The following is a 144,179-nucleotide window of genomic DNA, read 5'->3' on the forward strand; positions in this document are numbered from 1 at the left end:
AGTATGATGATTTCCTGTCTTATCTGACCCCTCAGTATGATGACTTCCTGTCTTATACGACCCCTCAGTATAATGATTTCCTGTCTTATCTGACCCCTCAGTATGATGATTTCCTGTCTTATCCGACCCCTCAGTATGATGTGTTATCCGACCCCTCAGTATGATGTGTTATCTGACCCCTCAGTATGATGTGTTATCTGACCCCTCAGTATGATGTGTTATCCGACCCCTCAGTATGATGTGTTATCTGACCCCTCAGTATGATGTGTTATCCGACCCCTCAGTATGATGTGTTATCCGACCCCTCAGTATGATGTGTTATCTGACCCCTCAGTATGATGTGTTATCTGACCCCTCAGTATGATTTCCTGTCTTTTCTGACCTTTAAGTATGTCGACTTCCTGTCTTATCTGACCCCTCAGTACGATGATTAACTGTCTTATATTACCCATCAGTATGATGATTTCCTGTCTTACCTGACCCCTCAGTATGATGATTTCTTGTCTGATTTGACCCCTCAGTATGATGATTTCCTGTCTTATCTGACCCCTCAGTATGATGATTTCCTGCCTTATCTGACCACTCAGTATGATGATTTCCTGTCTTATCTGACCCCTCAGTATGATGATTTCCTGTCTTATCTGACCCCTTAGTATGATGACTTCCTGTCTTATATGACCCCAGTATGATGATTTCCTGTCTTATCTGACCCCTCAGTATGATGATTTCTTGTCTTATATGACCCCTCAGTATGATGATTTCGTGTCTTATCTGACCCTCAGTATGATGATTTACTGTCTTATCCGACCCCTCAGTATGATGATTTCCTGTCTTATCTGACCCCTCAGTATGATGATTTCCTGTCTTATCTGACCCCTCAGTATAATGATTTCCTGTCTTATCTGACACCTCAGTATGATGATTTCTTGTCTTATATGACCCCTCAGTATGATGATTTCGTGTCTTATCTGACCCCTCAGTATGATGATTTCCTGTCTTATCTGACCCCTTAGTATGATGACTTCCTGTCTTATATGGCCCCAGTATGATGATTTCCTGTCTTATCTGACCCCCAGTATGATGACTTCCTGTCTTATCCGACCCCTCAGTATAATGCTTTCCTGTCTTATCCGACCCCTCAGTATGATGATTTCCTGTCTTATCTGACCCCTCAGTATGATGATTTCTTGTCTTATATGACCCCAGTATGATGATTTCCTGTCTTATCTGACCCCTCAGTATGATGATTTCCTGCCTTATCTGACCCCTCAGTATGATAATTTCCTGACTTATCTGACCCCTCAGTATGATGATTTCCTGTCTTATCTGACCCCTCAGTATGATGATTTCCTGTCTTATACGACCCCTCAGCATGATGATTTCCTGCCTTATCTGACCCCTCAGTATGATGATTTTCTGCCTTATCTGACCCCTCAGTATGATGATTTCCTGCCTTATCTGACCCCTCAGTATGATGATTTCCTGTCTTATCTGACCCCTCAGTATGATGATTTCTTGTCTTATATGACCCCAGTATGATGATTTCCTGCCTTATCTGACCCCTCAGTATGATGATTTCCTGTCTTATCTGACCCCTCAGTATGATGATTTCTTGTCTGATTTGACCCCTCAGTATGATGATTTCCTGTCTTATCCGACCCTCAGTATGATGATTTCCTGTCTTATCTGACCCCTCAGTATGATGATTTCTTGTCTTATATGACCCCAGTATGATGATTTCCTGTCTTATCTGACCCCTCAGTATGATGATTTTCTGCCTTATCTGACCCCTCAGTATGATGATTTCCTGCCTTATCTGACCCCTCAGTATGATGATTTCCTGTCTTATCTGACCCCTCAGTATGATGATTTCCTGTCTTATCTGACCCCTCAGTATGATGATTTCCTGTCTTATCTGACCCCTCAGTATGATGATTTCCTGACTTATATTACCCCTCAGTATGATTTCCTGTCTTTTCTGACCTTTCAGTATGTCGACTTCCTGTCTTATCTGACCCCTGAGTATGATGATATCCTGTCTTATATTACCCTCAGTATGATGATTTCCTGTCTTTTCTTACCCCCAGTATGTTGACTTCCTGTGTTATCTGTCCCCTCATTATGCTGACTTCCTGTGTTATCTGACCCCTCACTATGTTGACTTCCTGTCTTATTTGACACCTCAGTATAATGATTTCTTGTCTTATATGACCCCTCAGTATGTTGACTTTCTGTCTTATCTGACCCCTCAGTATAATGATTTCTTGTCTTATATGACCCCAGTATGATGATTTCCTGTCTTATCTGACCCCTCAGTATGATGACTTCCTGTCTTATACGACCCCTCAGTATAATGATTTCCTGTCTTATCTGACCCCTCAGTATGATGATTTCCTGTCTTATCCGACCCCTCAGTATGATGTGTTATCCGACCCCTCAGTATGATGTGTTATCTGACCCCTCAGTATGATGTGTTATCTGACCCCTCAGTATGATGTGTTATCCGACCCCTCAGTATGATGTGTTATCTGACCCCTCAGTATGATGTGTTATCCGACCCCTCAGTATGATGTGTTATCCGACCCCTCAGTATGATGTGTTATCTGACCCTCAGTATGATGTGTTATCTGACCCCTCAGTATGATTTCCTGTCTTTTCTGACCTTTAAGTATGTCGACTTCCTGTCTTATCTGACCCCTCAGTACGATGATTAACTGTCTTATATTACCCATCAGTATGATGATTTCCTGTCTTACCTGACCCCTCAGTATGATGATTTCTTGTCTGATTTGACCCCTCAGTATGATGATTTCCTGTCTTATCTGACCCCTCAGTATGATGATTTCCTGTCTTATCTGACCCCTCAGTATGATGATTTCCTGTCTTATCTGACCCCTCAGTATGATGATTTCCTGTCTTATCTGACCCCTTAGTATGATGACTTCCTGTCTTATATGACCCCAGTATGATGATTTCCTGTCTTATCTGACCCCTCAGTATGATGATTTCTTGTCTTATATGACCCCTCAGTATGATGATTTCGTGTCTTATCTGACCCTCAGTATGATGATTTTACTGTCTTCGAGGGGGGGGTCGAGGGGAGGTGGTGGGGCGGGGGGGGGGGGGTGGGGGTGGGGGGGGTGGGGGGTGGGTGGGGCGGGGGGGTGGGGGTGGGGGGGGTGGTGGTGGGTGGGGGGGTGGTTGGGGTGGGGCGGTTGTGGGTTGGTGGGTGGGGGGGGTTGGGGGGGGGGGTGGGGGGTGGTGGGTGGGGGGGTGGGGGGGGGGGGGGGGGGGGGGGGGTGGGGGTGGGGGGTGGGGGGGTGGGTGGGGGTGGGGGGGTGGGTGGGGTGGGGGGGTGGTGGGGGGGGGGGGGGGGGGGTGGGGGTGGTGGGGGGGGGTGTGGTGGGGGGGGGGTGGTGGGGGGGGGGGGGGGGGTGGTTGGGGGGGGGTGGGGGGTGGGAGGGGGGGGGGGGGGGGGGGAGGGGGGTGGGGGGGGGGGGGGGGGGGGGGGGGGGGTGGGGCGGGGAGGGGGGGTGTGGTGGGGGTGGTGGGGGGTGGGGGGGTTGTGGGGGGGTGGGTGGGATCCGACCCCTCAGTATGATGATTTCCTGTCTTATCTGACCCCTCAGTATGATGATTTCCTGTCTTATCTGACCCCTCAGTATAATGATTTCCTGTCTTATCTGACACCTCAGTATGATGATTTCTTGTCTTATATGACCCCTCAGTATGATGATTTCGTGTCTTATCTGACCCCTCAGTATGATGATTTCCTGTCTTATCTGACCCCTTAGTATGATGACTTCCTGTCTTATATGGCCCCAGTATGATGATTTCCTGTCTTATCTGACCCCCAGTATGATGACTTCCTGTCTTATCCGACCCCTCAGTATAATGCTTTCCTGTCTTATCCGACCCCTCAGTATGATGATTTCCTGTCTTATCTGACCCCTCAGTATGATGATTTCTTGTCTTATATGACCCCAGTATGATGATTTCCTGTCTTATCTGACCCCTCAGTATGATGATTTCCTGCCTTATCTGACCCCTCAGTATGATAATTTCCTGACTTATCTGACCCCTCAGTATGATGATTTCCTGTCTTATCTGACCCCTCAGTATGATGATTTCCTGTCTTATACGACCCCTCAGCATGATGATTTCCTGCCTTATCTGACCCCTCAGTATGATGATTTCCTGTCTTATCTGACCCCTCAGTATGATGATTTCTTGTCTGATTTGACCCCTCAGTATGATGATTTCCTGTCTTATCCGACCCCTCAGTTTGATGATTTCCTGTCTTATCTGACCCCTCAGTATGATGATTTCTTGTCTTATATGACCCCAGTATGATGATTTCCTGTCTTATCTGACCCCTCAGTATGATGATTTCCTGCCTTATCTGACCCCTCAGTATGATGATTTCCTGTCTTATCTGACCCCTCAGTATGATGATTTCCTGTCTTATCTGACCCCTCAGTATGATTTCCTGTCTTATATGGCCCCTCAGTATGATGATTTCTTGTCTTATATGACCTCAGTATGATGATTTCCTGTCTTATCTGACCCCTCAGTATGATAATTTCCTGTCTTATCCGACCCCTCAGTATGATGATTTCCTGACTTATATTACCCCTCAGTATGATTTCCTGTCTTTTCTGACCTTTCAGTATGTCGACTTCCTGTCTTATCTGACCCCTGAGTATGATGATATCCTGTCTTATATTACCCTCAGTATGATGATTTCCTGTCTTTTCTTACCCCCAGTATGTTGACTTCCTGTGTTATCTGTCCCCTCATTATGCTGACTTCCTGTGTTATCTGACCCCTCACTATGTTGACTTCCTGTCTTATTTGACCCCTCAGTATAATGATTTCTTGTCTTATATGACCCCTCAGTATGTTGACTTTCTGTCTTATCTGACCCCTCAGTATAATGATTTCTTGTCTTATATGACCCCAGTATGATGATTTCCTGTCTTATCTGACCCCTCAGTATGATGACTTCCTGTCTTATACGACCCCTCAGTATAATGATTCCTGTCTTATCTGACCCCTCAGTATGATGATTTCCTGTCTTATCCGACCCCTCAGTATGATGTGTTATCCGACCCCTCAGTATGATGTGTTATCCGACCCCTCAGTATGATGTGTTATCCGACCCCTCAGTATGATGTCTTATCCGACCCCTCAGTATGATGTGTTATCTGACCCCTCAGTATGATTTCCTGTCTTTTCTGACCTTTAAGTATGTCGACTTCCTGTCTTATCTGACCCCTCAGTACGATGATTAACTGTCTTATATTACCCATCAGTATGATGATTTCCTGTCTTACCTGACCCCTCAGTATGATGATTTCTTGTCTGATTTGACCCCTCAGTATGATGATTTCCTGTCTTATCTGACCCCTCAGTATGATGATTTCCTGCCTTATCTGACCACTCAGTATGATGATTTCCTGTCTTATCTGACCCCTCAGTATGATGGTTTCCTGTCTTATCTGACCACTCAGTATGATGATTTCCTGTCTTATCTGACCCCTCAGTATGATGATTTCCTGTCTTATCTGACCCCTCAGTATGATGATTTCCTGCCTTATCTGACCACTCAGTATGATGATTTCCTGCCTTATCTGACCACTCAGTATGATGATTTCCTGTCTTATCTGACCACTCAGTATGATGATTTCCTGTCTTATCTGACCACTCAGTATGATGATTTCCTGTCTTATCTGACCACTCAGTATGATGATTTCCTGTCTTATCTGACCACTCAGTATGATGATTTCCTGTCTTATCTGACCACTCAGTATGATGATTTCCTGTCTTATCTGACCACTCAGTATGATGATTTCCTGTCTTATATGGCCCCAGTATGATGATTTCCTGTCTTATCTGACCCCTTAGTATGATGACTTCCTGTCTTATATGGCCCCAGTATGATGATTTCCTGTCTTATCTGACCACTCAGTATGATGATTTCCTGTCTTATCTGACCACTCAGTATGATGATTTCCTGTCTTATATGGCCCCAGTATGATGACTTCCTGTCTTATATGGCCCCAGTATGATGACTTCCTGTCTTATATGACCCCAGTATAATGATTTCTTGTCTGATTTGACCCCTCAGTATGATGATTTCCTGCCTTATCTGACCACTCAGTATGATGATTTCCTGTCTTATCTGACCCCTCAGTATGATGATTTCCTGTCTTATCTGACCCCTCAGTATGATGATTTCCTGTCTTATCTGACCTTTCAGTATGATGTGTTATCTGACCCCTCAGTATGATTTCCTGTCTTTTCTGACCTTTCAGTATGTCGACTTCCTGTCTTATCTGACCCCTGAGTATGATGATATCCTGTCTTATATTACCCTCAGTATGATGATTTCCTGTCTTTTCTTACCCCCAGTATGTTGACTTCCTGTGTTATCTGTCCCCTCATTATGCTGACTTCCTGTGTTATCTGACCCCTCACTATGTTGACTTCCTGTCTTATTTGACCCCTCAGTATAATGATTTCTTGTCTTATATGACCCCTCAGTATGTTGACTTTCTGTCTTATCTGACACCTCAGTATGATGATTTCTTGTCTTATATGACCCCTCAGTATGATGATTTCGTGTCTTATCTGACCCCTCAGTATGATGATTTCCTGTCTTATCTGACCCCTCAGTATGATGATTTCCTGTCTTATCTGACCCCTTAGTATGATGACTTCCTGTCTTATATGGCCCCAGTATGATGATTTCCTGTCTTATCTGACCCCCCAGTATGATGACTTCCTGTCTTATCCGACCCCTCAGTATAATGCTTTCCTGTCTTATCCGACCCCTCAGTATGATGATTTCTTGTCTTATCCGACCCCTCAGTATGATAATTTCCTGTCTTATCTGACCCTCAGTATGATTTCCTGCCTTATCTGACCCCTCAGCATGATGATTTCCTGTCTTATCTGACCCTCAGTATGATGACTTCCTGACTTATCTGACCCCTCAGTATGATGATTTCCTGTCTTATCTGACCCTAAGTATGATGATTTCTTGTCTGATTTGACCCCTCAGTATGATGATTTCTTGTCTTATATGACCCCAGTATGATGATTTCCTGTCGTATATGACCCCTCAGTATGATGAATTCCTGTCTTATCTGCCCCCTCAGTATGATGATTTCCTGCCTTATCTGACCCCTCAGTATGATGATTTCCTGCCTTATCTGACCCCTCAGTATGATGATTTCCTGCCTTATCTGACCCCTCAGTATGATAATTTCCTGACTTATCTGACCCCTCAGTATGATGATTTCCTGTCTTATCTGACCCCTCAGTATGATGATTTCCTGTCCTATACGACCCCTCAGCATGATGATTTCCTGCCTTATCTGACCCCTCAGTATGATGATTTCCTGTCTTATCTGACCCCTCAGTATGATGATTTCTTGTCTGATTTGACCCCTCAGTATGATGATTTCCTGCCTTATCTGACCCCTCAGTATGATGATTTTCTGTCTTATCTGACCCCTCAGTATGATGATTTCCTGTCTTATACGACCCCTCAGTATAATGATTTCCTATCTTATCTGACCTTTCAGTATGTGGACTTCCTGTCTTATCTGACCCCTGAGTATGATGATATCCTGTCTTATATTACCCTCAGTACGATGATTTCCTGTCTTTTCTTACCCCCAGTATGTTGACTTCCTGTGTTATCTGTCCCCTCATTATGCTGACTTCCTGTGTTATCTGACCCCTCACTATGTTGACTTCCTGTCTTATTTGACCCCTCAGTATAATGATTTCTTGTCTTATATGACCCCTCAGTATGTTGACTTTCTGTCTGATCTGACCCCTCAGTATAATGATTTCTTGTCTTATATGACCCCAGTATGATGATTTCCTGTCTTATCTGACCCCTCAGTATGATGACTTCCTGTCTTATACGACCCCTCAGTATAATGATTTCCTATCTTATCTGACCCCTCAGTATGATGATTTCCTGTCTTATCCGACCCCTCAGTATGATGTTTTATCTGACCCCTCAGTATGATGTGTTATCTGACCCCTCAGTATGATTTCCTGTCTTTTCTGACCTTTAAGTATGTCGACTTCCTGTCTTATCTGACCCCTCAGTACGATGATTAACTGTCTTATATTACCCATCAGTATGATGATTTCCTGTCTTACCTGGCCCCTCAGTATGATGATTTCCTGTCTTATCTGACCCCACAGTATGATGATTTCCTGTCTTATCTGACCCCTCAGTATAATGATTTCCTGTCTTATCTGACCCCTCAGTATGATGATTTCCTGTCTTATACGACCCCTCACTAGGATGATTTCCTGTCTTATACGACCCCTCAGTATGATGATTTACTGTCTTATCTGACCCCTCAGTATGATGATTTCCTGTCTTATCCGACCCCTCTGTATGATGATTTCCTGTCTTATCCGACCCCTCTGTATGATGATTTCCTGTCTTATCTGACCCCTCAGTATGATGATTTCCTGTCTTATCTGACCCCTCAGTATGGTGACTTCCTGTCTTATCTGACCACTCAGTATGATGATTTCCTGTCTTATCTGACCGCTCAGTATGATGATTTCCTGTCTTATCTGACCCCTCAGTATGGTGACTTCCTGTCTTATCTGACCACTCAGTATGATGATTTCCTGTCTTATCTGACCACTCAGTATGATGATTTCCTGTCTTATCTGACCACTCAGTATGATGATTTCCTGTCTTATCTGACCCCTCAGTATAATGATTTCCTGTCTTATCTGACCCCTCAGTATGATGATTTCCTGTCTTATCTGACCCCTCAGTATGATGATTTCCTGTCTTATCTGACCCCTCAGTATGATGATTTCCTGTCTTATCTGACCCCTCAGTATGATGATTTCCTGTCTTATCTGACCCCTCAGTATGATGATTTCCTGTCTTATCTGACCCCTCAGTATGATGATTTCCTGTCTTATCTGACCCCTCAGTATGATGATTTCCTGTCTTATCTGACCCCTCAGTATGATGATTTCCTGTCTTATCTGACCCCTCAGTATGATGATTTCCTGTCTTATCTGACCCCTCAGTATGATGATTTCCTGTCTTATCTGACCCCTCAGTATGATGATTTCCTGTCTTATCTGACCCTCAGTATGATGATTTCCTGTCTTATCTGACCCCTCAGTATGATGATTTCCTGTCTTATCTGACCCCTCAGTATGATGATTTCCTGTCTTATCTGACCCCTCAGTATGATGATTTCCTGTCTTATCTGACCCCTCAGTATGATGATTTCCTGTCTTATCTGACCCCTCAGTATGATGATTTCCTGTCTTACTGACCCCTCAGTATGATGATTTCCTGTCTTATCTGACCCCTCAGTATGATGATTTCCTGTTATCTGACCCCTCATTATGATGATTTCCTGTCTTGTTTGATCCTACAGTATGATGACTTTCTGTCTTATCAGACCCTTGAGTATTATTATATCATGTCTTATCTGACGCCTCTGTATGAGTTCCAGTCTTATCCGACCCCTCAGTATGATAATTTCCTGTTTTATCCGACCCCTCAGTAAGATGATTTCATGTCTTATCCGACCCCTCAGTATGATGATTTTGTGTCTAATCCGACCCCTCAGTATGATGATTTCCTGTCTTATCTGACCGCTCAGTGTGATTTCCTGCCTTATCCGCCCCTTCAGTATGATGAATTCCTGTTTTATCCGACCCCTCAGTATGATGATTTCCTGTCTTTCGACCCCTTAGTATTATGATTTCCTGCCTTATCTGACCCCTAAGTATGATGATTTCCTGTCTTATCTGACCCCTCAGTATGTTGACTTCCTGCCTTATCTGACCCCTCAGTATGATGACTTCCTCTCTGATCCGACCCCTAAGTATGATGACTTCCTGTCTGATCCGACCCCTCAGTATAATGATATCCTGTCGTATATGTCCATAAAAGTGAGCTGTATTAATTCGTTAGTGAAATTGTGGATATTAATGACTTGTAAACTTCGCGAGGAGAATGAACCTTGCAGTGATGACTATATACATATAAAGTAAATTTCTATGAGATTAAAGAACTGGATATCCACAATACTTAATACATGAAGAGGCCTCATTGACGTCATTCCAATAAGTCGTTTATCCCTTCATCCCAAAAGGATACTGCTGGCCAAATATCGTTATCTTAATACTTCTGTTTATTCAGTCGCCTTTATCTTAATTAGATCAACAGGATGACAGTACACTCCGTCCAGTTGGTTCTGAGGAGGAAGTTGTTAAATAATTTTATTGATAAGGAGATTCAGTATTTTAGTTTTAATTCTTTATTTGTTCTCTCAAATACAATTTATTTGTTCTCTCATATACAAAGTCAACAAATATTATACAGGAGGAAGTAAACACGCCAGTAACTTATATAACTGTACATCAATGTCACAATTTTATTTATATAAAGAGGTCTCTGAATACCACACATTGCATGTTGAAATACAATATGAAGAAGTATTCTAAGTCAACACTTTCATCAATTTGACCCCTGGAGACCCACACCTTCAGTTTGAGGTTTTCTCACTATATATAACAGAACATGGCTATAAATGTATCATTTTCCTAAACGTTTGACCTCTGTGACCTTCAAAGAAAGTCAAGGTTAACATTTGATCAACATATGTGGCCATCCACTCTAACATGCTCCTGGTCCAACATCATGAACATGAATGACACTGAATTATGAGAAGATTTTAATACATTTGACCCCTTTTACCTTAACAAGGGTCAAGGTCATTCCTTTGAACTAAGTTAAAACCTTTTGAAAATTGAACGAAAATACTTCATTTAATGATTATATATAATGTAATCTACTAAACACAATCCCTTGTGTTACAGCTCCATATCATAACAAGTGTGATCAATGATTGCAAAAGCTCACTGGTGGCAGCTATCACACTATGAAGTCATTTTTTATGTACATGTATAAGCATTTCATTTTGAATTGTTCGTCACATAATATCGCTCCTAGACCTCAAATGGATGTATAAAGCAAATAAAAAGGGTGTGGATTTACAAGCTTTCCAAAACTTACCCACCAAAACCTTTTTTGGGGTTTTATGTGCCAATCATTTTTAAGTCCACTAAATTTCTTTTCAGCATGACTTTGCCATAACATCACTCCTGGACCGCTAATGAATGTATAAACGAAATTAGAAGGGTATGAGGTGCATACTTTTGGACTTACCCCCAAAACTTTAAAATGAGTATCCGTGCCAAAAAAAAATAAGTCCACAAAATGATGAAAATGCGAAAAAATCACAATCTTTTTCTGCATGATTTTGCTATAACATCAACTCCTAGACCTCTAATGAACGAATAAACCGAATTAGAAGGGTGCGAGGTGTACATTTTTGGGCTTACTAACTTAACTTATCCCAAAAACTTTAAAAGTGGGACGGCGACGCAAACGCCGGGGGTACGACATTAGTAATATGCCATTATATCAGTCAAAAGCGACGTTACTTTTATTACGTTATGAGCTGATCATAGGAATTTTGAAACTACACATACACTCACTTTCATTCAATTCAGTTATATCTAGTCTATTTATACAAACAATAGTAACACAAAACTTCATGCTATACAATCACTTTCTCTTCAGACAGGTCTAGAAACTATTTATACAAACAAAAGGCAACAAACATATATTATTACATAATATACAACAAACTAGACTTACATATCAATATGTATCAAAGTTTTCTGTCAATCAACACACTCCTGTAAATACGAAATCAGTTTCATTGCGCTGTTCCTGGTATCACAGTGATTTCTAGTAAAACCGTACCAGGTACCAATATTGATGTTATAACTCAGTCTCATTGCTCTGTTCCTGGTATCACAGTGATTTCTAGTAAAACCGTACCAGGTACCAATATTGATGTTATAACTCAGTCTCATTGCTCTGTTCCTGGTATCACAGTGATTTCTAGTAAAACCGTACCAGGTACCAATATTGATATTATAACTCAGTCTCATTGCTCTGTTCCTGGTATCACAGTGATTTCTAGTAAAACCAGTACCAGGTACCAATATTGATGTTATAAAATAATTATGGTTGTTATTTTTTAACAAATATCTTAAATATTGATAGCACAAAAATAAACAAATTACCAGGATTTTAAAACAATTGTATCAGCAATTATAACAACAATAATACACTTCATATTGTATTACATGAGATTTCACCAGATGGAATAAAAAAATGCATGCATTGGCAATCTGACTTACAAAATGTAATTTACACAATTACACAATGTATGTACTATTGCCCATGAAAAATGATAACATCTGACTGCTGGAACGGATAATTAATGTTTCCCCTGCCAGATCATAATAAGGTTGTTTTATTTATAAATATTCTATCATATACGTTGCAAACTGTACAAATGATACCAGTGTATAATTGTTGACAGAGAGGGACATACCTAAGTTGGTACAACTTGTGTTCACTTCCTGTTGAATATTTCAAATCAAATGTGTTTAAACTCAACATAATTTTGAGATCGCATTTGTACATTTTTTTTCTTTCTAAAAATCAAACAAAAATAAATTTTGTATCACTTTGAAATGCCAATAAAAATTCCTCACCAAATAATTCTAAGATATTTCTTAGAAACTTATCTCTAAAACTCAAACTCATTTTACATTAATCTAAAACATTTCAATGGAAGAACAAAAATACAGATCAGCCAGTACAAGGTACCAATGTTGATGTTGTAAAACAATTTGTAGTTGGATCAGGTTTTCTAAACATGGAATGTATGTTAAATATAGAAACCAAAACAAACAAAAATAACTAAAATACTAGGAATGTATAAGAAACAAACTTCAGGATTTTTTCTTTTCTTAGTTTATAAAAGTTTTTAGATTTCATTCGAATTTTTGTTGTTAAAAAAAATCTTGCTTATGTATTACTTTGAAATATCAATACAAATAGTTAATGAAACAATTTTAAGATTAGAAAAATACATTTCAACAGAAATCTCTCTCATAACTTTAATCAACATTTTATCTATATGTTAATTTGCCAAAAAAATAATAATAAAATAATAAGAACAATTAAAAATAAATAAATGAAATCAAATAAAAAAAAAAACTCTACATAAAAGAACAAGACATAGCAGTTTATAAAATACCTGAAAATGACGTGATTATGATTAATTTGATAATGTCCGTAGTTGTGTGAACTATTAAACTATTTACAGTCTTGTAAGTCTGATGATGTGGTTGTCACAAAAATATTTGTTACTAAAACAGTTTCAATTTCTAAATAGTAAATATTCAACATTATTCATACGAGTTAATATTTACATTATAATATGACCTGGAATACCCTCCAGTCTGTGTTGGGCCCTACCCTGCCCTACAGTCTGTGTTGGACCCTACCCTACCCTCCAGTCTGTGTTGGGCCCTACCCTACCCTCCAGTCTGTGTTTGCCCTACCCTACCCTCCAGGCTGTGTTGGGCCCTACCCTTCCCTCCAGTCTGTGTTTGCCCTACCCTACCCTTCAGCCTGTGTTGGGGCCTACCCTACCCTACCCTACCCTCCAGTCTGTGTTGGGCCCTACCCTACACTCCAGTCTGTGTTGGGCCCTACCCTACCCTCCAGTCTGTGTTGGGCCCTACCCTACCCTACCCTCCAGTCTGTGTTGGGCCGTACCTACCCTCCAGTCTGTGTTGGGCCGTACCTACCCTCCAGTCTGTGTTGGGCCCTACCCTACCCTCCAGTCTGTGTTGGGCCCTACCCTACCCTCCAGTCTGTGTTGGGCCCTACCCTACCCTACCCTTCCCTCCAGTCTGTGTTGGGCCCTACCCTACCCCCCAGTCTGTGTTGGGCCCTACCCTACCCTCCAGTCTTTGTTTAATCACACACCATGTTATACAAGTTAATATACAGAAGGTAAGGAGGTATGTATGAATATTTCTAAGTACTTTTATTTACAAATAAACTTGACAAGATGATCCCACAAAAGGTTTCCACAGTGTTCTGTTCGTTGCTGTTTATTTTGTCATTATGTTACACAAGTTAGTGTATAGAAGTGTGAATATTTAACACATTTACTTAGTAAACACCTCGACAAGATGATCATACAATGGGCTGTTATCTAACTCCTCCATCTCTGTCCACCTCTTTGCCAGGTCTAAAACAGATTTCCCGTCATTAGTAAGTATGGTCGTGATGTCATACTTACCTCCTGTTTTCTCTACGTACTGTTTTACGTGACGTTCACAATCAGTGAACATGTCTACATATGGTGTCTCTCTGGCTATAAAATGTAGACAATTATACCCACGGTTATCTACAGCTGTAGTTAGTGCTGGGTAACACTGACACAGCTCTAAACTAAGCTCCCTGTGTACCAACATACAACTCCAATGTAATATTGTATGCCCGTCCTTGTCCACTAACTGTGACATGTACTGACCACACACACAACTCCTATGTACCACACGACCATCTTCTGTCTCACACTTATGTTGTTCATCCTCAACTCTACACAATGATTTAAGTATCAATCTCTCCATTGTCTGAAATAGACCAACGTTTCCTGTCAGTGCCACAAGATGGAGCGTGCTTTGTCTACTGTTATCAGTCTCATGTACCAAGTGTGGATAGGTGTCACACAACATTGTCACCATCTTTTCTCTCTCAAACAAACACGCCTCGTGTAGGACATTGATATAGTAAGCATCATATATATATGATGATAGTGACCTGTCTGTCCTCGCTGTAGGAATGACGTCATACTTCATTAGTTGCGTCAGAAGTGGTACACTCCCACCCTTCACTACACAAAACAGTGTATCATTGTTAGGTGCGGCACCCACAGAAAGGAGATACGAGACACGATCTTCTAAACCAGCAGAGCAAGCTCCATTTAACAAGTGGCATTTTATCAGTTGGTGTAAGTTTTTGTCATCATTCTGACCACTTAGCCAACTAATAAATCCCTGTAGAAACAGGGTGTCTGTCCATACATCTAATGTAGCTAAATAGTCATACTTCCTCAAATACCAGTAAATTTTAGGATCAACAGATTCTAACTCTTTCACTATACGTTTATACATGGCATTGGTTTGATTGTCAGAAGATATAACTATTCTGTTTGGGGCGTTTTTTGTTGTAGTTACATAACTGAGGAATTCTTCAGGACAATTCTGTATGTAGCCAATGGGAGTTTTCTCTCCATACAAAAGTGCCACTGTTTCCTCAATGGAGTCGTGGTTGAATTTGTAAGAGGGACATTTTTCCCACAGTGTAGATTCTTTTTTCACCAGCCAACCCAAAAGGCATTCTAATGACTCCTTTACAAACTCAGCTTTCTTTTTCTCTATTTTGTGAATAAGCTCAGGTGTTAGGTTAACTTTTACTACATCAAAAGCAAATGCTGCGTTCATTTTCTCATTTTCCTCAATATTTTCAATAGAAGGGTCTAAATCATGTTCTAGAACTGAGCCGCCTTTGAGAAACAGATACAGCAGACCATAAAATTTCCCGTCTTCTAATTTAGATAAAGAGGATTTAAAATAATGCAAAGGTCTTTCAAAGAATTCGACTCCCTCTGTTTGTAAACTAGGTGTGTCCCTAAATAATCTACAACACTGTGGAAACCCAATGTCTGGGGCCGAGGCCACAATCTGTTTCTCCTCATCATCTGTCCATTTAACAAACTCAGTTTTTGGTTGATACAATCTTAACAATGCAAGTTTTTCTTTTTCTTCTTTGTACTGGCTAAGGTCAACAATGTTTTCTTTGGTAAATAATTTTCCCAGGCCACTTAAAGAATTAATCATTCCACTGCGAATTGTAATGACCAGATAATTGGACTCAGATTCATTTCCACAAAGTTTTGCAATAATTTCTTTTTCTCGTTCCTCCCATTCTTTCACATCTTCCTGACACACAACATTGTTTCCAAAGATGTCATCAAAATACATAGCTAATTGTGACTTTGGTGCAACTGAATCTAAGTCTTTTATCTCGTGTAGTTGTAGTGGTTGTCGACATCGTTTATGTTGCCCCTCCTCTTCATTACAGCACAGCAAACGGAGAAGTTCTAGCGCAGTAGATGATTTCCCGTCCCCCGAGTTTCCCTGGATTATAACGATCTTGTTCTCCAGAAGTTTTTGACGGGCATCTTGGAGACTTTTGGTAGGAAAAAACTGGTTGTTTTCTTTTTCTGTCTGAATTGTAGACTTTGTTGTATCTGCAAGGGAAGAAGATTAAACTTATAAGAACAAACATCAGCATGACAAAGCCATTAATTCATGAGTACCTGGGAGCACAGGAAAATATTTTTTTTTACATTAACCCCCCCCCCCCCCGAAAAAAACACTACAATATATACAAATGTAGATATTTGTATTGATTGTCACATATTACTGAATCTATTATTACCTTACATGTTTCTCTATTTGAAAACCTTTAAATTCTTTTTAACACAAACTGCATGTATTACAAAAGACCCAAAGGACCTACATCGCTCACCTATAGTCAGTATTGATCAATAAATGCTCCTTACAATCATTTTTCAAACCCTCAACCTTTAAAATCAGCCAAAGTTCAGGATAAATATTCAGGTTTAACTACGAGTTTGAAACAATTAGACATTACATATAATGTTTAATTAAATAGGTCCTTCCTGATAAGTACTATGTAAATTTTCCCTATTTCATTTAACAAGTTTAATCCATTACACTTGGGAAATTATTACATCACTCCAGGGATTTCTGTGCCAACCAAATAATGTTCTTGTTGGTTCTCTGTAAGACTGATAATTTCTTTACTTTTTCTTCTTTCCTCATTTTAAGTTCGGTATTTCTCTTAGCAAGAACAAATTTTAAATGTCAAAATATATGCTGTCAGTCATTTTGTTTCCCCAAAAGGTTTCAATATTAAATGGGAAACAACTAGGGTCTATGGGACCAACATATAAGTTACTGTTTTAGTAGCCTTCCAATATTTCTCAAGAAATAGTGTTTAACTTCAAACTGTCAAAATCTAAGAATCAAATATGGCTGTCTGTTTGTTGTTTGGTTTTTCCAATCAGGCTGTCTTTGGAATGAATATGTTCAAGAATCTCCATGAAAAGTTTACAAAAGATCAGTCCCCTATTCCTCAGGAAATAGCGACAACAAGGATTTAATGGACAGATAATGAACCACAAATAAATGTCTATTTGAGTTGTCCACCATCTGATATACCTGTAGAGAGGTGGGGTGGTAAGGGTGGGGGTTAGGGTCTGAAATAGTCATTTAAAGAATAAGAGGCCCATGGGCCTGAGTGGACACCCGAGTTCTAGTACATTTAAGTAAATATGACTCATTTTGTCCGTACTCATAAGGCCTTGGGAATCAGTCAGGGCCAATAAGTGCATACCATCATTTTTTTCATAAATTATTTTGTTTATTTACTTCCTCCCAAGGAAGGGTCATGAAATAAACAATTTTGGTAAACTATCTTAGACCCTTCCATCCATAAAGAGTAGTTTTGATTCTACCTTAATTGTGTCTTGAGAAGAATATTTTTGAAATTTCACTCCACTGGATGCCTTTTTCTTTTTTGCCCTGTCCCTCAGGCCATATAATTCACAATGTTGGTTGATTATGGCAATGGAAATTTCTGAAATTTTTTATTCAAGTTGGTTGGGAGGTTCTGACAGAAGTTGAAAATGTTCGTTTATGGATGGACAATGATGGACAAAAGGCGATTAGAATAGGTCACTTCAGATTTTATCTCAGGTGAACTAAAAAGTTGACAGACAACAGATGCTGGCCATGACAATAAGACAACCTGTTTCCATCATCCAGCCACAATGACTATGTGATGTATCAGATAACATGTGGCCTTGACCTTTGATGGATGATTAAATGAACGATTATTCAAAATCAATTTTTTGTGTGCTCTTTAACACACAAACATTAATGTTTTAACTTTCAATAGCTTCTCATGCTGTTCCTGATGAATTCTTGTCAGTATGGACGGTTTGCTGCATTTCACTTAGCTTCTATCAAACAAATATCTTCATGTTCGACCTAGTCCTGCAAACTCACCTATCATAGCTGCAAACTTTTCTGTAAAATACAAAGATTCATACCATTAGATATATCAAACTAAACAATAATTTACATAATATGACACAGATCTCACTTTCTTATGTACAGCACACTTTGTCTAAACCAGACTCCATTGAGACTCTATAATTTGCCGGTTTGTACAGCTGGGGATTGTAGAGAGTCTGCTTTTATTTCATTTCATGAACAATAAAATTATAATATTTAATTGTGTTATATACAGGTATATATCTAAGTTATACACACAAATCACATTTTATGGTTGTTTTATCCGATAGTATCTGTACAATATTGTTTAAGATTTTAAATTTAACACGGCTATAACATTTGTCACACATCATTATATTGTCAACTGGGACAACATTGACAATTAACAGTTTTTATTTACGGCATTTGCTTGAAAAGGTCTTTGTCTTTCGAATCCTCTGTCATTCAATTGAGGTAGATAACAGTGATTTAATTTTTTTGTGTATATATCAGTGATGTCACACATGTGTGTATCTGTAGTCCAGTTCATGTCATTTTCATTTTTTATTTCGACATCTGATTCCTAATCTGTGTCCATAAGAAAATTCAAATACTCTCAATTTTAAATTAATCTTCTATATTGGTGGCTGTGGAGTTACTAATAACTTGAGTGAGATATCACCATTCTCGATTACCTCATCCAGGTATTCCGCAATTGTGATGCCCTCGAGAGGATGTCTCGCTTGGATATTTAAACAGATTGTTTTAATCATATCAGACACAATTACATACATTTATATATGGTTTGATTAACAAGGCAGCATTCTGTATTATACGCGAAAAGAGTTAAAGTGTTTGGCTGATCGTGTCTACCTTCACAGTGACAATGCAGGGTTAAATGATAATTTATCTATATCGACACTGTATTAACACCGCCACCAATGCACAGTTGACCAGAACAAAGCTGACGCAGGTTTACACAGAGTAGATTTACTAAGTGTAGAGAAAGAACAGCATCTTCGAAATATGTCCGGATTACAGAAAAGACAGGGTCTGGATTAGATAGAGTTAAACTACTACAGATAAAGATGGAATTTTTCTGACTGGTTTAGACAGAGATCAGACTGGAGAGATCCAGGTTAAGACAAAGTCCACTATATAACTATATAGATGTCTTTGATATATACACAATATGGTACAGGTCTCGCTGTTTTGTGTGTGTATATATAGACATCATACACAGTCGGAAACATATGTCTAACTGTCTTGTATATATCTATATTAAATGTCTTATACACAATCTGACAGAAGTCTAACTGTCTTGTGTATATCTATATAGATGTCTTATACACATTCTGAAACAGATCTCACTGTCTTGTGTATATCTATATAGATGTCGTACACTCAATCTGATGCAGGTGTCATTGTCTTGTGTATATCTATATAGATGTCTTATACACAGTCTGACACAGGTCTCATTGTCTTGTGTATATCTATATAGATGTCTTATACACAATCTGACACAGGTCTCACTGTCTTGTGTATATCTATATAGATGTCTTATACACATTCTGAAACAGATCTCACTGTCTTGTGTATATCTATATAGATGTCTTATACACAATCCGACACAGGTCTCACTGTCTTGTGTATATCTATATAGATGTCTTATACACAATCCAACACAGGTCTCACTGTCTTGTGTATATCTATATAGATTTCTTATACACAATTTGACACAGGTCTCACTGTCATGTGTATACCTATATAGAAGTCTTACACACAATCTGACACAGGTCTCACTGTCTTGTGTATATCTATGTAGATGTCTTATACACAGTCTGACACAGGTCTCACTGTCATGTGTATACCTATATAGATGTCTTACACACAATCTGACACAGGTCTCACTGTCTTGTGTATATCTATGTAGATGTCTTATACACAGTCTGACACAGGTCTCACTGTCTTGTGTACATATCTATATAGATGTCGTACACAAAATCTGATACTAATTCGTTCTGTTTATAATTCACACACTATTTTCTTTGATATCAACACAGAATAACATAAGGCTATATCCTCATCACTACCTACCGTTCAGCACTCTTTCAGTTCTCGGTCTTTTTGCTGCTGGTGGTCCTGTAAGTAAATGAATGGTATTATATACCGGATAAATACTCATAGACAACCAGACATCATTCAGCTGTGATACCATTGGGTACCAAACAGTTACAACCAGACATGGATCAGTTGTGATACCATTAGGTACCAAACTGTTACAACCAGACATCAATCAGCTGTGATACCACTGGGTACCAAACTGTTACAACCAGACATCAATCAGATGTGATACCATTAGGTACCAAACTGTTACAACCAGTCATCAATCAGCTGTGATACCACTGGGTACCAAACTGTTACAACCAGACATCAATCAGATGTGATACCATTAGGTACCAAACTAATACAACCAGACATAAATCAGCTGTGATACCATTGGGTACCAAACTGTTACAACCAGTCATCAATCAGCTGTGATACCATTAGGTACCAAACTGTTACAACCAGTCATCAATCAGCTGTGATACCATTGGGTACCATACTGTTACAACCAGACATCAATCAGCTGTATACCACTGTGTACCAAACTGTTACAACCAGACATCAATCAGCTGTGAGACCATTGGGTACCAAACTGTTACAACCAGACATCAATCAGCTGTGATACCATTAGGTACCAAACTGTTACAACCAGACATCAATCAGCTGTGATACCATTAGGTACTAAACTAATACAACCAGACATCAATCAGCTGTGATACAATTGGGTACCAAACTGTTACAACCAGACATCAATCAGCTGTGATACCATTGGGTACCAAACTGTTACAACCAGACATCAATCAGCTGTGATACCATTGGGTACCAAACTGTTACAACCAGACATCAATCAGATGTGATACCATTGGGTACCAAACTATTACAACCAGACATCAATCAGCTGTGATACCATTAGGTACCAAACTAATACAACCAGACATCAATCAGCTGTGATACCATTAGGTACCAAACTGTTACAACCAGACATCAATCAGCTGTGATACCATTAGGTACTAAACTAATACAACCAGACATCAATCAGCTGTGATACAATTGGGTACCAAACTGTTACAACCAGACATCAATCAGCTGTGATACAATTGGGTACCAAACTGTTACAACCTGACATCAATAAGCTGTGATACCATTAGATACCAAACTATTACAAACAGATATGAAATAATAAGTATTTTCTTATATCAGAAGAAGCTTGGTACCCGCCAATTAATGATCGTTATTTGTTCTATGAAATATTGCTGTTTTCTCTATTTTCTTCTTTCCCTTAATACTGATTACCACTTTATCAAATTATCTGAGAAAGTCTAATATTCATTTTAGTTAATTTTATAAGCCTTCATTTCGGCACTTTGGCCCAATATTAGGTCTGGGGAGTCTCTTGGATATCAAGAAATCATTGTTTAAAGATTCTTACACATTTAACTCCTGTAACCTTGAATGTAGGTCAAGGTCATTCATTTGAACAAACATTTTAGGCCATCACACAAGCATGCTACAGGCCTAACATTATCAGACCATGCACCATGGCATCGAAAAAGAACTTTTTACGAAACATTGATAACAAACTTCAATTGTTAAAATTCAAGATGACTGCCCGTTTGTTTTCCTGATCAGTTTCAAAATTGAATGAACACTAGGGACCCCCGGGAACTAATGTCTAGTTTACTTTTCAAAAAATCATGATAACAAACTTCAATTCTCAAAATAAAGATGGCCACTTGCAATTGTTGGCCTTTTTTCACGATCACACAAAATAAATGAGCACAACTATAAATCAGGGGACACTTACATGTGAAATTTGAGAAATACCCTTCAAGTCCTTCTCAGGAAACAGAGATAACTAGAACTATAAGCCAATGACTAATTTCAATATCCCCAATTACCCCGTTTGTGACCAAGGCAATCGAATGACATCTTTTGTTAGTTAAAGCCTCTATCGTTTCTATAATACAGAAACCTGTATGTATACAGTGATCTGGTTATCATGACAACTAAACCTGTTCCAATTAATCTGATTGGTGATTGTATTGTCATAATAAGGAATGAGTATTTTTGTGACGTCACAGTGGTGATTGTAATGTCATATTGAGGTATGTGATTGTATTGTCATAATGAGGTATGTGATCGTATTGTCATAATGAGGTATGTGATTGTATTGTCATAATGAGGTGTGTGATCGTATTGTCATCATGAGGTGTGTGATCGTATTGTCATAATGAGGTATGTGATCGTATTGTCATAATGAGGTATGTGGTTGTATTGTCATAATGAGGTATGTGATTGTATTGTCATAATGAGGTATGTGATTGTATTGTCATAATGAGGTATGTGATCGTATTGTCATAATGAGGTATGTAATTGTATTGTCATAATGAGGTATGTAATTGTATTGTCATAATGAGGTATGTAATTATATTGTCATAATGAGGTATGTGATTGTAATATCATAATGAGGTATGTGCTTGTATTGTCATAATGAGGTATGTGATTGTAATATCATAATGAGGTATGTGGTTGTATTGTCATAATGAGGTATGTGATTGTATTGTCATAATAAGGTATGTGGTTGTATTGTCATAATGAGGTATGTAATTGTATTGTCATAATGAGGTATGTAATTGTATTGTCATAATGAGGTATGTAATTGTATTGTCATAATGAGGTATGTAATTATATTGTCATAATGAGGTATGTGATTGTAATATCATAATGAGGTATGTGCTTGTATTGTCATAATGAGGTATGTGATTGTAATATCATAATGAGGTATGTGGTTGTATTGTCATAATGAGGTATGTGATTGTATTGTCATAATGAGGTATGTGGTTGTATTGTCATAATGAGGTATGTGATCGTATTGTCATAATGAGGTGTGTGATCGTATTGTCATAATGAGGTATGTGATCGTATTGTCATAATGAGGTATGTGATCGTATTGTCATAATGAGGTATGTGATCGTATTGTCATAATGAGGTATGTGATTGTATTGTCATAATGAGGTATGTGATTGTATTGTCATAATGAGGTATGTGATTGTATTGTCATAATGAGGTATGTGATCGTATTGTCATAATGAGGTATGTAATTATATTGTCATAATGAGGTATGTGATTGTATTGTCATTATGAGGTATGTGGTTGTATTGTCATAATGAGGTATGTGATCGTATTGTCATAATGAGGTATGTGATCGTATTGTCATCATGAGGTATGTGATCGTATTGTCATAATGAGGTATGTGATCGTATTGTCATAATGAGGTATGTGATTGTATTGTCATAATGAAGTATGTGGTTGTATTGTCATAATAAGGTATGTAATTGTATTGTCATAATGAGGTATGTGATCGTATTGTCATAATGAGGTATGTGATCGTATTGTCATAATGAGGTATGTGATCGTATTGTCATAATGAGGTATGTAATTGTATTGTCATAATGAGGTATGTAATTGTATTGTCATAATGAGGTATGTAATTATATTGTCATGAGGTATGTGACTGTATTGTCATAATGAGGTATGTAATTGTATTGTCATAATGAGGTATGTAATTATATTGTCATAATGAGGTATGTGCTTGTATTGTCATAATGAGGTATGTGATCGTATTGTCATAATGAGGTATGTGATCGTATTGTCATAATGAGGTATGTGATCGTATTGTCATAATGAGGTATGTGATTGTATTGTCATAATGAGGTATGTAATTGTATTGTCATAATGAGGTATGTGATCGTATTGTCATAATGAGGTATGTGATCGTATTGTCATAATGAGGTATGTGGTTGTATTGTCATAATGAGGTATGTAATTGTATTGTCATAATGAGGTATGTGATTGTATTGTCATAATGAGGTATGTGATCGTATTGTCATAATGAGGTATGTAATTGTATTGTCATAATGAGGTATGTGATCGTATTGTCATAATGAGGTATGTAATTGTATTGTCATAATGAGGTATGTGATCGTATTGTCATAATGAGGTATGTGATTGTATTGTCATAATGAGGTATGTAATTGTATTGTCATAATGAGGTATGTAATTATATTGTCATAATGAGGTATGTGATTGTAATATCATAATGAGGTATGTGCTTGTATTGTCATAATGAGGTATGTGATTGTAATATCATAATGAGGTATGTGGTTGTATTGTCATAATGAGGTATGTGATTGTATTGTCATAATAAGGTATGTGGTTGTATTGTCATAATGAGGTATGTGATTGTATTGTCATAATGAGGTATGTGGTTGTATTGTCATAATGAGGTATGTGATCGTATTGTCATAATGAGGTGTGTGATCGTATTGTCATAATGAGGTATGTGATCGTATTGTCATAATGAGGTATGTGATCGTATTGTCATAATGAGGTATGTGATCGTATTGTCATAATGAGGTATGTGATCGTATTGTCATAATGAGGTATGTGATTGTATTGTCATAATGAGGTATGTGATTGTATTGTCATAATGAGGTATGTGATTGTATTGTCATAATGAGGTATGTAATTGTATTGTCATAATGAGGTATGTAATTGTATTGTCATAATGAGGTATGTGATCGTATTGTCATAATGAGGTATGTGATTGTATTGTCATAGTGAGGTATGTAATTGTATTGTCATAATGAGGTATGTGATCGTATTGTCATAATGAGGTATGTGATTGTATTGTCATAGTGAGGTATGTAATTGTATTGTCATAATGAGGTATGTGATTATATTGTCATAATGAGGTATGTGATTGTATTGTCATAATGAGGTATGTAATTGTATTGTCATAATGAGGTATGTGACTATATTGTCATAATGAGGTATGTGACTGTATTGTCATGAGGTATGTAATTGTATTGTCATAATAAGGTATGTGATCGTATTGTCATAATGAGGTATGTGACTGTATTGTCATAATGAGGTATGTGATTGTATTGTCATTATGAGGTATGTGGTTGTATTGTCATAATGAGGTATGTGATCGTATTGTCATAATGAGGTATGTAATTATATTGTCATAATGAGGTATGTGATCGTATTGTCATAATGAGGTATGTGATCGTATTGTCATAATGAGGTATGTAATTATATTGTCATAATGAGGTATGTGATCGTATTGTCATAATGAGGTATGTAATTATATTGTCATAATGAGGTATGTGATTGTATTGTCATTATGAGGTATGTGGTTGTATTGTCATAATGAGGTATGTGATCGTATTGTCATAATGAGGTATGTGATCGTATTGTCATAATGAGGTATGTGATCGTATTGTCATAATGAGGTATGTGATCGTATTGTCATAATGAGGTATGTGATTGTATTGTCATAATGAGTATGTGGTTGTATTGTCATAATAAGGTATGTAATTGTATTGTCATAATGAGGTATGTGATCGTATTGTCATAATGAGGTATGTGATCGTATTGTCATAATGAGGTATGTGATCGTATTGTCATAATGAGGTATGTAATTGTATTGTCATAATGAGGTATGTAATTGTATTGTCATAATGAGGTATGTAATTATATTGTCATGAGGTATGTGACTGTATTGTCATAATGAGGTATGTAATTGTATTGTCATAATGAGGTATGTGATTGTATTGTCATAATGAGGTATGTGATTGTATTGTCATAATGAGGTATGTGATTGTAATATCATAATGAGGTATGTGCTTGTATTGTCATAATGAGGTATGTGATCGTATTGTCATAATGAGGTATGTGATCGTATTGTCATAATGAGGTATGTGATCGTATTGTCATAATGAGGTGTGTGATCGTATTGTCATAATGAGGTATGTGATCGTATTGTCATAATGAGGTATGTGATTGTATTGCCATAATGAGGTATGTGATCGTATTGTCATAATGAGGTATGTGATTGTATTGTCATAATGAGGTATGTGATCGTATTGTCATAATGAGGTATGTAATTGTATTGTCATAATGAGGTATGTGATCGTATTGTCATAATGAGGTATGTGATCGTATTGTCATAATGAGGTATGTGGTTGTATTGTCATAATGAGGTATGTAATTGTATTGTCATAATGAGGTATGTGATTGTATTGTCATAATGAGGTATGTGATCGTATTGTCATAATGAGGTATGTAATTGTATTGTCATAATGAGGTATGTGATCGTATTGTCATAATGAGGTATGTAATTGTATTGTCATAATGAGGTATGTGATCGTATTGTCATAATGAGGTATGTGATTGTATTGTCATAATGAGGTATGTAATTGTATTGTCATAATGAGGTATGTGATTGTATTGTCATAATGAGGTATGTGATCGTATTGTCATAATGAGGTATGGGATTGTATTGTCATGAGGTATGTGGTTGTATTGTCATAATGAGGTATGTGATTGTATTGTCATAATGAGGTATGTGATTGTATTGTCATAATGAGGTATGTGATTGTATTGTCATGAGGTATGTGGTTGTATTGTCATAATGAGGTATGTGATTGTATTGTCATAATGAGGTATGTGATTGTATTGTCATAATGAGGTATGTGGTTGTATTGTCATAATGAGGTATGTAATTGTATTGTCATAATGAGGTATGTAATTGTATTGTCATAATGAGGTATGTGATCGTATTGTCATAATGAGGTATGTGATTGTATTGTCATAATGAGGTATGTAATTGTATTGTCATAATGAGGTATGTGATTGTATTGTCATAATGAGGTATGTGATCGTATTGTCATAATGAGGTATGTGATCGTATTGTCATAATGAGGTATGTAATTATATTGTCATAATGAGGTATGTGATCGTATTGTCATAATGAGGTATGTAATTATATTGTCATAATGAGGTATGTGATTGTATTGTCATTATGAGGTATGTGGTTGTATTGTCATAATGAGGTATGTGATCGTATTGTCATAATGAGGTATGTAATTATATTGTCATAATGAGGTATGTGATCGTATTGTCATAATGAGGTATGTGATCGTATTGTCATAATGAGGTATGTGATTGTATTGTCATAATGAAGTATGTGGTTGTATTGTCATAATAAGGTATGTAATTGTATTGTCATAATGAGGTATGTGATCGTATTGTCATAATGAGGTATGTGATCGTATTGTCATAATGAGGTATGTGATCGTATTGTCATAATGAGGTATGTAATTGTATTGTCATAATGAGGTATGTAATTGTATTGTCATAATGAGGTATGTAATTATATTGTCATGAGGTATGTGACTGTATTGTCATAATGAGGTATGTAATTGTATTGTCATAATGAGGTATGTGATTGTATTGTCATAATGAGGTATGTGATTGTAATGTCATAATGAGGTATGTGATTGTAATATCATAATGAGGTATGTGCTTGTATTGTCATAATGAGGTATGTGATCGTATTGTCATAATGAGGTATGTGATCGTATTGTCATAATGAGGTATGTGATCGTATTGTCATAATGAGGTGTGTGATCGTATTGTCATAATGAGGTATGTGATCGTATTGTCATAATGAGGTATGTGATTGTATTGCCATAATGAGGTATGTGATCGTATTGTCATAATGAGGTATGTGATTGTATTGTCATAATGAGGTATGTGATTGTATTGTCATAATGAGGTATGTAATTGTATTGTCATAATGAGGTATGTGATCGTATTGTCATAATGAGGTATGTGATCGTATTGTCATAATGAGGTATGTGATCGTATTGTCATAATGAGGTATGTGGTTGTATTGTCATAATGAGGTATGTAATTGTATTGTCATAATGAGGTATGTGATTGTATTGTCATAATGAGGTATGTGATCGTATTGTCATAATGAGGTATGTAATTGTATTGTCATAATGAGGTATGTGATCGTATTGTCATAATGAGGTATGTAATTGTATTGTCATAATGAGGTATGTGATCGTATTGTCATAATGAGGTATGTGATTGTATTGTCATAATGAGGTATGTAATTGTATTGTCATAATGAGGTATGTGATTGTATTGTCATAATGAGGTATGTGATCGTATTGTCATAATGAGGTATGGGATTGTATTGTCATGAGGTATGTGGTTGTATTGTCATAATGAGGTATGTGATTGTATTGTCATAATGAGGTATGTGATCGTATTGTCATAATGAGGTATGTGGTTGTATTGTCATAATGAGGTATGTAATTGTATTGTCATAATGAGGTATGTAATTATATTGTCATAATGAGGTATGTGATTGTATTGTCATAATGAGGTATGTAATTATATTGTCATAATGAGGTATGTGATTGTATTGTCATAATGAGGTATGGGTTTGTATTGACATGAGGTATGTGGTTGTATTGTCATAATGAGGTATGTGATTGTATTGTCATAATGAGGTATGTGATCGTATTGTCATAATGAGGTATGTGGTTGTATTGTCATAATGAGGTATGTAATTGTATTGTCATAATGAGGTATGTAATTATATTGTCATAATGAGGTATGTGATTGTATTGTCATAATGAGGTATGTAATTATATTGTCATAATGAGGTATGTGATTGTATTGTCATAATGAGGTATGTAATTATATTGTCATAATGAGGTATGTGATCGTATTGTCATAATGAGGTATGTGATCGTATTGTCATAATGAGGTATGTAATTGTATTGTCATAATGAGGTATGTGATCGTATTGTCATAATGAGGTATGTGATCGTATTGTCATAATGAGGTATGTGATTATATTGTCATAATGAGGTATGTAATTGTATTGTCATAATGAGGTATGTGATCGTATTGTCATAATGAGGTATGTAATTGTATTGTCATAATGAGGTATGTGGTTGTATTGTCATAATGAGGTATGTGATTGTATTGTCATAATGAGGTATGTGATTGTATTGTCATAATGAGGTATGTGGTTGTATTGTCATAATGAGGTATGTGGTTGTACTGTCATAATGAGGTATGTAATTGTATTGTCATAATGAGGTGTGTGACTGTATTGTCATAATGAGGTATGTAATTATATTGTCATAATGAGGTATGTGGTTGTATTGTCATAATGAGGTGTGTGATTGTAATATCATAATGAGGTATGTGGTTGTATTGTCATAATAAGGTATGTGGTTGTATTGTCATAATGAGGTATGTGATTGTAATATCACAATGAGGTATGTGGTTGTATTGTCATAATGAGGTATGTAGTTGTAGTCATTATGAGGTATGTAATTGTATTGTCATAATGATTGTATTGTCATAATGAGGTATGTACTTGTATTGTCATAATGAGGTATGTAATTGTATTGTCATAATGAGGTATGTAATTGTATTGTCATAATGAGGTATCTGATTGTATTGTCATAATGAGGTATGTAGTTGTAGTCATTATGAGGTATGTAATTGTATTGTCATAATGATTGTATTGTCATAATGAGGTATGTGATCGTATTGTCATAATGAGGTATGTAATTGTATTGTCATAATGAGGTATGTAATTGTATTGTCATAATGAGGTATCTGATTGTATTGTCATAATGAGGTATGTAGTTGTAGTCATTATGAGGTATGTAATTGTATTGTCATAATGATTGTATTGTCATAATGAGGTATGTGATCGTATTGTCATAATGAGGTATGTAATTGTATTGTCATAATGAGGTATCTGATTGTATTGTCATAATGAGGTATGTAGTTGTAGTCATTATGAGGTATGTAATTGTATTGTCATAATGATTGTATTGTCATAATGAGGTATGTGATCGTATTGTCATAATGAGGTATGTAATTGTATTGTCATAATGAGGTATGTAATTGTATTGTCATAATGAGGTATCTGATTGTATTGTCATAATGAGGTATGTAATTGTATTGTCATAATGAGGTATGTGATCGTATTGTCATAATGAGGTATGTGATCGTATTGTCATAATGAGGTATGTAATTGTATTGTCATAATGAGGTATGTAATTGTATTGTCATAATGAGGTATGTGATTGTATTGTCATAATGAGGTATGTAATTGTATTGTCATAATGAGGTATGTGATTGTATTATCATAATGAGGTATGTGACTGTATTGTCATAATGAGGTATGTGACTGTATTGTCATAATGAGGTATGTGGTTGTATTGTCATAATGAGGTATGTGATCGTATTGTCATAATGAGGTATGTGGTTGTATTGTCATAATCTGACACAGGTCTCACTGTCTTGTGCATATTTAAGATGCCGTACACACAATCTGACAGGTCTCACTGTCTTGTTTATATGTATTTAGATGTGTAATACACAATCTGATACAGGTCTTACTGTCTTGTGTATATCTATATAGATATCATACACGCAATCTGACATCAATTCGTTCTGTTCACACACTTGTTTACCACTTCATATCAAAATACAAAAACATCAGGCTACAGGTTTATCCTGACTACCTACCATTCAGGTCCCTCTCTCTTTCCGTTCCCTGTCTTTTTGCTGCCGGTGGTCCTGTAAGTAAACAGATGGTGTTATATACTGGAGAAATACTCAATCAGACATGGATCAGCTGTGAAACCATTGGGTACCAAACTGTTACAACTAGACACTCAGCTGTGATACCATTAGGTACCAAACTGTTACAACCAGACATAAATCAGCTGTGATACCATTGGGTACCAAACTGTTACAACCAGACATCAAACAGCTGTGATACCATATTGGGTACCAAACTGTTACAACCAGACATAAATCAGTTGCGATACCATTGGGTACCAAACTGTTACAACCAGACATCAATCAGCTGTGATACCATTGGGTACCAAACTGTTACAACCAGACATCAATCAGCTGTGATACCATTGGGTACCAAACTGTCACAAACAGGCATCAATCAGCTGTGATACCATTGGGTACCAAGCTGTTACAATCAGACACTAATCAGCTGTGATACCATTGGGTACCAAACTAATACAACCAGACATCAATCAGCTGTGATACCATTGGGTACCAAACTGTTACAACTAGACACTAATCAGCTGTGATACCATTGGGTACCAAACTGTTACAACCAGACATCAATCAGCTGTGAGTATCACTGGGTACCAAACTGTTACAACCAGACATCAATCAGCTGTGATACCATTGGGTACCAAATCTGTTACAACCAGACATCAATCAGATGTGATACCATTGGGTACCAAACTGTTACAACCAGACATCAATCAGCTGTGATACCATTGGGTACCAAACTGTTACAACCAGACATCAATCAGCTGTGATACCATTGGGTACCAAACTGTCACAAACAGGCATCAATCAGCTGTGATACCATTGGGTACCAAGCTGTTACAATCAGACACTAATCAGCTGTGATACCATTGGGTACCAAACTAATACAACCAGACATCAATCAGCTGTGATACCATTGGGTACCAAACTGTTACAACTAGACACTAATCAGCTGTGATACCATTGGGTACCAAACTGTTACAACCAGACATCAATCAGCTGTGAGTATCACTGGGTACCAAACTGTTACAACCAGACATCAATCAGCTGTGATACCATTGGGTACCAAACTGTTACAACCAGACATCAATCAGCTGTGATACCATTGGGTACCAAACTGTTACAACCAGACATCAATCAGCTGTGATACCATTGGGTACCAAACTGTTACAACCAGACATGGATCAGCTGTGATACCATTGGGTACCAAACTGTTACAACCAGACATCAATCAGCTGTGAGTATCACTGGGTACCAAACTGTTACAACCAGACATCAATCAGCTGTGATACCATTGGGTACCAAACTGTTACAACCAGACATCAATCAGATGTGATACCATTGGGTACCAAACTGTTACAACCAGACATCAATCAGCTGTGATACCATTGGGTACCAAACTGTTACAACCAGACATCAATCAGCTGTGATACCATTGGGTACCAAACTGTTAGTAACTTACAACCAGACATCAATCAGCTGTGATACCTTTTTGTACCAAACTGTTAAAACCAGACATTTATCAGCTGTGATGTCATTGGGTACCAAACTGTTAAAACCAGACATTTATCAGCTGTGATGTCATTGGGTACCAAAGTGTTACACACAGAAACTGATCACCTCTGATACAATACTACAAGGACAGGTCAGTCATCGCTTAATTATTCTTCAGCTGAAACTGAAACTTAAAATAACATGATATATGATTTGCTTTATTTGCCTAGATTGATACAAACTCTGGAGAAAATGAGGCAGTGTTCAAAGCAATTAGAAATTTAAGTTGAAAGTGTCTTGATCAATGTTGAAGAGTGTACAGTACGTGTCACAAGCCATTAGGTATATCATTGAATGGCTTATCACAACCAAGTTTGTGGGAATACCGTATTTATTTATTATTACATATTTAATAACAAGTATATTAGATGAGACTAACCTTCAGACAGGAGTGCTTTTATCTTAATTGACGTCTCCTTAATAACCTCGGCTGCTTCAACATCAACTTTAAGGAGTGCGTCATAGAGTTTCTCAAAGGAACCTCTCATACGATCGATCTTTCCTTTTGCCCTCAGCTTCTCACATATTTGTCCAAAATGTGTAATGTCGTCACCATTGAGTTCATCAGGTAACAATGGTTCTAGTGCGGTCAAAAGGTCCAGCCAGGTCGATTTCTTATTTGGGTTGATCTTCTTACTTATACCTAGCACCATATCAGAATATAATATTCTGATATTGTAATGCTGATCATCAGCTTGGGACGTCTGTATAAATGAACAAGAGCTGTTGTAGAAATGTAAAATGGTTTAGTATAGGACTGTCAGCTGAAGACAGCTGTAGAAATTACAGAGGGTTTAGTATTTGACTGTCAGCTGAGGACAGCTGTAGAAATAACAGGGGATTAGTATTTGACTGTCAGCTGATCATGAGGACAGCTGTAGAAATAACAGAGGATTTAGTATTTGACTGTCAGCTGAGGACAGCTGTAGAAATAACAGAGGGTTTAGTATTTGGCTGTCAGCCGAGGACAGCTGTAGAAGTGACAAACAGAGGGTTTAGTATTTATTATTACTATAACAAGTACAATCAATGATTGCAAAACCTCACCGGTGGCAGCAATCACACGATGCCTTCATTTTTTGTGTATGTATAAGCATGTCATTTTGAAATTGTACGTCACATAATATCGCTCCTAGATCTCTAATGGATGTATAAACCAAATAAGAAGGGTGTGGACTATTAATAATAGAAGAATTAGTATTTGACCGTCAGTCAAGGATATCTGACCCTGAAGATTTTTGATGTCCAGATTCAGAGAGGTCAAGTTCGTACCTAGTTTAGCCATATATTTCATTTCAATAGAGACACCCAAAATGCCTCTCTTGACTTCCATGTTAGAAAATGATACTCACACTAGCTTTTTCAGCCATCCTTCTTTTTTATTTTGGAGTTACTTGTAGGTACAGCTCTTCTGGAAAAAATTAAAGTATTGAGGTGATATTGATCAACATAATTTGCAAAGCGATAACAAGGTTAAAGTGACATAGTTATATTTTAATCTCTCTCATCTTCAGCTTAGCAAACTCTGACTACATTTAAATTAGTGGAAAGCAGTGAAAAAAAGGTTAGCCGATTAAAAAGCTTGGGAATTAATCGGTAACATAATTATGGTGTTGTCTCTTAGGGACATTACAGGAACGTCAACTATAGACGGAGCCATTTTGAAGGATTTATCAACGCAATTTAAGCGTTTTCCCCTGTTACCCGATAATCTCTATACAAAAAGCTAACGTCAAGTGAGTATTTAATCAAAAACTTAACTGAAGATTGCGAAAACGAGTGAATATTTTACTTCTCTCCGAGGTAAGCTAACAACAATTGGCTGAAGCATACAGTTCCTAAGGAACAGTGGACCATGTTACTACTAAGTCTGTGTCAATACCTTCTGTCCATGACAATCACAGTTAATCCGAGACGGTCATTGTGGGTTTTGAGTATACTGATGATTTGAAAATGTACAACGTATCAAACAGTAAGTGTTTCTCTTAATTTTGTTAACAATGCTGGTGTCTTTATGTAGATTCACTGGAACTATATTATCTTATAGTTACCAACGTCACAACACATCACAACTTTTTTTTCGTAGTTTTTCAACGATTTGATGATGTAAATATATGCATTGAACAGTGTCTTAATTGCGTTAATTGTTGCATGAACACAATGGAATACAGACATATTCAATATAGCGCTATTGCGTTCATACCACCATAACCGCAATAAAACACCGTCCAATCCATATATGATATTCTTATGGTTGATTAATTCCCCTTTCGTTTTCTTAAGATTCAACACAGAAAATTCATGTACATCCTCTCCATGAAGACAAAGCTAAAAAGAGGCACCTGCATATTTCAGTGATTTCATGTGTTCATATGATATATATACAATGTACAAATATTTTTTCCAAATGCAGAACTATGTATTGTAGTCAACTGACATATTTAGCTTTCTGAATCCAAAGAAGAATCTAGAAATTAAATGTTGACCAAATCCTGTCAAACAATTGAAGCCCAATGGTCCTGTATCGCTCACCTTCCTGTACATCAACTTTGAAGTTGATTGAGGTCATTTCTACAGATACTATATGCTGATAACCTCTTTATTCAAATATCACAGTAGGCTAGGTTTATTCATGTCAATAAATGTTCTAGTCGTTCGTATGCATTCCAGCATACTATTGGCCTTATATCAGGTCTCTGAGACTCTTGGTTATCACAATTAAAATCAATGTTTACAGATTTAAGATTTTCACCCCTGTGACCTTGAATGTAGTTCAAGGTCATTCATTTGAATAAACTTGGAAGCACTTCATTCAAGAATCTTCTGATCATAGGCCTAATATCAAGTCCCTGGTCTCTTGGTTGCTGAGAACATGTTGTTTGAAGAGTTTAGGCTTTTTGACCCTCGTGACCTTAAATGAAGGTCAAGGTCATTTATTTGAACAAAATTGGAAGAACTTCATTCAAGAATCTTCTGATCATAGGCCTAATATCAAGTCCCTGGTCTCTTGGTTGCTGAGAACATGTTGTTTGAAGAGTTTAGGCTTTTTGACCCCTGTGACCTTAAATGAAGGTCAAGGTCATTTATTTGAACAAACTTGGAAGCACTTCATTCAAGAATCTTCTGATCATAGGCCTAATATCAAGTCCCTGGTCTCTTGGTTGTTGAGAACATGTTGTTTGAAGAGTTTAGGCTTTTTGACCCACGTGACCTTAAATGAAGGTCAAGGTCATTTATTTGAACAAACTTGGTAGCCCTTTACCATTACATGCTTCAGGCCCAATATCAAGTCACTTGGCCTCTTATATAAAGCTTGCTCATTGAGAAGAAGTTGTTTCAAGATTAAACCAATTGACCCCTTTTGACTCCACCCTCTGCACACTAGGGGGAGTGGGGGTCAGTTCCTTCCTTTATAAAAATTTGAATCCCTACCCAAAAGGATGCTACCAGGCAAATATGAGCGATATACCCTTGCTTAGTTTCAGAGAAGAAGTTATTCGTTTTAGCCCAATTGACCACATTTGCCCCGCCACTCAGGCCCCTGGGCGGGTCAGCTCCATCATTTATACAATTGTATGTTTAAACGTATTCAGTTACTCAAAGTAGAAAATATAAAAGAACTTAACAATTTAGGAAAATATTTATCACTAGCATATATAAACTAAAGGAAAGATTTTTTATAAGATTTTAATTAGAATATATTTATTTTTAATGATTATTTCTCTGTTTCCCTGTTAGAAATCTGACTAATTAGCTTATTGAATTATAAATCATGTAAGAGTGGATGCCTTTGTCCATTAATGTTATATACTATTTTATCCAATAAGTTGTAAAACTTATGGAATAAAGTTAATACAGTTGTTTAATGAATAACGGTATCATCATGACTGGAGTACATGTAACCAATTCACTGTTGTAACCCAATATTTTAATGTAAAGTATTCCCACATCACAAAACCTTTGGTAGATAGTGTGTAAATAGTGATTTAATGCGACACACATTTGGTGTTATTAACGTTAGTTATACTATCCTCTCGGCAGCAGTGAACCTGTGACGTAGGAGGCTGATCACCGACCTCGTTATCAGAATAAAATTTTGCATATAGGTCAGTTGTCCAGATGGGCCCATGCTGTGCCCTGTATCTCAGCATTTATATGTAAACCCAGGAGTGTGAGGGTAATTTGACTGGCTTTTCACAGTGTTTTTTTCAGGTAATTTTTTCAACAGCCTATGCCTTTTCAATTGGGAAAATAATTGCGGTATTTGGTGAATTTGGGAAAATAGCAAATAATGACAAAATACTTAAATAAGTCAAAACACTTCATTTATTGGCTTTTCTAGTCTGCCTCATGATATAAAGAGTCAGTAGCAAGTATCCTGTCTACGGACTCTCTGAAACGCTTGCCTGCATGTCATTTGTGGAAAGCACAACAGTGATCAGGATTTGAGTTACCTCCCTTATATACCGTTTATACGACTAATTGAGGCCAACTTGCCTATCGCGGAAGTAAATTTGTCAGTCTACTGTTCACGTGTATGATGATCAACTATCGTACCATAATATTCACATATTCTAGGAATGAAATACAATACAGATAACCAGACAGAAATTCAATACAAATATTTTTTTTTTTAAATTGGGGAAAAAAGATGTTTCAAAATTGGGAAAATACAACTTTTTTTGGCAAGGGGAAACAGCCTAAAGTCGGCTGTAGATCTGGCCAAAAAAAATCACTGTTTCATAAAATCAACCTATAGACAACTTTAACCTTTTTGTGTCTAAAACCCTTTAAAATAGGAGATAAACACAGGGGTACTAGACATAACACATAATTTAAATAGGAAATAAACACAGGGGTACTAGACTTAACACATAATTAAAATAGGAAATAAACACATGGATACTAGACATAACACATAATTAAAATAGGAGATAAACACATGGATACTAGACATAACACATAATTAAAATAGGAAATAAACACAGGGATACTAGACATAACACATAATTAAAATAGGAAATAAACACAGGGATACTAGACATAACACATAATTAAAATAGGAGATAAACACAGGGATACTAGACATAACACATAATTCAAATAGGAGATAAACACAGGGATACTAGACATAACACATAATTAAAATAGGAGATAAACACAGGGATACTAGACATAACACATAATTCAAATAGGAGATAAACACAGGGATACTAGACATAACACATAATTCAAATCATGTTGTTATTGAAGTCATCGATGATGAAATGTTGGAGGGGCTTTTTTAGCCTCTAGAATCAGACAGACATCAGCGATAGAATAAAGAGTGGATGTTTTCTATTAGATACTTTCTCCAGTTTCTCCCTCTCAGGCTTCTTCTGGACAACACACTAAATTTTCTTATCCCTAATGTACGAAATATGTGGCTCCCCTAGCTATTCTTAAAATAGTAAACATGTTATTATGATGTCATTGGTAACTTAGTTGATGTGATAGTACAGCTTTAGTTCATGCAGTAGTATAGATTTAGAGCTGTGACAGTGGAGATTAATTACAAGCAGGGCTTTTTCTAACTGGTTTGGGAAGGGTCCTTTTTGTCTCATTTTGGGAAGAAAATTGGTGAATTGGGAAAGACTTTTACATGATTAAACTGCAAATTTTGGGAATTTGGCTTTAAAATGAAATAATTCTGATTGGGAATACATCTAACGCGCAGTTGAATACTGAAAATTTAATTTTTTTTTTTTGAAAATGAACCTCAAAAACGTACCTGGGCACTATACGCGAGTGCGCACTGTGCATTTTTCGATGGAAGATATGTAATTTATCGTTTACTTTCTCCTTATTTTTTTCGGCGGCCATGTGTATGAAAACAGTAAACAAAACTTAGGCCTATTGGTTTGTACATTAAAACGTGCACATTTTATTCTTAGTTATGTATACCTTAACGTTTTACTTCACCCGTGCACCTGTATAAACAATGGGATGATGTGCGACCAATAGCCGAAACCTAACAATAGGCTCTGGTAACACTGTTACGGCTGATCAGTCACACTCGTTCAATCAGGCGAAGCCAGCAAATTTTACCCGAGACAGCATGACGCTTCGATGTTCGACACAAAAATGGAAATTTTGGTATAATTTAGATGGAAGGGACCACAAAATATATTCGACACAACCGCAGTATTCGATTCAACAGTGTTCGAATCATCCGTGCTTAATTTACTAAGATAAAGAAGGAAAAAAATTGCGACCGAACGAAATGTTCAACTCATCCGATGTATTCTATTCAACCTTGTTCAACACAAGTGAGTTTCACTGTAATCTGTTTTGAACAATAGTAGCTACAGCTGATGTGATGTGGTAGTGAGTTTAGTTGAGTTTTAATAAATATATGTACTTGTTACATTTTTTTTTGGGGGGGGGGGGGGGGGGGGGGGGAGTAATAAATTATTATCTGATGAAATAGCAGAAATTGTGTTTATTTGAACTGGTTAATAAAACTTAAAAGTGATAATGAACTTTCTAAAAAAATGAATAAAAAGAGGTTTGTGAATGATACAAAAAATACTGTAACCATGCATACACGTACAATATAGCTGGAATTAACAACAACCCTGCCCCCCCCCCCCCCCCCTATAATTAATCACCGTAACACATTGCTAGTATTACTTTTCTTTCAGTGAGGATAGTTTGTTATAATTATATTGAAACAAAGAGAAAAAAGAAAACAAAAGAAAAGAACCTTTTAGGCAACAGTGTAACTGTCGTCTGCTCATATCTAAATTACCATGTTCTCTCAAATTCTCATTGGAACTTGGAGATAGAAAAGTGGCAACACCTTATTGTTATCATGTACCATAAACAGATGAATCAGCGGATTTATAGAATGAGATTTCAACATCTTCTGACAGTGTGGCCAGGTTAGTCACAACCGTCGTCGTCACTTGAAACTTCCCGACACTCCACAGCCTGAACAGGGAAGTGATAACATGACCGCCACATCAGCAATATAACACAATGACAGATATTATGAATTGGCGATACAGTATACAGAAGCATTGTAATAACAAGACTGGTGACATCAGTTATAATTACCTGGTCAGTGGTGTGAACTTGTGACTTGGTGTTTGACTTACTTGCACCCTAAGCAAACTTATAGGTATCAAGTAACCAATAGTAAGTTTGCGCATGTGTAAACGTGAGGTGACTCAATATATATATGATCATTGGAATTTCCAACTTTTTTACTTCCGCACAAATAAGGCTTATTTAATTTCTCATTACTTCTTTCAAATCACACGAATGCCTTTACTACCGCCTGATTTTGAAACAAACATGTCATTTGACTGTTTAAGGAGACATTTCTGTAAAGCAGGACCAAATATAAAACACCCGAATCTCTCAACAGAACAAGGAAGTGTAACCCAGCAATGGGAGCCTGACCCGCCTTCAGAAATACTAATCAAAGTACTGGAAGTACTGTAAACGAACATTATTGTTTAATGCAAAATCAGTAATCTTCTAAGTTTTAAGTTGATAAATTTACTGATATCGGTTTAGGAATTAATTGCAAATAATTTGAAATGTTTGCAGCTGTTCTGATTTGATTGTACACATGCATGTTTCTGTAATGTCCTAATTGAAATTGGAAGTTTGTTGATCTATCTTGGATCGATGAAAATAAAAAAATGTATTCTTTCTTTCGGGAAGGGCATCATCAGTTATAATACAGCCAGGACTCTGTGACCTTATTGATGCCAACTTCTAATATGCACTAAATTTAGGCTAGTTCCATCGTTAGTTTGGCATACATAGTTGTATTTCAACTTAATATGATGAAACACACATAAAGAATTACTGAAAACCAAAACCAGAGCTGCTAATCAAGGCTCGAATTAAGAATGTATCCTATTGAAACTGTACTCAAGCATTTATGGTACTTCAAAACAAAAAACCTGACTCCTTTTGTTCAGGAATCATTTGATGTTACATGTAATAAATCTGTATATGAGAAGATAAACTTCTGGTATAATTACAGTATTGTAAACAATGTGATAAAGAATAACAACCAGATAAAGACTATCTTCATCGAAAAATTCAGCAAACAGGAAAAGAAATCTTCAAGATTCATTTTCAACTTCAAACCTGATCACAAAGATTACAGTCCATCAGATGGGACAACACATTCCCTATTTATTGTCCTTTTCCAATGTTGATCATCCAATCATACTGAACCACACAATTCAGCAATGTAATTGCACAAATCACACCTTTATGTGGAGAGAACATTTTTGGGGGTGTTATAATATTCCATAATTGTATGCAAATTGTGAAGCATTCCATATCTATAACTATATATATACAGTACGTGTATACATTTACACATATCAAAATTGGAATGACACAGGAGATTTGCAAGTTTAATCATCAGTCATGGGAGGTTTATGTAAAATGTTATATTTACCGGGGTAATTAGTAATTAGTGTACATTCTACCAGTGCTTAGAGAATGGACACAATTATATGTTCTCCAATGTCAAAATTAATCATATGTAAAATATTAGGGGTTTATTCGCCATTCTAGGCCTGATTGCCGTCATAGTAAAATTACCAAAATGGACTTGAAATCAATATTTTTAAGAGAATGATCTATGACTTGAATATTTCATAAAAATAATGTAATACATCGTTTATTCACTTCATTCAGATCTTCAGACACCACATAATTTGTGAAGTCATATATAGAAATATATGAACCATTTTGTTATTGATTTATAGTTCACACAAGTAAGCACTAGATGTAAGCAGTAAGTATATGTACCGCTATCTACTGGCATGACTTTGAGTACAGTAAACTACACTCGCTTTGTGGATATTGACAGGATAACATATATTTACATACTAATTCAATTTTAGAATTGTAACTGAAATCTTGTAACAGCATGGCACAAATAGTCATCTGAACATTTGTTGTATTTTCAGTTTATCAATTAATTGATTACTCCGTGTTTGAAGTATGGTGTAGTGAGAATTTCAAGTCTTGATCATGACTTGATGAAAATTTTAAATTAACAAATTATTAAAATGAATTTGTTTGAAAAATAACACAAGTTCCACAGCAATATTATATAGAGAATCAATCACAATATATCAAAAGTCATAAAACTACAAATAACAATTAACGGCTGAATATCAAATTAAGTGAATATCACAAGTATTTTTGCATTTGTTTTTAGATAATCCGGATTTCCATTTTCCGACTTAAAAAAAAACCCGAGAAGTATTTTAATTGTCGTTATAGTTGAATTACCAAAATGGACCTGAAATCAGTATTTTAAAAAAAAGAATGATCTATGACTTGAATATTTCATGAAAATAATTTACATCGTTTATTCACTTCATTCAGATCTTCAGACACCGCATAATTTGTGAAGTCATATATAGAAATATATGAACCATTTTTGTTATTGATTTATCGTTCACACAAGTAAGCACTATTTGTAAGCAGTACGTATATGTACCGCTATCTACCAGCATGACTGAGTACAGCAGATTACACTCGCTTTGTGGATATTGACAGTATAACATATATTTACATACTAATTCAATTTTAGAATTATAACTGAAATCTTGTAACAGCATGGCACAAATAGTCATCTGAACATATGTTGTATATTGAAAAATTATTTAGGTAAATATTAACTCATTTGCTTGACTTTTAGAATTGTAACTGAAATCTTTTAACAGCATGGCACAAACAGTCATCTGAACATGTGTTGTATATTGAAAAATTATTTAGGTAAATATTTACTCATTTGCTTGACTTCAATTTTCAATTTATCAATTCATTGATTACTGTGTTTGAAGAAGTATGGTGTAGCGAGAATTTCAAGTCTTGATCATGACTTGATGAACGTTCTAAATTAACAAATTATCAAAATGAATTTGTTTGAAAAATAAGTTCCACAGCAATATTATATAGAGAATCGATCACACTATTTCAGAAGTTATAAAACTACAAATAACAATTAATGGCTGAATATCAAATTAAGTGAATATCACAAGTCTTTTTGCATTTGTTTTTAGATAATCCGGATTTCCGTTTTCCGTCTTTGAAAAAAAATACGTAGGCGTATTGCATAGTAAACGTAGCCATATGTACATATGTAACAGCTGATTTCAATCAGATTGACTTAACATGAACTTAACACCGTCTCAGTAGTTCGTCACAATAGAAAATTTGATCGTGAATTCGGTATTTTGCAAATTCTTTCAAAATACTTCCAGGTAAAGGAAAAAAATGCATATGGTCTCTATACACACACCAAAGATTAATAGATCCTATATTGGGTCCATTCTCTCGTTAAAATATCGATTTGGGTCCACTATCGGCCATTTCGGTAATTCAACTCTAACGACAATCGGGCCGCGATTCGCAAATGAAAAATTAATTTAAAATTCGTAAACCTCTAATATTTTACATATGATACAATTAGGCATTGAAAAACATATATGTGGGTCAATTCTCTGAAAATAATGCCAATTTATATTATAATTAAGCCCCATTTTTCTTCGTTTCGGTATTTCCAAGTCTGCTTCACCTGTGGTCCGTTTCAGTAAATATTCTCGACTTTGCCGAAATAAAAACAAGCTATATAATTGTTCATTTTAAACATGACAACTGCCGACCACACGTATCTAAAAATGTTATTGTTGATATCATCTGAATATTGCCGTAGTTATCTGTCACTTCGATTGTAAACCCATTGCCAAAGTCATGGAAGAATCGACCAATCAAATTGGTTTAACGTTTGATTTCCGTAATCTTGCAGTTACCTCCCTTACAACAGGTAAATACGTTCCAAGTATCGCCTACAACAACCAATCCCGTGCACATGGCAACAAGATATTATAATTTGCATTTGACTTATTGGTCGTTTTCGTCAAAGGAAAATGGAATATGGAAATCGATGACAATGTTAACGCTATGACCAGTCACCCTGACCACAAATGCCACCTAGTATCTACCTTTCTCGCAAACATGTACAGTAACCTATAGTATGATACAATGTATCGTCTCGTACCTATAGTATGATACAATGTATCGTCTCGTACCTATAGTATGATACAATGTATCGTCTCGTATGCCGTTATTGATATATTTTTTTCTCTAAATTATAGAAATACTCATCTAGTTGATAATGATGTAACATTCTAGAATATATATATTACACATTTAAGTAAATCGCGGACATATTTGCAGACCTATGCTAATGTCAGCCGTTTTGGAATGAACACGGAAGAGCAAAACTTTCTAAACATCCGGAGACGAATGCGCCTGCGCAATATTTGTTTACATAAATATATTGACCTGGAGTTATTCGCAAAGTTCAGGTTCATTTAGTCTTCACATTTCGCTAGCGTTATGTATTTCTCAAATCGTATGCATCTTGAAAACATCTACTGAATACATTTCAACATTTTCGGTAAAACTACTACATAAAACGAAGATGTTTTTGCCAGTAAATTATTTGAAGCGTAAGGCAATGGGAGCAGCCATATTTCATTGAAACAGACAGTAGATGGCGTATTGGTGAATGTGGCTACCAAATATGGTCATATTTCTCAGTCCAGTTCTTGATGGCAATAACCGAACATTAATGTTCGTTTAAAAACACGACGACAGACGTTTATAATGGCGATAAAGTTATCATAACATTGTAACAACGAGACTGAAGCCATTGTAAATTACCTGGTGTTGTATTAGATCCAAAACTTGGTCTTCGAGTTAAGTTATACAAACTTTCGCTTGTCTCTCTCTCGGAGTGGATCTGGCGTCCGTCTGGCCTCTCGAAGAACCCGACTGTAATATGGTTTGGGTACAAAGTACAAACTATTCGCAGTTAAGTGAAGTCACGTTTTGTTTATCGGTTAGTTTGGCCTGTGTAGGAGACAATAAGTCGTGTAATACTTGCAGACGTATATATGTTAATGCAGAGACATATATAGATTTGTATATATGTCTCTGGTTAATGTAATATATTAAAAAAAAAAAAAATTATCATTATATTATCAGATTTATGAAATTTGCTAAAGGTTATCCCATAAAACCCACATAAATCCATATATACTCTAATATTTTATAGTATGATTTAAGAAATTAACTCCCTCGTGGGGGAAACTTGAAATCACAAGGTCATGATAAGTTTTTTCAAAATGCCTTTTATAACAAGAATTATGCAGAATTATATGTCTCGTCTTTCCCTCTTTGTCAATAACATCCTTCAATTTATGGATTTGTTTTCCAATAATTAAATACTATCAGTAACCCAGTGTTCAGCATGATAGTAACAGTAACCTTACCAGGATTCAATTCAATGAGATAGAGTGAAAATTGAACTTAAATGAAAATTCTCAAAACTCAGTTTTCAGGCCAAAATAGGCGAATCTGTAAAAACTTTATTCCGAATTATGGTTGCAAGTTCAGTATAACAGAGTCAGTCACAAAGTTTCAATTCAATTAATATTACTTATATCACACAGTTTAAAGTGAATCTTAACATAACTTCACAAAATTCACTGTTAGTATTTTTACCCCAAAATAGGTGAACCTGGAAAAAATTTCCTCTTAATGAAGGATAGGTGCATGTACAACAGTGTGATTGTATCAGTACCCTCACCAGTTTCAATTCAATCTGACAGTATGCAATTCAAAAACACTGTCAGAAGTGGACTTTACACACATAACGCAAATATTGACGCCGCTGCTATTAATTTAAACTCGCTTTTATTTAATAAATACATCGAACAGGCCAAAAAGTGTGATTTCTGTACATGATTTAAATAATTATTTTTAACCCATCCCTAGGAGTAACAGGACACCCTGTAGTAAAAAAAATGAAAAGTACCTAAGTCTCTTTCATCCTTGAAGAATGTTTGATTTCTTCATTTCTCAAAGTTTAGAAGTTTTGTCAATTTAACGCTTTTTGGTCCCACCGCTCCGGCCATTGTGGATCAGTCATAGTGCCAATATCTGATTTGATTTTCCTGTCATACTTGTACTGAGAGAAATATATATATGTACAATTCGTATCCATGTATGTAAATACATTGCGATCCAGGTATTCATATCATCTCATACCAACTTCCAAGCCTCGAACAAAGGCGAGTATATTTAGACTGTGTTTTTCTTTTCGAATGTGTAAATAGTGTATTTGACTGTCCTTATTTAGTTGAGTAAATGTGTCTTTAATACCCGGTCGTAATCTACGATCATCCCGTTTTATTCAGTTTTACTGTCAGAAAAGTCGCCTAAATATTAGAAAGTATAGTGTTTTAAACAGGATTCAATGTAATTTTAATACTTTTGATCTTGTTACAGACTGTGATATGTTTTATTTGTCTCTCACTGGGTTCAAAGTTCGATTACAGCATTTTTTCCCCACTAGTCAATACTTTTGTACATATATGTCTGTGTTACATTCATAACGAACTGTGATATTTTATACTTATGTTGTATCACTGCGCTATTGAAACGTTCTTTTTTAAGAAGCTGCGGGTATTTAAATTTCTGGCTAGACGATTGGGTGCCGTAGATCGTGAGTTCGAGGCCCGGTCAGGGCACGAGTCAAAAAGTTGTCTGCCTTCGTCATTTGTGTTGCTAAGTATATAACATAACTTGACACATACCACTATTGTGAGAAGCTCTAGGCAGTTAATACTGAGGTCATGTGTAAGAATGAACTGTGGGAACACGGCATGGAATCTTTTCCCTTTGAAAAAACCACCACAGCCTGTCAAGCTAGCATCTGATCCAAACTCAACGTCTGGCATAGACCATTCCTCTAAACTCATCATCGACACCCCATTGTATAATACCAGGAATTCTTTCCACCAAAGTAGGCCTTTTATATAACGAGAACGGAAAACAGACAAGTTTGTAAATTCAAGCATTGGCATGGCCTTACCAACCACTTATTAAACACATATGTAATGAAAAATTTCGAGTGAGCCATACACCGAAGTCTTTTACATGTGTTTCCTTCTTAAATGATTTACCACGGCAAAAAGGAAAGTTTTGGAAAAAACGCACAACAGAATTTAAATCGTGTATTTCAGGACTGACAATATATAGATTTTTTGGCTATAATATCACTAACGTCACCTCATCAATGGTAGTCGGAATAGCACAAACTTCTTCACGGCAACCTCGCTTTTTTTTGAAGTTGAAAATGCAGTAATTTCGTGTACTGGTAAAAAAAAATAACAAATAGAAAAATATATGAGTTATCTATCGATATAACAAACATTTACTATTTTAGGGTGTGACATACGAGGCGCGTATCTTGAGCTTTTGAATTACTGTCATGTAATACATGAATGGCGTAATTACCTTAAAATTTCAATGATAAATCGATAATCATGTAACCTTAATCGTATAAATGCAAGTAATATTTTTATGCAAGTTAGTAGCATCAAAAACGAGATGTTGGTTGTAATAAAGTACACTTTTGAAAAATTGTGAATAAGAAAAAAAAAAGATAGAATATATATATTAATATTGAGAAAGTTTAAAGTAACAAATGAAAATAACATATTTGAGTCATAATTATACAAACAGTAGCCTGGAATGTTTTAAAAATGGTTTACCCTCCTTATTTAGTAACTCTCTTATGTCCAGATTTTGTCTTTATATATAGTCTAGGTATTTCTGGTATTTTAATATAGACTAGACATGTACCTGTGATCATATCATGCCAAGTCAACATCACTAAAACACTGAAATTGTCAGAATTATAAAGTAGTCCGTTATTTCAGGCAAAAGTAATCGATAAACGAGAAATGACTCGCGAGCAGCGCAGTTCGACAGACTGATGAGAGTTATCCCCCTTCCCAGGAAGTTGACAATATTTTACCGCGAAAGAGAGGCCAACGTTTGCTCTGCAGAAGTTGTTTACATGATAAAAAGAATATCAGTTTGTTATGCTTGTCACAAAGCGTGCATATTACAGGACTAATCATCCCAAACAGGTATATGCCACGAATTTATGATAATGAAAGCACGCGTTCTCATTGTTACGTACCACTATTATAAACAGAAGGCATATGTGGATAGGCTTCCATGGGTTGGGAGATGCCAAGTCCCTGAGCCTGCAGATGTAAAATAAAAATGCATACCCTACCTACAGCAGGTTTGGGAAAACCACGAACTTGCCTATTATACGCCAATGGAGGTAAAGCTTTGTTACTAAAAATAGCAAAAACCACTTTAAAGTTTCAACTTTTTCAAGTTACAGGGGCACATCTTCGTTTTCCCAATTCCGTCAAAAATGACTATTACATTAGGCTTGGCTAAGAACGTGAATAGTGTTATATATACAGTGATTTTTAAAAATTATATTAGTGCAGATAAGATAAAGGTAAAAATATTTGTTTATTTAATGTGTGTGAGGACTTCAAGGTGTGCGTAGGGGATATGTGCCTTGAAGTCCTCAAGTGTTACGTAGTGTAAAGTACTGGTGCTACAGGTAGGAGATTCCACTGTGTTATTGTGTATGGGAAAAATGAGTATTTGTATGTGTATGTCCTTCGTAGCAGAGAAATGTCTGAATGAGTGTATATGTGTGTAACAGGAGAGGAGAAAATATAGCGGCCGGACCGGGGTTCGAACCTGAGACCTCCGAACACTAGCCGGATGCTCTACCATTTGAGCTACCTGGTCACCGATGATCAACCCAGTCCAGTCCCGCTACACACCTCCCTCCCTTTTCCAAGTCTTTGCCCTCGAAGTCACACGAGACCCTAATACCACCATCATGGGTATTTTAGTTGGGCGCCAATCTTGTAACAGGAGAGAAGAAAATATAGCGCCCAGACCAGGGTTCGAACCCGAGACCTCCGAACACTAGCCGGATGCTCTACCATTTGAGCTATCTAGTCACCGATGATCAACCCAGTCCAGTCCCGCTACATGAGCATGTCTAGTTCTGGTGTCTACTGAAATGAGAATTGATGTGTGATTGACGGCTAATATATATTTTGGTGTATCATTTGGTAGAACAGTATGTTATTAGTCTGGATTGTAGCTGTCGTGTTTGTACCTTGTAAAATAAATTAATGCACCGTTAAATAATAAATGTATTGCAAAATTCACTGTTTAAGCAATTTTAGCTATTTTGGTGACTTATCCATACTCCAACTGGGTTAATTGAGTTTGGGCATTATACGCAAGTTGGTGGTTTTTCCCCAACCTGTACACTGCTCTCAGGTAGGGTATGAAACCAGTCCCATTACCAGCAATGTAGCAAGTACAAAAAATGTAGTTATTCACACCGAGCGGTATTATGTGTGTGATTATAGTTTTCTCGGAGAAGAAATTAATGTAAATTGATGATTCTGGATGTATCTATTATCAAAATTAAATTCACATTACGTCATTTCTTTGACCATAAATGATAAAATCCAAAACAAACAAGATACACAGAGAAATCAGTTCCAATGTGCCTCCATCTTTGATACAAATCTCTAGGTCAATTTCCTTTATAAGGAAATCAAAATTGATATATGCTAATTATGAGATTTCCTGCAGATAAACAGATTTCTGAGTTATATACCTCAGTAGGCAAGCTGAGGGATAAAACATTCTGAAATTTAATCATTACACAATGTAAGATGCATTTCCTTCACCTGATCATGACTTGTAAAACAACTGGTTAAATGTTTTCTGATGGTTTTTTCCCGTTTTGTTTATCAGAGTACGTATCTTTATCCATATATGGTCACAAATACCATATTTGGACTAGCTAGCATCAATGACAGTTCTATAATATATATGGCGAGTGGTATAACATTGGAATATATGTGCTAATGAAAGGTTTTTAGATGTGACAGTAGGATGATGAGTTAATAAATTGTATTAAAAATGTTTGATTACGCCAAATTAAATACCAGGTATGAGCTACATCATCACAACTTGTAAGTACTTTGAGCCTACATGTCACTGAAAATGGAATAATTAAGTCATCCAAATTTTGTTTTAGTCTCCAGGAAAATTTGTACATGTCACATATAGGTCTGTGTCTTAATTAAACATTTACATTAATTATACCCCTTCAACCAAGTTAGGGGGGTATACTGGAATTGGGTTGTCTGTCCGTCTGTCTGTCTGTAGACACATCTTGTCAGGTCAGCTCCTCCTTAACCAGAGGGCAGATTCCAATGACACTTCACACAAATAGAGAGGACCATATGTAGATGTGCATGCAGTTATTTAAATTCCAAAATTTTGGTTGCCATGGTTACTGGGCACTATTCATAGGCTCAACTCCTCCTAAACTTGTGAACTGATTTTCACAAAATTTCACAGGAATGTTAGGGAACATGTGCAGATGGGCATGCAGCTGTTTAAATTCCAAACTTTTCGTTGCCATGGTAACTTGTCACTATTAATAGGTTTTTATTGTCCAGACACAGCTCTTCCAAAACCGCTGAGCAGATTCCAATGAAACATATATATATATATATCACATAATATCTTTTTAATTTACAGATTCTGAGTGAAAGCAAGCTAAGATACAAACCTAGATTTGAACACGGGGTCATGATTGGATTATAGTAGAAAAATGGATCAAACAAATTCGTCTAGGTAAAGTAAACAATATGTAGCAGGTAAAACAGCGTACCCAATGCTAGCTGTATAATATATATAATGTAATATGATATGTAATATATATAATGTAATGTGATATATGATATATAATGTTATATGATATATAATGTAATATATATATATGATATCTGTGTAGCAGGTAAAACAGCGTACCCAACGCTAGCTGTATAATATATATAATATAACAGGGCTTTTTCTGTGGGTTTTTTGGGGCCGATAATGGGCCCCATTCCCAATTGAAATTAATTCATATTTAAGCCAAATTCCTAAAATTTGCAGTTTACTCCTGAAAAAGTCTTTACCAATTCACCAATTTTCTTCCCAAAATGTGACAAAAAGGCCCTTACCAAACCAGTGAGGAAAAGGCCCTTACCAAACCAGTGAGGAAAAGCCCTGTATAATATGATATATAATGTACAATATGATATATAATATATATAATGTAATGTGATATATAATATATATAATGTAATATGATATATAATATATATAATGTAATGTGATATATGATATATATAATGTTATATGATAATATATATGATATCTATGTAGTAGGTAAAACAGTGTACATGCACAGCTGTATAATATAATAAATATAATGTAATATGATATAATGTATCATATTTTTAATGTCTGGATGCCTTTGGCACCTGCCGTTACAGTCGTGGTGGGTAAATTTTGTTAGTCACACTTTTGTTTCCGGCTAACAATTTCTCCTTTCTGTAATACAAAATGATATTCATCCGCAGCCTAATATAGTTCCTATTTTAACAGCAATTATTGACACAATTTTACTGATGGTTCCCGTGTTTACTGCAATCATTTAAAATGAAATATGAATATTCGGTATTCTAGACTATTTTAAACATTTTCCTCATCATTTTATGCAATTTTGTTGGCATAGGATTAGATAGTTCTGTCTCAATCCTGCCTTGAAAACAAAAGTTTAAAAAAAATTGTTTGATCGTCGGCAAAATTTACGTGCGTCCACAGAGAAACTAATTATAATCACATGTCTTAGACTGGTATGTTCATCCTGAGATCATATGCAGAAACATGTCATAAAAGCCTAAAACCAACCGTGTTACATTGTCAAATGTTTACAATTCTATAAATAGCTTTGCAGCCAAACATTCCATGGGATAACCTCAGCTCTCATGTGACTAATCATGTGATCATCAGCCAAAATGTCGGTTATGTCTAATGTAGCTAAACCAGAGACCGTTCGCAGTTTCATTTTATTTGTATGCTGCTAGAATACTCGAGAAATATCAACAGGAATTGATCACATGACGGCAAGTTGTCACCAACACAGTGTATATGATACATTGTGCTAATAAGTAGATATATAACATAGTAACACAAATGACGAAGGAAGACAACTTTTTGACTCGTGCCCTGACCGGGCCTGGAACTCACGATCTACGGCACCCAATCGCCTAGCCAGCAATAACCAAAGCTGAAATAATTATACCACAACGACGTTCTTAAAAAAGGAATGTTTCAATGGCGTACCCAGCTGTATATACTATAAAAGGAAACCTAGCTGTCACAGTTATATTTATTATTATTTTGTAACCGAATAACAGTCATTAGGAATCAATGCTTTTGTTGTGTTAACTAATTTATAACAAATCTTGATTTCCTTATTAAATATTAAAATAATAATGACAGACTCTTATGATGTTCTGTGATATAATGTTTGATTTATAGGGTGTCCTCCCGGGCCCATAAGAGGAAGTCAAACGGCAATGGAGATGAGGAAGAGGAGGCCGGGGGCGTCCGAAAACAAATCCGTAAATGTGAGCGAGCTGGATGTCCTAGTAAAGCCCCGATCTGTTTTGCAGGATCTTCAGAAAAGTAAGGAATATAAGTCACAACACAAAGTATCGTTGTTATTCCAACAAAATCTGTTACATCATATTGTAGTCTCGACATTGATTTCTTTGGTACAGTGTTTTAAGCCAAGCATCTGATGATGACGAGCTATTCAGATTGCCTTTTGATTCGTCCGTCGTCTAAATAATCCTTGTCATCACTATTTATTACAAGGTATTCGAAGAATATTTCTCCATCTTTATATGTAGCTGTCTCCTGATCACTTGTTGTCCATTTAGTTTTTAGTGGAGGGGCAGGGTCTGACAGAATTTGGAGTGGAGGGGTGGGGTCTGACAGAATTAGGAGTGGAGGGGTGGGGTCTGACAGAATTAGGAGTGGATGGGTGGGGTCTGACAGAACTAGGAGTGGATGGGTGGGGTCTGATAGAATTGGGAGTGGAGGGGTGGGGTCTGACTGAATTAGGAGTGGATGGGTGAGGTCTGACAGAACTAGGAGTGGAGGGTTTGGGTCTGACAGAATTGGGAATGGAGGGGTGGGGTCTGACAGAATTGGGAGTGGAGGGGTGGGGTCTGACTGAATTAGGAGTGGATGGGTGGGGTCTGACAGTATTAGGAGTGGAGGGGCAGGGTCTGACAGAATAGGGAGTGGAGGGGTGGGGTCTGACAGAATTGGGAGTGGATGGGTGAGGTCTGACAGAACTAGGAGTGGAGGGGTGGGGTCTGACAGAACTAGGAGTGGAGGGGTGGGGTCTGACAGAATTGGGAGTGGAGGGGTGGGGTCTGACAGAATTGGGAGTGGAGGGGTGGGGTCTGACAGAATCGGGAGTGGAGGGGCAGGGTCTGACAGAATTTGGAGTGGATGGTTGGGGTCTGACAGAATTTGGAGTAGAGGGGTGGGGTCTGACAGAATTAGGAGTGGAGGGGTGAGGTCTGACAGAACTAGGAGTGGATGGGTGGGGTCTGACAGAACTAGGAGTGGATGGGTCGGGTCTGACAGAATTGGGAGTGGAGGGGTGGGGTCTGACAGAATTGGGAGTGGAGGGGTGGGGTCTGACAGAATTAGGAGTGGAGGGGCGGGGTCTGACAGAATTGGGAGTGGAGGGGTGGGGTCTGACAGAATTGGAAGTGGAGGGATGGGGTATGACAGAATCGGGAGTGGAGGGGTGAGGTCTGACAGAATTGGGAGTGGAGGGGTGGGGTCTGACAGAATTAGGAGTGGAGGGTTGGGGTCTGACAGAATTAGGAGTGGAGGGGCGGGGTCTGACAGAATTGGGAGTGGAGGGGCAGGGTCTGACAGAATTAGGAGTGGATGGGTGGGGTCTGACAGAACTAGGAGTGGATGGGTGGGGTCTGACAGAATTGGGAGTGGAGGGGTGGGGTCTGACTGAATTAGGAGTGGATGGGTGAGGTCTGACAGAACTAGGAGTGGAGGGGTGGGGTCTGACAGAATTGGGAGTGGAGGGGTGGGGTCTGACAGAATTGGGAGTGGAGGGGTGGGGTCAGACAGAATTGGGAGTGGAGGGGTGGGGTCTGACAGAACTAGGAGTGGAGGGGTGGGGTCTGACAGAATTGGGAGTGGAGGGGTGGGGGCTGACAGAACTAGGAGTGGAGGGGTGGGGTCTGACAGAATTGGGAGTGGAGGGTTGAGGTTTGACAGAATTGGGAGTGGAGGGATGGGGTCTGACAGAATTGGGAGTAGAGGGTTGAGGTTTGACAGAATAGGGAGTGGAGGGATGGGGTCTGACAGAATTGGGAGTGGAGGGGCGGGGTCTGAGAGAATTGGGAGTAGAGGGTTGAGGTTTGACAGAATAGGGAGTGGAGGGGTGGGGTCTGACAGAATTGGGAGTAGAGGGTTGAGGTTTGACAGAATAGGGAGTGGAGGGGTGGGGTCTGACAGAATTGGGAGTGGAGGGGTGGGGTCTGACAGAATTGGGAGTAGAGGGGTGGGGTCTGACAGAATTGGGAGTGGAGGGGTGGGGTCTGACAGAATTAGGAGTGGAGGGGTGGGGTCTAACAGAATTGGGAGTTGAGTGGTCGAGTCTGACAGAATTGGGAGTGGAGGGGCGGGGTCTGACAGAATTGGGAGTGGAGTGGTCGAGTCTGACAGAATTGGGAGTGGAGGGGTGGGGTCTGACAGAGTTAGGAGTGGAGGGGTGGGGTCTGACAGAATTGGGAGTGGAGGGGTGGGGTCTGACAGAATTAGGAGTGGAGGGGTGGGGTCTGACAGAATTAGGAGTGGAGGGGCGGGGTCTGACATAATGGGGAGAAGAGGGGCAATGTGTAAAGGAACTAGAAATGGAGGGCTGGTTCACAATAGTGGAAACAACGCTACATTGTTAATCTGCACCATTGTTCTTCTGTACAAATAAAGAAATGATTAAATTTGGTCGGTAGCAACATTAGGTTGAGTGGACTCAATAAGGCTGAGGGACACGGCCAAAAAGGGATATATTAATGTTGAACTAAAATTGCCATGTCAACAGAATCATATTTGGAACCATATTAACCTTGAATTTCTGTTTTATAGGTGTGCTGGGAATGGCTACACATCCCGCTGGTATCATGTGTCCGCTGGCGAACATTTCTGTAACGAGTGTTTTGAACATTACTACAGAAGGTACAACACAATATACATATTACTGTTGGTATCATAATTACCAGTGTTTTTTCGGCAGACTTATCCAGAGGAACCTTTATTGATAAAATTTTTATTATGTCAAAACTTACCACAACTGTTGTCTTTCCTTATTACATGTACAGTGCACTCTGTCTAAACCGGACACCTTTGGGACCACAAAATAAAGCCGGTTTGTAGAGAGTTCCGGATTGTAGAGATTCTACTTGATATCGTCGTTGAATACAAAAAAAATAATAATAATAAAAGATATATTTCAAGAGAAGATGTCATTGTGCATTATCCATGCATATACAAACTTTGAATTGAATAACATAATTTAATTCAACATTGGCAATATGACACTATGTGTACGTTACATCGGTTGAAAACAATCACAGATTGATGTTTGTTTTAAGAGGCCTTCCACCGAGTCAGAACAATCAACTGATCTGACACTTTCAACAAGTGCAGATTCCCAAATCTGAGGAATAAGCCTCGATTTCTAATTGGTCCTTAATGTCGGCGGCTGTCGTGAGATCCATGTTTGTTGATAATAGAAACGGAGTAATACAAAAGGTGTCACCATCATCTCCGACTTCCTCATCCGGGTACGTTCGTGTAGTGAGGTCCGTGAAGGGGAAGCCAGCCAGCATGAAACATCTTAATTACGATACATTTACAAACGCGCAACATTACGGGTATAAATTGACAAAAATGCATTCTTTATTGTACCTAGCAACTGTTTAGGTGTTTCTCCAGCGTAGCCACCTGTGGACAATGACGTTTAATGGTCAATTATTAATATACCTGTGAGGCAATTCAGGGCATCCATTAACCTGAGACCTCTGGTCAATGACGCAGCAAAATTTAATTTGACGCACAACTTTTGCATGCCGTGCGTCAATCTGACGCTTCACATTTTTGACCACCACTGTGATTAGTCTTATGTGTTGTCCAATAACCAGGCTCAACAAAGGGTATATTTGCTATGGTCAGTGACACTAATTAGTAGAATACCCCTAGAAGTCAATTAAAAGAGCCACTGTGACTAATCCAACAGTCGCTGCCGATTGCCAAATTGGGGCACAGGTAAAGTATCCACTGTACCTACTTGTAGAGGCCGATCTGTACTTTATTCTAAGCAATCACATTTTAATAATTGAAATAAGTAAGCTATAGTAGATTTCCATCCCAACAAATTAATGTAACATATGTTTGTGATAACTTTCAATTATGTACATAACAAGAATGAGATCGTAAGCAGGCCTAGTTTGCATGATGCCAACACAGGCGGCAGCCATTTTGTTGTTAACCTGAATAACCTTACATATACATGACCTCTGCAGTGCATTTGACAGGGTGGGAAGCGTAAATCATTCCTGTTACATTTTGGCGGCAAATATGAAAACATGATTTGAATACAAAAATAACCTCTAGAGGCTGAGCAGATTAAAAAAAAAAAGAAAAAAAAAGATGGTTTTATAAATTATGCTTAACCATTGTAACACATTTAAACATAATTTCAGCAAGAAAACTGTGATACAAGTTTATTTGTTAAAAGCTTTACAAGAAATTTATTTGTGATTAAATTAAATAAAAAAAAAATATATGTTTTAATTGTGCTTTATTCAAACAAAAATATATAATTAAAAGAAAAGTTTAAATTTTTAAAACACTTTTATTTACCTAATATAAACAACAATTGGATAATAAATTAAGATGAACTAAGTTCTTTTGAATTTTCAATTAAATGTAATTATAAAAAAAAAACGCTTTTATCAGTTTACATTCGGAAACGATTAACCGTCAAGTTTGAGAATTTCATATTTTGACTCTCAGGATTTTGATTTGACTCTCAGGATTTCAAAGCTGAGGGTCACTGACTCTTGAGATTTTAATCCTACTGGATGCCCTGCAATTACAACTGTATAAACACCTGTCGGGAGCCCTTGAAGCTACCGCTACCAGGGAAACATCAATGGGACCGACGCCGGTTTATACAGAGTAGATATGTGGCCGGATTACAGAATAGACAGAGTCCGGATTATGCAGAGTTTATTTACTATAAATAAAGAAGGGAATTTTCGGGACCAAATTATTTGGCCGGTTTTGACAAATATCCGGATTGGACAGAGTCCGGTTTGGACAGAGTGCACTGTATATAGTATCTATTATTTTACACAATTCTACTTATTAAATTCTTAAAATATTTCTTGAATAAAAAAAGGCTTGGATAACTCTTGTATAATTATTCAATATGATCACATACTGTAAGTATACTTTATAAGGCACACTGAATTGTCAAGTCAAAATTCTTATTAGAAACTGTTTATAGAAAGTTTAATTAACATAGTTATAATTTAGCGTAATTCTTCTAGCGTGAGAAGGTTAAAATAGGATTACTGCTGAAATATATACATGTACATTAACTTGATTTAAAAGGGTTATGTCAACAGAATATTCCTAAGTTAGTAAAGGTTAGTCAATACTAGCCATGGTGTGCCCAATAAGGCCTCTTGTTCATTTTATTTCTATTGTATTTTTCTGTGAACAGCCATAAAAGTGGATACGAAACATATGCCAGCTGGAAACGGGTCTGGTGTAAATATGGACGTGGTGATTCAAATATTCACATCTTCATGTGTGATCAAGTCCTACCTTACTGGGTACAGTGCTCCGTCTGTGCCAAGTGGAGACAACTCTCTAGGGATGCCACACTGCTGCCAGATTTTATGCGTAAATATGTGTGTGGGATGACTGCCTCAGGTGTCAAGGTAATTTTTGATCATAACGTCATTAAGGCAGAATCGTTCCAATAATGAATATTTATTACATTTTTAACAGTGAAATATCAAAAGTTAGTCATTCTATAAAAGCGATATTTTTCACTAGTGAAGAATATCATATTTTTCACTATATCATATTTTTCACTAGTGAAAAGTATCACTTTTGCTGATTTGACTAATCAAATTAATGATTAGAAAATACCAAAATGATTGACCAATCAGAAAGCCCGACATATATGTCAGCACCTGGACAGGGGAAACTACTTTTTTTGTTTACAAATTATCGCTGTAGTCCTAGTTAGCATACCGGGTAGGGTTTTCGTTGATAAAAAATGTAATAAACAGAATATCTAACAGTGTCTTCAGTAATACCAAATATATTTCACTCGCGTAGCTAATATTTTGATATTTTTCACTCGTGCTGCGCACTCGTGAAAAATATCAAAATATTAGCCCCACTCGTGAAATTTATTTGGTATTACTGAAGACACTGTTAAATATCCTCTATATATTTACTAGCAGTGATGGTGAAGTTATTTTTAGTCATTGAGGAATGTTGACTTATTGAACAACGTCAGTGTCTTCAATGAATGCAGATCTACATATGTATCCGTATCAGCCAGGTCGAGATATAAACATTGATTCAAACCATTAATAACTTATCACATTTCCACTGTGTTTGTAGATAATAGACCTTAGACTAACTTCTCCTTCAATATGCCACAGGAATGTACTATACTTCTGTCTCTACCAACACATCACTGTCCCCACGACCACATCACTGTCCTCACGACCACATCACTGTCCCCACGACCACATCGCTGTCCCTACGACCTCATCACTGTCCCTACGACCTCATCACTGTCCCTACGACCTCATCACTGTCCCTACGACCTCATCACTGTCCTCACGACCACATCACTGTCCCTACGACCTCATCACTGTCCCTACGACCTCATCACTGTCCCCACGGCCACATTGCTGTCCCTACGACCTCATCACTGTCCCCACGACCACATTGCTGTCCCCACGACCACATCACTGTCCCTACGACCTCATCACTGTCCCTACGACCTCATCACTGTCCCTACGACCTCATCACTGTCCCCACGACCACATCACTGTCCTCACGACCACATCACTGTCCCCACGACCACATCACTGTCCCCACGACCTCATCACTGTCCCTACGACCTCATCACTGTCCCTACGACCTCATCACTGTCCCCACGACCACATCACTGTCCCCACGACCACATCACTGTCCCCAAGACCACATCACTGTCCCTACGACCTCATCACTGTCCCCACGACCACATCACTGTCCCCACCACCACATCACTGTCCCCACGACCACATCACTGTCCCCACGACCACATCACTGTCCCCACGACCACATCACTGTCCCCACGACCACATCACTGTCCCCACGACCACATCACTGTCCCCACCACCACATCACTGTCCCTACGACCTCATCACTGTCCCTACGACCACATCACTGTCCCCACGACCACATCACTGTCCCTACGACCTCATCGCTGTCCCCACGACCACATCGCTGTCCCCACGACCACATCGCTGTCCCTACGACCACATCACTGTCCCCACGACCACATTGCTGTCCCTACGACCTCATCACTGTCCCTACGACCACATCGCTGTCCCCACGACCACATCACTGTCCCTACGACCTCATCGCTGTCCCCACGACCACATCGCTGTCCCCACGACCACATCGCTGTCCCTACGACCACATCACTGTCCCCACGACCACATCACTGTCCCCACGACCACATTGCTGTCCCTACGACCTCATCACTGTCCCTACGACCACATCGCTGTCCCCACGACCACATCACTGTCCCCACGACCACATCGCTGTCCCCACGACCACATCGCTGTCCCCACAACCAAATCGCTGTCCCCATGAAAACAACTCCTTTTACTAAGACTGACACCAGTAGAAACTAATATAAACAGATATATCTAACTAGTGATTTCTTTTCTTTGTAGAAAATGTGCCAAGAAGAAGCTTGTAGTTATCCAGAGGACCAGGTAGACATATCAAAACACCCACTTTGGACAGATCACACCTGAAAATTTACAATTTTGTATCAAATCACCCACTTTGTACAGATCACACCTGAAAATTTACAATTTTGTATCAAATCACCCACTTTGTACAGATCACACCTGAAAATTTACGATTTTGTATCAAATCACCCACTTTGGAAAGATCACACCTGAAAATTTACAATTTTGTATCAAGTTGGTTTATTTTTTTAACGTCTTATTAACAGCCAGGGTCATCAAATCACTCACCTGAAAATGATAGACCCCCTTGACGGGTATGACTTGTCCTGGGTGAGTCTGATGTTTTAGCGGGTAGATCTGACGCAGGGACTTGTCCTGGGTGAGTCTGATGTGAGGATGTTGTTGTTTTAGCTGGTAGATCTGACGCGGGACTTGTCCTGGGTGAGTCTGATGTGAGGATGTTGTTGTTTTAGCGGGTAGATGTGACGCGGGACTTGTCCTGGGTGAGTCTGTCATGTGAGGATGTTGTTGTTTTAGCAGGTAGATCTGACGCGGGACTTGTCCTGGGTGAGTCTGTCATGTGAGGATGTTGTTGTTTTAGCTGGTAGATCTGACGCGGGACTTGTCCTGGGTGAGTCTGATGTGAGTATGTTGTTGTTTTAGCGGGTAGATCTGACGCAGGACTTGTCCTGGGTGAGTCTGATGTTAGTATGTTGTTGTTTTAGCGGGTAGATCTGAAACGGGACTTGTCCTTGGTGAGTCTGATGTTAGTATGTTGTTGTTTTAGCGGGTAGATCTGACGCGGGACTTGTCCTGGGTGAGTCTGATGTGAGGATGTTGTTGTTTTAGCGGGTAGATCTGACGCGGGACTTGTCCTGGGTGAGTCTGATGTGAGTATGTTGTTGTTTTAGCGGGTAGATCTGACGCGGGACTTGTCCTTGCTGAGTCTGATGTGATGATGTTGTTGTTTTAGCGGGTAGATCTGACGCGGGACTTGTCCTTGCTGAGTCTGATGTGAGGATGTTGTTGTTTTTGCGGGTAGATCTGACACGGGACTTGTCCTGGGTGAGGATGTTGATGTTTTAGCGGGTAGATCTGACGCGGGACTTGTCCTGGGTGAGGATGTTGATGTTTTAGCGGGTAGATCTGACGCGGGGACTTGTCCTGGGTGAGTCTGATGTGAGGATGTTGTTGTTTTTGCGGGTAGATCTGACGCGGGACTTGTCCTGGGTGAGTCTGATGTGAGTATGTTGTTGTTTTAGCGGGTAGATCTGACGCGGAACTTGTCCTGGGTGAGTCTGATGTGAGGATGTTGTTGTTTTAGCGGGTAGATCTGACACGGGACTTGTCCTGGGTGAGTTTGATGTGAGGATGTTGTTGTTTTAGCGGGTAGATCTGATGCGGGACTTGTCCTGGGTGAGTCTGATGTGAGGATGTTGTTGTTTTAGCGGGTAGATCTGACACGGGACTTGTCCTGGGTGAGGATGTTGATGTTTTAGCGGGTAGATCTGACACGGGACTTGTCCTGGGTGAGTCTGATGTGAGGATGTTGTAGTTTAGCAGGTAGATCTGATGCAGGACTTGTCCTGGGTGAGGATGTTGTTGTTTTAACAGGTAGGTCTGACGCGGGACTTGTCCTGGGTGAGTCTGATGTGAGGATATTGTTGTTTTAGCGGGTAGATCTGACGCGGGACTTGTCCTGGGTGAGTCTGATGTGAGGATGTTGTTGTTTTAGCGGGTAGATCTGACACGAGACTTGTCCTTGGTGAGTCTGATGTGAGGATGTTGTTGTTTTAGCGGGTAGATCTGACGCGGGACTTGTCCTGGGTGAGTCTGATGCGCTGTCTCTCCTACATGAAGAGTTCTCCAGCATGGCCCTTCCTTACCTCGTACATACCAAACGGAGTCGGCATGAGTCCTATGGACACAGAAGTCTTCCAGGAAACCAAATCACCAGGTAACATGGATTTGACCTGTCTCATAGTTATGATGTGTAATTCTGAGATTTGGAGAAACACTTGACTTGATATGTAGTAGAAGTGACAAACTATACAGTGTAGTTTTACCACCTCATACCACAGCATGGGGGTACATAAGTGTGTCACATATATATAAAAATATAGGTCACTTTGACCTATATTTTGACCTTGGTCCAACACCAAACAAAGATTTGGTCCAGGCTCTATTTACTCAGAGCTTTTTTTTCACTACTTTGGGAATGGGGCCTATGGCTTTGGGATTGGAAAAAAATGCGCGGCCTCAGGTAAATGGGGAAAAATGGACATAATGATAAAAATAACAAGTAGACACAAATATGGATTTATGCTATATTTGTTTAGTCTCTAGAGCATTTTCTCCCTTGATCAGGCCAGAATAACCAATAAAAACGTAGACTGGATGGCACCATCCCAATTTTTAAAGACATTTTGTTTGTAGATCATTCGATTGGGAATTTTAACTGGTCAGATTGGGAAAAATAGCCAATTTTGACATGGGGAATGGGGCCGAAATTCGGCCCCAAATCGGCCCCGAAAAAAGCACTGTTACTACACTACTTGTCACCAGTCTGGAAGCTCTTACTTGGGCATGGGTTGACCTAGGTGAGGCAGAGTGTCATGCCTGAAAATTGGGTCACTCCAATCTATATTTTGACCTTTGATCTGTATGAAAGAACATTGTTTGTCTCAGCTTTACTGTACGTTCTTGGCGTGAAATCTCACATTCAGTGAGGCAAAGTAATTTGCCGAATTGCTTTGTTTGCAATTGTTTTGTTGTGACCATATTTTGTTGACAGTAATGCTGCCGTATCTTTGTCCTTTCACTGATGCCGACAGTACCACAGACATGGCTTGCCGAGTTCCTGCTGATACATTAGAGGAAGCTGAGCTGGATGAGTTCGTAGAATTCTCTCAAACTCCCACCATCTTCCTGGCTGTCAGAAACATTTGTATTACTCTATGGAATCTAAATATCAAAGTAAGTAGACTATAGTTGTCTGTATGTTGTATAATCTGTCTTAGTATCCACCACCACTTGTGGTGTGAAATCCTGGTCTGTCTTACTGCCCACCACCACTTGTGGTGTGAAATCCTGGTCCTTCTTACTGCCCACCACTTGTGGAGGAAATCCTGGTCCGTCTTACTGCCCACCACTAATGGTATGAAATCCTGGTCCTTCTTACTGCCCACCACTTGTGGTGTGAAATCCTGGTCCGTCTTACTACCCATCACTTGTGGTATGAAATCCTGGTCTGTCTTACTGCCCACCACTTGTGGTGTGAAATCCTGGTCCGTCTTACTACCCACCACTTGTGGTGTGAAATCCTGGTCTGTCTTACTGCCCACCACTAATGGTATGAAATCCTGGTCTGTCTTACTACCCACCACTTGTGGTGTGAAATCCTGGTCTGTCTTACTACCCACCACCACTTGTGGTGTGAAATCCTGGTCTGTTTTACTACCCACCACTTGTGGTGTGAAATCCTGGTCTGTCTTACTACCCACCACCACTTGTGGTGTGAAATCCTGGTCTGTCTTACTACCCACCACTTGTGGTGTGAAATCCTGGTCTGTCTTACTACCCACCACTTGTGGTGTGAAATCCTGGTCTGTCTTACTACCCACCACCACGAATGGTATGAAATCCTGGTCTGTCTTACTACCCACCACCACCGATGGTGTGAAATCCTGGTCTGTTTTACTACCCACCACTTGTGGTGTGAAATCCTGGTCTGTCTTACTACCCACCACCACTAATGGTATGAAATCCTGGTCTGTCTTACTACCCACCACCACCGATGGTGTGAAATCCTGGTCTGTTTTACTACCCACCACTTGTGGTGTGAAATCCTGGTCCGTCTTACTACCCACCACTTGTGGTGTGAAATCCTGGTCCGTCTTACTACCCACCACTGGTGGTGTGAAATCCTGGTCCGTCTTACTACCCACCACTTGTGGTATGAAATCCTGGCCTGTTTTACTACCCACCACCACTTGTGGTGTGAAATCCTGGTCCGTCTTACTGCCCACCACTAATGGTATGAAATCCTGGTCTGTCTTACTACCCACCACTGGTGGTGTGAAATCCTGGTCCGTCTTACTGCCCACCACTAATGGTATGAAATCCTGGTCTGTCTTACTACCCACCACCGATGGTGTGAAATCCTGGTCTGTTTTACTACCCACCACTTGTGGTGTGAAATCCTGGTCTGTCTTACTACCCACCACCACTTGTGGTGTGAAATCCTGGTCCTTCTTACTACCCATCACTGATGGTGTGAAATCCTGGTCTGTCTTACTGCCCACCACCACTTGTGGTGTGAAATCCTGGTCTGTCTTACTACCCACCACTGATAGTGAGAGATTTCGTCTCTCTGAGATACCAAAACTTCTGCTGTTTTTAAAGTGCATTTGACATTATCCACAATTGCTTTGGCCTGTTTCTGGTATTACTAAAGATACAGTACACCTGTTCATGTAACTACAGGTGGTCTGATCCTGACTTTGTCAATTAATTAATCTGATTTAATTAATTAATCCATCAGACAACAAAAGTTATACAAATGCTGCTTTAAGTTTCTTTAAAAAATACATGTATTTTAAATTTGGTCATAAATCTAGTCATAAATCTAGTCATAAATCTACAGTCATAAATCAAAGATGGCTATATTCAGGTCTCTCGTTTTAATTGTGATATTGGTGTTGTTTAACAGGAATGGCTGACAAAAGAGAAAGCAGCGCCCTACTTGATATGTCGAGGTGTTAACAGAATCTATTGCGTTGAAAATCTGGACAAAATCTTGTGGTATCTCACCAGAAAAGGTCTTATCAACTTTGGTCTAGTCTCAATACCGAAGGGAGTCCAGTTACCAAGTATGGAAACCCTACCTAAGGTGAGTACTAATGGCGTAATCAAACCCTACCTAAGGTGAGTACTAATCGTGTAATCAAACCCTACCTAAGGTGAGTACTAATGGTGTAATCAAACACTACCTAAGGTGAGTACTTTGGTTAAGTTTGTTTCTGGGGTCAAATTAAACAAATTCTTCTCCATAACCAAAATGCCCAGAGGCTGATGTAGGGACTGTAGCATGCTTGAATGGAAGACTACGAATGCAAATTTGTTCAAATGAATGATCTGGACTTGCTGTCCAGGTCACAGGGGTCAAATGTGCTAAAGTCGCCCAGGATAATGATATTAGGCCAGTGGCATCCTAGGATAGAGGGGGTATCAAGTTTGTTCAGATGAAGAACATTATTGACTTATTTAAAAGTTCTTAGGTGTCAAATGTGTTTGATATTTTGTAATCTCACTAACCAAGAGAGGTGCGTCCAAGATATGGCCAGGTAAACAAAGTTTGTAGAAAAACCCTAAGATGTCTCTCCTAAAGAGGTGCAACAGAATAAATCACGTACAACACTGACTAGTATGTTTTAGACAGAACTACAGTCCCGGCCGTCTTGCCCATAAACCATGTACAACACTGAGTAGTATGTTTTAGACAGAACTACAGTCCCGGCCGTCTTACCCATAAACCATGTACAACACTGAGTAGTATGTTTTAGACAGAACTACAGTCACGGCCGTCTTACCCATAAACCATGTACAACACTGACTAGTATGTTTTAGACAGAACTACAGTCCCGGCCGTCTTACCCATAAACCATGTACAACACTGACTAGTATGTTTTATACAGAACTACAGTCACGGCCGTCTTACCCATAAACCATGTACAACACTGACTAGTATGTTTTAGACAGAACTACAGTCCCGGCCGTCTTACCCATAAACCATGTACAACACTGAGTAGTATGTTTTAGACAGAACTACAGTACCGGCCGTCTTACCCATAAATCACGTACAACACTGACTAGTATGTTTTATACAGAACTACAGTCACGGCCGTCTTACCCATAAACCATGTACAACACCGACTAGTATGTTTTAGACAGAACTACAGTCCCGGCCGTCTTACCCATAAACCATGTACAACACTGACTAGTATGTTTTAGACAGAACTACAGTCACCGGCCGTCTTACCCATAAACCATGTACAACACTGACTAGTATGTTTTAGACAGAACTACAGTCACGGCCGTCTTACCCATAAACCATGTACAACACCGACTAGTATGTTTTAGACAGAACTACAGTCCCGGCCGTCTTACCCATAAACCATGTACAACACTGACTAGTATGTTTTAGACAGAACTACAGTCCCGGCCGTCTTACCCATAAACCACGTACAACACTGACTAGTATGTTTTAGGGATATGTTACAGAATTCGTCTGTGATAATTATCGGAGCTGGTGCTGCGGGCCTGTCTGCTGCCAGACAACTCAGGAACTTTGGAGTCCAGGTATGTTTGTCACCTTGTGAGGTCAAAGGTCAAGGCCATCATTATAACCCTAAAACTTCAATTTTTAGCTCACCTGGTCCAAAGGACCAAGGTGAGCTTATGCCATACCGTGGCGTCCGTCGTCCGTCCGTCCATCCGTCTGTCGTCCGTCAACAATTGACTTATTTGACTTCTTCTTCATAACCGCTGATCGGAATTTGAACAAATTTGGTCAGAGCCATCCCTATGGGTAGGGGACTCAAAATTGTACAAATGATGGGGCTGACCCCCTGGGGGCCTCTGGGGCGGGGCCAAAAGGGGTAAATTTGGCGCTATTGATATAAACGACTTCTTCTCTGAAACCAAGTAATGGCTATCGCTCATATTTGCCTGGTAGCATCACTATGGGGTGGGGATTTAAAATTGTACAAATGATAGGGCTGACCCCCCAGGGGCCTGAGGGGCGGGGCCAAATGTGGTAAATCCGGCTATATTCATATAAAAGACTTCTTCTCTGAAACCAAGCAATGGCTATCGCTCATATTTGCCTGGTAGCATCATTATGGGGTGGGGATTCAAAAGTGTACAAATGATGGGGCTGACCCCCTAGGGGCCTCTGGGGTGGGGCCAATAGGGGTCAGTTTGGTGCTATTGATATAAACGACTTCTTCTCTGAAACCAAGCAATGGCTGTCGCTCATATTTGCCTGGTAGCAACATTATGGGGTGGGGATTCAAAAGTGTACAAATGATGGGGCTGACCCCCCCAGGGGCCTGAGGGGCGGGGCCAAATGTGGTCAATCGGGCTATATTCATATAATTGACTTCTTCTCCTGAACCAAGCAATGGATATCTCTCATATTTTACTGGTAGCATCACCTTGGGGTAGGAATTTGAAATTGTACAAATGACAGGGCGGACCCCTCTGGGGGCTGAGGGGCGGGGCCAAAAGGGGTCAGTTTGCAGAATTGATATAAACGACTTCTCCTCTGAAACTAAGCAATGGATATCGCTCATATTTTACTGATAGCATCCCTATGGGATGGGGATTCAAAATTGTACAAATGGTGGGGCTGACCCCCCAGGGGCCTGAGGGGTGGGGCCAAAATTGGTAAGTTTGTTTAAACAACTTATTCTCTGAAACTTAGCAATGGTTTCACTGGTAGCATCCTATTGGGGTAGGGATTCAAAATTGCATAAAGGAAGGAGCTGACCCCCAAGGGGGCAGAGGAAAGGGTCAAAAGGGGTCAATTGGTCTAAACAAGTTCTTCTCTGAAACTAAGCAATGAATATCACTCACATTTGTGTGGTAGCATCCATATAGGTTCGCGCCAAAAGTCAATTTCATGGATTAATGCACTTTTTGGCATTTGTAGTATTAAAATAAAACCAATGTACATGTAACCATATACAATGCTTATGATATATATTGACATAGCAATACCAGCGACAAATATACTTAAGCATCATTCTTGTTTCATATCTCATGAAACCAGGTGAGCGATACAGGCCCTCTGGGCCTCTTGTTTTCGTTCTGGAGTGTTTCTGTCTCACATTTAGAAAAACATGAGAATTTTCTCTGAAATAATAAGTTCTTACAGAAGCAGTTACAGATATGGTGCCATCAACTCGAATTTCCTGGTTACTGTTGTCAGGTGACGGTATTGGAAGCACGTGACCGACTGGGAGGGCGTGTATGTGATGATCATACTTTAGGGAGCTGTGTCGGACGAGGAGCGCAGGTGGTGGCAGGCTGTGTGTGTAATCCTATCACAGTCATGTGTTATCAGGTAGGTGAAGGGTCAAATCGAGGGTATCTGATAGGTCAAGGGTCAAGTTGAGGGTATTTGATAGGTCAAGGGTCAACAGGTAGGTTATACATGTGATGCAGGCCCAATGGGTCACATAATAAGATGGCAACTGTTTGCCCCCAATAACATAGGGGGGGGGGGGGGGGGCATATACTGGAATCAGGTTGTCTATCCGTTTGTAAACTGAACGATCTGCCACCAACTCCTCCTGAACTACAGAGCCGATTTCAACAAAACCTTTTTTTAACTCTTTTACTATTCAATGGAATTTGATTAAACTTTGTGGAAGGGATGGTTACTTAAATTTTGTATAAAAAGAGTTGAAATTTAAAATAAAATGGTTACCATAGAAATGACTTCTGATTGAATCGAAATTTAGATACTGCCTGAAATTTATATGTTCACCATGGAAAACTGTTGTAACCTCAGTTTTGCATTTTCACCGGTTACAAGTAACCATGAGCTAATGCTGTCACCCCGCATAACTTTGTAAGTTTTTTGGAAAGCTTGTAAGTCCAAAAGTACACACCTCATGCCCTTCTAAATTGGTTTATACATTCATTAGAGGTCTAGGAGTAATGTTATGTCAAAATTATGCAGAAAAAATTTGTGATGTTTTCGCATTTGACCATTTTGTGGACTTAACTTTTTTGGCATCAAAACCCACTTTAAAGTTTTGGGGGTAAGTCCAAAAGTATGCACTTCACACCCTTCTAATTTAGTTTATGCATTCATTAGAGGTCCAGGAGTGATGTTATGGCAAATCATGCAGAAAAAAAATTGTGATTTTTTTTGACATTTTACCATTTAGTGGACTTAATTTTTTTGGCACAAAAACCATATTTAAAGATTTTTGGGGGTAAGTCCACACCCTTCTTATTTGGTTTATACATCCATTAGAGGTCTAGCAGTGATATTATGTGACATGCAAATTCAACTGCATGGGTTTTGTTGCCATAGTAACCACATGGAAGCTTCTGATTGCTGGAAATTAAAATAATGTTTGATTTCTTTGGAAATTGGTTTATAGTGGTTTTAGAGTCTGCAAATTCAACTGACTAAATTTAACAGCAAAAATCTTTATACATTGTAGATGTGCGTAATATATGTGACCGTGGTAAATACTAGCTGCATTATACCGCTCGGCTAGAGGCATCTTGTCTTTAGCTTGATTGGTTGGTTATAAGACTACAATTAATTTCATTATTCTATAAATAAACGCATTGGGGGAGAGGGAGATTAATTAGCTAGCCCCCAGACGACAGTTCTAGATATGTAAAATATCAACAGTACATAGTTATGTAAAATATCACTGGTGCATAGTTATGACACTGTTTACAGACAGGCTTATTATATTATAATTATTGTTATGACATTGTTTGCAGGCTGGCTTAGGTATGAAGGAGATCGGCGATGTTTGTGATATTATTAGTGAAACTGGGAGAACAATTCCAAATGCAATTGATCGGCGGATGGACTTCCACTTCAACGCTCTTCTGGACATCATTGCAGAATGGCGGAGAAACAAAGACAATGACCAGGATGTCAATTTGTTAGGTAACATTAAACTGTGGAAACTCAAAGAGTTTCTGGTAATAGAAACCACTGTACAAACGAGCGGTATAGATACAGGTCTAATAGGGGTATAGATACAGGTCTAATAGGGGTATAGATACAGGTCTAATAGGGGTATAGATACAGGTATAATAGTGGTATAGATACAGGTCTAATAGGAGTATAGATACAGGTCCAATAGGGGTATAGATACAGGTCCAATAGGGGTATATAGATACAGGTCTAATAGTGGTATAGATACAGGTCCAATAGGGGTATAGATACAGGTCCAATAGGGGTATAGATACAGGTCCAATAGGGGTATAGATACAGGTACAATAGGGTTACTGATACAGGTCCAATAGGGGTATAGATACAGGTCCAATAGGGGTACAGATACAGGTCCAATAGGGTTACTGATACAGGTCCAATAGGGGTATAGATACAGGTCTAATAGGGGTATATATACAGGTCCAATAGGGGTACAGATACAGGTCCAATAGGGGTATAGATACAGGTCCAATAGTGGTACAGATACAGGTCCAATAGGGGTATAGATACAGGTCCAATAGGGGTATAGATACAGGTCCAATAGGGGTATAGATACAGGTCCAATAGGGGTATAGATACCAGTCCAATAGGGGTACAGATACAGGTACAATAGGGGTACAGATACAGGTCTAATAGGGGTATATATACAGGTCCAATAGTGGTACAGATACAGGTCCAATAGGGGTACAGATACCGGTCCAATAGGGGTATAGATACAGGTCCAATAGGGGTATAGATACCGGTCCAATAGTGGTATAGATACAGGTCCAATAGGGGTATAGATACCGGTCCAATAGGGGTACAGATACAGGTACAATAGGGGTACAGATACAGGTCTAATAGTGGTATAGATACAGGTCCAATAGGGGTATAGACACAGGTCCAATATGGGTATAGATACAGGTCCAATAGGGGTATAGATACAGGTCCAATAGTGGTACAGATACAGGTCCCATAGGGGTATAGATACAGGTCCAATAGGGGTATAGATACAGGTCCAATAGGGGTATAGATACAGGTCCAATAGGGTATAGATACAGGTCTAATAGTGGTATAGATACAGGTCTAATAGGGGTATAGATACAGGTCCAATAGGGTATAGATACAGGTCCAATAGGGTATAGATACAGGTCCAATAGGGGTATAGATACAGGTCCAATAGGGGTATAGATACAGGTCCAATAGGGGTATAGATACAGGTCCAATAGGGGTATAGATACAGGTCCAATAGGGGTATAGATACAGGTCCAATAGTGGTACAGATACAGGTCCAATAGGGTATAGATACAGGTCAATAGGGGTATAGATACAGGTCCAATAGGGTAAGATACAGGTCCCATAGGGTACAGATACAGGTCCAATAGGGGTAAGATACAGGTCCATAGGGGTATAGATACAGGTCCCAATAGGGGTATAGATACAGGTCCAATAGGGGTATAGAACACGGTCCAATAGGGTATAGATACAGGTCCCAATAGGGGTATAGATACAGGTCCAATAGGGTATAGATACAGGTCCAATAGGGTATAGATACAGGTCCAATAGGGGTATAGATACAGGTCTAATAGGGTATAGATACAGGTCCAATAGGGGGTATAGATACAGGTCCAATAGGGGTATAGATACAGGTCCAATAGGGGTATAGATACAGGTCCAATAGGGGTATAGATACAGGTCCAATAGGGGTATAGATACAGGTCCAATAGGGGTATAGATACAGGTCCAATAGGGGTATAGATACAGGTCCAATAGGGGTATAGATACAGGTCCAATAGGGGTATAGATACAGGTCCAATAGTGGTATAGATACAGGTCCAATAGGGGTACTAGATACAGGTCCAATAGGGGTATAGATACAGGTACAATAGGGGTATAGATACAGGTCCAATAGGGGTACAGATACAGGTCCAATAGGGGTATAGATACAGGTCCAATAGGGGTATAGATACAGGTCCAATAGGGGTATAGATACAGGTCCAAATAGGGGTATAGATACAGGTCTAATAGGGGTATAGATACAGGTCCAATAGGGGGTATAGATACAGGTCCAATAGCGTTATAGATACAGGTCTAATAGGGGTATAGATACAGGTCCAATAGGGGTATAGATACAGGTACAATAGGGTTACTGATACAGGTCCAATAGGGGTACAGATACAGGTCCAATAGTGGTACAGATACAGGTCCAATAGGGGTATAGATACAGGTCTAATAGTGGTATAGATACAGGTCCAATAGGGGTATAGATACAGGTCCAATAGTGGTATAGATACAGGTCCAATAGGGGTATAGATACAGGTCCAATAGGGGTATAGATACAGGTCCAATAGGGGTACTAGATACAGGTCCAATAGGGGTACTAGATACAGGTCCAATAGGGGTATAGATACAGGTCCAATAGGGGTATAGATACAGGTCCAATAGGGGTATAGATACAGGTCCAATAGGGGTATAGATACAGGTCCAATAGGGGTATAGATACAGGTCTAATAGGGGTATAGATACAGGTCCAATAGGGGTATAGATACAGGTCCAATAGGGGTATAGATACAGGTCCTAATAGTGGTATAGATACAGGTCCAATAGGGGTATAGATACAGGTCCAATAGGGGTATAGATACAGGTCCAATAGGGGTATAGATACAGGTCCAATAGAGGTATAGATACAGGTCCAATAGGGGTATATAGATACAGGTCTAATATTGGTATAGATACAGGTCCAATAGGGGTATAGATACAGGTTCAATAGAGGTATAGATACAGGTCCAATAGAGGTATAGATACAGGTCCAATAGGGGTATAGATACAGGTCCAATAGGGGTATAGATACAGGTCCAATAGAGGTATAGATACAGGTCCAATAGAGGTATAGATACAGGTCCAATAGGGGTATAGATACAGGTCCAATAGGGGTATAGATACAGGTCCAATAGGGGTATAGATACAGGTCCAATAGGGGTACAGATAAAGGTCCAATAGGGGTATAGATACAGGTCCAATAGTGGTATAGATACAGGTCCAATAGGGGTATAGATACAGGTCCAATAGGGGTATAGATACAGGTCTAATAGGGGTATAGATACAGGTCCAATAGGGGGTATAGATACAGGTCCAATAGGGGTATAGATACAGGTCCAATAGGGGTTATAGATACAGGTCCAATATGGGTATAGATACAGGTACAATAGGGGGTATAGATACAGGTCTAATAGGGGTATAGATACAGGTCCAATATGGGTATAGATACAGGTACAATAGGGGTATAGATACAGGTCCAATAGGGGTATAGATACAGGTCTAATAGAGGTATAGATACAGGTCTAATAGGGGTATAGATACAGGTCTAATAGGGGTATATAGATACAGGTCTAATAGGGGTATAGATACAGGTCTAATAGGGGTATAGATACAGGTCTAATAGGGTTACAGATAAAGGTCCAATAGGGGTATAGATACAGGTCCAATAGGGGTATAGATACAGGTCCAATAGGGGTATAGATACAGGTCCAATAGGGGTATAGATACAGGTCCAATAGAGGTATAGATACAGGTCCAATAGGGGGTATAGATACAGGTCCAATAGGGGTATAGATACAGGTTCAATAGGGGTATATAGATACAGGTCTAATAGTGGTATAGATACAGGTCCAATAGGGGTATAGATACAGGTCTAATAGGGGTATAGATACAGGTCCAATAGGGGGTATAGATACAGGTCCAATAGGGGTATAGATACAGGTCCAATAGGGGTTATTAGATACAGGTCCAATAGGGGTATAGATACAGGTACAATAGGGGGTATAGATACAGGTCCAATAGGGGTATAGATACAGGTACAATAGGGGTATAGATACAGGTCAAATGGGGGTATAGATACAGGTCCAATAGTGGTATAGATACAGGTCCAATAGTGGTATAGATACAGGTCCAAAAGGGTTACTGATACAGGTCCAATAGGGGTATAGATACAGGTACAATAGGGGGTATAGATACAGGTCCAATAGGGGTACAGATAAAGGTCCAATAGTGGTATAGATACAGGTCCAATAGGGGTATAGATACAGGTCCAATAGGGGTATAGATACAGGTCAAATAGGGGTATAGATACAGGTCTAATAGGGGTATAGATACAGGTCCAATAGGGGGTATAGATACAGGTCCAATAGCGTTATAGATACAGGTCTAATAGGGGTATAGATACAGGTCCAATAGGGGTATAGATACAGGTACAATAGGGTTACTGATACAGGTCCAATAGGGGTACAGATACAGGTCCAATAGTGGTACAGATACAGGTCCAATAGGGGTATAGATACAGGTCTAATAGTGGTATAGATACAGGTCCAATAGGGGTATAGATACAGGTCTAATAGTGGTATAGATACAGGTCCAATAGGGGTATAGATACAGGTCCAATAGGGGTATAGATACAGGTACAATAGGGGTATAGATACAGGTCCAATAGGGGTATAGATACAGGTCCAATAGGGGTATAGATACAGGTCCAATAGGGGTATAGATAAAGGTCCAATAGGGGTATAGATACAGGTCCAATAGGGGTATAGATACAGGTCCAATAGGGGTATATAGATACAGGTCTAATAGTGGTATAGATACAGGTCCAATAGGGGTATAGATACAGGTACAATAGGGGTATATAGATACAGGTCCAATAGGGGTATAGATACAGGTCCAATAGGGGTATAGATACAGGTCCAATAGGGGTATAGATACAGGTCCAATAGGGGTATAGATACAGGTCCAATAGGGGTATAGATACAGGTCCAATAGAGGTATAGATACAGGTCCAATAGGGGTATATAGATACAGGTCTAATATTGGTATAGATACAGGTCCAATAGGGGTATATAGATACAGGTTCAATAGAGGTATAGATACAGGTCCAATAGAGGTATAGATACAGGTCCAATAGGGGTATAGATACAGGTCCAATAGAGGTATAGATACAGGTCCAATAGAGGTATAGATACAGGTCCAATAGAGGTATAGATACAGGTCCAATAGGGGTATAGATACAGGTCCAATAGGGGTATAGATACAGGTCCAATAGGGGTACAGATAAAGGTCCAATAGGGGTATAGATACAGGTCCAATAGGGGTATAGATACAGGTCCAATAGGGGTATAGATACAGGTCCAATAGGGGTATAGATACAGGTCTAATAGGGGTATAGATACAGGTCCAATAGGGGGTATAGATACAGGTCCAATAGGGGTATAGATACAGGTCCAATAGGGGTTATAGATACAGGTCCAATATGGGTATAGATACAGGTACAATAGGGGGTATAGATACAGGTCTAATAGGGGTATAGATACAGGTCCAATATGGGTATAGATACAGGTACAATAGGGGTATAGATACAGGTCCAATAGGGGTATAGATACAGGTCTAATAGAGGTATAGATACAGGTCTAATAGGGGTATAGATACAGGTCTAATAGGGGTATATAGATACAGGTCTAATAGGGGTATAGATACAGGTCTAATAGGGGTATAGATACAGGTCTAATAGGGTTACAGATAAAGGTCCAATAGGGGTATAGATACAGGTCCAATAGGGGTATAGATACAGGTCCAATAGGGGTATAGATACAGGTCCAATAGGGGTATAGATACAGGTCCAATAGAGGTATAGATACAGGTCCAATAGGGGGTATAGATACAGGTCCAATAGGGGTATATAGATACAGGTCTAATAGTGGTATAGATACAGGTCCAATAGGGGTATAGATACAGGTCTAATAGGGGTATAGATACAGGTCCAATAGGGGGTATAGATACAGGTCCAATAGGGGTATAGATACAGGTCCAATAGGGGTTATAGATACAGGTCCAATAGGGGTATAGATAAAGGTACAATAGGGGGTATAGATACAGGTCCAATAGGGGTATAGATACAGGTACAATAGGGGTATAGATACAGGTCCAATAGGGGTATAGATACAGGTCAAATAGGGGTATAGATACAGGTCCAATAGTGGTATAGATACAGGTCCAAAAGGGTTACTGATACAGGTCCAATAGGGGTATAGATACAGGTACAATAGGGGGTATAGATACAGGTCCAATAGGGGTACAGATAAAGGTCCAATAGTGGTATAGATACAGGTCCAATAGGGGTATAGATACAGGTCCAATAGGGGTATAGATACAGGTCAAATAGGGGTATAGATACAGGTCCAATAGTGGTATAGATACAGGTACAATAGGGGGTATAGATACAGGTCCAATAGGGGTACAGATAAAGGTCCAATAGTGGTATAGATACAGGTCCAATAGGGGTATAGATACAGGTCCAATAGGGGTATAGATACAGGTCAAATAGGGGTATAGATACAGGTCCAATAGGGATATAGATACAGGTCCAATAGGGGTATAGATACTCCTCTAATAGGGGTATAGATACAGGTCCAATAGGGGTATAGATACAGGTCAAATAGGGGTATAGATACTCCTCTAATAGGGGTATAGATACAGGTCCAATAGGGATATAGATACAGGTCCAATAGGAGTATATATACAGGTCCAATAGAGGTATAGATACAGGTCCAATAGGGGTATAGATACAGGTCCAATAGGGGTATAGATACAGGTCCAATAGGTTTACTGATACAGGTCCAATAGGGGTACAGATACCGGTCCAATATGGGTATAGATACAGGTCCAATAGGGATATAGATACAGGTCCAATAGGGGTATAGATACAGGTCCAATAGGGGTACAGATCGATACAGGTCCAATAGGGGTATAGATACAGGTCTAATAGGGGTATATATACAGGTCCAATAGGGGTATAGATACAGGTCCAATAGGGGTATAGATACAGGTCCAATAGGGGTATATAGATACAGGTCTAATAGGGGTACAGATACAGGTCCAATAGGGGTATAGATACAGGTCTAATAGTGGTATAGATACAGGTCCAATAGGGGTATAGATACATGTCCAATAGGGGGTATAGATACAGGTCCAATAGGGGTATAGATACAGGTCCAATAGGGGGTATAGATACAGGTCCAATAGGGGTATAGATACAGGTCTAATAGTGGTATAGATACAGGTCCAATAGGGGTATAGATACAGGTCCAATAGGGATATAGATACAGGTCTAATAGGGGTATAGATACAGGTCTAATAGTGGTATAGATACAGGTCCAATAGAGGTATAGATACAGGTCCAATAGGGGTATAGATACAGGTCCAATAGGGGTATAGATACAAGTCAAATAGGGGTATAGATACAAGTCCAATAAAGGTATATACAGGTCCAATAGGGGTATAGATACAGGTCTAATAGGGGTATAGATACAGGTCCAATAGAAGTATAGATACAGGTCCAATAGGGGTACAGATACAGGTCCAATAGGGGTATAGATACAGGTCCAATAGGGGTACAGATACAGGTCTAATAGGGGTATAGATACAGGTCCAATAGGGGTATAGATACAGGTCAAATAGGGGTATAGATACTCCTCTAATAGGGGTATAGATACAGGTCCAATAGGGATATAGATACAGGTCCAATAGGAGTATATATACAGGTCCAATAGAGGTATAGATACAGGTCCAATAGGGGTATAGATACAGGTCCAATAGGGGTATAGATACAGGTCCAATAGGTTTACTGATACAGGTCCAATAGGGGTACAGATACCGGTCCAATATGGGTATAGATACAGGTCCAATAGGGGTATAGATACAGGTCTAATAGGGGTACAGATCGATACAGGTCCAATAGGGGTATAGATACAGGTCTAATAGGGGTATATATACAGGTCCAATAGGGGTATAGATACAGGTCCAATAGGGGTATAGATACAGGTCCAATAGGGGTATATAGATACAGGTCTAATAGGGGTACAGATACAGGTCCAATAGGGGTATAGATACAGGTCCAATAGGGGTATAGATACAGGTCTAATAGGGGGTACAGATACAGGTCCAATAGGGGTATAGATACAGGTCCAATAGGGGTATAGATACAGGTCTAATAGTGGTATAGATACAGGTCCAATAGGGGTATAGATACATGTCCAATAGGGGGTATAGATACAGGTCCAATAGGGGTATAGATACAGGTCCAATAGGGGGTATAGATACAGGTCCAATAGGGGTATAGATACAGGTCTAATAGTGGTATAGATACAGGTCCAATAGGGGTATAGATACAGGTCCAATAGGGATATAGATACAGGTCTAATAGGGGTATAGATACAGGTCTAATAGTGGTATAGATACAGGTCCAATAGGGGGTATAGATACAGGTCCAATAGGGGTATAGATACAGGTCCAATAGGGGTATAGATACAAGGTCAATAGGGGTATAGATACAGGTCCAATAGAGGTATAGATACAGGTCCAATAGGGGTATAGATACAGGTCTAATAGGGGTATAGATACAGGTCCAATAGGAGTATAGATACAGGTCCAATAGGGGTATAGATACAGGTCCAATAGGGGTATAGATACAGGTCCAATAGGGGTATAGATACAGGTCTAATAGGGGTATAGATACAGGTACAATAGGGGTATAGATACAGATCCAATAGGGGTATAGATACAGGTCCAATAGGGGTATAGATACAGGTCCAATAGGGGTACAGATACAGGTCTAATAGGGGTACAGATACAGGTCCAATAGGGGTATAGATACAGGTCCAATAGGGGTACAGATACAGGTCCAATAGGGGTATAGATACAGGTCCAATAGGGGTACAGATACAGGTCCAATAGGGGTATAGATACAGGTCCAATAGGGGTACAGATACAGGTCCAATAGGGGTACAGATACAGGTCCAATAGGGGTACAGATACAGGTCCAATAGGGGTACAGATACAGGTCCAATAGGGGTATAGATACAGGTCCAATAGGGGTACAGATACAGGTCCAATAGGGGGTATAGATACAGGTCCAATAGGGGGTATAGATACAGGTCCCATAGGGGTATAGATACAGGTCTAATAGGGGTACAGATACAGGTCCAATAGGGGTACAGATACAGGTCCAATAGGGGTATATATACAGGTCTAATAGGGGTATAGATACAGGTCCAATAGGGTATAGATACAGGTCCAATAGGGGTATAGATACAGGTCCAATAGGGGTATAGATACAGGTCCAATAGGGGTATAGATACAGGTCCAATAGGGGTATAGATACAGGTACAATAGGGGTACAGATACCGGTCCAATAGGGGTACAGATAACGGTCCAATAGGGGTATAGATACAGGTCCAATAGGGTACAGATCGATACAGGTCCAATAGGGGTACAGATACAGGTCCAATAGGGGTACAGATACCGGTCCAATATGGGTATAGATACAGGTCCAATATGGGTAGATACAGGTACAATAGGGTTACTGATACAGGTCCAATAGGGGTACAGATACCGGTCCAATATGAGTATAGATACAGGTCCAATAGGGGTATAGATACAGGTCCAATAGGGGTATAGATACAGGTCCCATAGGGGTATAGATACAGGTCTAATAGTGGTATAGATACAGGTCCAATAGGGGTATAGATACAGGTCCAATAGGGGTATAGATAAAGGTCCAATAGGGGTATAGATAAAGGTCCAATATGGGTATAGATACAGGTACAATAGGGGGTATAGATACAGGTCCAATATGGGTATAGATACAGGTCCAATAGTGGTATAGATACAGGTCCAATATGGGTATAGATACAGGTCCAATAGGGGTATATAGATACAGGTCCAATAGGGGTATAGATACAGGTCCAATAGGGGTATAGATACAGGTCTAATAGGTGTATAGATAAAGGTCCAATAGGGGTATAGATACAGGTCTAATAGTGGTATAAATACAGGTCCAATAGGGGTATAGATACAGGTCCAATAGGGGTATAGATACAGGACCAATAGGGGTACAAATATGAGTCCTATGGGGTACAGATGAAAGATCTATTATGGTTCAATAATTGAAGGTCAAGTTATGACTGGTTGTGATTCTATGAAAATTGCAGAATAATACAGTAACTTATAGAAAAAATAATTGATGGGAACACTGTCTCTAAGTTCTTGAAAATGGTTTTATTTTGTTTTACAGACAAAGTAAAGGAAATGCACCGACAATTTAAAGAGGAATCTCAGCTATCATTTACACAGGTAAGACGGATTATATAATGGGCGGGCCCTTTCTTTACTGTAAAATGTGATGAGGTTAAACTTTGGAGGTAATTGATACAGAAATGTGATTGAAGCATGATGACTAGGTAACACAGGCATCAACACACAATACAAACAGATCACATTAGTGTTTCAGGGAAGATGTGTTCTCATGGAATTTCTAATGTTGCCATTATTTCCAAATGTGGTGACATTTTAACCATTTAATTGTAGGCTGCCTCAATCCTCAATCATAAATGACCTAGACCTACATTCAAGGTCACAGGGGTCAAATGCGTTAAAATCTTTAAACAATGTTTTCTTGGTGACCAAGCGACACCTAAAATTTATTTAAATGAATTAACCTATGTAACAAGAAGGGCTTATATTATGTATAATTTTAAGCTCCCCCGGCGGGGAAGGGAGAGTTCCCTAGGGAGAAACATGAAGTGGAGAGGGAGAAGAAAGGACACGCGGAGGTGAGGGGAGAAAGAACAATTATCTTGGGAGACAACGCGAAGTACATATGTAATAAACTATTGTTAACTATATGATGTTGTTGTGTTACACCAATGAGTTTATTTTGGTGCCGTGACCAGGATAGGAACAGGTTTATATTGGCCTAATATGAAAATGGATTAAACCATAGCAGGAGAACTTTTTGGACATTCTGAATATACCGGCGAATCTTTAAAGATATTAGGCGTAGGGTGACATTAAAATGGGGATCTTTGGCTGGTTTGGAATTGAGCCGTCACTCATTGTATTTAAGAAAAAAGTTGGTTGAAAATAAAAAGGTATTCTTTATTAAAAGGTTAAACATCATTGATCACTATCCCTTTCATCGCAAGCAAGAGACCTAGACAAACCCTGTCTCTTGAGAAACTTTGGTTCCAGAGAAACCAGCAGTTTGTAGACAATGTTGAATGATACGAAACTGTAGATAGTAGTAACAATATCTATGTTATGACCGAGGATGTAACCAGTGTATTCCTTTATGTGTAAATGGAACTTGTGTTGTAAGAGTAGTATTGGAAAGGGATATTTGAAGTTTACTTTACCTAAGATATCATTGTCTTGAGATCCTGGGGATGTGGTGTCAATAATGGACAAGTGAAACTTTCTGAGTGGTATCTGAACCGCATGGTGACCACGGAAGGGGTTCATTATGTATGGCGCAATGGGCGAAGCTGTGTGGTGGGTTTTTTGAGTTGGTCATTCTGTAGCATATTCTATTGAAGAATTGGGAAATTGGATTTATTTCTTGGAGGTGATGCCATTCGCTGTACGGGGTGTGAGGATTACACTACATGTGAACGTGAATAGTTACCCCATTGCAATGGCAGGGACGGATTGGCCCTAATGGAGAACATTTGGATGGTACCAAGTTTTCCGTTATTAAGTACGGTGGAATACGCACCTTGTGGATTAGCGATGGAATCTGTTACCGAATTTTGCTGAGCACTACTTGTGACTGAAAAGCTAGTATTATTTGTGTCAGTATTACATGTATTGTCATTGGAATTCTGGAATTGTAACTTGGGTGACCTTGATATTGCAAGGGTGTTTGTTGTACGTGGAATAGACTGTTGTCGTCTAAACTATCAAAAACTGACAACAATTATAGTTGTAAACGAACTGTTGGATCAATTGCTGTCGTTAACTGTTGGATTAAGTACTTTAGTAAAGGGATTAATTCCTTTTGTGAATTGAAATATTGTCATCGTGAACTATAATTGTCGTGTGCTGTATTGTGAACTGATACCAAGAAATATAACTGACTGGAGAAAGATTTTCTGCATGTATGTTAGAATAGGACACCAGAAGTTAACGTATCTCAAATTTATCAATATTTAGATTTTAATAAATTACAATTCCGACTGAGCTTTTCTTATAGAATCTGTTCTTTATACCAATTGAAATTGTTTAATTCTTTTAAATCACACAGTATTTTAACAGAATTAGATCATTTCAATTGATATAATGTACAAATTCTATAAGAAAATCTCACTCGTAGTTGTAATTTATTAAAATCTAAAAATGGATAAATTTGAGATACAGCCCTTTACTTCTAAGCACTCCATGTTGGAGATACGTCCTTGTTCCTCTAAACAATCGGTTTATTGGACAGGTGTAAAGTAATAATATTAATTCTTAATAGGATATATATACTTGGGGACCTTTTGAAAGTATTTTAGAAATGGATCACATGAAATGCGTTTCGAATAGGACATTGGAAGTATAATGTCTATGGACATGAATTAAGTGAAACACATTAATTCGTTATAATAGATTATTTTTAATCCTACATACATATGGATTATCATGATAATGTGCCATTTTGTATATGGATTTCGGGATACTAGGTAATATTCTTGGCAGAGACAAAATGGGCTTAGGGTATGTATAAGTTTAATACATCATTAAAAATAATAACTATCAGAGACAGCAGGTCAAAGGTCACGCAATACTGGACTGGGGAAAACGACACCTGTGATTGACAGGTTTGGTGTAGAATCTGAGCTCAGAGGCGTAGGCTGTGTGATTTCCTGAGTGACAGAACAGGGAAAGGTTTGCTCCAGTCTTAGATGGTATTGCTATAGTCATGATAAGCCATGACAATAAGGGATCGATTACTTGGAGGGGAGGGGGCAATGACCAGGTTCATATGTTGTCGCACGTGCCTTGTTAATTACACATGTATATGCAAAGAGGCCGGGCGAAAGGAAAGTGGTTAAACTTATTAGAGAGAGAAAGCTAAAGGTGTAGAGAGAGAACAAGAGGAGAACGCTGAAGGAGAGGGAGCTCCCCCGGACGGGAAAGGGAGAGTTCCCTTGGGGAGAACACAAAGGGGAGAGGGAGAAAAGAGGACATGCAGGGGTGAGGGTAGAGAGAACAATGGTCATGGATGTGATAACCTTTATACACAAGTAGACACAACATGAAGAAATAAACTATTGTAAACCATATGGTGTTATTGTGTTACACCAAGCCTACTTTTATACTTAAATTAATCAGCTTAGTATCTGCAGAAATGACATAGATCAACTTCAAAGTTGCTTTAGAAGCAGGTGAGTGATACAGGACCATTGGGCCAAATGATTAAACTATTTTGACTGGACAGAGAACGATTTCCATCTAGACAACCATTCACCTGGCAGACAATGATTAACTGACAGACCAACGTATGTTAATTACCTAGTATGTTGAAAGGTTGGTAAACTTGTTTCAGGAGGAAGAGAATTTACTGAACTTCCACATAGGAAACCTCGAATATGCTTGTGGATCAAGTTTGCAGCATGTGTCTTCGATCAGCTGGGACCAGAATGAAGAATACCCCCAGTTTTCCGGACCGAACCTTCTACTCACCCAGGGATACTCTGCTTTGCTACACAAACTTGCCGATGGCTCAGAGATTGTTTACGACACCGTAGTAAGTACATGATATCAATTATTTATTCTGAAAAATGTGTCAAATTTGATATCTCGATCATCGTGGTCTCTCTCTATCATTGTGGTATCTCTTGATCGCCGTAATCTCTTGGTTTCCCGAGTTTATTTAAGTGCCAGTGAGCTACACTTGGAAAACAAAGATCTGTTATCGCTGTGATTTTGGACATCAAGGACCACTGACAGGGAAAATTAGCTAAAAATTTAGTTTAAAGTGCTACTTCTCCTAATCAGCTGAAAGGATTTTAACCAAATTTAATTTCTATAGACATACCAACAACAGCATGTCAATATATAGCTATAACTGCTTTAACAATTGTTAACCTGGACAACAGCAGGTTATTATGTATGACCCTGTTACTGTAGACACATTTTGTCCGGACAACTCCTCCTAAACCGACGGGCCGATTCCAATGAAACTTCACACACATAATAATGATCATGTGTAGATGTGCATGCCACTTTCTTTTTCTCAAAATTATGGTTGCTATGCGGTCACTATAAACAGGTTTTCTGATAAGAACCATAACTTTAGTTTGTCCGGACAACTCCTCCTAAACCGATGGGCCGATTCCAATGAAACTTCACACACATATTAATGATCATATGTAGGTGTGCATGCCACTTTCTTTTTCTCAAAATTATGGTTGCTATGACAACTGGTCACTTTAAACAGGTTTTCTGAGAAGAACCATAGCTTTTAAGTTTGTCCGGACAACTCCTCCTAAACCAAACCAAACCAAACCGATTTCAATGAAACTTCACACAAATATAGAGGACCATGTGTAGATGTGCATGCCACTTTCTTTTTCTCAAAATTATGGTTGCTATGGCAACTGGTCACTATAAACAGGTTTTCTGATAAGAACCATAACTTTAAGTTTGTCCGGACAACTCCTCCTAAACCGAAGGGCCGATTTCAATGAAACTTCACACAAATATAGAGGACCATGTGTAGATGTGCATGCCACTTTATTTTTCTCAAAATTATGGTTGCTATGGCAATTGGTCACTATAAACAGGTTTTCCTATAAGAACCATAACTTTAAGTTTGTCCGGACAACTCTTTAACTAAAGGGTCGATTTCAATGAAACTTCACACAAATATAGAGGACCAAGTGCAGATGTGCATCTCACTTTCTTTTTCTCAAAATTATGGGTTATCTTAGTTGGCCTCTAATTAACAGTTCCAATTCACCATTGACTCGTGTAGATTGCGGGGGTATTAGTCAGCCATCCTGGTGACAGTTCTAGTTATGTATGACCCTGTTACTATTTACAGTTTCAATACTTGTTCTCATTTCCAGGTATCTGAGATAGACTACAGTAATGAGAAGGTGTCTATCCGGTCCAAGGCAGGTCAAGTCTGGCAGGCAGACAAGGTAGACGGTTGTGTTGGATGTCTGCTGATTACACGGCTCAGTCCAATTAATGTTTTAAATTTTATGATTAGCAAACTTTTTAAATTAAAAAAAAAGTAAAAATTAAGTGATTGGTATGTGGATTTTGTTTCACCTGTGATGTCTGGAAAACAAGAGTATATTGTTGTTTTCCTCCATTAACATTTCATCTCAAAGTTTTGTGTTTAGTTCTGTATCAGTCAATTTGATATATCACAACACGCTCATCATTTATAGAATAAATTTAGGGACTTTTTGTAAGAGTGATATTTAGTGTTTAGTTCTGAATCAGTCGATTTGATATATCACAACACGCTCATCATTTACAGAATCAATTTAGGGACTTTTTGTAAGAGTGATATTTAAGTCCACCATCCTCAGGTGGTGAACTTTTGAACCTTTAATCTACACTTAATATCTTGTTTTTTAGGTGCTGGTAACCTTACCGTTGTCCCTCCTGAAAGACGAAACCATTACATTCAACCCCAAACTCTCTGACAAGAAAAAGCAGGCAATAAGGAGTCTTGGGGTTGGCTTTGTGGAGAAGGTTATCCTGCAATTTAACCACAAGTTCTGGAAGAATCACCGGTCTGGTGTGTTTGGTCATGTGACTCTTGGGTCGTCAAGTGCCAGAATGTTTAACGTATTTTATGATATTTCACCCTCTGATGTAAGTAAATGTGATATACTCTTACTTATTTTGAACTATAAGCTAGCTGACTCTAAAGAATGTTCATATTACGCATTTTACCCAGAGGCCACGATAGCTCCGTCGGTTAGAGCGCTGGTCACTTAATCTCAGGTGGTGATTCAATGTGTGTACTTCGGTGCTCCCTACTTAAGTTGGTTTGTTTCTTGGGATTTAAAATAAGTCTGCCTGTGCTGTCATGGTTGTGTGAGTGGTCAAGCCATTTTACCTTAATTGTTCTGGATGGCATGTGACAGGCCTACCGTATGTTGAACAGTGAGGTAGTCACCAACTACTACGAGGAGACCCCGCCTCAAAATGACCCTGGCTGTTCACAGGACAACAAACCCAGCAAAACAAAGCAACACCCTGAAACCCTGAAGGTCTTCATCATTGAATCACAACTTTATGATATTATAGTTATGACACTGTCTACAGACAGATAAGGGAAATCCCATTTTTAGCTCACCGAAAGTCCGTCCATCAACATTTGCTTTAAATCGCTACTAGTCATAATATGCTTAGTGGATTTTAACCAAATTTGATCAGAAACATCACTTGGGGAAGGGAAACAGATTTTGCGTAAATGACGATTCTGACTCCAAAGGGGCCAGAGGGGCAGGGTCAAATAGGGGAAATAGAGGTAATTCCTTTAAATCGCTACTAGTCATAAAGTTATGAATGGCTTTAAACCTAATTTAGTCAGAAACATCCTTCAGGGAAGGGGAACAGATTTTGCATAAATGGTGACTATGATCCCCAAGGGGCTAAAGGAGTGGGGCCCAATAGGGGAAATAGAGGTAATTCCTTTAAATCACTACTTGTCATAAAGTCATGAATGGATTTGACGCCAATTTAGTCAGCAGCCTCCGTCCCATAACCATGTATAGCATCGCTGGACATTAAGGGATAAACACAATTCTGTAAAAATAGGCCCAAGGGTCTTTCCCCACCTTAAGGGACTTAGTTTCTTCAAACACAATCATGTTGTAAAAACAATCCTTGAGGTCTTTCAGAACCTTAGAGAGTCTGGACTTTGACCATGTATAGCATTGTTCGAGATTGACAAATAAAGCTATATATTAACGAATTGAACATGAACATTATTTTGACGTTTGGTCAAATCCAACCAGGTGAGCGATACAGGCCCCATGGGCCTCTTGTTAACTATCGTCTGTTGGATTTGTATTTGAATTCATTCTAACTTTGATAACATTATCATTATGGGATGACATCTTGATGGTATGTACATGTTGGCCATGACTTACCTCCAGGGGCTGATAGGCGGGGCCAAAAAGGGTCAAATTAACTGTAATTTCAAAAAACTTCTTCTCAATACCCAAATAAGGTAGAATCAAATACTCTTGGTAGGTAGAAAGGTCTTAAGGTGCTTTACCAAAATTGTGAATTTCATGTCCCTGGGGTCTCGTGTTTGCCCCTTGGGAGGGGTAAACTTTACTATAGTTATACCCCCGCAACGAAGTTAGGGGGGGTATACTGGAATCAGGTTGTCCGTCCGTCCGTCTGTCTGTCTGTAGACGCATTTTGTCCGGACAACTCCTCCTAAACCGATGGGCCAATTCTGATGAAACTTCACACAAATATTAATGATCATGTGTAGATGTGCATGCCACTTAATTTTTCTCAAAATTATGGTTGCTATGGCAACTGGTCACTATAAACAGGTTTTCCGATAAGAACCATAACTTTAAGTTTGTCCGGACAACTCCTCCTAAACTAAATGGCCAATTTCAATGAAACTTCACACAAATATAGAGGACTATGTGTAGATGTGCATGCCACTTTCTTTTTTTCAAAATTATGGTTGCTATGGCAACTGGTCACTATAAACAGGTTTTCTGATAAGAACCATAACTTAAAGATTGTGCGGACAACTTCTCCTAAACCGAAGGGCCGATTTCAATGAAACTTCACACAAATATAGAGGACCATATGTAGATGTGCATGCTACTTTATTTTTCACAACATAATGGTTGCTATGGCAACTGGTCACTATAAACAGGTTTTCTGATAAGAACCATAACTTAAAGTTTGTCCGGACAACTCCTCCTAAACTAAATGGCCAATTTCAATGAAACTTCACACAAATATAGAGGACCATGTGTAGATGTGCATGCCACTTTCTTTTTTTTTCTTCAAAATTATGGTTGCTATGGCAACTGGTCACTATAAACAGGTTTTCCGATCAGAACCATAACTTTATGCTTGTCCGGACAACTCCTCCTAAACCGAAGGACCGATTTCAAAGAAACTTCACACAAATATAGAGGATCATGGGTAGATATGCATGCCACTTTCTTTTTCTCAAAATTATGGTTGCTATGGCAACTGGTCACTATATCACTGGGTTATCTTAGTTAGCCTCTAATTAACAGTTCCAATTCACCATTGACTCGTGCAGATTGCGGGGGTATTAGTCAGCCATCCTCGCGACAGTTCTAGTTTATATAGTGAAATCACATTTCTGACTCTCATTTATTGGATTTCTATTGGAATTAATTCTATCTTTTTTAACATTATCAGCATGGGATGACATCTTGATGGTAATCACATGTTGGCCCTGGCTAGCTCCTGGGCTTAGGGGCGGGGCCAAAAAGGGTCAAATTAACTGAAATATTTCAAAACTCAAGTGACCGTTCAGACCCATAGGCCTCTTGCTTCATAATGTAATGTTTTGCTTCATAATGTAATGTAGATCATCATCTGTCATCGCAAAAAAAAGTTTAAAATTGCTCCATGAAATTTAGTTTTTACTTGCAGGGAAATGTTCTCTGCTATTCTGGAATTCCCTCTGTAATCACTAACATTTGCAGACATTTACAGAAAATTGTGCTATTTCTTTATCCTTACTTGGATTTTTTTTTTTTTTTTTTTAATTGCATTTTTTTTTTTTCCAAAATGTGTAAGTATCTCGAACAAATTAATATGAAAAGGCATAGTTATATTTTTGCAACAAAGCAAATGGTGCTACAAAGATCACTCATGGAAATTTCTATGTCATTCTTTTCATTATTTCCTGTCCTTGTCATATCCCCTTAATTTGAGATGTTCTGTGTGTTACAGGAGAAATGTGGCAGGTTCATCTTAAAAACACACATATCTGGGGACTCTGTGTGCCACCTACGTGAGAAGACGGACAAAGACGTTGTATCTATGTGTATGGTCACACTGCGAACCATGTTCCCCACCGAGGTAAGTCAGTGTAACATCAGTCCACACTTAGGACAAAATGACTACACCAGTCCACACTTAGGACAGAATGACTACATCAGTCCACACTTAGGACAGAATGACTACACCAGTCCACGATTAGGACAGAATGACTACACCAGTCCACACTTAGGACAGAATGACTACACCAGTCCACACTTAGGACAGAATGACTACACCAGTCCACGATTAGGACAGAATGACTACACCAGTCCACGATTAGGACTGTATGACTACATCAGTCCACATTTAGGACAGAATGACTACACCAGTCCACACTTAGGACAGAATGACTACACCAGTCCAAACTTAGGACAGAATGACTACACCAGTCCACACTTAGGACAGAATGACTACACCAGTCCACACTTAGGACAGAATGACTACACTAGTCCACACTTAGGACAGAATGACTACACCAGTCCACACTTAGGACAGAATGACTACACCAGTCCATACTAAGGACAGAATGACTACACCAGTCCACACTTAGGACAGATTGACTACACCAGTCCACACTTAGGACAGAATGACTACACCAGTCCACACTTAGGACAGAATGACTACACCAGTCCACACTTAGGACAGAATGACTACACCAGTCCACGATTAGGACAGAATGACTACACCAGTCCACGATTAGGACTGTATGACTACATCAGTCCACACTTAGGACAGAATGACTACACCAGTCCACACTTAGGACAGAATGACTACACCAGTCCAAACTTAGGACAGAATGACTACACCAGTCCACACTTAGGACAGAATGACTACACCAGTCCACACTTAGGACAGAATGACTACACCAGTCCACACTTAGGACAGAATGACTACACCAGTCCACACTTAGGACAGAATGACTACACCAGTCCATACTAAGGACAGAATGACTACACCAGTCCACACTTAGGACAGATTGACTACACCAGTCCACACTTAGGACAGAATGACTACACCAGTCCATACTTAGGACAGAATGACTACACCAGTCCACACTTAGGACAGAATGACTACACCAGTCCACACTTAGGACAGAATGAAACATCTGTCCACACTCTCAACAGATTGACTGAGGATTGTTCAGCTAGTTGCCTCCTTGGAAGACTCATGACAAAGTTTGCAAAAGAAAAACCTTGACTTTTAATATACATATAGAATGTTTAAGGGATCAAATTTGTTAAAACGAATCATGAGGAAACCTTCTAGAATAAATACCTAAGTCCTTTGAGTGGAAATGTTGGTTTAAAGATGAGTTTTGTCAAATTGTTGAATACTTGGTGAATGATGCATGCCCATTGGGCCTTTTGGTACATCTTGAATTTAGGTAGTACCAGATCCCATTAAATACATCGTGACTCATTGGCATGCTGACCCCTATTCAAAAATGGCCTACAGTTTCATCCCAACCGGAAGTAGTGGTGATGACTACGACCTACTGGCACAGGAAGTCGGGGATAAAGTGTTTTTTGCAGGGGAGGTAAGTCACTGATAAAGTCTAGTTAAGGGGAGGTAAGTCACTGATAAAGTCTAGTTAAGGGGAGGTAAGTCACTGATATAGTCAAGTTAAGGGGAGGTAAGTCAGTGATAAAGTCTAGTTAAGGGGAGGTAAGTCACTGATAAAGTCTTGTTAAGGGGAGGTAAGTCACTGATAAAGTCTAGTTAAGGGGAGGTAAGTCACTGATAAAGTCTAGTTAAGGGGAGGTAAGTCACTGATATAGTCTAGTTAAGGGGAGGTAAGTCACTGATAAAGTCAAGTTAAGGGGAGGTAAGTCAGTGATAAAGTCTTCTTAAAGGGAGGTAAGTCACTGGAGTCAAGTTAAGGGGAGGTAAGTCAGTGATAAAGTCAAGTTTAGGGGAGGTAAGTCACTGACAAAGTCTAGTTAAGGGGAGGTAAGTCAGTGATAAAGTCTTAAAGGGAGGTAAGTCACTGATAAAGTCAAGTTAAGGGGAGGTAAGTCAGTGATAAAGTCTTCTTAAAGGGAGGTAAGTCACTGGAGTCAAGTTAAGGGGAGGTAAGTCAGTGATAAAGTCAAGTTTAGGGGAGGTAAGTCACTGATAAAGTCAAGTTAAGGGGAGGTAATGTTTTGTTAAGGAGAGGTAATCATGGATTTGTTATGGGGAAAGAAATTGATGATAATGCTTTGTTAAGTGGAGGTAATTTTGTATGTTACTTTTTTGGAATGACAAAGACATTTTCTTTCAAGCAAATAATTTAGAGAGAAAAAAAAAAAGAGAAAATAGTCCAGAAAAAAATAGACTACCCTGTTATGATGCCCTAACAAAATCTTGGCAATATGAACTGCAACTGTCGGTATAAATCCTAACCTAAATGACATGAACATTTTTCAGGCCACAAACAGGAGATATCCACAGTCAGTGACAGGAGCTTTTCTCAGTGGTATCAGGGAGGCAGAGAAGATACACAACTCTCTAGGGACAATAATAACATCATGACAGTTTCTTATTGGTATCAGGGAGGCCGACACACAGCTCCCTAGGGACAGTAATGACCAGTTTCTCAGTCGTATCAGGGAGGCCGACACACGGCTCCCTAGGGACAGTAATGACCAGTTTCTCAGTCGTATCAGGGAGGCCGACACACGGCTCCCTAGGGACAGTAATGTCCAGTTTCTTAGTTGTATTAGGGAGGTTTCAAGATCAGTAATGCTGACTAAGGGTTTCACATTGTCGAAATCTGCTACTGAAATGAATGTTTAGTTGATATCATCAATACAGGAAATGATCCCGAGTAAACAATCATGTACATTGTACCCATTAGATGTCTACTGTGTTACAGGAAATGATCCGGAGTTAAGGAAATAAAGGAAATAATTAGTAATATAATATGTGTAGTTAAAGTTGTATTTATTTCTAGTGGTTCTTGTTACACCATGAAACAATCGGGTAATATTTATACACAACAATCAATTTCCACTGTACAATAAAGAATGGCTGTTGTCTGTGACTAGTGACTTTGGTCAGTCATCAACTTTTTTTTTTTAAAACTACATTATTTGATTTTCACTCAGAAATGAAACCTGGATTTGAAATAGATATATATCATCTGAAGGATATTCTCAATGATTTCCTGTGTCTGATACTGAAGGTAAACATAAGCAGTAAAATATCCATTATCGTATTAGTCTTTCAGCTCAGATTGAAAAGGACTAGAGACTTCATTACAGTTTGTATTGAGTGTATATGACAATCCCTTTCCCATGATGAATGATCTAACACTATATTGTCAAGCAGTCACTGGTTTTTTTTCAGATAAGGATATTGTCCCAATTCACTAAGACAATTAAGAGCTAGCTAAAACCCTGTACGTGATACTGAGTCACATGGCGATGAGCCCTGTACGTGACGCTGAGTCACATGGCGATGAGCCCTGTACGTGACGCTGAGTCACATGGCGATGAGCCCTGTACGTGACGCTGAGACACATGGCGATGAGCCCTGTACGTGACGCTGAGTCACATGGCGATGAGCCCTGTACGTGACGCTGAGTCACATGGCGTGATGCTGAGTCACATGGCGATGAGCCCTGTATGTGATGCTGTGTCACATGGCGATGAGCCCTGTACGTGACGCTGAGTCACATGGCGTGATGCTGAGTCACATGGCAATGAGCCCTATACGTGATGCTGTGTCACATGGCGATGAGCCCTGTACGTGATGCTGAGTCACATGGCAATGAGCCCTGTACTTGACGCTGAGTCACATGGCATTGAGCCCTGTACGTGACGCTGAGTCACATGGCGTGATGCTGAGTCACATGGCTAGGGCCCTGTACGTGACGCTGAGTCACATGGCGTGATGCTGAGTCACATGGCGATGAGCCCTATACATGATGCTGTGTCACATGGCGTGATGCTGTGTCACATGGCGATGAGCCCTGTACGTGACGTTGAGTCACATGGCGTGATGCTGAGTCACATGGCGATGAGCCCTGTACGTGACGCTGAGTCACATGGCGATGAGCCCTGTACGTGACGCTGAGTCACATGGCGATGAGCCCTGTACGTGACGCTGAGTCACATGGCGATGAGCCTTGTACGTGATACTGAGTCACATGGCGATGAGCCCTGTACGTGACGCTGAGTCACATGGCGATGAGCCCTGTACGTGACGCTGAGTCACATGGCGATGAGCCCTGTACGTGACGTTGAGTCACATGGCGTGATGCTGAGTCACATGGCGATGAGCCCTGTACGTGATGCTGAGTCACATGGCGATGAGCCCTGTACGTGACGCTGAGTCACATGGCGATGAGCCCTGTACGTGACGCTGAGTCACATGGCGATGAGCCCTGTACGTGACGCTGAGTCACATGGCGATGAGCCCTGTACGTGATGCTGAGTCACATGGCGTGATGCTGAGTCACATGGCGATGAGCCCTGTACGTGACGCTGAGTCACATGGCGATGAGCCCTGTACGTGATGCTGAGTCACATGGCGTGATGCTGAGTCACATGGCAATGAGCCCTGTACATGAACCCTTGCCCTTGGCTTTTACGGTTCTTAAATTTTGCTCTGTGCTTGGCCTTGAAAATCCTTGAGTTTACTTTTGGCTCTATATGTAATTACAGACATGAATAGGTGATTCAGTGTTCTCTATATGTAATTACACAGACATGAATATGTGATTCAGTGTTCCCTATATGTAATTACACAGACATGAATATGTGATTCAGTGTTCCCTATATGTAATTACACAGAGACATGAATATGTGATTCAGTGTTCTCTACATGTAATTACACAGACATGAATATGTGATTCAGTGTTCTCTATATGTAATTACAGACATGAATATGTGATTCAGTGCTCCCTATATGTAATTACACAGACATGAATATGTGATTCAGTGTTCCCTATATGTAATTACACAGACATGAATATGTGATTCAGTGTTCCCTGTATGTAATTACACAGACATGAATATGTGATTCAGTGTTCCCTATATGTAATTACACAGACATGAATATGTGATTCAGTATTCTCTATATGTAATTACACAGAGACATGAATATGTGATTCAGTGTTCTCTATATGTAATTACAGACATGAATATGTGATTCAGTGCTCCCTATATGTAATTACACAGACATGAATATGTGATTCAGTGTTCCCTATATGTAATTACACATACATGAATATGTGATTCAGTGTTCTCTATATGTAATTACAGACATGAATATGTGATTCAGTGTTCTCTATATGTAATTACACAGAGACATGAATATGTGATTCAGTGTTCCCTATATGTAATTACACAGACATGAATATGTGATTCAGTGTTCCCTATATGTAATTACACAGACATGAATATGTGATTCAGTGTTCCCTATATGTAATTACACAGACATGAATATGTGATTCAGTGTTCTCTATATGTAATTACACAGAGACATGAATATGTGATTCAGTGTTCCCTATATGTAATTACACAGACATGAATATGTGATTCAGTGTTCCCTATATGTAATTACACAGACATGAATATGTGATTCAGTGTTCTCTATATGTAATTACACAGAGACATGAATATGTGATTCAGTGTTCTCTATATGTAATTACACAGAGACATGAATATGTGATTCAGTGTTCCCTATATGTAATTACACAGAGACATGAATATGTGATTCAGTGTTCCCTATATGTAATTACACAGACATGAATATGTGATTCAGTGTTCTCTATATGTAATTACACAGAGACATGAATATGTGATTCAGTGCTTCCTATATGTAATTACACAGAGACATGAATATGTGATTCAGTGTTCCCTATATGTAATTACATGGACATGAATATGTGAATCAGTGCTCCCTATATGTAATTACACAGACATGAATATGTGATTCAGTGTTCCCTATATGTAATTACACAGACATGAATATGTGTTTCAGTGTTCCCTATATGTAATTACATGGACATGAATATGTGAATCAGTGTTCTCTATATGTAATTACACACAGACATGAATATGTGATTCAGTGTTCCCTATATGTAATTACATGGACATGAATATGTGAATCAGTGTTCTCTATATGTAATTACACACAGACATGAATACGTGAAAATGTACTTGTTCAATCTGAAAGAACAACTCTTTGTTTGAATCTTGGGTCCATATAAATTCAAAGGTGACTGTTCCAAGAAATTTTGTATCGTAAATTACAAGACTAGGCAAATTAGTGCTAAGTCAAACATGAGAACATGAAAGCATTGAAGCATTGGACATAGCAAACATTTTTAATGTAAAATGTCTTTGATTCAATCTGCATAAAAAGCTGCTTCAATAATCTCAATGAAAATAAGTTTCGCATAACAGATGTCACATATATATGGTTATTAATGACATCTTATAGATGCATAAATGACCTTGACATACATTCAGGGTTAAATATCATTATGTAAATAAGTTGTGTTGGTTTGTAATGTTTTTTGTCTGTTATATTCCGTGTAGTATCATTTGTACATTAAACTGATGAAATAAACAAGTATTTTACAGATACACTTGTCTTCCTTTTCTAAATCTTTTCACATTTCTTTGATATCACTTGGAATTTATTTACGTCACCTGGTCCTAAAGACCCATGAGCTTATGGTAATTGGAAAGATGTTTATAAAATTTAACACACATGACCCCCTTGAAAGGACTAAATCAAGGTCATTCATTAATTTCAATGATTTTGTGAGCTCTACACCCTATATGGATTGCACAAATGATGAAAAGAGTGCTAGAATTTGAGGTCAGTGTTGGAATTTGCACACAAGTGCTTGAAAGGAATTCAATTCTTTTTAGATTCTTTAACAATAAAATATACATCACTAGAACATTATAAATGGAAATATAAAGAGTCTACTATTTGATGAAAGCTTTGAAAGAATGGATTTCCACAATCTATACTGGGACACAACTCAACAATGTCTTTTTGAGGCAGGGTCTCCTTGTAGTAGCTGGTGACTACCTCACTGAACAACATGCAGCCGGCCCATCACATGCCATCCAGGGCAATTAGGGTAAAGTGTCTTACCAAGGACAGCCACAACATCACAGACCAGTCTATTTCTCAGCTTTCCGAGAAACAAAAACCGCCAGGGTAGGGTATTTCAGAGACCACAGCTAGACACAGGACACAGCACTTTAAGCTCCAGGGAGCAAATAACTAGTTGAAACTATAAATGTAGTTAATTGAGCTTAATTTAAGTGCAATAGAAACAGATAGAACAGTTATGGTCATCGCACAAATTAAACAAGAGGCCCATGGGACCTGTATCGCTCAGCTGGTTGGATTTGACCAAATGTCAAAATAATGTTCATGTTCAATTCGTTTTATTTGTCAATCTCAAATAATGCTATATATGGTTATAGTGTGGGGATCCCAACTGCTTTAAAGAAATAACGAAGTCCAGACTCTGTAAGGGTCTAAAAGACCTCAAGGATTGTTTTTACAACATGCATTCATAACTTAAAAACTAGTAACGATTTAAAGGAATTACCTATATTTCCCCTATTGGGCCCTGTCCCTTTGGTCAGAGTCACCATTTATGCAAAATCTGTTCCCCTTCTCCCTAGAATGTTTCTGACCAAACTGGGTTCAAATCCATTCATAACTTTATGACAAGTAGCAATTTAAAGGAATAACCTCTATTTCCCTTATTTGACACCGCCCCTCTGGCCCCTTGGGGGTGAGAGTCACCATTTATGCAAAATCTTATCCCATTCGGCCAAGGATGTTTCTGACCAAATTTGGTCAAAATCCAATATGAACTTTTTGACTAGTAGCGATTTGAATCAAATGTTGACGGACGAACAGACGGTGATACGGACAGGATTGACCTATGGGGTGTAATCTTTTGTCTGTGAACTTGTGGGGTGCAAGGCACAAGTTTTAATTAGATACGGACATCACATTTAATTTCCGTTTATTCCGTTACTAAAAAAGCACATGCGCAATGAGGTTTAATGATGAATTATGGGAAAAAACACGAAATTACATCAAATTTCATCTCCTATAGGCGGCGAAGATTTTTGCACGAAATAAATCGTTAATTCACACCACAAGTATATCTGAGTGAGTGCGAACGGACGGACTGACGACGGACGCCACACCATGACATAAGCCTTTGGTCCAGGTGAGCTAAAAATGATCATTGTACAGATTAAAACAATGGTCATTGTATAGATTAAAACAATGGCCATTGTACAGATTAAAACAATGATGGCCATTGTACAGATTAAAACAATGGTCATTGTACAGATTAAAACATGGTCATTGTATAGATTAAAACAATGATGATCATTGTACAGATTAAAACAATGGTCATTGTATAGATTAAAACAATGGCCATTGTACAGATTAAAACAATGGTCATTGTATAGATTAAAACAATGGCCATTGTATAGATTAAAACAATGATGATCATTGTACAGATTAAAACAATGGTCATTGTATAGATTAAAACAATGGCCATTGTACAGATTAAAACAATGGCCATTGTACAGATTAAAACAATGGTCATTGTATAGATTAAAACAATGGCCATTGTATAGATTAAAACAATGATGATCATTGTACAGATTAAAACAATGGCCATTATACAGATTAAAACATGGTCATTGTATAGATTAAAACAATGACCATTATACAGATTAAAACAATGATGATCATTGTACAGATTAAAACAATGGCCATTATACAGATTAAAACATGGTCATTGTATAGATTAAAACAATGACCATTATACAGATTAAAACAATGGCCATTGTACAGATTAAAACATGGTCATTGTACAGATTAAAACAATGATCATTATACAGAATAAAACAATGGTCATTGTACAGATTAAAACAAGAGGCCCAGAGGGCCTGAATCGCTCACCTGGTTTCATGAGATATGAAACAAGAATGATGCTTAAGTATATTTGTCGCTGGTATTGCTATGTCAATATATATCATAAGCATTTTATATGGGTACATGTACATTGGTTTTATTTTAATACTAAAAATACCAAAAGGTGCATTAATCCATGAAATGAAATTGACTTTTGGCGCGACCCCATAGGGATGCTACCACACAAATGTGAGTGATATCCATTGCTTAGTTTCAGAGAAGATCTTTTGACCCTGCCCTCTGCCCCCTGGGGGGTCAGCTCCTTCCTTTATACAATTTTGAATCCCTACCCCAATAGGATGCTAATAGTCAAATATGAGCTGTTTCAGAGAAGTTGTTCATATCAATTTAGCAAAATTGACCCCTTTTGGCCCAGCCCCTCAGCCTCCAAGGGGTCGGCCCCATCATTTATACAATTTTGCATCCTTAACCCAAGGGAATGCTACCAGTCACATATTAAAGATATCCATTGCTTAGTTTCAGAGAAGAAGTTGTTTAAATCAATATAGCCCAATTGAACACATGTGGCCCCGCCCTTCAGGCCCCTAGGGGGTCAGCCCCATCATTTGTACAATTTTGAATCCCCACCCCAAAGTGATGCTACCAGGCAAATATGAGTGATATCCATTGCTCAGTTCCAGAGAAGAAGTTGTTAATATCAATATAGCTATATTGACCCATTTTGGCCCCACCCCTCAGGCCCCTAGGGGGTCAGCACCACCATTTGTACAATTTTGAATCCCCACCTCATAGTGATGCTTCCAGGCAAATAGGAGCAATATCCTTTGCTCGGTTTCAGAGAAGAAGTTGTTTATATCAATATAGCCCAATTGAACACATTTGGCCCCACCCTTCAGGCCCCTGGGGGTCAGCCCCATCATTTGTACAATTTTGAATCCCCACCCCAAAATAATGCTACCAGGCAAATATGAGTGATATCCATTGCTCGGTTTCAGAGAAGAGGTCGGTATTATCAATATAGCTATATTGACCCATTTTGGCCCCGCCCCTCAGGCCCCTAGGGGGTCAGTCCTATCATTTGTACAATTTTGAATCCCCACCCCAAAGTGATGCTACCAGGCAAATATGAGTGATATCCATTGCTCGGTTCCAGAGAAGAAGTCGTTAATACCAATATAGCTATATTGACCCATTTTGGCCCCTCCCCTCAGGCCCCTAGAGGGTCAGCACCACCATTTGTACAATTTTGAATCCCCACCTCATAGTGATGCTTCCAGGCAAATAGGAGCAATATCCTTTGCTCGGTTTCAGAGAAGAAGTTGTTTATATCAATATAGCCCAATTGAACACTTTTGGCCCCGCCCTTCAGGCCCCTGGGGGTCAGCCCCATAATTTGTACAATTTTGAATCCCAACCCCAAAGTAATGCTACAAGGCAAATATGAGCGATATCCATTGCTCGGTTTCAGAGAAGAAGTCGGTATTATCAATATAGCTATATTGACCCATTTTGGCCCCGCCCCTCAGGCCCCTAGGGGGTCAGTCCCATCATTTGTACAATTTTGAATCCCCACCCCAAAGTGATGCTACCAGGCAAATATGAGTGATATCCATCGCTCGGTTCCAGAGAAGAAGTCGTTAATATCAATATAGCTATATTGACCCATTTTGGCCCCGCCCCTCAGGCCCCTAGGGGGTCAGCACCACCATTTGTACAATTTTGAATCCTCACCTCATAGTGATGCTTCCAGGCAAATAGGAGCAATATCCTTTGCTCGGTTTCAGAGAAGAAGTTGTTTATATCATATAGCCAAATTGACCCCTTTTGGCCCCGCCCTTCAGGCCCCTGGGGGGTCAGCCCCATCATTTGTACAATTTTGAGTCCTCTACCCATAGGGATGCTTCTGACCAAATTTGGTCAAATTCTGATCAGTGGTTATGAAGAAGAAGTCAATTGTTGACGGACGGACGGACGACGGACGACGACGGACGACAGACGACGGACGACGGACGCCACGGTATGGCATAAGCTCACCTTGGTCCTTCGGACCAGGTGAGCTAACAATGAGCATTGTATAAATTAAAATGATGTTGATCATTGCAGAGATTAGTGCAATGATCAGTTAGGACACTATAGAAATAGAGCTAAATCTCGTTATCTCTTGGCCATGAAAAACCAGAATAAATCCAGAGCTTTAATGATAAAGTTTCTACCGCAATACCCTGTGTTATTCCACTCTCAAGCCATTGTATAAATGTGCCGACTGTTGGATAAATATATGTTATATACCACTAGTGGAATATGACCTTCTGGTGTATTGATAGGTCAAGATCTCAAACTTTGACCCGAGCTGCAATTGTTATTTATATCATCAATAATTGAATGATTCACATCACCATGTCCTGGTCGTCACATGTACACCTTACCGTATTTGACCTAATAAGGGCGCCCCTACCTTTTTCAAGGAAATAAATCTAAAGGAAATAAATCTAAGTGTCCAAAAGTAATAATTCATTTGAAATGTATTGCTACTTTATGTGTTCAACTTTATGTGTTCAATTTTCTTCAGCAAATTAAGTAACTGGAACACAAGTTTTCGCCATATTTTGTCTATCCCTACAGATGACATGTCAGTGCAAAGAGCACCCGAAACTAAACACACATACAAATAATAACTTACCATCTACATTTGAAGATAGAGTAAAAGACTTCATTCTTGTTGATAAATAACTTTTGTTCAGAACAGAAAGCTAGTAAAAGACATTGTTAATCAATTATTAGGTCAAAGAAAACGATGTCGGGTATGATCTGGGAAATCACCCGTGTCTATAAATAGAACACAAAAGCGTTCCATTTGAACATAAATGGTGGAACACACGTTCTCTGGTCTAAAGATCAGCTGGCATAGTTTACAAGTTTACAGGAATATTCAAGTGATGTTAAGCTTAATATATGATAATGAATAAATATCTTAATCTGGAATATTTTTATGACTGAATATTTTACTGTTTCCACAGCCTTGGGTATTATGCTATAAGGTATAGTCTGTTTCATAAAACTTCAGAATAACTAATCTTAATAAGGGCACCCCCACTGTCAATTACCCCCGTCCTGCACCCTTATTAGGTCAAATAATGTATTTGCATACGCCAAATGATTCAAGCTGATATTATTGTGTAGAAACAGGTCACATGACTTGTAATTTTTGGATATGGAATATATTTCACACTCGCTAAAGTTCATGTCTTTTCTAACTTTTAAAAAATAACTTACTCCTGTGAAATCAATTCCATATCCAACAACCACTCATTGTGTAACTTCTACATATTTGTATATTTAACATAGAATTTTACCGTCCGATCTTAATGTTTAATATCAATTTAAAAGCACCTGGGTTTTTGAGTTAGCAGAGATAACAAGATTTGACTGTAGTACTATATATATAAAATGTTATTAGCACAATCAGAATTTAACACAATGCTCCCTGAACAAAAACAAGATGACTGCTAAAATTTCCAATTTTAATAAAAACAACTTTTTATTACTACAGTAGAAATTCACCAAAATGACACAAATCTTTGTATGCACAGGTAATGTTCAGAAGTCTACGGTAGCTTACAATATATTTTTAGTAAAAAACATGCAAAAAAAACAATCAGAACACGAGTTCCTTAGGAGGAGGTTTGGTCGGAATTTTACCCAGAGTAAATGTTGTAGCATTGTAAGCAGCCAATTCTTCTTTGCTAAGCTTTTCCAGTGGTGTGTACACTGTGCCTTGGGTTGTGTCCCCTTGTGTATCACTAGATGGTGCTGTCACTACATTCCCTCCTGTTGTTGTCCCGAACGCATTGTTTGAAGCACCGAACTGTTGAGTCTGACTGACACTTGGCCCGCTTTGAGATGAAACACCAAATAAATTCGTAGCTGGGGAGGTTTTACCAAAACTACTACTGAATGTCCCTGGGCTACTGAATGTGGCCCCACCGGCATTTCCACCAAAAGGACTAACAGTGCTCGTCTGGGAAGACCCAAAGGGGTTTGTGTTTTGAGCTTGAGGAGCTGTGAATGCATTAGTAGCTGTGGCAGTACTTTGACCAAACGTTGAAGCCCCAAATGTCTGACCAGTTGCCTGAGCAGCTGTGTTTGAACCAAAGGCTCCAGTACTGGGAGCACTGAATGCCCCGGTGCCCCCACCGAACAGTGAAGTATTCCCACCACTGCCACCAAAAGTGGAACTTCCAGAACCTCCACCAAATGAGTTAGTGCTGCTTGTACCACTAGCTCCAGAACTTCCAGCTGAGTTACTGAATAGGGACATGGTTGATGAACCTGAAGGAAAGAAAAATGAGCTAAAACATTACCATTCTGTCAGCATCTAACACATGTTTAAGGTAGCATACAACCTTAACTCTAACATAAATCAAAGGTACAATGTGTAAGGTAGCATATAACCTTAACACAAACTACAGGTATAATGTGTAAGGTAGCATATAACCTTAACTCTAACACAGACCACAGGTACAATGTGTAAGGTAGCATATAACCTTATCTCTAACACAAATCACAGCTATAATGTGTAAGGTAGCATATAACCTTAACTCTAACACAAATCACAGGTATAATGTGTAAGGTAGCATATAACCTTAACTCTAACACAGACCACAGGTACAATGTGTAAGGTAGCATATAACCTTTACTCTAACACAGACCACATGTACAGTATGTATAGCATACAACCTTAACTCCAACACAAATCACATAATCTATTATCTAGTTTATGTATCTAACTCTAGCGCTAACTGATGTTTTTACACAGTTGTAACTAGAATGTAAATCACTAAATTGTATTTTTCTTTCATAAATTTTAGAAAATCTTATCATCTCACTTATATTATTTATCTTTACAAGAGGCCCAGAGGGCCTGTATTGCTAACATGGTTTATTTGAGCAAACATCAAAAGAATGTTCATGTTCAATTTGTAAATAGCTTTATTTGTTGATGTCTAATAATGCTACATGTATATGTATGGTTATGGGGTGGGATCCCAACTGCTTCAAAGATATGATCCAGAAATGAAGTCAAGACTCAACATGATTGTGTTTAAAGGAACCTGAAGTCCCTTCGGGGGTGGGGAAAGACCCCTGGGCCTATTTTTACATCAGGATTGTGTTAATCTCTTGATGCCCAGCAATGATATATGGTTAGGGGGTGGGGATCTCAATAGTTTCAAAAATACAAGAAGTCCTTTATAGCAATATAGTCAAATTGCTCCCTTTTGCCCAGCTCCTGAGGCCCCTGGGGGTCAGCCATATCATTGGTATAAATTTGAATCCCAACCACCTAGGGATGTTACCACTGAAATATCAATGTCATACATTGCATAGTTTCAGAAGTCATTAATAATCAATACATTGTATTGCCAAATGGACCCTTTTTGGCCAAGCCTCTCAGGCCCCTAGGGGGTCAGCCCCATCATTTGTATAAATTTGAACCCAAACCACCTAAGGATGTTACTACTGAAATATCAATGTCATACATTGCTTAGTTCCAGAGAAGATGGCCTAACCCCTCAGGCCCCTAGGGGGTCAGCCCCATCATTTGTATAAATTTGAATCCCCAATAAGACACATAGGGAAGCTTCCTACCAAATTTCGTTAAATTCTGATCAGCGGTTAAGAAGAAGAAGTCAGTTGTTGACAGACGGACACTGGATGCCACGGTATGGCTTAAGATCACCTTGGTCCTTAGGTTTTGGTTTGATTTGTTTTTGTTTAACGTCCTATTAACAGCCAGGGTCATTTAAGGACGTGCCAGGTTTGGAGGTGGAGGAAAGCCGGAGTACCCAGAGAACAAGAGGCCCATGGGCCTTAACGGTCATCTGACTCAAAATTAAAGACCCTTATACTATTGTAGTATGCATTCTCTGTAGCGAGTAAAGTGGCACTGTTGGCCATGGCGGCCATCTTGGATTTCTGACCGACCTGAAAAATAGCAACACTAGGTCAAGACCATCTCAGGATCATTTCTGGTAAGTTAGAGCTAAATCCCACTGATGGACTTTGAGAAGTTTTAAATAGGTGTTGTTAAGGAAGAACCATGATTGTGCAATCATGTTACAAAATGGCCGCCGTGGCTGCCATGTCAAATTTTTTAAGAGGCCGAAAAATTAGAACACTTTGTTGGCTCTCCTTCCTTAACATCCACACCAATTTCCAGCTCAATGGCACCAGTGGAACTGGGGAAGAAGTTTAAAATGTGTTTTTCAAGATGGCTGCCATGGTGGCCATCTTGGATTTCTGACTTGACCCGATAAATAACAACACTTGGTCAGGATCATTTCTGGTAAGTTAGAGCTGAATCCCACTGATGGAATTTGAGAAGAAGTTTGAAATAAGTGTTATTAAGAAGAACCATGATTGCGCAATCATGTTACAAAATGGCCACCGTGGCTGCCATGTCAAAGTTTTTATGGGGCCGAAAAATAACAACACTTTGTTGCCTCTCCTTCCTTAACATCCTCACCAATTTCCAGCTCAATGGCATGAGTGGAACTTGAAAAGAAGTTTAAAATGTGTTTTTCAAGATGGCTGTCATGGCGGCCATCTTGGATTTCTGACTGACCCGATAAATAACAACACTTGGCCAGGACCATCTCAGGATCATTTCTGGTAAGTTAGAGCAGAATCACACTGGTGGAATTTGAGAAGAAGTTTTAAATAGGTGTAGTTAAGGAAGAACCATGATTGCCCAATCATGTTACAAAATAGCCACCATGGCTGCCATGTCAAAGTTTTTACGGGGTCGAAAAATAACAACACTTTGTTGCCTCTCCTTCCTTAATATCCTCACCAATTTCCAGCTCAATGGCACCAGTGGAACTGGAGAAGAAGTTTAAAATGTGTTTTTCAAGATGGCTGCCATGGCGGCCATCTTGGATTTCTGACCGACCTGAAAAATAACAACACTTGGTCAGGACCATCTCAGGATCATTTCTGGTAAGTAAGAGCTGAATCCCACTGATGGTATTTGAGAAGAAGTTTGAAATAGGTGTTGTTCAGAAGAACAATGATTGCGCAATCATGTTACAAAATGGCTGCCGTGGCTGCCATGTCAAAGTTTTTACGAAGCCGAAAAATAACAACACTTTATTGGCTCTCCTTCCTTAACATCCTCACCAATTTCCAGCTCAATGGCATGAGTGGAACTGGAGAAGAAGTTTAAAATGTGTTTTTCAAGATGGTTGCCGTGGCGGCCATCTTGGATTTCTGACCGACCTGAAAAATAACAACACTTCCTCAGGACCATCCCAGCATCATTTCAGGCAAGTTTCAGCTCAATCTGACTAGTGGAACTTGAGAAGAAGTTTAAAATGTGTTTTCAAGATGGCGGCTGTGGCGGCCATCTTGGATTTCAGACCGACCCGAAAAATAACAACACTTGGTCAGGACCATCCCAGCATCATTTCAGGCAAGTTTCAGCTCAATCCCACTGGTGGAACTTGAGAAGAAGTTTGAAATGTGAAAAGTTTACGCACGGCGGACGGCGCACGGCGCACGGCGGACGGCGCACGACGACGGACGAAACATGATGACTTCGGGTCAGATGACCTAAAAACCACCGGCCTACGGTCAGTACCTGGCAACTGCCCCACGTAGGTTTCGAACTCGCAACCCAGAGGTGGAGGGCTAGCGTTAAAGTGTCGGGACACCTTAACCACTCGGCCACCGTGGCGGCCCCTTGGTCCTTAGGTCCTTTGGACCAGGTGAGCTAATAAAATAATGAAATAAGATCATTTACCTCCTCCATCACTTCCTCTGAAAAACAAAAGTATGATAAGATGAAGATATTAATAATTGAATAATCAGATACAAATAGATAAACTAAATTTTCTTTTCAAAATAATGTGAAAAATGTAACATAAACTGTAATAAACAGTATCCATATTTCTTTGAAATGTATCACCAATTTGTATTTAGTGATAAACAGTATCTCCAATTTGTATTTAGTGATAAACAGAATCTCCAATATGTATTAAGTGATAAACAATATCTCCAATTTGTATTAAGTGATAAACAGTATCTCCAATTTGTATTAAGTGATAAATAGTATCTCCAATTTGTATTTAGTGATAAACAGTATCTCCAATTTGTATTTAGTGATAAACAGAATCTCCAATATGTATTAAGTGATAAACAATATCTCCAATTTGTATTAAGTGATAAACAGTATCTCCAATTTGTATTAAGTGATAAATAGTATCTCCAATTTGTATTGAGTGATAAACAGTATCTCCAATTTGTATTAAGTGATAAACAGTATCTCCAATTTGTATTAAGTGATAAACAGTATCTCCAATTTGTATTTAGTGATAAACAGTATCTCCAATTTGTATTTAGTCACTGTGATAAACAGTATCCCCAATTTGTATTAAGTGATAAACAGTATCTCCAATTTGTATTAGATCTAAGTGATAATGATTGTCCATACGTTATTTTTATCAGCCTCAGTTATGATCATGTTAAAACAGTTCTATTATTTTTCAATTCATATATGTTTACTGTGCCGATTAACATTGATGACATTGTGACCGGTATCAAGCAATATATATATATATATACAGACCTGGATTTCTTGTTTCTATATTCCTCTATCAATGACATCTGTCAAGTAAAAATACACAAAACAGATATTTTCCATTGAAAACTGCGATGTAATGAAAATTAAAATCTTTGTCCATTTAAAGTTAGATATACAATCAAGCCATTTTCACATTTCGACCCCTGGGTAACATGAATGTACAGTTACTACAGAATTGAACACCCTTGTTAAAACTTATACATGATGAGGTCTGCAGAGAACAATCATTTTTTTTCACATCTCAAACTGGTGCCTTACCATTTTCTGTTTCACGGTCATCGTTGCATTTTTCAGCACTTGTCTTTTCGAGGTAAAATCTTGGTTCAGACATTGTACATGGTTTGTCTAAAAAAAGGCAAGACAGTTATTTTAATGAAATCTATTTATCTAAATGATTTTCATAAGGAAATCTGCACTTTCAAACAACAATGCTTTAGGCCATTGTATTATTTCAAACAAGAGATCCCAGAGGGATCTTGGCGTCCACCATTAAAAGAGTTTATTGGTTCTATATGTCAGACTATCTTCTCTGTATTTACCCTTCTTTCTTTTTTCCTCTTACCAATCTGCTAACATGAACAAGTTCAACCTACATGTGAAGTTTGAGAAACATCCCTTCAGTACTTTAAAAAAAACCAAAGATGGCTGCCTGTCAACCAGTTTGTTTTCCTGATCAAAAATATAAATTCAAATGGGAAAACTAGGGACCAAGAGGAACCTACAAATGAAGTTTGAGTCATATCCCTCCAGTACTTTTCAAGAAATAGCAATTATAAACTTCAATTATTAAAATCCAAGATGGCTACCTGTCGGCCATTTTGTTCTTCTGATAAATAATCTATTCAAATGGCAAAACTAGGGACCAAGGGGAACCTATAAATGAAGTTTGAGGAATATCCCTCCAATACTTATCAAGAAATAGCGATAACAAGGATTGTTTATGGACGGACAGACGACGGACCATTGATGCAGGGCGATTTGAATAGCCCACAATCTGATGAAGTGGTTTAATGACAGCACACTTAGTTTTTTTGTGTGTTATAACTCCATATCATAAAAACATGTTCAACTTAATCCTTATAATGTAATCTACACATTTGAAATTCACTTTTATTGACGGCCTCTTTTCTCTAAAAATTACTACGCCACTAAATAGTTCAAGCTAAGGTTGATTCTTAATTGGTGTGAAATAAAATATGGCCAATTGTTGTTTCTAGCAAGTGCTTAAAGTTAACATTGACTGGCTTTTCTGAAGAGATATCTGTTTCTAACCCCCGGCCTTTCTGAAGAGATATCTTTTCTAACCCCCAGCTTTTCTGAAGATATATCTGTTCCAAACAATATAAAGAAAGTTTGAATTTTGTTTCATTCTGACTAAAAACTTAACAAGAGGATCGTGTCTGGCTTTAACAGTTCTGAGTTCTGAATATTTCAGTCAATGTTCATATAATGTATGTGACCCATTTTGGCCCCACCCATCAGCCCCTGGGGTTGATCGGAGCCAATATGTGCCAAGATACAAATAATGTAGGTCTGAAAGCCGTAATTAATGTGAAAATAAACTTCACAAAAAAAATAAAAATTACAAGGAAACCTATGTCGGTCTGTAAGCTAGTGTTGTATAATCGGTTAAAAATCAAAATTGATGATCGGATGGAATCGGCAGGGCAAACCGATCCGATAATCAGTTTTAATAATCGGTTTTACAGTACTTTTAGGTAATTATTTATTGTGTTATTACTAAAAGCTTGTTCATAACCCAATATATGTATTTTTGATGTGAAAAATATTTAGACTAGGCAAGACTAGACTATTTACAGCCATAAAATCAAATGTCTCGTTTGTAAGGACAAGCTGTACTAAAATGTGGTAGTTTTATCACAGCACTCTTCAGCCATCACAGTCAGTGGTAGTTTTATCACAGAACCCTTCAGTCGTCACAGTCAGTGGTAGTTTTATCACAGAACCCTTCAGTCGTCACACAGTCAGTGGTAGTTTTATCACAGCACCCTTCAGTCGTCACAGTCAGTGGTAGTTTTATCACAGTACCCTTCAGTCGTCACAGTCAGTGATAGTTTTATCACAGAACCCTTCAGTCGTCACAGTCAGTGGTAGTTTTATCATAGCACCCTTCAGTCGTCACAGTCAGTGGTAGTTTTATCATAGCACCCTTCAGTCGTCACAGTCAGTGGTAGTTTTATCACAGAACCCTTCAGTCGTCACAGTCAGTGGTAGTTTTATCACAGAACCCTTCAGTCGTCACAGTCAGTGGTAGTTTTATCATAGCACCCTTCAGTCGTCACAGTCAGTGATAGTTTTATCACAGAACCCTTCAGTCGTCACACAGTCAGTGGTAGTTTTATCACAGAACCCTTCAGTAGTAACAGTCAGTGGTAGTTTTATCACAGAACCCTTCAGTCGTCACAGTCAGTGGTAGTTTTATCACAGAACCCTTCAGTCGTCACAGTCAGTGGTAGTTTTATCACAGAACCCTTCAGTAGTCACACAGTCAGTGGTAGTTTTATCACAGAACCCTTCAGTCGTCACAGTCAGTGGTAGTTTTATCACAGAACCCTTCAGTCGTCACACAGTCAGTGGTAGTTTTATCACAGAACCCTTCAGTCGTCACACAGTCAGTGGTAGTTTTATCACAGAACCCTTCAGTCGTCACAGTCAGTGGTAGTTTTATCACAGAACCCTTCAGTCGTCACAGTCAGTGGTAGTTTTATCACAGAACCCTTCAGTCGTCACAGTCAGTGGTAGTTTTATCACAGAACCCTTCAGTCGTCACACAGTCAGTGGTAGTTTTATCACAGAACCCTTCAGTCGTCACACAGTCAGTGGTAGTTTTATCACAGAACCCTTCAGTCGTCACACAGTCAGTGGTAGTTTTATCACAGAACCCTTCAGTCGTCACACAGTCAGTGGTAGTTTTATTACAGAACCCTTCAGTCGTCACACAGTCAGTGGTAGTTTTATCACAGAACCCTTCAGTCGTCACACAGTCAGTGGTAGTTTTATTACAGAACCCTTCAGTCGTCACACAGTCAGTGGTAGTTTTATTACAGAACCCCTCAGTCGTCACACAGTTAGTGGTAGTTTTATCACAGAACCATTCAGTCGTCACACAGTCAGTGGTAGTTTTATCACAGAACCCTTCAGTCGTCACACAGTCAGTGGTAGTTTTATCACAGAACCCTTCAGTCGTCACACAGTCAGTGGTAGTTTTATTACAGAACCCCTCAGTCGTCACACAGTCAGTAGTAGTTTTATCACAGAACCATTCAGTCGTCATACAGTCAGTGGTAGTTTTATCACAGAACCCTTCAGTCGTCACAGTCAGTGGTAGTTTTATCACAGAACCCTTCAGTCGTCACAGTCAGTGGTAGTTTTATCACAGAACCCTTCAGTCACACAGTCAGTGGTAGTTTTATCACAGAACCCTTCAGTCGTCACAGTCAGTGGTAGTTTTATCACAGAACCCTTCAGTCGTCACAGTCAGTGGTAGTTTTATCACAGAACCCTTCAGTCGTCACAGTCAGTGGTAGTTTTATCACAGTACCCTTCAGTCGTCACAGTCAGTGGTAGTTTTATCACAGAACCCTTCAGTAGTCACAGTCAGTGGTAGTTTTATCACAGAACCCTTCAGCCGTCACAGTCAGTGTTATTTTTGTCACAGAACCCTTCAGTCGTCACACAGTCAGTGGTAGTTTTATCACAGAACCCTTCAGTAGTAACAGTCAGTGGTAGTTTTATCACAGAACCCTTCAGTAGTCACAGTCAGTGGTAGTTTTATCACAGAACCCTTCAGTCGTCACAGTCAGTGGTAGTTTTATCACAGAACCCTTCAGTCGTCACACAGTCAGTGGTAGTTTTATCACAGAACCCTTCAGTCGTCACAGTCAGTGGTAGTTTTATCACAGAACCCTTCAGTCGTCACAGTCAGTGGTAGTTTTATCACAGAACCCCTCAGTCGTCACACAGTCAGTGGTAGTTTTATCACAGAACCCTTCAGTAGTCACAGTCAGTGGTAGTTTTATCACAGAACCCCTCAGTTGTCACAGTCAGTGGTAGTTTTATCACAGAACCCTTCTGTCGTCACAGTCAGTGGTAGTTTTATCACAGAACCCTTCAGTCGTCACAGTCAGTGGAAGTTTTATCACAGAACCCTTCAGTCGTCACAGTCAGTGGTAGTTTTATCACAGAACCCTTCAGTCGTCACAGTCAGTGATAGTTTTATCACAGCACCCTTCAGTCGTCACAGTCAGTGGTAGTTTTATCACAGAACCCTTCAGTAGTAACAGTCAGTGGTAGTTTTATCATAGCACCCTTCAGTCGTCACAGTCAGTGGTAGTTTTATCACAGAACCCTTCAGTCGTCACAGTCAGTGGTAGTTTTATCATAGCACCCTTCAGTCGCCACAGTCAGTGGTAGTTTTATCACAGAACCCTTCAGTCGTCACAGTCAGTGGTAGTTTTATCACAGAACCCTTCAGTCGTCACAGTCAGTGGTAGTTTTATCACAGAACCCTTCAGTAGTCACAGTCAGTGGTAGTTTTATCACAGAACCCTTCAGTCGTCATACAGTCAGTGGTAGTTTTATCACAGCACCCTTCAGTCGTCACACAGTCAGTGGTAGTTTTATCATAGCACCCTTCAGTCGTCACACAGTCAGTGGTAGTTTTATCACAGCACCCTTCAGTCGTCACAGTCAGTGGTAGTTTTATCACAGAACCATTCAGTAGTAACAGTCAGTGGTAGTTTAATCACGGCACCCTTCAGTCGTCACACAGTCAGTGGTAGTTTTATCACAGAACCCTTCAGTCGTCACAGTCAGTGGTAGTTTTATCATAGCACCCTTCAGTCGTCACAGTCAGTGGTAGTTTTATCACAGAACCCTTCAGTCGTCACAGTCAGTGGTAGTTTTATCACAGAACCCTTCAGTAGTCACAGTCAGTGGTAGTTTTATCACAGAACCCTTCAGTCGTCATACAGTCAGTGGTAGTTTTATCACAGCACCCTTCAGTCGTCACACAGTCATTGGTAGTTTTATCATAGCACCCTTCAGTCGTCACACAGTCAGTGGTAGTTTTATCACAGAACCCTTCAGTCGTCACAGTCAGTGGTAGTTTTATCACAGCACCCTTCAGTCGTCACACAGTCATTGGTAGTTTTATCACAGAACCCTTCAGTCGTCACAGTCAGTGGTAGTTTTATCACAGTACCCTTCAGTCGTCACAGTCAGTGGTAGTTTTATCACAGAACCCTTCAGTCGTCACAGTCAGTGGTAGTTTTATCACAGAACCCTTCAGTAGTCACAGTCAGTGGTAGTTTTATCACAGAACCCTTCAGTTGTCACACAGTCAGTGGTAGTTTTATCACAGCACCCTTCAGTCGTCACACAGTCAGTGGTAATTTTATCATAGCACCCTTCAGTCGTCACACAGTCAGTGGTAGTTTTATCACAGAACCCTTCAGTCGTCACAGTCAGTGGTAGTTTTATCATAGCACCCTTCAGTCGTCACACAGTCAGTGGTAGTTTTATCACAGCACCCTTCAGTCGTCACAGTCAGTGGTAGTTTTATCACAGAACCCTTCAGTCGTCACAGTCAGTGGTACTTTTATCACAGCACCCTTCAGTCGTCACACAGTCAGTGGTAGTTTTATCACAGAACCCTTCAGTCGTCACAGTCAGTGGTAGTTTTATCACAGAACCCTTCAGTCGTCACAGTCAGTGGTAGTTTTATCACAGAACCCTTCAGCCATCACAGTCAGTGGTAGTTTTATCACAGAACCCTTCAGTCGTCACACAGTCAGTGGTAGTTTTATCACAGAACCCTTCAGTCGTCACACAGTCAGTGGTAGTTTTATCACAGAACCCTTCAGTCGTCACACAGTCAGTGGTAGTTTTATCACAGAACCCTTCAGTCGTCACACAGTCAGTGGTAGTTTTATCACAGAACCCTTCAGTCGTCACACAGTCAGTGGTAGTTTTATCACAGAACCCTTCAGTCGTCACACAGTCAGTGGTAGTTTTATCACAGAACCCTTCAGTCGTCACACAGTCAGTGGTAGTTTTATCACAAAACCCTTCAGTCGTCACACAGTCAGTGGTAGTTTTATCACAGAACCCTTCAGTAGTCACACAGTCAGTGGTAGTTTTATCACAGCACCCTTCAGTAGTCACAGTCAGTGGTAGTTTTATCACAGAACCCTTCAGTCGTCACACAGTCAGTGGTAGTTTTATCACAGAACCCTTCAGTTGTCACAGTCAGTGGTAGTTTTATCACAGAACCCTTCAGTCGTCACACAGTCAGTGATAGTTTGATCACAGAACCCTTCAGTCGTCACAGTCAGTGGTAGTTTTATCACAGAACCCTTCAGTCGTCACACAGTCAGTGGTAGTTTTATCACAGAACCCTTCGGTCGTCACAGTCAGTGGTAGTTTTATCACAGAACCCTTCAGTCGTCACACAGTCAGTGGTAGTTTTATCATAGCACCCTTTAGTCGTCACAGTCAGTGGTAGTTTTATCATAGCACCCTTCAGTCGTCACACAGTCAGTGGTAGTTTTATCATAGCACACTTCAGTCGTCACAGTCAGTGGTAGTTTTATCACAGAACCCTTCAGTCATCACACAGTCAGTGGTAGTTTTATCACAGAACCCTTCAGTTGTCACAGTCAGTGGTAGTTTTATCACAGAACCCTTCAGTCGTCACAGTCAGTGGTAGTTTTATCATAGCACCCTTCAGTCGTCACACAGTCAGTGGTAGTTTTCAGTATAGACTGAGACCAGCTAGTACTAATAGATTGTCTAAACACCATGTAATGTTGTCAGTGACATTTGTGTCAATTTCTCCTGATATATAAAAGAGAACAATCTCCTGTCGATTAATCAATTATAAATTTTACCATCGATGATCTGAATCGGACGGCCTTTCCAATTACTGAATTGATTCCTGCCGATCATCACTACAACACTGCTGTAAGCTCTAATCAATGTGAAAATAAACCTTACAAAAATCATAGATACATACGTAGGTCTGTAGGGCACCTGTTTTCAGAGCTTCGTACGCAGCAAACCGCAGCTCATCAGCAGACATGTCCGTGAAATCTGTAAACAAATAAGTCTTTTTTAGTTTCAATAGATCTCATTGTCCTTAAAGAGATAGAGGAACCAGTCACAAGTCTCACAGATAGTGTTCGGAATCGGTTGGGGAAATCATAATCGATAATCGGTTGAACACAACTTACTAATTATCGATTATATAATCGGTTGCTTAACCTTTTTCTGAATTGACCTATTTTTTTGCTTCTAGCATCACAAATGATAAGTCCTGGGATGAAACAGTATTGTTACTATTGTATCATGCATTTAATTCATTGTGTGTCAGGAAATGCTTACCCTTCTGGAGAACCTGATTTTGATCGACATGTTAGAAGTTCATCAGCACCGAAGGCTATGGCTAATGTTACAAAACGGAGGTCCAAAACTAACAAACTTACATAGATCTATCAACAAGCAAGAACACCAATCTAACTTCTGGATTTTTCAAAATAATTTATGAGTAACATTTCAGTAATCGTAAAACAGATCAGACAACAGTATAAACAAGAGCTGTTGGAGAACAGAATAGCTTGTCTCCCGAATGTTTGTCAATAAATAATTAAAATATATTAATTGGAATGGTTTCGCAAATTGCATTAATAATATTTATATTGTTTACTTGATCAGATTATGTTTTGTGAATTCATGCAATTTTCAAAACCAAAACAATTTATATATAATATAGATTATTTATTGACAAACATTCGGGAGACAAGCTATGCTGCCTTAGATTAAATGAATATATTAAATACAAATGTAATTGCTTTTGGACATATTTCTTCAATTTTTTGACAAAATATTATCCAAATGAGAGTTGTCTCCCTTGAAAAATGTGGACCGGTATAAATTGTCTATTGTGAGCATTTTCACATTGTTTTATTTTCAGTTTGACCCCAAGAAGGGATAGTGCAACTCCATAGGGACTCTTTTACCAAATATCAGCACCCTAGTACAATCATAAAGTGATGTGTTAAATAGAGGTTACACAACGAGTGATTGTTGGACATGGAATTTATTTCACACTCGTAAGTTATTTTTTAAAAGTTACAAAAGACACGAGCTTTAGCGAGTGTTTTTTGCAACTTTTAAAGAATAACAATAATATCGGCTTGAATCAAAGGGAAACGTGGCCAAGAATAATTTCGCGTATGCAAATAAAGTGTACCGGTGACGTCCAGGACCCGGTGATGTGACGTCATTAGATTATTGATGACGTCAATAACAATTGCAGCTTGGGTCAAAGTTCACCGTGTTAGCCAATCGAAATGCGTACAGAGTTTATACCACGTGTGGTATAAACAGATTGTTAATCAACAGCTGTAATGATTAACTGATGGTCTGAGAGTTGAATAACACAGGGTATTGTGGAAGAAATAGCTTTCAACATTTGCACAAAAAATTTTAAAAAATGTGTTTTTCCCCCCAAAAAAATATTTTTTTAGTTTAACTCCGGCAAGGGATAGTTTAACCCCCACAGGGAACCTAATACCATGTATAACTATGCCTTTCAACACTCACAATATAAACTTAACACAAAGTCCAAAGATTGAAAAACAAAAACAAACAAGAGCTGTTGGAGAACAGCATAGCTCGTCTCGCAAATGTTTGTCAATAAATAATTAAAATATATTAATTGGAATGGTTTCGCAAATTGCATTAATAATATTTATATTGTTTACATGATCAGATTATGTTTTGTGAATTCATGCAATTTTCAAAACCATACCATTTTATATATATATATAAATTATTTATTGACAAACATTCGGGAGACAAGCTATGCTGTTGTTAAATGAATATATTAAATACAAATGTAATTGCTTTTGGACATATTTCTTCAATTTTTTGACAAAATATTATCCTAATGAGAAATGTGGACCAGTATAAATTGTCTATTGTGAGCATTTCGACATTGTTTTATTTTCAGTTTCACCCCAAGAAGGGATAGCGTAATTCCATAGGGACTCTTTTACCTAATATCAGCACCCTAGTACATCATAAAGTGACGTGTTAATAGCTTTCAACATTTGCACAAAATTTTTTAAAATGTGTTTATTCCCCCAAAAAATCTTTCAGTTTAACTCCGGCAAGGGATAGTTTAACCCCCACAGGGAACCTAATACCATGTATTACTATGGCTTTCAACACTCACAACATAAACTTAACACAAAGTCCAAAGATTTAAAAGCAAAAACAAAAAAAACACAGATTTAAAAAGAAAAAATCAATTTTTTTTTTTAAAGTAAATTACTCCAGGAAGGGATTGTCTTACTCCATAGGGACTCTATTGCCAATTATCAGCACCCTAGTACAATTATAAAGTGATGTATTAATACCTTTCAACACTTGCACCAAAAACTTAACGCAGAAATATTCCAAAAATTTGAAAATTCTGTTTTTTTCCCCAAAAAAATCTTTCGGTTTTACTCTGGCAGGGGATAGTTTGACCCCCACAGGGACCATATTACCATAAATTACTATGCCTTTCAACACTTGCACCAAACATTTGGAAAACCAACGCCGACGCCGACACCGACGTCGACGCCGGAGTGACGACATAAGCTCTCACTCTTCTTCGAAGAGACGAGCTAAAAACGTAAAAAGTTTTATTCTCCCCAATTTCTGTTAAGCCTAGCCTGTGTAATGTGTAGTAGGAAAACGAAAGTGGAATTCCCAGTGATTTCTGCGCACTTATATTCGTCTACAGATTTTGCAAACTGCTTTTGTCATATCCAAATTTGCTTTACTTGGCCCACCTTCCTTGATTTTGTAAAACCCAAAGTGTTCCCATACCCAGGATTGGGCTTTCCCTCCCGGGTATGGATAAATAGTTTGTTTGTCGGCGTGTTCCACTGCCGTGGCATCCATTACTGAAACAGGATGTACCTTTGGATTCCCTCGTTATTTTTCATTTAAATACAGCACAGACAAAACATACTCCGAATGTTTTCTTCCCGCTCCTCACACCTCTGAGATACGTTTAGAAATGCGAGATTCCTGTGTACATTTTGGGCGATTTCTTCTATATATTTCTATATAAAATTATGGATTCAGTACAGCAAGTTTTAAACTCATACGAGTTACCTCCCCTGCAATAATCGATTATTTGCTTTCATAATCGATAGTTGCTGGCGGGATATAAAGTAATCAATGATCGATTAAAATCGAGAAGTCGTCCCAACACTACTCACAGAATCACAGCTCATTATCATATATCAAAACTGTCTGGTCAAGATTCTGCCTAAAACAGGAAAATGGACAACCAAATTTTGGTACAACCCTCCTCACTTTGGGTTCGTACAGATATATACCCTATATATCCCTCCTACATAAATTGTGTATATTTTACGTGATTATATAATATTTGCATGAGTGCTTCAAACCTTTTTATAATTAATTTTGACAATGATCACCAATATCTAAGGTGTAGAACTTGATGGCATGAATACAATTCAATCAGTAATAATACAATCCATCCAGAGATTCATTAGACATCATGGAGAGCTCTTACACACACAGAGTGATTACGGATCACCATGAGCCTTTAACAATCACTGTACAAACACTAAAAAGAACACTCACCTGGAACACAAGGTCCTTCCTTTTCAAACGCGATACAGGAAAACGGCCACATCTTACTTTGTTCCCAAGTCTTAATTTCACTCACCAGGGTGTTACTGTAATAGATAGGATCACAATTAGAAAAGCAGGCCAGGATATTTGAGAAGGATTCATGCAGAACGTTTCTTTTTTTTTTTTTAAAAAGCCATGTTAATTAACAGTCAGTCTTTAATTGTAAAAATTCAAGTTGGCTACTTCATTAGACAACTAAAACCTGTACTTATCTTTGTCAGTAATGATATAATATCTTGAAAAAGGCTAAAAAGAAAATTCCTTTTAACTTAACATTGAATATCAAAGGTATTGATCCCCTTCTAACTTACACCATTAAATTCCTTGTCAAAAAAACAATAACAACCATTAAAATGGCCTTTCAAAAGAACAATACCAACCATTAAAATCCCCTTTTAAAAGAACAATACTAACCATTAAAATCCCCTTTCATGAAAACAATGACAACCATTAAAATTCTCATTCAAGAAAACAATAACAACCATTCCAATTCCTGTCACTTGGAAGCCTGGGACTGACCTGTAAGATGGTCATTTACTATGGTCAACTCACCACATTAATATGCTCACGCAGAATGAGGTTATCCAGCTGTGCTGGGGTTGTTGGGAGAATGGAAGGAATAAATGTTTGTACTAAATTTAATTCAAGACTTTGTCGTGAATGATGAATCCCCGGAGTCACGTGACAAATGGCAATAAATAACCATTAAAATACCAACCATTAAAATTATTCCCTTTCATCAAAATAATACCAACCTTTAAAATTTTCTTTCAAAAGAACAATAACAACCAATAAAATTCCCTTTCAAAAGAACAATACCAACCATTAAAATTCCCTTTCAAAAGAACAATAGCAACCATTAAAATTCCCTTTCAAATGAACAATACCAACCATTAAAATTCCCTTTTAAAAGAACAATATCAACCAATAAAATTCCCTTTCAAAAGAACCATACCAAGCAATACAATTCCCTTTCAAAAGAACAATACCAACCAATTGAATTCCCTTTTAAAAGAACAATACCAACCATTAAAATTCCCTTTCAAATGAACAATACCAACCATTAAAATTCCCTTTCAATTGAACAATACCAACCATTCAAATGCCCTTTTAAAAGAAAAATACCAACCATTAAAATTCCCTTTCAAAAGAACAATACCAACCATTAAAATTCCCTTTCAAAATAACAATACCAACCATTAAAATTCCCTTTCAAAAGAACAATACCAACCATTCAAATTCCCTTTCAATTGAACAAAATACCAACCAGTAAAATTCCCTTTCAATTGAACAATACCAACCATTAAAATTCCCTTTCAAAAGAACAATACCAACCATTCAAATTCCCTTTCAAAAGAACAATACCAACCATTAAAATTCCCTTTCAAAAGAACAATACCAACCATTAAAATTCCCTTTCAAAAGAACAATACAACCATTAAAATTCCCTTTCAAAAGAACAATAACAACCATTAAAATTCCCTTTCAAAAGAACAATACCAATCATTAAAACTCCCTTTCAAATGAACAATACCAACCATTAAAATTCCCTTTCAAAAGAACAATACCAACCATTCAAATTCCCTTTCAAAAGAACAATACCAACAATTAAAATTCCCTTTCAAATGAACAATACCAACCATTAAAATTCCCTTTCAAATGAACAATACCAACCATTAAAATTCCCTTTCAAAAGAGCTGAATACCAACCTTTCAAATTCCCTTTCAAAAGAGCTGAATACCAACCTTTCAAATTCCCTTTCAAAAGAGCTGAATACCAACCTTTCAAATTCCCTCCCAAATTGTCATCTCATCAGCAATATTGGTATCAATGAGTCTGACGATACATTTTATCTGGTTGTGTTACGACCAGCTAGTGATTATCATTACCATATAATACATAGTCTTGAAGACTGTCAAAGTCTATCAATAATCCAGAGAGTCTTTAGGAAGACCATTCAACATGTATATTTGTTTTTTTTTTGTTTAACGTCCTATTAACAGCCAGGGTCATTTAAGGACGTGCCAGGTTTTGGAGGTGGAGGAAAGCCGGAGTACCCGGAGAAAAACCACCGGCCTACGGTCAGTACCTGGCAACTGCCCCACGTAGGTTTCGAACTCGCAACCCAGAGGTGGAGGACTAGTGTTAAAGTGTCGGGACACCTTCACCACTCGGCCACCGCGGCCCCCCCATTCAACATTCAACATGTAAAAGTATATCTCAAAATAACAATCCCAGTTGATTTGATGTTTCAGGACTTGTTCCCATTTTCATGAATTCTGTGACAAATGTCCCCTTCGGACAGGAAATCTTACCCCTTCCGACGGGAAATCTTACCCCTTCCGACGGGAAATCTTACCCCTTCCGACGGGAAATATTACCCCTTCCGACGGGAAATTTTACCCCTTCCGACGGGAAATCTTACAAGGTCTTGAGAGACGCTGATTGATGAAGATCCAGGAAAAGTTTAATGGTCGACATTGTTGCTTCATTGGAAAATACACGTACTACTTCACTATATAATATGGAGTCAGAAATGTTTGATGTTTGTTAATATGCCGAGTAGTTCCATTTTCGCCATCCTAACTGTCATTTGAGATTATGACTTGACCCTGATTTGACCTAGATTTGTATGGCGTGTTGTCGATTTGACCTAGATTTGTATGGCGTGTTGTCGATTTGACCTAGATTTGTACGGAGGGTGTTGTTGATTTGACCTAGATTTATATGGCGTGTTGTTGATTTGACCTAGATTTGTATGGCATGTTGTCAATTTGACCTAGATTTGTATGGCGTGTTGTCGATTTGACCTAGATTTGTATGGCATGTTGTCGATTTGACCTAGATTTGTATGGCGTGTTGTCGATTTGACAAAGATTTGTACGGAGGGTGTTGTCGATTTGACCTAGATTTATATGGCGTGTTGTTGATTTGACCTAGATTTGTATGGCGTGTTGTCAATTTGACCTAGATTGATATGGCGTGTTGTCGATTTGACGTAGATTTGTACGGAGGGTGTTGTCGATTTCACCTAGATTTATATGGCGTGTTGTCGATTTGACACAGATTTGTATGGCATGTTGTCAATTGACCAAGATTTATATGGCGTGTTGTCGATTTGACACAGATTTGTATGGCGTGTTGTCAATTTGACCTAGATTTGTATGGCGTGTTGTCGATTTGACCTAGATTTGTATGGCATGTTGTCGATTTGACCTAGATTTGTATGGCGTGTTGTCGATTTGACAAAGATTTGTACGGAGGGTGTTGTCGATTTGACCTAGATTTATATGGCGTGTTGTTGATTTGACCTAGATTTGTATGGCGTGTTGTCAATTTGACCTAGATTGATATGGCGTGTTGTCGATTTGACGTAGATTTGTACGGAGGGTGTTGTCGATTTCACCTAGATTTATATGGCGTGTTGTCGATTTGACACAGATTTGTATGGCATGTTGTCAATTGACCAAGATTTATATGGCAGGTGTTGTCGATTTGACCTAGATTTGTACGGCGGGTGTTGTCAATTTGACGTAGATTTGTACGGCGGTTGTTGTCGATTTGACCTAGTTACATGTATGTATGGCGGGTTGTTAATTTGACCTAGATTTGTACTACGGGTGTTGTCAATTTGACCTAGATTTGTAGGGCAGATGTTGTTGATGAATCAGAAGATGCTTACCCATTCGGATCACCTGGTCTTACTCTCGTTGTACATTTTCACGGCTCTCCTTTAAAATTTTTGTTGCTATTTCATGTATTTCATTGATTTTGTTTGAATATGTGTTTTCTCTATTGTAGGTACACCATTTGTCACTAACCATGATAAACAGCTAGCTTAGTGAGGATGTTTAAATTTCTCTATTGTAGGTACACCATTTGTCACTAACCATGATAAACAGCTAGTGAGGATGTTTAAATTCCTGAGAAAAAACATAAGAAATCGATCTCAAGGAATACTTACTTATTTGAACTTTGATTATTCGGCAAAAAAACACAACCATCAGTTAGTACAAATACATGTGCAATGGGAAGGAATCATGAAAAATATCCTGTATGCGTCAGACCTTGATATATAGCGACCTCTCGCTCACAACACAATTACCTTGTATCCTACCACTAGGGCTGAAGGGAAATTCTGCTAGTCTGAGCTAGTAAGGTGACCAATACTCTCCACTTTTACAGATATCCTACCACTAGTCTGAACTAGTAAGGTGACCAATACTCTCCACTTTTACAGATATCCTACCACTAGTCTGAGCTAGTAAGGTGACCAATACTCTCCACTTTTACAGATATCCTACCACTAGTCTGAGCTAGTAAGGTGACCAATACTCTCCACTTTTACAGATATCCTACCACTAGGGCTGAAGGAAACTTCCCACTTGTCTGAGCTAGTAAGGTGACCAATACTCTCCACTTTTACAGATATCCTACCACTAGGGCTGAAGGGAAATTCCCACTAGTCTGAGCTAGTAAGGTGACCAATACTCTCCACTTTTACAGATATCCTACCACTAGGGCTGAAGGGAAATTCCCACTTGTCTGAGCTAGTAAGGTGACCAATACTCTCCACTTTTACAGATATCCTACCACTAGGGCTGAAGGGAAATTCTGCTAGTCTGAGCTAGTAAGGTGACCAATACTCTCCACTTTTACAGATATCCTACCACTAGGACTGAAGGGAAATTCCCACTAGTCTGAGCTAGTAAGGTGACCAATACTCTCCACTTTTACAGATATCCTACCACTAGGGCTGAAGGGAAATTCTGCTAGTCTGAGCTAGTAAGGTGACCAATACTCTCCACTTTTACAGATATCCTACCACTAGGGCTGAAGGGAAATTCTGCTAGTCTGAGCTAGTAAGGTGACCAATACTCTCCACTTTTACAGATATCCTACCACTAGGGCTGAAGGAAAATTCCCACTAGTCTGAGCTAGAAAGGTGACCAATACTCTCCACTTTTACAGATATCCTACCACTAGGGCTGAAGGAAAATTCCCACTAGTCTGAGCTAGTAAGGTGACCAATACTCTCCACTTTTACAGATATCCTACCACTAGGGCTGAAGGAAAATTCCCACTAGTCTGAGCTAGTAAGGTGACCAATACTCTCCACTTTTACACTACTCCTAGCTTCCTTCACAAAGACTTCGCCCCATGGGGCCAGAAGATAACCACAACCTTATCCATGCATGCTCGGACTCAAACAAGAGAACTTTCGCTCTCAAGGCAAACATTCTACCACTACAAGTCTGAGCTAGTTAGGCGACCTTCTGCTCTCCACTTTCACATTACTCCCTCCTTCACAAAGTTTTCTCCCCCAAAAACAACTAGGTTCTTTAGCTCCAAGAAAGCCTCTCAACCTCATATAGCTTTCAACAGCACCAAATCTGTAATAAGGAGTCGTGAAAAATACCCTGCCCGTGCTGGGCTTCGTAATGACGACCTCTTGCTGCAAACATCCTACCACTAGGCTAAAGGGAAGTTCCTGCTTGTCTGATCTAGTAAGAAACCTTATATACTCTCCACATTTAGACATACAGTATTTGACCTAATAAGGGTGCCTGCCCTAATAAGTGCGCCCCTACCTTTTCAAGGAAATAAATCTTTGACTGAGTGTCAAAATGGTGTTCAAAAGTAATAATTCATGTGAAATGTTTTGCTACTTTATGTGTTCAATTTTCTTCAGCAAATTAAGTCACTGGAACGTAAGTTTTCGCCACATTTTGTCTATTCCTACAGATGACATGTCAGTGCAAAGAGCACCCGAAACTAAACACATACAAATAATAACTTACCATCTTTATTTGAAGATAAAGTAAAAGACTTCTTTCTTGTTGATAAATAAGCTTAATTTAAGCTTAATATATGATAATGAATAGATATCTTCATCTGGAATATTTTTTTATTTTTATTCCACAGCCTTGGGTATTCTGCTATAAGGTATAGTCTGTTTCATAAAACTTCAGAATAACTAATCTTAACAAGGGCACCCCCACTGTCAATTACCCGTGCACTGCTCCCTTATTAGGTCAAATACGGTATGTGTTTGAAATTTTAGTTCTTGGAGAAATTCTTTTACAGAAGTTATCTTACACAAGCAAATCTATTTATAGGGGAAATATTTTACAGAAGTTATCTTACACAAGCAAATCTATTTAAAGAATCAAACCAATGTAAAAGTTGATCTAATCCCTATTGTGAAGGATTTTTAGTTAATACAGAAATAAAAAAATTTAATAAGATTATGTTCACTGTAATTTATATAATCAATAATAAAACAACGGTTACCACACGTGGTAGCTTATTTCCATTAGTTGTGCAGTGATACGCTTATCTCACGATACATTTATTTCGCAATTAATAACTAAAATCCAAGAAAACTTTCAGTTACATACAACCCAAAATGTTTCCAAATGAATTAGGCGGTTCTTTTAATTCTAAACAGTCACACAACTAAAGAACTTTGTCGCCATGCTGTTTTGGGTAATACTATTTACTACACAAAAAACCGGATCCAGAAAACTTTCCATGGATCGTGATGTGAGAAAAAAATACATTGAACCAGACCTGCCATTTACACCATTATTTGCCTATCTTTAAACTTGAAACTTTAAACTTGAAACAATGTCTTTATTGGAAGATCTTCATTATCAATGACTTTCAAATTCTGTTCCATTGTGGCCAAGGATAATTTAAATTGCTCTTTCAAAAGGTGTTACCAAATCCTTTGTCTTAGATACCGGACTAAATGTATCTGTGCTAATTTACGAATATTTAAATCACCTGAGTAACAAAACGGAATCCTGTTAAAACAGCAAGGTGGACTGACAGCACAATATCACTAGAATTTACTTTCCATAGGGGTAAAATTTCTCTGAAAATTGCTAAGAACTCACATGACATCTGTCGGAGAGGATTGGGAAGAAGTTTGTTGCGTAGTTTGTTGACGTCGATCCCATTTGTATTTATTTCCTCCACCACCACCCCCACCACCCCCTCCGCCCCCTCCTCCTCCTCCGCCCCCTCCGCCTCCTCCGCCCCCTCCGCCTCCTCTTCCTCCTCCAAACAACTGACGCTGAGCTGTATATGCAAATCCTGAAATAATAGAAGTAAGGACCAATATAATACATCGATGTGAATACTTATAACATTATATAACTTAAGTAGAGTTGTGTATCGCAAGGGGGTAGCGATACAATTCGTATCGCAATACAGGGGTGTCAATAGGATATATCACGATATATGAGAAGCTGATGACCTATCCAATATCCGATATTCCATCGTACAGTAGTCATGTTTTGTTTGTGGTATAATAAAATTTCCGGAATATTAGAGTCTTTGTCTACATTTGTTACAAAAACATACATTTTGTCCGTTTCCTACAAAGCGTTCTTGAATGTAGATAATTTGGATTTGAAAGAACTCCAACAGTCAGGTTTATATAGACTGCTGGAACGTCCTTGTCAGCCATGTGGTTTACTACAAAACCTAAGCTAACTTGGTCAAGGGAGATAACTACAAATTTTCAAGTATCGCGATACAAATCAAGGATAGACGATGTATCGATGCACCATTCTACGATCAAATACATTGATGCATCTGTGAATTGTTACACCAATATAATCTTAAGCATATATGTAAGCACAATTTGAACAATCTTAAATGAGTGTCAAAATAATGTGAAATTAAACAAAATTAATAATGTAATGTCATTTACCTACATAACCCTACAGTAGGAACATACCATCTAGCGGGAAATTTTAGCGGGGCTTTAATTTGGCGATTTGGCCAATTAAAAATATGTGAAAATTTCAATTTCACCAATAGTTTCCATTCCGACCGTCATTTACCTTTGATAACTTCCGAGAGTAACGAGTGATGCGTAACGATGATACAAAACACACTTAATCAACATGGATAGGATGTATGGACATAACATATTTATCTATATATACCAGTAGGTAATATACATTGTATATGCTCAACGCCAAATTAAAACCATAGATTTATGAGAAATCTCTAAATTTTAACCCGGCCAAAATTTTACTTCCAGTCTTCATGACCAAATCGTCAAATTTTATGACCACTAATAATTCCTGCTATACGGTATTAAATTATCTTAATTGCATCCATCATACCAATGGAGTTCCGATTAATCAAGTTCGTCAAGTATCACTTGTTTAGGGTATTTGACCAATTAATTGAGTAAGAAATATGTTATGAAGTTTCGTCAGAAATGCAATGCAAGACATCATGATAAATGAAAGAATATTTACTGATTGGTACGACATGTGAAAACGATCTCCACAAGACGGAGCATGATACGCCCGTTACTAGAAAAGTTACCTCAGGAGAATGTAGCATCTTTGACGGGCGTATAAAAAACCCTTATGTATGTTGAACATAATTGCTTCTTGTTGTAGTGAACAAAATCTTAGAGGTATTGAATATAGGAAACTTCTTGCATTTTCTACACAATGCCCATATTTGGCCAAAAAAAGGGTCATAACTGGTAAAAGTACGGATGGACAGACACCCGTACAGATGGCTGTACCGACAGCGCAGGGTATACAATTGATTGTAGTTGGCGCTTATATCGTATATAACTACTAGCGTTTCGATGAATGGAACTGCAGAGTAAGCACTATGAAGGAATGTAAGAAACATTTACAACCAAAAAAAGAAAATTCAATATTCTATTCCGTCTGTTATTGACCGTTACTTTACGCTAGTCAAAATTTCACACTTGGTTCAACACTACACATATATTACAAACTACAAAATGTATCTAGGTCGCGGCCAGCCTAATCACCCTATTAGAGCACAATGGACTGAAAAGAAAAAACATACAACATCTATTTCCACATAGTCTACAGGCTATGATATGTAAAAAAAATGTATTCTTGCATTAAATATTGTGTTCTACTTCTTAGATAGTTTAAATCAAGAAAACTATGCATTAATATTTCCCAAAACCTGTTTGGGAAATATTAATGCATAGTTTTCTTGATTTAAACTATCCACTATCTAAGAAGTAGAACACAATAAATATTTGGTCTTTTCGTTCCATTGCTGTCCTATTCGGGTAGTTAGTTGCACTGTCACTTAACAAGAGATCCCAGAGGGATCTTGGCGCCCACCATTGAATGATCTTTATAGGTTCCATGTCAGATTGATCTTTTCTCTACTTTCCCTTCCTCTAAGTCTTACTAATCTGTGTAAATTCAGAAACAGCCCTCTAGTACTTTTCAAACAAGGGGAACCTATATATAAAATTTAAGATTTAGCGATAATGGCTGTCTGTTGTTTTCGGATTGGTCCCAAAATACAACACCAGGGACCAAGGGGAACCTACATATGAAATTTGAGAAAGATCCCTTCAGTACCTTCTGTAAAATAGCGATAACAAACTTCAATTGTCAAAATACAAGATGGCTGCCTGTCGGGCAGGTTGTTTTCTGACTGGTCTCAAAATCCAATATGCATAACTAGGCACAGAGGGCAACCTACAAATGAAATTTCAGAAAGATCCCTTCAGCAATTTCTGATAAATAGCGATAACAAACTTCAATTGTCAAAATCAAATATGGCTGCCTGTCGGCCATGTTGTTTTCCTATTGGTCCCAAGAATTAGATGCAATATGCAGAACTACGTATACAGACCAAGGGGAACTTGCAAAAATGTTTGAGAAAGATCCCTTCAGTACTTTCTGAAAAAGAGCGATAACAAACTTCAAAATCTAAGATGGCTGCCTGTCCCCCATGTTGTTTTTCGATAGGTCACAAAATGTAATATGCATAACTATAGGCACCAAGGGGAACCTTTATATGAAATTTGAGAAAGATCCCTTCAGTACTTTCTCAGAAATAGCGATAACAAACTTCAATTGTCAAAATCCAAGATGGCTGCCTGTCGGCCATGTTGTTTTCCGATAGGTCTCAAAATGCAATATGCATAACTAGGCACAAAGGGGAACCTACATATGGAATTTGAGAAAGATCCCTTCAGTACTTTCTCAGAAATAGCGATAACAAACTTCAATTATCAAAATCCAAGATGGCTGCCTGTCGGCCATGTCGTTTTCCGATCGGTCTCAAAATGCAATATGCATAACTAGGCACCAAGGGGAGCCTACATATGAAATTTGAGAAAGATCCCTTCAGTACTTTCTCAGAAATAGCGATAACAAACTTCAATTATCAAAATCCAAGATGGCTGCCTGTCGGCCATGTTGTTTTCCGATTGGTCTCTCAATGCAATATGCATAACTAGGCACCAAGGGGAGCCTACATATGAAATTTGAGAAAGATCCCTTCAGTACTTTCTGAGGATTAGCGATAACAAGAATTGTTTACGGACGGACGGAGGGACAGACGACGGACCACGGATGCAGGGCAATTTGAATAGCCCACCATCTGATGATGGTGGGCTAAAAATGGCAGGTCAACAATAAGGAAATTTGAACAGGAGAAAGTGAAGGGCTATATAGATGGAATATAGGACTGATATCGGACTTAATCTTAGTTTAAATATCTCATTATCTATAAATGTAACGTAGGTGGTATGTCACGCCTGATTTTATTTGATCTGAACCAAAATCTGAACGACACCAAACAGTGTTGGATAATTCTTCCTTTTCATCCCAGACGTGGTGTCAGGGCCACAGGCGCTTGCATAGAAAATTAGAAATTAAAAAAAAAAATGATACCAGTGGTATGTGTACTGTGTAATACAGAAGGCCGGAAACTCCGCCACGAGCGAAACGGCACCCCATCTCACTTCAATCGACTAAAAAACACATTTATTCAAACTGACACGGCGCAAACTACATGCGATCGTCATCAGAAAACATTCATCTTTAACCTACCGTGCCACTCAATACGAATTGTTACATCCAAAACACAATAATCCGTGAAAACATCGCCGAATTCCTCGCTCAGAACGCCATTTCTCAAACTGCTCCCTGAGCCTGTCCAGATTCTTCATTTACATACGGGGTTCAAAGGTCATGCGATTATATAATCGACTGTCACCAGGTGCACTTTTTTGGGTCATCTCGGCATACTTTATTTCACAGGTGCATGCACCGGACGTCGTTTGCGATATCACGGACTAATAAGATAGCATGTTTTAATGCCATGCAGTGATGAGATCGTTCTTTTCTTTTCTTCAACTGCATCATTTCGGTAGTTGTTGAACTCCGTTTTCAATCAAAAAGATTGCATATAACGGTGATCAATAACTTGTTCAAGACAGGGCCGGGACATTATATCATACCATGAACAAGTAGTATCAGTTGGAATTTTTCGAAGTTAAAATTTTGATGGGGTAATAGCTGATAGTTGTTTGATATTTTGATTTTTTTTATTGTATTTGCCATCTATTTAGGGCTATGCCAATCTTCAATTTTTAAAAAATGGACCCCGGCATGACTAGTTAAAAATGTATATACCACACACAATACCGATACGAATAAGAGGTTGTTCTGGGTATTCTGGCGTTAGCCCTAAAATACTATAAAAGTCTGGCGTTGACACAAAATAACCACTACTTCCCCCTCAAGTATTCTCTTTTCTTTCTCATTTTAATTCAGTTTCATAATTCTGTAAGCACTTCAGCCAGCTTGATTATTATTAGAGTAGCGTTTGATGCTTACACACTTAATTAATCAGGTAATTCATCAATAACTTAAATTTTATATATGCGAGCGATCTAAAGTGGAATAAATGGATAATGAGTATTACAAAGAATACATTTTACAATGCGTTAAACTCTTTGACATTGTCACTGGCGGATTTAAAGCCCCCCCCCCCCCCCCCCCCCCCCCCCCCCTAAAATTGTCAAAGTAAGGGTATCTTAAAAAACGAATTCCTGTATCAATCAGCGAAAAAATAATATAAAATCATTAAAAAATCTCTCATATACTTGTTTTTATAAAACACACCAGGTATGAATCTATCGTGAAATACACTAGAATGCAGGATTTTGCATTTACCTGCTATTTTTTTCAGGGGGGGGGGTACCCGCGGACCCCCCCCCCCCCCCCTTTAATTTCGCACGCCCTCTATTTGAAAATCCTGTCTCCGCCCCTGATTGTAGACACTTAGGGGCAAACTGATATCGAGGAGTTTAAAACAAAATGACTGAAGGAACTCAATATTTTGATAATCATACAGTGATAGATGTACTCATAAAACTTGGATTGAACTCGAAGAACTTCTAGCAAACATTAAATCTAACATCGTGGGAAATGAAAATAAATTGATGATGGATCATAGCTAGATCACAACGTACAAATCGTTTGGCAGGTCTGAAGTATGATTTTCGTATTTGACGACATGATATTTGTAAAATGTGCAGAAATAAATGAACTGGTCTGAAGTAAATAATGTTGGTACACATGTATACATTCCAGTAACCTGATGACAGTCTTATTCGTGATTCACTTTTCTTTTTGTTCGTCCAGATTTCAGTAAACTGACAAAAGTTAATCAATAAATAAGCATTTTGTTCTACCTTTGTGACAATTATTTCATTATTTAGAAAACGATACGATAGTGACGTTCTGTGTGAATCAATTTATGCCCCTCCCCCCTTTCCACTTATCGAAAATCTTATTCTCGAAAGATTGCAAAATTTGCTATAATCATTTAATCATTTCATTTTTCCGAAATTTTGTTCCGAAATTTTGGCCCCCAGACCCCTCGCCAAAAAAATTCGGCTCCCGCCTATGGCGCACGAATTACCACATTACCACTAAATTACTGGACCCCCCCCCCCCCCCCCCCCCCCCCCCCCCCTTACAATTCCTGGATCCGCGCCTGATGTGTACTGTCATATACGGTGCATGATTATAAATCATCGTTCATCGACGAAACTCTTCAAATAATCGTAAATTAGATGAAACTCTTCAGCGAGCCGAAGCATTTTCCGGACAAAATGCATGCGGAGATGACCCCCAAAAGTACACCTGGCGACTGACGATCATATAATCGCATGAACTTTGAACCCCGTATGTAAATGAAGAATCTGGACAGGCTCAGGGAGCAGTTTGAGAAATGGCGTTCTGAGCGAGGAATTCGGCGATGTTTTCACGGATTATTGTGTTTTGGATGTAACAATTCGTATTGAGTGGCACGGTAGGTTAAAGATGAATGTTTTCTGATGACGGTCGCATATAGAGTGCGCCTTGTCAGTTTGAATAAAAGTGTTTTTTAGTCGATTGAAGTGTAGTGGTCTGCCGTTTCGCTCGTGGCGGAGTTTCCGGCCTTGAGCTTAACAGATTACACATACCACTGTCAAATAAAAAAAAAATGAAAATCACATATTCTATGCAAGCGCCTGTGGTCAGGGCCAGAGGAAACTCGGGATTGACCTGTCAGCTAGGTGACAGAGAAGTAACTTTGTACCATACAAGCCACACTGACCTGTTCCTTTTACACTACTACCCATTTTTCTTGAGATGCGCCCAAATCTCAACACGAGACTTTCAATACCACCACCATGGCATTTCATGGTATGCTCTATGTGATCATGATTATCTCTAACTTTTTACGAAAAAAGACCAGTTTAAATAATTATGTAACAAAAGAAAAGTCTGCGATAAGACATGATTTATACTAAGAATTATTCAAGTTAACTCGGTGAAATTTGGTCAGAATACCGAAATTAGCTGTATACAGTAGTCTTGTTGAAATATACATGTACAAAATGTAACTAGACTTGTTATTTACAGTTGAGTGTAAGCTAACCTTTACACCTAGTGCACTAGTAGTGCACTACGTTTAAACTAGTAGTGCACTACATTTAAACTACAGGTAAACTAGTAGTGCACGTACTACACCCTAAGAGGTGATGAACAGCAAAACCCCCATACAGGGCAGTACCCAAGGCTACCTGTGATTTTTACCTGTACTGTATATATATTATAAGGCTATCTACCAGTTATATTCAAAGAGTTATTAAAAAGGTTATAGAAGTATAGTTTGATGTTATATTTCAACCTTTCTATTCTTGTTAATTTATAATACACTGTAACTAAGTTAAGACAGATTTACTTTATAAATCCTTTAACGAAGTTAAATTGTTCAAGCCAACTTTCATTTATCTTTTGGTTCTTTATATTTTGAAATGATTAATCAGTTATATATTTCACATGTATAATTCCAGTAATTTTGTTTTCATCACATGAAATATATAATAAAACATTTGAAAACAATTATCGTTACTTGAACATTTTCAATTTGATACATTTAATTTTTATTGTAGTTTTAATTTCAGATTAAATTCAGCAGCATATTCATAATTTCATCTTTGATGTGATATTATGCTTACTAAAACCTTATTCAGCCCATAATATATGATGTACATTCTATGTGTATACATCCTATGCTTAAAGTCAGAAACCTGATCACAAACAAATTGATTAAACATTGATTTAACATGTAAATAAAGAGATTCTTTGAATGTACTGGTAATTAAGTGATCATAACAGTTCTACATTTCAAAATTTTAAGTTTATCAAAGGTATATGTTACTTGTAATACACCTTCCATCTTCCTTTACCGAAATAGTTAAAATTTCTGTACATGTACCCTGTGTGAAGGTATCTAATACTTTGAAGATCTAACATATTGGATCTGATTCCAGGTACTGTACATGTATCAGTTACAGGTAACACAGAATGAGATAATGGCCTGAGGGAACAATTAATGTCATTTTTGTTATGAAATACTGGCAAACTTGGGGAGGGGGAGGGCAACAGTTTTAAGCTTATATAACACACATACAATGTTCATGTATCATGTATCTGGAGCTGTACTTGTCATACAACACTTGAATTATACAACACTTGTATTCGTAATTTCATAATTTTCTTCTATAAAGTTACCTGCTAACAAATATATTAAAACACATGTGGATCATGTGGACCTTAAGTTTTTTTTTACAGTTCAAAGTTTACAGTTACAGTATTTTGGGATACATTTTGATCAGTATTTAAGTGTTTCCCTGTTACATTAAGAAAATGATTAATTGTTCTTTACCTTAAAATGTATAACTGATGGGGATTTTACCTCTTCTTGTAATTAAAAAAAATCAGCTTATAAACTATATTTATTGAATATCTTCTATTGTGAAGAAAAATGTATATAAAAATTAATTATTTTTTGGATGATTCACACAAAAAAAAAAAAAAAAAAAACAAAACAACAAAAAACCTATAAATTTTTGAAAAAAACATCCACATGTAGATATTATATATGGGTAATGTTAGATGCTTATTACAGGTAGGTAAGGCAGAGGAGCCTGGCACAGCATGCTATAAATGGACCCCTGGGGGGTAATTGGGGACTTGACAAAACTATAGCCAGGTGTTAAAACAGGCACACAGTAAGACTGACCCTCATCTGATACATGTACAATTGTATATAGGTAAGGTGTTATGGAGGTCCATAAGGTGGTGGTGAGGTGGGGTTTGGACCCTGGGGCCCAGGTGGCCATGACAACAAGCATGTCCTGAGAGTACCAATTATACATACAGGTACATAACTTGTTGTGTAGATATTATATGTCTCTTACAGTACATAAATGAGAATATATTCGAAACCTAAGATTCTTGATTATGTACTATGAAATGATTTCATGGTTGAATTAACAGATATTAGTCACGTAACAATAGATTGAATTTAAAAATATTTTTGTCTGATAAAATAATAAATATTAAAATATATGTACATAATACAGTGTACTTGAGAAAAAAAATCTACAGTCATCAAGGCCTAAGGTAGAATTTATCATTATTATAAAATGTATATTAACTACATCTAAAAAGATAAATGAAAAGCATCAACATTTTGAAATCAGAAAGATAAACCTTAATTTTACACTATAATGAAATTTTTTCAAAAAAGATAATGATAAAAAACCCACTACAAATCCAATTGATAGAGTTTTAATTCCTCTTGTGCAATATATCATATAAGAACCGCAGCCAATTTTATTTTCAGTTAATTTTAGATAAAATTTTATCAACATTTAAATATACCTGGTAAAGTCAGGATGACAGAAATAAGGCAGTCAATTTACACAGGGCTGTATATGTAACAAATACAGGTATCTAACACAGGTGTCCAGTGGCACTGTCCATTACCTGTATAGGGGGATTTGTGGTCACACCTGACTGGACGTAGTGCACTACTAGTTTACCTGTAGCTTAAATGTAGTGCACTACTAGTTTAAACGTAGTGCACTAGGAGTGCACTAGGATGTAAAGGTTAGCTTACACTCAACTGTAGATAACTCTTTACCAGGTCGGGGAGAAGTCCTGATTTTACTATTATAGTGGTATTCCACTATAATAGCTATATATATATATAGTAAATTGGAGCATTTCCGTAAGAAAATGTATATGTGGCAAAAAGAGAGAGTTATGGTTGCAATTAGTTAGGTGCATGATCCATGTACATTTGTACTTGGTTGTTACAATACTGGCAATAAAATTGAAATGTCACCTGTGCATTTTTCTGTATTTATAAACCGTGGCCGTGGGTAGCCCGAGTTTTCTCTGGCCCTTTCACCATGTCTGGTGTAGGGCCAGAGCGCACTACTATATGAAAATGTGGAATTATCCGACACCAAATGGTGTCGCTAAGAATTTGGTGCAAATACAATAAAATCGGGTGTGACAGCGAGGGTCAGACACCAGACATGGTGTCAGGGCCACAGGAAACTCGGGCTAGGCCGTGGGTAACTAAACAAAGGCGGTTTTACTGCCGAGCTGTACTAACGAGTACCTGACACAAGCACAATGTATACTACCTTGGTTGTCGCCACTTGGATGTTCATAGTAACATTTGTTGCCATACCGACAATTTCCTTGCAGAAAGTATTTACAAACAGTCATTTTTACTTTCTAGCTCAAACCGAAAGTTAAAAGAGGAAGTAACTATAGTTGTCTAACTTCGGGTTAATTTCCTGTATTTCGGTCAGTGCAGATCCGGATTTTTGTGTAGATTAGAGAGTACTGTTAGTAACCAAACTAGCCGCTGGTACCGACGATGTACTAGGATTAGCACTATCTAATACTGATAGACGACACGAGTTATTAAAAATAAGGCTCGCATTTAATATGCTACATTTTCACTAAATACTTCCTTCTGAACTTTTTGTTGTCGCACCTGCTATAAGCTATTAACAAATGTATGGCAAGACAAAGCGGGAAAAAGGCCCTTTTTTGTGGATATCAATAATCGATTTATGGAAATCATCAGTAATTTTTTTTTCCATAATTTATTGATGGGAATCAATAAATATTTATTGATATCCATAAATGCGACTTTTTTCCCACTAGCTTTGGCTTGCCATAGAAATGAAGAGGGGGTAACTAACTGGTGTTTAGTAAATTTGCTGTTGTTTATCTGTTACATAAATGTTAAAAATTAAAAAGTTCCTGAATTCAAATTCATAACGGTTTTATTTTTTCATATTTTTGTAATTTTTTCAGAATGATACTTCCATCATCACTTACAGAGGTCACTTTAAGGGCAGATATCAAGTGATGGGGAGATAGTTAACTAATTATGATAGCATATTACTACAAGTTACACCACCTGAAAAAAAACCTCCCAGCATAGGCAGCAAGTTGACTGATACCCATTGCATGGGCATGTTAGAAGTACGGTAACAAATTTTATCAACTAGCTTTAATACTATACAATTCAATATACTTGTAAAAGATTATTAATCAAACTAGGTACCTGCTATATATGGAGTGCTATGAATTTTCCTTAATGAAGTTGACCTATTTTCAAGATCACATATGGGTCAAATAGTTAAAGAAACCTTTGAAAATATTCTTTTCAAGGTCTAAAAAAAAGGGTACACATCCTGGGCCAGTAGGTACATTTTCCTGCTATGGAGTGCTGAAGTTGCCTAACAACAATGACCTTGAACTATTTGCGAGGCCAAAGGAGTCAAATCTCAAGTTCCAGAAGACCGGGAGACCTGATCTTTTGCCAGAAGACACCATGGATGGAGTGCTATAAATCTCCCTCATATTAAAATGACCTATTTTCTGGGCTCAAGTATGTTTAAAACCTGGGTTTGATATAGGTTTTGTCTTGAATTATCAAAAACACCAAATGAGGTTATTAGCTCACTGGGGTATAATTATTTATCCCTGGCTTCGGCATCCGAAGACAGCTAGTTTTAGTTTTAATAAAACCATGTTGTGTCAATATTGAGGATATATATAGCTTAGGTATTTGACGTGTGTTTCTGGTGACAAGGCCTTTCCATTGGTACTTCATTTGTGGGCCTGCTGACCTTGACTGAGCAGGTAGAATATATATATAAGTATATGACTAATAGTAAGATTCCCCTGTGGCGTATTTTAGTGTACATACTCCGATCATGCATGCATGTAGCTTTTCACACTGGCTACGTATGGCGCGGGAAGGATGTCATAATTAAATATTTTTGCCTAGGCAAAATTATTTCTGCCTAGGCAAAAATCGAATACTGCTTAGGCAAAAATATTTCAGCCTAGGCAATATTCGATTTCTGCCTAGGCAAAATTATTTCTGCCTAGGCAAAAATCGAATTTTGCCTAGGCAGAAATCGAATTTTGCCTAGGCAAAAATATTTAATTATGACATCCTTCCCGCGCCATAGCTACGGTATATTTTGTACCGGCATTCTAAAAAGCAGAGTAAAAACGCAATGACAGTCGCCGCCGACATTGTAACGCGATCATTGTAACTGTGCAATATCGGTAAACATGTTTAATAACGTAAAACACACAACTCATGACCTGTTCTGACTTGCAACTCTCATGGTTCTTGCAACTCTCACGGCGACCGGTGTCTCCTCCGTGTAACTTACAAGTACCGGAAGCGGAACTTGCAACTCTCACGGACTTGCAAAGTACACGCTACACCGTCATGACTTGACACTAGACTCGAGTACTTTGACGGTTGCCCAGTGATTTTGCCGCTCTTGGTTCGAATACCACTTACCGGATGGAATCAGTTGTAACGCCGGTTTAACGTTAAAAATGGACCCCCGTGGAAAATGGAACCCGGTTCCGATTTCAACGTTGAAAATGGAACCAGGACGCAGGGGGGTCCATTTTCAACGTTACACCGGCCTAACTTCCAGGGATAGGCACATTGTAATGTAATTAATTAAATTACAATCACTTTTAGGTTTTGCTCATTATTTACGATTACAGGAGTTTTACAAAGTAATTAATTTAATTACAATTACTTTATCAATGTCATTAATTAAATTACAAATTACTTTTGGCATTTTATCATATGTCATAAATCGTACATTAATTTTGTCCCGATAAAATATTTTTCAGATACCATTTTCTTAACAGTTTCTGTATTTCATTTTAATCTGATATATAAATCAAATACAAAATAACAGTCAAATAAGTTCTATTAATATTTAATATTCTTACTACATTCATAAGTCAGTAATTTTCATCATAATATTATACATGGAGTTATATGCATGCAAAGTTTCATTCATTACATCAACTATTTATGAAGATAATTTAATACGTGATTATGAATTGCACCATATATACTTATAGTCCAGCTTTTTTTTTTTATTTATTTAATTTAATTTTTTTTTTTTAATTTTGTGGTTACAATTTAGGAACATATCAAGTGTTTCAAACTTCTCGGTATTAGAGAGACAGTTTACACCTCGCTTTAAAATTATTGAGATATACACTTAACAGCTTACTAGAAGCCATGTATGCTAACTCTACCTACAGACATTCAATTTACCTCCTGGTGACATGAAGACAGGTTTGTTTTTTATGTCCAGTTTTGTGACCCTGAGGCCGGAGTATGGGGTCAACCTGGTGGTCACTTTTCAATCAAATTCAGTTCAGACACAGGGTTATACTGGGGGTATGAATGCATGGTGAGTAATTAGCATAACTTTCACCTGTATTGCGTATATATCTTTAATCTATACTTTTAGCAGATACACCTATATTATAATAAAGTGCATGTATTTGTATATATTGTATGTAATGTTTATCAACATTATCATCATTAAAGCTACATACCCACGACATATATCAATGTTTACATTTTGAGCTTTTTACAGTTTTCGGACTTGATACATACCTAACAGATTATCTTGAATCAGAAACTGAAAGAAAATGTGTATTTATTAAAGTATACGAGGAATTCCCAAAAATAATAACTGTGGCTGCTGGACCAAGTTTCTCTGAAAATTAGTCCCACAATGCAACGGCGGTGGCCGAGTGGTTAAGGAGTCCCGACACTTTATCACTAGCCCTCCACCTCTTGGTTGCGAGTTCGAAACCTACTTGGGGCAATTGCCAGGTACTGACTGTAGGCCGGTGGTTTATCTCCGGGTACTCCGGCTTTCTTCCACCTCCAAAACATGACACGTCCTTAAATGACCCTGGCTGTTAATAGGACGTTAAACAAAACAAACCAAACCAACGGTGGGTTTTACGGTCCATACAAAATGGCGGAACGCTGCAAGCGTGGAACTACGAAAATCTAGACAGATTCTGCAAAAAAAAAAAAAAAAGACACAAAAGTGTGTGGAATCGGCAAAACCCGAGTATTTCTTTAGGAAAGGAAATGATTCGTTGGAAATTAACGAGAGAAGAAAAGGAATAGACTCGAATTCCGATTTTTCCGGACGTCTTTTGGATTGCTGGTTAGCTTTTGCACATTGTCAACTTCACCTATCTAAGATTTTATCGATGTTTTGTTGTATGCATATATTGCTACATTTTAAAATTATGTATTTAAATGTAAAATATGTTTGCTTATTTTGTTCAGTTACCTGGGTATTACGCGAATATTCTGTTAATATGTTTAAATGAAAGCATTATTAGGCAAAGTTCAGGTATGCTCGATATGCAAATAACGGCCATGTAGTTTATTTGCAATGCACGTTACAGCCTCGTTCTCGGCTCCGTGACAAATCTCGCTATAAATATAAATGCAGCGAGTTATTTTTATACACTGATGTCTCAAGGACTCCCCGGTCAAGCGTCCAGGCCAGTGGTCCTTTTAATGTTGGGAGAGCGTGAATGAGCATCATGGATTGCCATTAATGCACGTGTACAACTAGAATTTTAGGTTGTTCGGGAGTATGTTGCTTTAAGGGTGTTGGGTTAAACTCATTTCAGTGATTGTATTTGCCCCATAACGTTTCAACATGGTTATGCCGCCTCTTACGCAGTATGTATACTATAGCAGATAACATAGATTTATGGGGCCGCGGTGGCCGAGTGGTTATGGTGTCCCGACACTTTATCACTAGCCCTCCACCTCTGGGTTGCGAGTTCGAAACCTATGTTCGGCAGTTGTCAGGTACTGACTGTAGGCCGGTGGTTTTTCTCCGGGTACACCGGCTTTCCTCCACCTCTAAACTTGGTACGTCCTTAAATGACCATGGCTGTTATAGGACGTTCAACAAAAACAAACATTACTTGTGTTTCGAGGCACTCAGTTTACGAATAATTTGCTGTTATAACGTTGAAAAATATATGTAAAAATAAAAAAATGAAATGAATGCTTAATAATAAGGCAGAATTTGAATCAGGAATATAGTTTTATTAATTCAGCTTGCATTCAATCTTTACTTTGTTTCGTTTTTAACTGCATATCTGCATTTTGCATTTACCGCTACATTGACCAATCATTTACTTCATCTTGACCAGTAACGCCACCTGTCGCGTCATATCCGGAACCAAAAGAACATTATACGGCTATGCCGAAAAAAAATATACCAAATAACCGTTTTATTGGTGAGATGTTTCGGTTCTAAAAAATAATAATATATTTGATAAACGGAGCTTGAGAGAAAAACAAAACAACAACGTTCATTTAGCATGTTTTGATATAAGAAAGGCACTTAGTTTTATACAAGTTATCTCCCTTTAATTACTCGAGCACATTTCGATATTATTCACACAACTACTTGACGTTCTCATCATTGTTACTTTGACCTAACATTATGTATTTATTCTGTATTATATTTTTGCAATCTAAATTAATAAAAATATTGAATAAGAAAATAAATTATTATCAATGCTAATTTATTATATTATTATAAGACTCTTTCATATGTGTATATGTAGGATAGGGATATTCCACCCGAGGGGTCACAAAATGTGGTGAAACCCGAGGCTTGCCGAGGGTTTTACCACATTTTGTGATCCCGAGGGTGGAATATCCCTATCCTACATACACACATAATGAAAGAGTCTTTTTCTCTCATATCATTACCGAATTTCTGGCGAAAGTGTCCCTCAGCCATCCATTTTCTTCAATTTTTTAATTTTTGTATTTGGCGTTTTTACCAAAAACTCTTATGATATTCTGAAAGACCATACCCAATTTTAGCAAACTAAGTTTGCACACAAATTTCATTCCTTTTGTGGTAAAGTGATGAACGAATGAACAATTCGCCGATAAAAATTGCCGTAACTTGACCGACTTTTGACGTGACTGTGATCAAATTGTCAATATCCGAGAAAAAGAAGTTCTATCAACAATACTTTGAAAAATCAAATGCTGAAATGAGTTTTCCAATTTTACTTATGATTTGATTTGCACCTCGACATATTTGATCATTTCACGGAACACACTGTACTTTGTATTGCCAAATAACATTTTTTTTATAAAATACTACGTCACTATGTGACGTCACGACTGTCATTGGAATTCCATTCATAGTTCAAGGTTATTGAGAGTGATGTCGATCTCGATCGCCATGACGCGGCGATGTTTCGAGGGTGGTAATTTTAAATTCACGGTGATTTTGGCAACTTCATGTGTGAACCAGCGAACAGTGACTTGATACGAGTGATATTCGATCTTTTCTGTGACATAGGATTATATGTGTATAACAAGTTTTCTTGATAGAATGACGAAGGTAGGTCCGTCGATAACGATGATCATATATATTGAAAGGCTAGGATGACAGTTAGTTTTCCTGGTTACTCTAGGCCTACACAAATATACAGTAGACTCTGTGTTACAATTAGAATAAATATTTCTTTATATGAACATCGAGGGGTGTCATTTTTACCGAATGTTCCAAATACACAGGTTACTGAGTAGGCCTAGAGTGAACAATTCCAGGCCCCTGTGCTGACGCAAACCGAACCATTTCATCGGTTGTGATGTTTGACATTTTCTTTTTTATAAACTTTTTTTTTATTTATGGCTTTTATTCAACTTCCTATCATTGCCAGGTGATTGTATGTGTTTGCATGTTTTAATGGCAAATGACAGACCTGTAGGGTAGGCCTACTGTAGTCTACTGTACTGAGTACAGTACTGTAGTGTAACGGAGTTATATTTTCGCTCAGATGGATTGTCTAATCGTTTAAGCGTGTAGCCCTTATTGGTTTATTGCTGATATGATATATATTTATCTCAGAATGCGTGTATTTTTTATAGTTAAATCCAACGTTTCAAAACCGACACCGACGATATAATAAATCTAAGGACTGTCAGATGTAAACACAAGCACACGACGTTGTAAGAGTTGTCCCCCTTGAACGCAGATTACTCCGCGCGCGTGAAATGCTATGTAAGATAGATTTATCTTACATAGCTATCTTACATGGGCAAACTCTATCCAACATGGCGAGATATGAGAGAAAATAATTTCTATCATATCATTGATATCATTATTAACATTTCATGAATATTCATGTTCATCCGTCTGCTGTGAAGTACCAGCGAGTATTCAATTGGCTGAAAACTATCTAAAAGTCAAGTTTTGTTAATTTTTAATTTTGAAAGTGTTTTATTTATGTATAAGTACTTATTTATTGTATGTTATTTTACAACGAAAAACTTTTCCAAATAAGAAGTCGTACCAAAAATGTTCTTCTAGTGAACAATGATGTTGCTGGACATATTGTATTGTCTTTAAAAAGAAATCGCTATCCATGTACACTATCGTGGTGTTGTCAAGATGACGGCCCAGGTGTATCACAGAATGTAGGTTTATATTTTGAGTCTCAAAATCACCAATTTCTTTCTGAGACAAGTACCAAGTCTAACACAGAAATTTTCAACATTAATATATTTTTGTTTACCGTTGTTAAGTTTACAAACAACTCTGAGTCCTCAAAGTGGGCGAAGAGTTAAACTCGGCATAAGGCGTAATTCGCCGCGAGGCTTAGCTGATATTGAAAGATTAAAACATTTTGATGATTATCTCCATTGTCAGAGATTCTCAAATGACTTTCTTTAAAATATTTTGTTTTATGCTCACAGCCTTAATATGGCCAGTAGCGCCCTTGTTCCTCCTTCCAGGGCCAGTAGCGTCCTTGTTCCTTCCTCCAGGGCCAGTAGCGCCCTTGTTACTCCCTCTAGGACCAGTAGCGCCCTTTTTACTCCCTTGAGGGCCAGGAGCGCCCTTGTCCCTCTCTTAGTTTAAACATATTTATTGTCAAAACATTGACACGGGATTAGGCACAAGTTACAACAACTTATCAACGCCTTCTCCCAACATATATACAGTGTATTACAAGGCATAGTTACATTTACATGGATGATGACAAAAACGATGAAATAAACGGTTTACCAAATAAACTGATCCATTTACAAAATTCAAAACCTATTACTGGATTTGATAAAATATTGCACATATCTAAAGATATTTCTATTAAGATCAACGGAAAGTTGTGAGTTTCCATTTAACATAACTTCTAAACTAATTGCAACATTCAGATTATTTAAGTTTTGCAACAAAATATGCCTTTCGTTAGTAAAACGGTGACATTCCACAAAAAAGTGAAAGGCATTCTCACAAGGATGACCACAAATACAAGCTGCGCTGTCTACAAGGTTTACTCTAAAAAGATCATAATTAAGAGAACTACATTGGTGTCTTAGTTTGGTATGCAATATATTAAGTTTACGATTTCCAAATTTAAAATGCACTGTAGGACGTGACTGGACATTTTTCGATAATGATAATTTAAACGAGGGGCTATCTCCAGGGCCAGTAGCGCCCTTGTTTCTCCCTCCAGGGCCAGTAGCGCCCTTGTTTCTCCCTCCAGGGCCAGTAGCGCCCTTGTTTCTCCCTCCAGGGCTAGTAGCGCCCTTGTTACTCCCTCCAGGGCCAGTAGCGCCCTTGTTACTCCCTCTAGGGTCAGTAGCGCCCTTGTCCCTCTCTCCAGGGCCAGTAGCGCCCTTGTTACTCCCTCTAGGGCCAGTAGCGCCCTTGTCCCTCTCTTCAGGGCCAGTAGCGCCCTTGTCCCTCCCTCGAGGGCCAGTAGCGCCCTTGTTTCTCCCTCCAGGCTAGTAGCGCCCTTGTTTCCTCCCTCCAGGGCCAGTAGCGCCCCTGTCCCTCTCTCCAGGGCCAGTAGCGCCCTTGTCCCTCTCTCCAGAGCCAGTAGCGCCCTTGTTCCTCCCTCCAGGTTCAGAAGCCCCCCTTGTTACTCCCTCCAGGGCCAGTAGCGCCCTTGTTCCTCCCTCCAGGTTCAGAAGCCCCCCTTGTTACTCCCTCCAGTACCAGTAGCGCCCTTGTTCCTCCCTCCAGGTTCAGAAGCCCCCCTTGTTCCTCCCTCCAGGTTCAGAAGCCCCCCTTGTTCCTCCCTCCAGGTTCAGAAGCCCCCCTTGTTCCTCCCTCCAGGTTCAGAAGCCCCCCTTGTTACTCCCTCCAGGACCAGTAGCGCCCTTGTTCCTTCCTCAAGGGCCAATAGCCCCCTTGTTCCTACATTTGTCTGCCCTATCAAATCGTTCAATAGGAAACTTGACAAATGTTTTGAAACAACGCATTCGTGTTACTTATTCGAAATAGTGTACCAAAGAAAATTTCTATGCAGACATAAATGACATTTTAGATCGAACCCCAGAAACTTTTTGGAAAATTGTACGCAAGTTATTAAAACCTTAGGACACTGCTAATGCTATACATTCCCCTGTAAACGTTGTGGTGACGACTGATAGTAAAGCCTATATATCATACAAACATAGGTGGCCCAGAGGTAGAGCTGAGGACGGACGCTACTTTATCCGACACACAGTGGTTTACTTTGTTTTTGTTTAAATCGAAATGGCAGACAGGCGACAGACATTGTGAATTTTAACTTTAACGTATTAAGTTTTTAATATTTCAAAGAAAGTTCTTCATGGACCATTCTTAAATTTTGTATGTTAGTTCATCTACGCGTCTAGTTGTGTTTATTGAATTAGGAGACTGATTTGGAAACAAAAATGGCCGACAGACGGCCATCTTGGATTTTGACAGTTTAAGTTCGTTATCACTATTTCTTAAGAAGTACTGGAAGTATCTTTCTAAAAACTTGATCTGTCGGTTTCACAAAAAGTGCATGCTTACATATATACAATGGTGGGCGCCAAGATCCGGCTGAGAGCTCTTGCTTTTTACGCGATGCGCGTATTTTATCAAAACAAAATAAAATGTATTCGTTAAAATGATTTATGTGGTTTCCTTTTGTGTTTACGTGGCGTTAAGCATTAAAGTATTCAAAAAATGTGATGGATGCTATTTGATTTGCCTGGTCTGTATTTAATTACACAGAGAGTATGACGTATCGACCTGTGTCTGACAGCTTCTGTATATATATATATATCAATACAATTCACCCTTCATAAGGGTCATACCAATTTTAAAATGATTGCATTTGAATCAAATTTCAAAATTGTTTGTTTGTTGACTTAACCAGACTGCAGTTTATATAAACTATATCTAATATTCGTCATTTAAAACGATATATATATACAGGAAGGTCTTTGTTGAATAACTGAAACTTTTTTGCAAATTCATTATTTTTGAATTGTAATTTCAGTCATGTAAGAATATGTGTGCAATGAATCACAATGTACCGACGTTATGATGACGTCATTATTTATAGTTTGTAATCCCGATGACGAGGCTAACTGTGGTCTTCTTGCTTAACGTAATGCGCATGACAGACCGTGCCTGCGCGTTGATTGATCTCTGAGGTGTTTAAGCATTTGTAACATATAAACAAAGCGACGAAGTGTATTTAACCATAATTTTACCTGGCGAAACAAGCACGTACATGTGTAAGTATAAATAGTTTTACTTTGTTAATTTGAAAGGGTAGCATTTATTTATGAGGTGTATATCAGGTTTAACAAACCTTAGAAAGAAATATTAACCTATAACAAAGATTTATCAAAGTCAATATCACAAGAAAGTATATCCTTTATCTGGTTATCGTATTTACCTTGATTATGAGTTGACTAAACTTAAACAGGCTGCTATTATCATTCGATCAATCAACCTTGTTCATTTCCGTAATTAATCATAAATCGCCTTGTCATATGTCTCTGTGATAATTTAAAGGAAATCACGCGCCAAAGGTGACATCGATTGTAGCTAATTAATCCACACAGTTATGTAATTTCCTTTTACTATAAATAGATAGCTTCTGATCATGACATGATATTAATGTCGTATTGCTAACATGTCAAAACATAGTACTATACATATTTAATTCGTTCAGACACACCTTAAACAAACGGATGATCTTCGTAAGTTCAAACCTTAAAGAGGTGTTCCTTCGTTCTGACATCAGAAACATGCACACTCTTTAGTGATGAAATATATGTCCGAACGATGAGTATATGGGTGTTTGTGTCTACAAGTAATACAATAAACACCAAATTGTACGGGAACAAGGCAAATCTTATACAACTACATGTATCGTATATTTTGTGGTAATTAGTGATACTTCGGGTCGAATTAAGAATGTTCAGGACTTAATACTCGAGGAACTGTGCTTTGTCTCGAGTATTGATGTAAAGATTATAACTTTTACTACCTGAAAAAATACTCGTTTTCCAGTAAGTTTAATTTTGACGACCTTAACTTAATCAAACGAAAGAATGCCCCTTTAAGCATACAAATGATATTGGTAACCTTACCAGAAGACCTACCTACTAGGGGGCCACCCAAGAAATCAATAAAACAACTTCCAGTTTGGAAATGAACATCAGGAAATTGGTTTAAAATTTGAAATCACAAAATCTGAGAAATATTAA

At 38.5% G+C, this 144,179-nt stretch overlaps 4 protein-coding genes across 7 annotated transcripts in view; 2 read left to right on the forward strand and 2 right to left on the reverse strand.

Moving 5' to 3' along the window:
• Positions 1-13,978: 13,978 nt before the first annotated feature.
• On the reverse strand, positions 13,979-44,152 carry LOC117316756. Of its 4 annotated transcripts, none has more exons than XM_033871519.1 (7): positions 43,990-44,151; positions 33,588-33,643; positions 32,615-32,939; positions 30,631-30,681; positions 20,203-20,247; positions 18,118-18,138; positions 13,979-16,271 (listed from the first exon to the last, which is right to left on the reverse strand). In XM_033871519.1, the coding sequence occupies exons 2-7, from the start codon at positions 33,603-33,605 to the stop codon at positions 14,122-14,124; spliced, it is 2,610 nt and encodes an 869-aa protein (XP_033727410.1). In that variant the 5' UTR covers positions 33,606-33,643; positions 43,990-44,151; the 3' UTR covers positions 13,979-14,121. The 4 variants fall into 4 exon arrangements, with proteins under 4 accessions (XP_033727410.1, XP_033727409.1, XP_033727412.1 ...); XM_033871518.1 differs by having other exon boundaries at positions 33,588-33,646; XM_033871521.1 differs by lacking the exon at positions 30,631-30,681 and having other exon boundaries at positions 33,588-33,646; positions 43,990-44,152.
• Positions 44,153-47,134: 2,982 nt separating this feature from the next.
• LOC117316162 (lysine-specific histone demethylase 1B-like) lies at positions 47,135-94,382 on the forward strand. Its single transcript, XM_033870673.1, has 19 exons — positions 47,135-47,267; positions 49,786-49,881; positions 51,619-51,765; positions 54,271-54,360; positions 56,915-57,134; positions 59,163-59,204; positions 60,981-61,140; positions 61,978-62,159; positions 63,895-64,074; positions 65,466-65,543; positions 67,177-67,311; positions 68,718-68,889; positions 79,034-79,092; positions 82,325-82,525; positions 83,850-83,924; positions 84,373-84,612; positions 87,715-87,843; positions 89,189-89,341; positions 90,214-94,382. The coding sequence occupies exons 2-19, from the start codon at positions 49,859-49,861 to the stop codon at positions 90,316-90,318; spliced, it is 2,391 nt and encodes a 796-aa protein (XP_033726564.1). The 5' UTR covers positions 47,135-47,267; positions 49,786-49,858; the 3' UTR covers positions 90,319-94,382.
• A 5,851-nt stretch (positions 94,383-100,233) lies between these two features.
• Positions 100,234-133,048, reverse strand: LOC117316754 (nucleoporin NUP42-like). Its single transcript, XM_033871516.1, has 8 exons — positions 132,931-133,048; positions 123,008-123,206; positions 116,054-116,148; positions 112,401-112,477; positions 105,623-105,709; positions 105,350-105,387; positions 104,525-104,541; positions 100,234-101,055 (listed from the first exon to the last, which is right to left on the reverse strand). Exons 1-8 carry the CDS (start codon positions 133,013-133,015, stop codon positions 100,382-100,384), a joined length of 1,272 nt encoding a protein of 423 aa, XP_033727407.1. The 5' UTR covers positions 133,016-133,048; the 3' UTR covers positions 100,234-100,381.
• A 10,036-nt stretch (positions 133,049-143,084) lies between these two features.
• Positions 143,085-144,179, forward strand: part of LOC117316927 — a 5,569-nt gene continuing 4,474 nt past the window's right edge. Inside the window, exon 1 of the mRNA XM_033871703.1 lies at positions 143,085-143,198. Coding sequence (XP_033727594.1) covers positions 143,195-143,198 — 4 coding nt within the window. The 5' untranslated portion in view covers positions 143,085-143,194. The remainder of the gene's footprint in view (positions 143,199-144,179) is intronic.

Source organism: Pecten maximus, chromosome 18 (genome assembly GCF_902652985.1).
Source record: "Pecten maximus chromosome 18, xPecMax1.1, whole genome shotgun sequence".
Lineage (NCBI taxonomy): Eukaryota > Metazoa > Mollusca > Bivalvia > Pectinida > Pectinidae > Pecten > Pecten maximus.

Bases quoted from the DNA above. Each gene is read 5' to 3' on its own strand.
- LOC117316756 (XM_033871519.1), bottom strand. The intron at 30,682-32,614 runs GTTAGTCTCATC...GTTTACTTACAG, and splicing joins AAAAGCACTCCTGTCTGAAG to GACCACCGGCAGCAAAAAGA. The intron at 16,272-18,117 runs GTGAGTTTGCAG...CTTCCCTTGCAG, and splicing joins AAAGTTTGCAGCTATGATAG to ATACAACAAAGTCTACAATT.
- LOC117316162 (XM_033870673.1), top strand. From the start codon at position 49,859: ATGGATCAAACAAATTCGTCTAG. The intron at 68,890-79,033 runs GTAACATTAAAC...TTTGTTTTACAG, and splicing joins CCAGGATGTCAATTTGTTAG to ACAAAGTAAAGGAAATGCAC. The intron at 82,526-83,849 runs GTAAGTACATGA...TCTCATTTCCAG, and splicing joins AGATTGTTTACGACACCGTA to GTATCTGAGATAGACTACAG.
- LOC117316754 (XM_033871516.1), bottom strand. From the start codon at position 133,015: ATGACTGTTTGTAAATACTTTCTGCAAGGAAATTGTCGGTATGGCAAC. The intron at 105,710-112,400 runs GTATGTATCTAT...GCCTTTTTTTAG, and splicing joins CAGGTGCCCTACAGACCTAC to ACAAACCATGTACAATGTCT. The intron at 105,388-105,622 runs GTAAGGCACCAG...TTTACTTGACAG, and splicing joins TGACCGTGAAACAGAAAATG to ATGTCATTGATAGAGGAATA.